At 38.9% G+C, this 124,820-nt stretch overlaps 1 protein-coding gene and 1 non-coding gene across 22 annotated transcripts; one reads left to right on the top strand and one right to left on the bottom strand.

Moving 5' to 3' along the window:
• Window positions 1-4,368: 4,368 nt before the first annotated feature.
• LOC108444238 (CLIP-associating protein 1-B) lies at window positions 4,369-101,218 on the top strand. 21 transcript variants are annotated; one of them, XM_037545552.1, is made up of 44 exons: window positions 4,369-4,479; window positions 6,748-7,236; window positions 23,141-23,219; window positions 23,419-23,522; window positions 23,729-23,820; window positions 23,916-23,991; window positions 25,989-26,086; window positions 26,357-26,421; window positions 49,762-49,890; window positions 50,405-50,481; window positions 51,343-51,435; window positions 52,866-53,011; window positions 53,416-53,551; window positions 55,379-55,449; window positions 55,535-55,594; window positions 56,157-56,234; window positions 59,088-59,255; window positions 59,394-59,437; window positions 60,469-60,639; window positions 61,345-61,368; window positions 64,157-64,264; window positions 64,623-64,661; window positions 71,618-71,773; window positions 73,826-73,933; window positions 76,801-76,860; window positions 77,787-77,890; window positions 78,490-78,513; window positions 79,878-80,122; window positions 81,508-81,571; window positions 81,743-81,745; window positions 81,849-82,012; window positions 82,095-82,173; window positions 82,330-82,473; window positions 85,519-85,665; window positions 86,478-86,584; window positions 88,491-88,610; window positions 91,588-91,735; window positions 92,699-92,933; window positions 93,835-93,891; window positions 93,981-94,171; window positions 94,351-94,479; window positions 95,292-95,498; window positions 96,556-96,672; window positions 97,662-101,218. In XM_037545552.1, exons 2-44 carry the CDS (start codon window positions 7,042-7,044, stop codon window positions 97,746-97,748), a joined length of 4,749 nt encoding a protein of 1,582 aa, XP_037401449.1. In that variant the 5' UTR covers window positions 4,369-4,479; window positions 6,748-7,041; the 3' UTR covers window positions 97,749-101,218. The 21 variants fall into 21 exon arrangements, with proteins under 21 accessions (XP_037401449.1, XP_017580764.1, XP_037401450.1 ...); XM_017725275.2 differs by having other exon boundaries at window positions 59,391-59,437; XM_037545553.1 differs by lacking the exon at window positions 61,345-61,368 and having other exon boundaries at window positions 59,391-59,437.
• LOC119265318 lies at window positions 22,486-22,616 on the bottom strand. The gene has a single exon (XR_005131587.1). It is a non-coding gene; the product is annotated as a U4atac minor spliceosomal RNA (small nuclear RNA).
• Window positions 101,219-124,820: the final 23,602 nt, after the last annotated feature.

Genomic DNA, 124,820 nt, shown 5'->3' with positions numbered 1-124,820 from the left:
GGATTTGAATCCAAATTTTCAAGCAAAACCGTCAATTCAGTTAATGCAGCTGTGTAAATTCTCAAGTGTATGCTCCCATTAGTTCAGTCTTTCTGTAAGTAGTGAAACTCAATATGTAAGACTTCAAATATTCCTAATTAATATTAACCAGAGCTTGGTGGCAAATATATTTTGTTGGAATGTTTTTGGATAACCATAATGTGGTCAGACAACCCCCAGGCCCCCAGTGGTATGGAATAAACATTACATTAACTTTGCCTTAACTAATGATATAAGGGAATCCCAGTTAACTCAAGCTTATATATCCATTATGTTGGTATCACATTGTTTCCACTAGATTAACTATCAAATTTTCAAATACACCAATCACAGAAACATATAAAGAACAAAATAACAATGTTTATTTACAAATAAAGTATTGAGTAAGTGTATTTACAATATTTACATGATAAATACACACACACACATACACAAACACACACACACACATACACACAAAATCTTCATTCCAGTCCATCATCAGCCAATTGTGGATTTCTGGACATTCAGGTTCAGAAGAAAGACAGATGAAAAAAACAAAAATATGGTATTATAATAAAAATCTAAGAGTAGAATCCAAAGAAATATTATATAATATACACAGAAAAGGTTCAAGGTTCAGATCGGTTCAGATCGGTCAAAGCCCTGCTGTCTGGTACTGGATCAATGGCTGGATGGGCACATGGATGAACGGGGGCCAATGGATGGATGGATATCTTCACTCAGATGGGTTCGGTGATCCTGCAAGCACATCCATAGAAACAAAACAAAGCACAAGGTTACAAAAGCAAAATGTCCACCAATCCATGAAATAAATAGACACAGACAGACAGACAGAAAGAGAGGTAGAGAGTAGAAGAGAGAGAGAGAGAGAGAGAGAGAGAGAGAGAGAGAGAGAGAGAGAGAGAACATCACAATTAGAAACACCTTTAAAATCTACCATAAAATTGTACACAACACAACTAAAATGAACCATTTTATATTCTTACCCTATGTTGCCATAAATTAGATATTCTGGCTTAAAACTATCCTTTACTATGTTTTATGTCATGTTATATATTATTATGTGGTGCAGCACCAAATCCCTCAGTATGATTGACAGAATTCACGATTTAGTGTCCTTTTTGTCTTTATAATTAGCATGCATTGTTCAAATATGTCATAGAACCATTGAGACACTCCCTCAATCTCCACAGTGATAAGCTAATAAAAACAGACTATCTAACAGTAATGTCAGTAGCAGTAATGTCCGCAGTCTAGCTTCCTAAGACATTAGCAAAATAGCACCTTCTCATTTTGGCCTAAGTTCACCTTTAAATAGCAATAATCTACAAAACTAAAACAGTAATGAACACTGACTACAATTAAGTGGAATATAAACTAAGTTGCCTTAGTGAATTTCTGAGACGCCACAGCTGGGTTTTCTGAATAAAACATATGTCAGGTTTTAAACTGTCAAACACAAATGCATATAATGAACAACAAGCCATGCTGGTCATGAATACCTGAGTGTGTGTGTGTGTGTGTGCTAACTGGACTGTAGGATGTAATTCATTTAATTAATCTGTATATTCACATGTGTATGTCTGTCTGTCTGCCCTGCGATGGACTGGCGACTCGTCCAGGGTGTATCTTCACTTCTCCCCGATGACCACTGGGAGAGGCTACAGCACCCCCCGTGACCCAGAAAGAGAAGCGGCTTAGAAGATGTGAGTGTGTGTGTGTGTGTGTCTGTGTGTGTGTGTGTGTGTGTGTGTGTGTATTCTTACCTCAGAAGCAGTTGAACAGGAAGATCCTGGGTTTGATTGTGTCCTGGGTGGTGGCTTTTTAATTTGTTACTGTAGTAGCAGTTTTAGTAGCTTTTTTCGTGTGTCTGTACTTTACTGAAGTTTTTCCATTTTGGGTGACTTTTTACTTTCACTCCACTGCATTTCAAAGTCAAATATCTCACTTTATACTCTACTACATTTTTAGAAATCTGTCGTTCCTTTTGGTTTATATGTGCATAAAAACATAACAAGTCAAAACGAAAGAATCGTGAAGCGAGAGCTCCAATCAGGGCACAGCGCCAGCTTTGTTTTGAGCTTGTTTTGACCTGTTGGTCATACTGATCCAGTGCAAGCACACGGTTCAACATCAGCACAGCAGCGTAAAATTCTGGCAGAGTCTATTCAACATAAATGATGAACTAACTCTGTGACTCTGTGTAAATAGACCACAATATAGAAATATGCCCACACATGCAGTCGTGACTGATGTGTCTTTTTTTTTATTTATTCAAACACTATTTCATTTTACAGTAAATTCGTTTTTGCTAGTTGATGTTTATGAACAGAGACCTACTTTATTCTTGGGCATCCCTACTTTAACTCAGGTACATGGTGTATGCACTACGTCCACCACTGGTATCAGAGGACGTTGAGGAGGTGCAGTGAGCTCATGCTAAGACACCAAAAAGGCTACGGCTAGGAATACATATATAATACCAGAATATTATGTGTATTATGTAACTTTAAGGATTAAAGCAAAAAACTCATGCTTTGATTCCAGTGCTGCTTAATGGGATGTCTGATCATGACACCACTCGTGTGACAGAGAGTGTATAAAAAATTAAACTGTATTTTTTGTATTTTGCTGTTATTTATAACACTGACATATAATCAGATATAACTTACTATGGCAGTGACAACCTGAGCAACCTATAAAGCTGTTATGCTTGCTGTCTAAAATAATGAGCGGCAGCGCCGGCCACACACAGCAGGGGGCGCCAGTTGACGGCAGAAGGAAGACGGCTGCAAAAAGCAAAACGCTGCATTAGTCCGGTTGAAGTTCGGTGTCGAAGCTCAGGATAAACAGCTGGTCTGTACTGGTTTTGGTGATCGAATGAAGATCAGTGCTCTTTTTCACCCGTTTAGAGCGATGATGGATGGTTTGAATTCAAACTTGTTTACAGCACTTGGTCATCATGACAATAGTATGTACACCCCTGTACTTACACATGAAATAAATCATAATCAATATACAATCCTAAAGTCTTTGTTACTTTCCTGTTTTTAAATAGTTATCAATATATTAAAACTATTATAACTATATATTACAATATAAAATAAGCAGCTCTGGGGGGAAATGTAGGGTGTTTGGCAGATATGCAGACCTCCCCTCTTTTGTAAATTAAATTAAGATTAATTGACCTTTATTAGTCCCTCACCGGGAAAATTTCATCACATACACACTAGTGAACACACACTAGGGGACAGTGAGCACACTTGCCCAGAGCGGTGGGCAGCCCTATCTGGGGAGCGACTGGGGGTTAGGTGCCTTGGTCGAGGACACCTCAGTCATGTATTGTCAGCTCTGGGGATCAAACCAGCGGCCTTCCGGTCACAGGGCTGGCTCCCTAACCTACAACCCATGACTGCCCCAAATTTACCCATAATAATTAAATGCTGTACAAAAAAAGAAATACTTTACATCTAATCTCTCCATAGAAAAATAAACAAAAACAACCGAAACATCCAACGTGCAATGCAGTGTGCAGTCTTTCTTCTTACAACATTTTAATCCTTCAATTTTACACTAGTATAAGTATATTGGCAAAACAGATGGATACTTGTTTTCTTTTCTAAAGAAATATTAATTTCTAATTTTAAATCTCTCTAAACCACTTTTACCAGGGTATGTATTATGTAACGTTTGCTTCCTTTATTTTATTATTCATACAATATTCATCACAAATTATCCATGCTTTTATATTACTGAAAAAATCTGACCTGGATTTTGTAGGTGTGATTCAAATTACGTAAAAAATGAAAACGACAAAAATGGAGAAACAAGATTTTGTTCCAACAGCATATATAGTGGTATTACACATCTGCCTCATTCTGAGTTGTATTACTATAAGTCACTAGGGAAGACTGGACTAAGGTAATTGCTGGTCATTGCTAGACACGGAACATTGCTAAATCCTAAATTCGTTCACTACATAAAGAACATAGCCGATTTGAGACGCAGCCCCAATTTGACAGCAAAGTCTTAGCGCCTATGTGACCAAATCAGGTCTCTCACTTGTAATCATTCACTACACAGTGCACAAGAGATCGATTTGGGACACTTCCTAATGTTACAGTAAATCTAGTCCCCTTTATAAGCTAACCAGCGCATGCGCTTTCGTTCGGTAGATCTTCATACATTAAAGTACGGGGGAAAATGTATAAAACCGGAGTTTTTCCCACGACAAATACAGTTAGCCAGGAGAAGGCGCTGTCTCAATGTCTCAATATTTTCGCCAACAGGCGCAAAGGCGCTACTACAGGCGCATGCGCGTTGCCGCCTTTATTCGGAGCAGGCGCTTCGGGGCGGAGAGCAGCGCTGCCGTTTTACACAAATATCAGATCAACAAAAAGCTGGAGTGATGCTCAGAACAGGGCGATAACACGGCAAGTACGTATGTCTGTATGTCGTTGTCTTTCGGTAGCTGTAGTTTTTCTGGACGTAGCTGCATTTCTCCGTCCACTGGCAAGAGCAGTTTCCTCTGCGTTACCAGCTTGTTGCAAGTTAGCTGATGCCCTGCTAATCAATGAAAATAGTTTGTTGCAGTGGGCTGTGCAGCTAGCCGGCTAAGCTAGCTTGGTTAGTTAATTGCATATTCAGAATGCTCGACTTCTTGACGTTGCGGTGTGGTCTGCCGTAAGTTACCTTTTAGAGAGCGAACAGATTCTTTCAGTTTTTAAAATATTGCGCTTAAAAGTGAAGCGGCGTCTTATCATTTTTTCACGACTAACGTTATATTGCAACAGCACGAGTGAATTTATAGTGTTTTGCGATAAACAAATAAGCTGAAGTAAAGCGTCTTATTCGCCAGCTTCTCGTTTGAATTTTCCCGTTCCACCTTAAATGGCACAGCGGTTGCATTCTGGCGCCTGGACTTCATCTCCGGCCGTTTATGTGGTGGAGGAAGAATGTCAGAATTTAACTGCTGCACTGTTTAAGGTGGAACGGGGAAATTAATGCTGAAGCTGGCGAATAGGAAGGCAACTTCAGCATCGTTATAAGTGGTGCTCTAACACGGGACAGGGGGCTTTTCTGTTTGGTCTGGGATAGTCATGCACTGATTTTATACCAGAAACCAAGCTAAGCTGCATTTATGTCTAATGGCTGGTGTCCAACTTTAACAAAAAACCAACGAAGTTACAGGTATATATTCAGGTTGAGGGTGAGGTTGTGCTCGCGCAGTATTTAGAGACTGAAGTCAGGCTAAAATAATTCCGGATTCACTTGTAAACCGGTGCTGTTAATAAGTAAAACTACTGGTAGCTTTTCCAGGTGCTCTCCTGTTAATGCGGTGTTTTTGAGGCCATGCTGTCAGCAGGAGGCTACAGCGCTTACTTAGCTGGCTAGCATCTGCCTGGTACTGTCTGGCAGGATGGAGCACTTAATCATTTAATTCCAAACCATGAGATTTTTTAAGTTATAACAGATCCTATAGCACTAGAATTGGTCACTTTTTCACATTTGCTTTTGTCAGCTGTGTCCTGTCTCACTCAGACAGAGAAGCCCAGGCAAGTGGCCATCCTGTTTACACTGGTAGCAATAGACAGCAGGTCCTCGCTGCTTCAATAATGTTGGGTTTTTCTCTGTTTTTCTAAAAGGGACAGAAGATTATAGAAAATACATATGTGTTCAAATTGATGTTTTTCTTAAGCTTTGCCAGACATGTAAATGTAGACAAGCTATTATCATCTGCAAAATTATTGCGGTTCTATCCTTAGTTGTGAAATATCAGAGGTGAATGTTACAGAACCTATAGCTTGCATGTTCCCAAATTGTAACACACTGATCATGCATAACATTAAAATCCTTGTTTCTACACTCATTGACCATTTTATCAGCATCACTTACTAAATAACTGCAATCTGTAGTTCTGCAATTACAGACTGTAGTCCATCTGTTTCTCTGCATACTTTGTTAGCCCTATTCTTCAATGGTCAGGACCCCGACAGAGTAGATATTATTTATGTGGTGGATCATTCTCAGCCCTGCAGTGACATTGACGTGGTGGGGGTGTGTCAGTGTGTGTTGGTCTGAGTGGATCAGACACAGCAGTGCTGCTGGAGTTTTTAAACACCTCAATGTCACCGCCGGGCTGAGAATAGTCCACCAAACAAAAATATCCAGCCAACAGCATCCTGTGGTCAGCGTCCTGTGTCCACTGATGAAGGACTAGAGGATGACCAGCACAAACTGTGTAGCAAAAGTTGAGCTATCATCTCTGACTTTACATCTACATTGTGGACCTATATGGTAGGTGTGTCTAACAGAGTGGACAGTAAGTGGACACAGTGTTCAAAAACTCCAGCAGCAGCAGGACTACACTCTGTAATTGTAGAACTACAAGTCTACCTATATGGTAAGTGGAGCTGATAAAATGGACCTTGAGTGTAAAAACAAGAATGTGGTCGTAGTGTTAAAGCCGATTGGTGTAATTAGAATATAATTACTATTCTGTTCATAGATTAGAAAGATTGTATGAAGGAAGTAGTTAATAAAAATAAATATAACACAAAGACACTATTAATATTCAGTCATATCAGTTAGAGGGCCAAGGCTAACTGCTTTTTCTTGTCTTCTGTGGTGTACTTTTAGTTGGGTTTGCTTCTTTGATTACTTTGATGGTCAGTACAGGTAACTTTCAATTTGACTTTCTTGCAGAACGACGAACACTACAGAAGAATGAGGGACTCTGTGTTGGATTCACTTCCCTTCACAGATGGCTTGCCAAAGTCTTTCCTTTACCAGTGTTTGAAGTGTTTACTGTAATAGCTCTAAGCTAACATATGGTGCACACTTGCCAGCACCACAAACAGAGGCTTCCAAATAAAGGGACGTCATTTTTGGAATAAAGTGCCAGTTTTGCACCTTCGCTGATCACTTTTATTGCGTTTGGCTGCTTTTTTATGCATTGCTCTGGGTTCCAGTCTCTATCTGGTCCAATCCTAAAGAAATATGGAGACCAATGTGGAGTATATCGTAGGACAAGTATTGCAGAAAGACTTGGGGCGACGACTACAGGTTGGACAGGAGATCATAGACTACGTCTTGGACAGACAGAAGTCACATGATCTGGAGCATGATCAGACCATGTTGGACAGGATGGTGGATGGCCTGGCTACTTCATGGGTCAACTCCAGCAATTTCAAGGTGACAAACAAATGTTTGTTTGAATTTCTTTTTGTGTAGCAAATAGTGATATCAACCCAGAGATCACGAACTACTGTACCGGCTGTGCGTTGGTATGTGGACTAACATCGGTGGTGCATCTCATTTAGGCATCACACTTCAGCAGAAAATGCCGCAAATCATTTAGATGAAAATGGCTATTGATTTTGAGAATGCTAAAAGCAGCTGCCCTGATTCCTGGAAAGGGAGCAGGGAGCATCTTTATATAATGGAATTCAGTGGGTCTTGCTTTAGGCCTGGCCATCAACTAATAGGTTCTCTGTCTCATTATTAATCGGAGTGTATTTTTTGGAGTTTTGAAAATTAGTTCAGAAAAAATAATGGGTTTTTTGTTTTGAAACCTCTGCCTCGTGGACACTCCGCTGTCTGTCTTCAGTATTATTTTATTGGCTGACTTGTAGGGAAATTCGTTTTGGCACATTTAATACTACCTACCGTAAAACATTAGCAGACACGCATCTGCACAACATGTATACACAAACCTGTGTGTAATTCATAGTATTTTTTGTCTGCAGCAGTCTTGCTATTTTAAATCAGTCACTACAGGAATTTGAGCGCACAAATTCCCTTACTAACTCCTAGCGTGTGGTCCAAAGAAGGTGGGACTACGCAGGCTATGTGCAAAACAAGAAGAAATATACCACACTCTAACAATCATCATAAATCAACCTAAAAGAAAGGAAACAATGTGCTGCAGGTATTATTTTGATACCTCCCTGCTAAATCCAGCGTTTTAGCCCAAAACAGTCACAAAAAAGGCCTGTAAGATCTTGGTGGGATTGCTAAATGTTGTGAATGCTGCATATGAGTCCAACTAATCTAGTGGTTTAAGTGACTGTATAGTGTTTTGCATCGTGGATGGCCTGCTTATGTCTACGCTGTAAACTCTGTAACCTCAGAATGTGTCGTGGCAGCGTCTGCAGTTAATGTTATGCGTACAGTGGAAAGTATTCCAGGAGTAAGAAATTCAGCCTGGAAAATACATTCGGAGGTTTTGTGGATTTTTGGCAGCAGCTTTCAGCAGACCGTAATATTGCCCCATCTTAAGTGTGCTCCATATTAATCTGTACAAAGTGTAGCTCAGTCAGGCTGGAGTGGTGGTTATGCAGTCACTCCTGATCATTTGCGTTTCCTGCTCGTCACTGTGGTGCTTTCTTTTCAGCTCGTGATGAGTTTTTAATTGGAGTGACAACTATGTTTTCATGGCCGTCTCTCATTTTTGCAAGACCGAGCGCTGAGCTAAAATGGATTACCAACCAGAACGATTTCAGTGTGATGCGAAGCCTAAAAATATATATATATATATATATATATATATATACTCAAATATGGTGGATCAGCCAAAACAGGTCTGCCATTTAAAGTCTAATATAATAATGTCTGTGTTATCCAAAATGTTTCCTTATGTTTTTAGATAAATCAGCCCTTATAGTACCAGTGCAAAATTAAGATGCAAATTTCTAACACCCATGGCTTGGCTGAACCACTATGCTTGGAGTAAGGAGAAAATTGTAGGTACATTGTGCATTAAGCATTCTCATGTCCCCATGCCCCTGAGGAGATGGGCAGTATAATGGCAATATGGTATATCGCAGTATTTAAAAAGTATGGCAGTATTTTAAAATTGTGATGTGTCAGATTTCTATTCCATGGCTGAATGGCCAAATAAGCGCATTTCACCCATTTATTATTTAGAGGGCACCGATAAGTAGGGCTGATAGAAGGAGTGGGAAAATCAGAGCCAAGAAAAACCTAGAAACCAAGCATCCTAGCGGCTCAGCAGCGGCTTAGAACTACTCACCACAGAACGTGTTCAGCTTTGGCTTTCACGCTAACAGGTGTCACTCGGCTTTGCATTCTCAGATCTCCTCTAAACGAGTGTTATGTCAGCATCAGTTAGCTGGAACCAATCCTCTGCTGTGTTGCGTGCTAAGTTTGACCTGATAACTTTGCTTATCCGTAGCGCCTTTGCCCCAAACACAGCAGAGCAGTTTGATTTTGGCTTTCTGTAGCTCCAACACCAGTCACTCGACTTTTGTTCTCTCAGACATTACTTTTTATCAAATAAACTTGTTTTAACAGAGCATCAGTTAGTGAGAATCAAACCTTTGCTGTGGTGGCTGGCACTGTTTGGGTCTGTAGCCTACTTGCTAAGCTAACATTAAGTTAGCTGATTAGGCTACAGACCCAAACACCATAGAACAGGTTTAATTTAGCCTTTTTTCCATTCAGTGGCAGTTGCTCAAGTTCACTCCCTCTGATTTGATCATTTCATGGGTTTAATTAGTGCAAGGCACGTTGCAATACACAGAAATATATTGCAATTTGGTATTTTGTCCACCTTTTGCAGCCCTGATGTCAACTGGAACAATTCCAGCATCATGTCAAGCTTCAGGCAGCTTTCAAGGCCCTATACTAGCCATCTATTAATTCACTGATGTGCTTAATGGAGCGCCTGTGCTTTTGTGCATAAGAAAACCATGCTGGGGTTTGATGTGGTGTAGCCTGCATGTGTGGAGCTGGGGTCCATTAGACTGATGGCTGCTTCATCTGAGCAGCACTGACCTCAGGCTGAATGAACTACAGGAACTGACACATGTCTAATCTTTCTCCGTCATGCTATATTTCACATTATCCTTCTGTTGCAGCCACAGGCTCTATCCTGTGTGACATTCTGACTGCTAACACATTAGTTATGATAGAAAGGCAACCTGTCAGACATGTGTTTGACACCACTAGTGCAGAGTAGGCTGTTTAGAGGCTCCTTTGAGCCGTACTGTTAAAGTGCCAGGTTTTCATAAAGTAGCATGTAGGCTCTTTTCAGGGGCTGAATTTGCATGGAGCGTCATGGGGGGCGGGGGGGTTGTGGGGGTCATGCCACGGTATATCATTGTCCTCTTACCCAGTCGGTAAAGACAGGTTTAATGGCTGAAGTGTGCCCTGTTCTGCACTGGGGCTGCGAGGTGAATGTAGCTGAGGCGTAATAGAAGCTTCTATCTTAAAATTTAAATCACCACATACTGGCCAGAAACCATATACAGTTATTAAGTAACCTCAAGATAGACTTGCTTATGTGGTTTCTAATACTGTTATACAAACAAAGCTATCAGCCATCTTGAAGCCAAAAGCTAGTATGTACTTTTTAAAAGCCCTTTGGGTATGAGGGAAAGCTGTATTTGACTTTTATACAGAATTGTTTCTTTTGTAATGTAGCTAACTCTACAGGGCTCAAAACTGCACACATTTGTGTTTACCGAAGTACAATACATGGCCAAAACTAAGTGGACATCTGGCTATCAAACCTATATGAGCTTGTTGGACATCCCGTTCCAAAACCATGGGCAATAATATGCTCTCCTTTCAAAGCTATAACAGACTCCCCTCTTCTGTGAAGGATTTCCACAAGATGTGTGTCTATGGGAATTTGTGAACAATCAGTCAAAAGCATTTTTAAGGGCAGGCAATAATATCAGACAAAATGTTGCTTTCAGAAGCAATTTGGAACTTTGTAGTGAGTGACCCCCCAGAGGATAGGTGTTTTTTTAGGCCCTGCTCTGTGAATTTGTGTTGTCTGCTGCTTTATGGCTGAGTTATTGTTGCTCCATTTCAGAGTAGTAGCACTCACAGATGACCAGGGCAGATCTAACAAGGCAGAAATTTCACAAGCTGACTTTTGACAAAGGTGGCTTCCTGTGACAGTGCCACGTTTAAAATTACTGAGCACTTCAATGACCCATTCTACTACCATCCATCCATCCATCCATTTTCTAAGCCGCTTCTCCGTCAGGGTTGCGGGGGGTGCTGGAGCCTATCCCAGCAGTCATCAGGCGGAAGGCCATTCTACTACCAGTGTTTCTTTAATGAGATTGCATGTGCTGCTATGTGCTTGATTTTATGCACCTGTGGGTGAATCTGAAACACCTGAACTCAATAAAAAGGAGATGGCTACATGCTTTTGGCTGCATGGTGTAACCATATTTTTATACAGGCTGGGCAGCCATACTTTTATACAGTCCAATCTGTATACGTGACTCTGGCAGTGATTAAATATTCATCGAGGGATCTCTGATTGTTTATGAGTCAGTAGGGGGGTAGCTGATGTTGTATTAGCATTTTTAAGTGGTTGCAGCGCCAGCCTCCGTGCACTCAGTATTCCTGAGGGGCACTGTGGAGAGCACATGTCACCTTGGAGGAGCGCACAGCACGTACATCACTGTATCTGCAGCTCTGGCTAGAACCTGGTAATGTAGTGACACTCAGACATTAGCAAATGGAGAGGGGCTTGAATGGCTCTGGGCCAGAAATGAGGCGTGCAGTGAGTCATGTTTCATTGTGAAGAAAAGAGTATAACAATGTTGTGGGTCTATATCATGGAAAATGGTGGTGTTATGGCTAAATTATATATTTAAAGGCCATGTGCATATTTAAAGGATTTAAAGGAACAGTCATTAAAAATATCCTGTTGAGTTCTGTGGGATAAAGAGATGTTGGAAGATGGTCATGTTTTTTATGTTCTTGATACCTAAAACCACATGAAGTGGAGTTTAGGTTTCCTTTAATGTGAACCCTCTAATAAAACAGCAGCCTATTTTGATCAATTCTGTGATTTAATAGTTTGAATAAGCATAAATTAGTGGAACTGGTGCGTAAGCGTGAAATTAGACCACCTGCTATTGTGTCTTTATTCTCAAGGTGTTTTTGGTCCTTTGGGAGTAATCAGTGGTTCCTGATTGTTAGGCCTTCCCTTTTTCCTGTCTGTAACATGATGACTTTATTGATGACCTAGTGCTGCACTCACTGTCTGGCAATAAAGCTGACTAAGCGGTGATTGTGAGTAACAGCTCACAGGCTGGATGTTTTGTGATGGCCGGTGATAGCTTGTTCTTTGGCCTTGATTCTGACCTGAAATCTGTAAGGCCTGACAGATATGACATTTGTTTTGTGATAATTTTTTATAGATTTTGTGACAAATAAAGAAAGAAGAATTATAAAGACTACATTCCACCTATACAGTAATACAGGCAAAAATAAATACAGCCAGTGTTACTGTTTTTACGAAGTTACATATTCCATCAGCTAATAGAAGTTTACAGTACTGTGCAATTGTTGGAGCCCAAACTTCATTTATTTAATTCCCAGCCAAAACTGCCATCAAGTATAGTTTCTGTGGAGATTAAAGATAAAAGATAATCCACTTTCATGAGTGGAAAGTAAATGGAAAAACAGGAGTGTCCACAACTGGAGTTTAACATACTTTTGAAAGCTGTATAGAAAATTGGACTAACAACTGCGCAAGACCTGGTAGAGACCAAAACTGTCCCCATCAGATAAACGGCACTTAAAGCTTTCATCTTTGAGAGAGAGAGGAGAACAACAAGCTCCACTCTTACTTCAGATCTGAGAAATCCACAGGTGTTTCTGTCCATCCTTCCACTGTGAGAAAACAAACAGAATGGAAGCTATAATTAAGATGAAGGAAAATTTTGAAATTATGTTTAGTTGTTGAGACTTTTTCCTGGCACTGAAAAATCAATAGCTTGTACTTAATGGCCTTTTTGACTGGAAGTGAAATAAATGAAGGGTGGTGTCGGTTTTTAACATTTCAGCAAAAATTGGACCTCATTGCATTAGTCTGGTTACACAGTGCTTTACTTACTGATGTTATTGTCATTAATCACCTGTGAATGGTCACGAGATCATAGCGCTGTTTTATTCCATCAACATTAATCCATAACTTTGATAAAAGGATTTTCTGGTAACACTTTACTATAGGGTGCTGTTCATAAGGCTACATAAGGTTGTCATGACAACCGACCTAACCCTACATATCTGTTTATAAATGCTTATTCCAACAGCTGTCATCTGTCATAAAGGCTAAAATTGGCCAATTTAACCTTTATAGCAAATGACGTGTATTGTAACCAACGTTTATAAATGTATATAAATATATATGCAGGATTATTTGAGTTATAAGAAGCTTATGTAGGTATTATGTAGCTTTTTTGAACAGCACCCTATAGTAAAGTGTTACCGATTTTCTCTTTTGAATCACCACTGACGTTACAGTTAAAGAAGACACCACATTGTCTATAGTAATGTAAATATTTTAGGGCTGCAGCCCAACATTCTTAATGATTGTGTTGGTTTATAATTTGTCATCATTTCTTTTCATTATATTTTAATCTCTGTATAATGTCATTATATTTAAAGTCTGTATGTGACCAATCAGTTATTGTCACATTAGTTGTTCAATATCACGTGTATTATGTTTAAATGCAAAATCAGTGTAAATGGGTGTGAGTTGCAGTCTTTGTTTATACTGGGTCAGTGTCTCAGACAGGCAATTTGGAACGAACATGTGATGTATAAAGGCAGTGATCCCCTCCTCCTATTTTTCCTGTTCTCCATTATAGTTTGTCTGGCTTCTTTCCTCTCATTGCCTCCAGCATGGTCGTAACCTCTTTTCAGGCCTTTCAATGTCTGCCCTATTGATTCAGGATTAAGCTGGATATCATATCTTTTATTGCTGTCTGTGTTGTTTATGCCGGGCAGGTATGAGTTAGACTCTTTAGGTAGACAGATTATGCTTGCTTTTACTGCATAATGACAACTGTGTTGTCTCTCGACCTTGGCTAGGAGACACGAACGTGGTTGCTTAGGTATAGCTTGACTTTGACAAATACAACGTGATGTTTTTCTTATTTAAATGAATCTCATGAGAAGAAACTAACAAAAGGATCACAGACAGACTTGGTTGTGGGTGTAGTGAATAGAAGGTTCACTAGGATAGTATAATAAAGGGATGGATAACAACCTCTTATATGCAGTGACTCTGTTAGGGGTGCACTGGAGTGCTTTAGCATTCACACTGCAAATGTCTTGAGTCTATATGAGTCATATGAGCCAAAATATGGTGTACGTGCACTGCTGAGAGTCACCTTGTAAAACCCGAACGTCCGAGGTGTTGGGACAGATTTTGTGGGAGTTTTTCTAACCCACGTCACATATCTTTACATCTAAAGTCACATGCATAGGCTCCAAAATAAGGTCCAGCTTGATTTTTTAGGTTTTAAATACAAAAGCAACATTATAATGAGGAAGATATGAAGACAATAATAAATAATTCACTTACACTCTGAGGTCCTTCACCAAGTTCTCTTTGAACACTCTGTGCTCGCAATCATCAAATTTATCTGTGCACTGTGGAATTACACGTTGCCAGCAGAGAGGTCTCCAAATCCCCCCAAAACTTACTTAGTGTATTTGTAATCTAAGGAGCTGCTATGAGATGCAGCCATTAACCACTGTACTGTGCTAATGGCACAGAGACCACACCCCTGCCCGCCAAAACATAAACAGTGCAAATCGTGGCTGTTACAATTGAAAATCAGCACCTAGAAAATGAGCATTAAGAAATTATATTTATTTGAAAAAAGCAGTCCTTTAAAACTGTCAAAGCTGAACTTCAAACTAGTATAAGCAGTATGCAGATACAGAATCATGTGCACTTCCTTTTCTGTATATACATAAACATTTTATCTCAACAAGCTTTGAATAGTTTACATATCTAATATGCAAATTGCATTGCTACAATTGAAAATGAAACCCCTAAAAATGATTTTGGTTGAAAATTACAGTAAAGAAACACTAGATTCATTCTCTTGTGCCACCTATCAGTGTTCCATCAACATTAAATTTATTTATTTTTATTCAATTTTGCCAGCATAGTGATGTTTCTGCATGGTTGTGTAACTATGTTTGCAAGTGAAGAGTCCTGCACGTGAATCTTGAGGGTAAATCTACGGCAACGGGTATTTTGAAAGGATACTCTGAGCTTGGCAGTGCTTTGACTCAGTGTTGCTTATATCCATCCATGTCCTTGTGTGGGTTGTAGAGACCTGAACATGAAACCCTTCTCTGCTGATCGCACCAGCAGCATGAGTGTTTCAGCCCAGAGATATGAAACAAGCTTAAAAAAGCCTATTCACAGTCTCAGGAAGTTAAAGGCCAGAGTAAGGGGCACAGCTAATTGTGAAAACTTCAGAAAGCAGTGTGGGCCGATTTGTGAAAGTTTATGTCTTCTGGAGCTCGAAAATTGACAATATGTATTTATTATTATGTGTATTATGTATGATTTAAAAATTGTTTTGTCAAGCATGTTGCACATATGATGCATCTGTCTCATTGTTAATTGTAATCACATATTATGTTGCAAAACTGATCATGCAGGAGGGTACGATATGCAAATGAGCTCTCTACCCAATCGCAAAATTCTTGACTGTGTGCTGGGAGCACAAATCATAGGCCTTCTTAACGACTGTCTGTGACTCTTTTCACAAATACATGCTGATGCCAGTTGGGCAGGCCAGCATTCAGCATCATCCAGGGTTCACAAAAATATGTTTCAGTACAGGGCCGTCACTGCTGATTGTCTTTGTAATCAAGTAATCTGCAGATTGTTTTGACGATTAATAAAGTTGTAGAGTTTTTAAATATGCAGAAGTTAGGGTACCCCTTGTCAAATGGTTTGTTGTTCTGAGTTGTTAACAATTTCCTGTACATTTTAGAGGACAATGACTGTTTATTGCAGAATTTAAAAAGAAACTGAACACGTTTATGACACCGTTTTCAATCATATTTAATTATATAATTATTTATTTTCACAAATAACGATTTCCTAAATAATTCATTATTAGTATTTAATCGTTATTATTAAATTATTATTTAATTTATTATTCAGTTGAATTATTATTCTTATCATTTAATTATGATCGAAATGATCTTTTTTTTTCTTTTGGCCTGGAAGACCACCCCCTCCCCCCTGCCCCCGCCATTTGACAAGTTATATTATATTGTATATATTTAAGTGTGCTCTCTGTAGAGGATGTGTTAAATTATATATAAAATAGAAAATTGACAATATGTATTTATTATTATGTGTATTATGTATGATTTAAAAATTGTTTTGTCAAGCATGTTGCACATATGATGCATCTGTCTTGGTGAATGAGCACACATATGATATATAACATAATACAGATTGAAACAGTTGCATACAAAGGTTTGAACACCCTCAGTCAAATAACATGCTCTGTTGGTATTTTCAACGTGAAAAAAGGTTAACGTCCTCTACAAAGAACAAACTTAAATACCATATATTTTTAACATATTGGAAAAATCAAGGTGATATAAAATGCACTATAACTTTCAAATAAGCTGTGTTTTATGTTTTATTATTATTTTAAAATATGTTAAATTGAGCAAATAAATAGTGATTGCACATAAAAATGTGCAGAAGTGTGTTCTCTGTGGAGGATATGTTGCCATATTGTCATTTAAAAAATCAACACAACGTGGCATTTGACCGGAGGTGCTTAAATAAGTCAGGAACTAAGCAATAAATAAAAGTAAAATAAAAAAAAAAGTAAAATAAAAGTGAGAGAGTAGGTATAAAAGAGCCAAATTGATGAGAGCTTAGAGTTAAATATGTTTATATATTCACAGATGTGCAAAGTCTTTATGTACAAAATACTTAATTTGGTATTTTCATTAAATGGAATAATCATGATAGCATTATTCTAAGATATCACAGTGCATATAGCGGTCACAGTTTGCAGGAATAGCATCGCAATATGCTGCTTTGTCTATGCTTCAGTCCTAATCTATACACAGTGCTTTGGGCCGCAGTTTGGGTTGCAGGCTGGACATTACTTCAGCGTTTTTGTGCTTGGAGTCAGTAAGGCCTGTAAGAAGGGGACGTCTGTTTTTATGAGTGTGTGAGATTCTTTAAGGGTCAGGAAGAGGAAGATTAACCTTTGATTTCCCTCTGCTGGCCCCTGTCCTTTGTGTTTCCCTGCTCTCTGCCTCAGACAGTCCAGCTACCCTCAGGGTTTCAGTGGGAAAACAGCTTTATGTACTGCTGCACAGACATAGAGAGGGGGATCAGGAAATGTTTAACTGACCTCGCACTCATTATAGGCTTGATTTGATTCCTGATATTTCATGTGTTAAAAATGTCTTGATACTACAGAGCTATAATTATATGCTTGATATATTGTTGTATTAATACTTTATGGCGTCAATATTCCATGTTGCCTGTAATTGTCGGTTACCTATCTGCTTTGCATTGTTCTGGAGTCAACATGAATAAATCCATCAATCCATCCATCTGTTGATCAAGCAATTTGAAAAAATGGCAATTTAAGTGTGGGAGTGTATGAAGCAAAAGCCCCACCCCTTGCCCACCCCCTCGACTCTCATAGGATGCACCCAGATTCCTTGTTTAGATCATGGTGGTTTCCACAAATATTTCCACAGCAAATTATTCCAATACTGTGCAAAGCTTAGGACAGATTTCACATTTTCTATTTTTTCAATAGATTAAATTCAGCAAAAAAGACAAATTGGACAGTAAAAGTTGCAGACAAATCTCATATTTGTGTTATCTTATTTTTATTTAGAACAATAGCAAAACATTCAGACTTTGGTGTACAACTGTATTGTTGTCAACCTTTTGGTTTAAACAAAACTGGGTTCATGGGTTTAATAAAGTTTCCGGGCTGTTTGTTACATATACAGGCTTGTGCTTGGCCCTACCTCTCAATGCTGCATTCTGTGGTTCAAAGAAGGAAAGATTTTAATGTCTTGGTTCATTAATGCAGAATTCAGTTGTTATGAAAGCTCATATATGTGTGTATGTAACGTATTTCACAGTGGCTTTGAGTGTGGCTTAGCTAATCAGATCCAGAACCAGCTAGCGATGTGTTTTATGATAAAGTTGCTTTCTTGAAATTCAGCTTGCTGATTTATGATTATCCTGTTGGACAAGCACAGTAGACCAGCATAGCTGTAGCTGTGTTGTGTTTTAGATGCTGGTACGCTGGTCACCAGCATGACCATGTGAGGTGACCAGCTAAACCAGCACCAACCAGCTTAGATCAGCTTGGAATGTACGGTTTACTGCAGGGTTATAGCCTTACTTAGAGGTAGGGCCTTCACCATATTGAGTGGAAGGTTGTATATGGAGAAAAGTTTACTCCAGTTGGACTAAGTTTTTAACACTTTTTTATTTTATGTTTTTAGCTTTGAGTTAATTTCACAACTCTGATGGTTTGTATGCAGTCTGTAGAGTTTTATTTAGATGTTGCGTTTTTGTTAAGGTATTTGTGCTTAATTCTCTGGCTGCAACCGGTGTGTGTACCATGGTAGGATTTGCAGGGGAAAGCCTGCCGTATAATGAATGCAGTGGAGCCCAAGTAAAAACCTGAGTTTTTAATTACAGCACAGCCATAAACATGCCCTGTTTTGTAAAATGGACTTTTATATTTACATGTTACAGCTTGCCTGAGATGCACTGCCATTCTGAAGTTTTAAATCACATAATAACTTTTTGTTATTTATGTATAGTAATAACATATAGAGTGTAGACTGAAATATTATAAGCTAAACAAGGGGTCGGCAACATGCTGCTCTGGAGCCACATGTGGTTCTTTTACTGCTCTCTTTCGGCTCCACAGCAAAAAAAGATTTTTAGATAAAAATAAAATACTTGTCCTTTGCAGTAAAATAAAGCTCTGCTGATCGTTCAAACACAGGTAACAGTAAATGGTCCTAAACACTTAAGTTATTGTAGAATTGCTAATTCACCCCTTAACCTGAAGACTGGTGTGCAGATTGCTGGTCACATAGCAATGCAAACAACAATCTTGCCTAGCTGGTAGCTAATGAAATGGCAAAAAAAGAAAGATCTAAGATGAACATTAACAATTTAGAGATAAATCGACACTTATTTGCATTTATAAGCACTTAAGCTGGTTTCCTGATATGTTTAATCTGCGACGAGAAACTCTCAAACACTAAAAAGTCGCTGAAGTCAGTTTCTCGTTCACCAGCTCCTTGTTCGAATTTTCCCATTACTCCTTAAATGGTGCAGCAGTAGCTACATTCTAGTGCGTCAGGTACCGTTTAAGGTGGGATGGGAAAATTCAAACCAGAGAGAAGCTGACTTAAGCCTCATAAAAAGAAGCTATTTTAGTTTTGAGGAAAAAGTTCCTGTCAGAGATGCGAGAAAAGCAGCTATAGCTGAGGTAAAACTTAAAGCAGAACAAAGTAAGTCTGTGTGTTTCATTTATATTTTTTGGCCTATAGTAGTACAATAGCACATAAGGACACATAAGGAGTGCTTACAGCCAAAATGGTACTTCAGTAAAATGAACATAAAAAGTTGTGGCTCCCATGGTGGTTTAATTTTTGTTGAAATGGGACAAAATTGCTCTTGTTAACATTTGGGTTGCTGAACCCTGAACTAGACCAAAATAAATTTTAGATAGCAATTTGCGAACAACAAGATCAATTGTATAATAATGTAGAGAGCTTTGCCAAAAGAAGAGGATGCTGTGGAGCAGCCATACATGAGCCTGAGATCAGCACACCCAGTGCCAAGTGTGGGCTAGAGGGATATAAAGCCCCCCCAGCATTGGGCTGTGAAGAGAAACTGCATTTTCTGGAGTGATGGCGCTCAATCCAGTACCAGTGGGATGAGTTCGGGTGATTCAGATCCAATCATCCAGCATCTGTATCTGACATCAGTAATGCTCTTACAGGCTGCAATCAGATCCTCACGGTAACATACAGTCCAAAGCATTCCCAGAGGAGTAGAGGCTGTTACTGCAGCAAGTGGGCAACAACCTCCCTATTAATACCTTTCATTTCTGAAGAAATGTTGGACGAGCAGGTTCCTACAGGGCTTTGGCGGGTATTCTGTAACCAACATGGTTTTACGTTACTGAAAACATTGTAAACTCCTGAATGGTAATGTATTTTGCTGAATTGCAGATTGCACCTGATGATAAAAAGCCCCGTGTTATGCCGTCGAGGCTGAATCACACTGTAAAGTGCAGGTATCAGTTGCAGTCACCTCCCTTTCGAGGCATTCAGTCCTCATTTCCTAGAACCTGTCTCAAAACGCCTGAGCTAAACCCGCCAATCAGAGCTCTTCTTGCACAGCTGGCCTGGAAACCCAGCCGCCTCCAACGAGAGTAATCACCCCACATGCTGTAATGAGGACAGGACTCCTGCTGCAGCTCTGCCCCAGCTTATTTTACCACCCCCCCCACCCCCACCCCCACCCATCAACCAACACACACTGGCACTAGAGGGGGCGGTGTGGTGGTTTAGCCACATGCTAATTGTTAGCATGTGAATATGGGTAAATATCAGTTGTGAAGAGTACAAGCAGCAGCTAAAGCTATAGTTTGACTGAACACCAAATTTACACGACTTTCCCCTTGGCCTAAATATAGTCAGTTATCCAAGACATGTTAGATGTCTGAGGTTTGCATCTTGCACTGGAGCTACACGGCTGATGTAGATAACAAGTGTACCTATGCTTTAACATTGTGCAAACTTAACTGCCTAAATCATCACTTGGCTCAAACCATGTTGAGTTAGTGAATACTCTCAAATAGACTTGCTGTTGCAGTTTGACACTGTATGACATACTGTTATCTATTCAAATGAATTTAAGTACATTGCTAAAAACATTAGTAGGAGCGATCCTGAAGCCTGTACTTTTGACCAATTTAGGGCAAAAATAATTGAGATGACTTAAGAATTCAATAAATGTGTGATGATAACTAATCAGTGAGGTATACGCTTTCAGTAATTGTTGACTACATGACTAAATGGAAATGTTTCAAAAGACAAACAGAATATACACACACACATAATATAGATATTGTGTGTGTGTGTATATGTGTGGGTGTGGGTGTGTACAAGATAAATGGCTACATTCAAGGCAAAAATCCATTTTTCGCCTTAATCTCATTGCAATGTGAGATATTTTATACTTTAAATACTTTACAGTGTGTTGTGGCAGCCCGAAAGTGCTAGGAGGGCCCAGGCGTGGTTGCAAGTTCATGCTGGGCAGCATGTGTGCATATGTTGCATTGTGGATGTGTGTGGTGTACAGATGCAGCTCTTTCAACCATATAAGCAATGAGGTATCTCATATAAGCAAAAAGGTATCTCACCAGAACTGCTGGCCTATGATCAAGACTACTTGGGTGGAGGGATCGACATCGCCTTTTGCCCCAGACCAAGTTTCACACTTAGTTAGACCAAACAGGTGGCTTGTTTGGTCGGACACGAATAGGACTGATTTTGTCACTGTTAAATGTAATCACATGCCAGTGCGGTGACTGTGATGGTCCCTCCTGCTGAGCCCGTTCCTCCGTTGGCTGAAGTTGGCTAGTATGACTCTGTGTAAAAGGTCTTAATAAAAACAGTGTTAAACAAGCTGGTGGTTATTGCTGAAGTAGATTAACAGAAGCCAATGAAGTAACCTAGACAGGGGTGACAGTAGGATGGACCAGATCAGTAGGAGGCATCATCGAGTTTTTCTTATTATATAATAAATAAAACATCCAGTTTTCAAAACTTCACACACTTGAAATGTGTTTTTGAAAACTGAAGCATTCTTGCTTATCGTAAACACACTGTACAGTAAAGATGTTCCTATTATTCCGGCCACAAGACTAACTGGCTTGAGTGGCTAGAGCCTGTCTGCCCGTCATACCAGAGCACTAACACAGTAAGTTCGGCCTTTGCACCAACTGCAAACTGCTTATCACCGCTTTCACTGACATGATCTGTGACTGTGCCCTCCAAACGCTGTATTTGCATAGACATTTTTCCTTTTTAAGTGCTGCACGCTGATCTTCTGCGTGGATTTATTCATATTTACTTTCAGTTAAGTCTGTAACCCTCAAAGTTGCGTGTAGTTCCAAGTAACTCCAAGTCTCTTGTTCAGAGGGGTGGAAAAACATAGTCGGGTTACAAGATTGAGGTAGAACTTCTCTTTTATTTCCCACCGGACGCCTATGGACAGTACAATTAGCATCAGCACTGCTAACACACCTTCTCTCTCTCTCTCTCTCTCTGCGTCTCCCAGGGGTGTCCCTCTTAACTGCCCCCCCCCTGTAAGTCAGTACTAAATATCAGAGTTGTAATATTAACTAGTAAGGATATGCATCAGCTCATATTTTAACTATACATATTTTAAACTATACAATGAACAATGAATGAAAACGATAAACAACTTCTTGCCCTCTTACAAGTAGGTTTCCCTGAAGTCTGTAATATTTATGTCAGCCACTAGGCGGAGCCGTTCATCTACAAACACTATTCATTTTTATTTAACAAGCGAGCGGAGGTTCCAAAAATTGCACCGTAGCCTGAGCAGAAACGCTCAGGTGATGCGTGATGTGTTGGTAAGGTGTCAGCAGGGATGCTCTCACTAGTCGTTCATTGACCACCCCAATCCACCCCCAGACAAGGAAGGTTAGAGAGCGGTTGGCCGGGATGGGCACCTTATAAAATCCTATTAGAAAATACATCATGGTGACTAATTCATGTTCATGTTGTTCGGTCTTTGTGTATACAGTGAATGTTAAATGGTACAAATAACACTTTTCAGGCGTTATTTTTAAAATTCCACAAACGAGTATAAAAATAAAAGAGGGAAAAGTACAGACTTTGGGCATTACCCATGATGCTTTGCTGCACCTAATTTGCATGCTGTTGGCCTCTCCAGCAGCCTTTACTGGCCTGTTTATTAAGTGAAATGTGGAAAAAAATAGTTTTCATTTACTGCATATGTTGTGGAAACAGAACTTTTCTGTTTTATTTTATTTATTTAATTAATTGTTTTATTTCTTTATTGCATTTTTGTGCCAACAACTACATTTGTTAGATTATTCACTTGCTCATTTACCTAATTTAGTCACTTAACTTGCTTCACTTGCTTTATGTATGTATGTATGTATGTATGTATGTATTTATTTATTTTCATGTCTTTCTTTTTCAGGTGGCTCTTTTGGGGATGGACATTGTGTCAGCTTTAGTAACGAGGTTACAGACTCGCTTTAAGACACAAATTGGAACAGGTAAACTATTTTTGTTTGTTTTAAACCATATTTTTGGGCGGTCTTGCAGATAAAGGACTAGCGTTCCGTGTATATTTATAGAATCGCTTGGCTGAATAGTGTGGAAGACCAGCCATTCGCACCTTCCCTCATGCTGATGGCTCATATGCAGCACTTCACGGGAGAAGAATAAGTGACGCTTTTCTCTCTTTGTCTCCAGTCCTGCCTAGTTTAACAGACCGATTAGGTGATGCCAAAGACCAAGTACGAGACCAAGCCCAGACTCTGCTGCTAAAAATAATGGACCAAGCTGCCAATCCACAGGTATGCACTCATGTTCTCGTAAATCAGTTTGAGCAGATCGGTCAGTCTCTGACTCTGAGCTCATGAAGGACGTCATAATTAGCTAATGAATTGAAGCTGAAGGGTTAGAACAATTTCGACTCATCAGCTCAGCAGCACTGAACTGTGTGTGGTATAGTGCAGGAATCCATTGGAGTTGTATGATGCTTTACAACCTTTTTTTGCAGTACGTATGGGACCGAATGTTAGGAGGTTTCAAACACAAGAACAACCGGACCAGAGAAGCCGTTTGCTTTTGCCTTATTTCCACATTAAACATGTACGTACTGACCCATCTCCATTATATCCTCTTAACAAAACTGCTTTAAAAGGATTTTGCTTATTCTTGTATTTCCTCTTTGCTCGTTTCTTCAGATATGGAGCCCAAGGTTTAACTTTAAGCAAGATTGTACCCCACATATGTAATCTACTAGGAGACCCCACAAGTCAGGTGAGCGCCCCTCCTCTTAAGCATGCGCTTAATTCAGGTTTGTTTGAGTGGTTGTGGAAGTAAGATTTTTCAAACCGTGGTCTTGGGGTCCACCTAGTGGTTGTTTAAGGTACTGCACAAAAAATATCTACAAGAAGATCATTTTGACTGGTCAAGCAGACTGTTTGGTGATTTCCATGCTTAAACACACCAACATATTCTACCAGTTTACTGATGAGCTGAACGAGGTGTGTTTCAGCAGGGATACCTCCAAAACTGTGGTGACTGAACACGCCTTGTATGTGCCATATAAGTCCACTTGCTGGTGTTTTGAATGCAAAATATGTTTAAAAATACTGTGTTGCTTAAAAAAATGACTGGAAATCTCATCCAATAAACGCAGATCTAGTCTGCTTCTGTGACTGTGGAAGAAGCGCCATGAATACATGAGAAAGTTACCATAAGAACTTTGTTTTCAAGTCGGTCTTGCAAAGAAGCATTCTTCAGAATTATGTGATACAAAGAAGATAAATCTTGATAATTTTCACAAAATACAGAGATAACTGAGGAAACACTGAGGAACACTGAACAACAGTGTTCCTCAAGATGTATGAACTTTAATCCTGATTAAAGTCAGATGTCACATGATCACAAAAGCCTTTATTGAAACAATATATACAAATGATTATTTTTCTATTTTTTAAATATTAGTTGTAATATAGAGGGTGGATTTATCTAACAATCTGTCATTCCTAATGCCTGATGCATGTTTATGGGCTTGTAGCTGTGCACATTCTGCAGTTGGATGCTAGCCGAATGGTTCTCTGCAATGCAGGCGCGCAGGGTTCAATCCTAGCGCAGAGGAGCATCTATTAGGATTCTAACAGTTTGTGCTGGTGTATTGATACCTAACGTAGTTTGATCTGTTCTGCCATCACTGCTCTAACTATTTGTTTTTCACAATAAAAATATGATTCATCATACAGACCTACTACACAGTTATCATGGAGTTTTTCACAGAGAAGCTATTGAATTTATTTTCACTATATCATTAGAGGAGAAATACAGAAAAGCATCCTATCCTGGACTGCCATGTAACACTTGTTGTTCCGATTTTTTCAGCACCTTTCAAAAACACCTTTCTGTTGCTGTGTGCTTGATGAAAGCCCTTTTTATAAAATATGACTAAAAAGATAGGGCCAGTTTAAATGTTTTTTATTAAAGATTGTATTTTTAATTTGTTTAATAGAACATTATTGCTAGATTCAGCTAAACACACCACAATGGACCAACTAATCGATTATGAAAGTCATTAGTTGCAACCCTACTTCGACATCCTCGTAGCAGAAGTTCTCATAACATTTTTAAGTTCTGCATCCCAGGCAGGTAAACTGTATAGAAAGTAAGTTTCTTTACTCAGTTCCCCAGGTATCTGGAACCTTTTCCATCAGACAGTCACACCAGACATTTTCTCGTCTTAGGCTCCCAGTATTGGATGGCTGTGGCATCAGTGGGCTTCAAACTCACACACTCCTGGTCAGGGTGACTGTTTAGTCAAATGCACCACGTGCAAGCTTCCAAACTTATTCTGATTAGTGTCCTTAAATGTTTAAAGCACTACACAAATGTGTTGTTTTTAACTTTAAATACTAATGCAGTAACATGGCGCAATGATCTAACACTCCAGGAGTTTGTGAGTTTAAACCCCAGTATTCTCTCAGCTGTGCGTATCTGGATGCCTGAGAGGGAATGCCTGGTGGGACTGTGTGATAGAGTCCTAGCTAGTGGAACAACTGAGTAAAACACAAAATTATGTATCGTTTACTTAGAAATGTGAATTAGGAGAAGTTTTGGCTAATCTAAGATGTTTGAGCAGGTTGAACTCAAGTGTCCCTCAAGTTGAATTAGCTTAATAAAATTAGTGTAATCAGTTACCTTATAATTGAACATTTTTGCAGTAAATTGAATCACAGTGTGCAACAATGAAATTAAACATACATTTTCTTTGTCCACTGTAGGTTCGAGATGGTGCCATGAACTGCCTTGTGGAGATTTACAGGCATGTCGGGGAGAGGGTACGAGTGGATCTTGGGAAAAAGGGATTGCCACAATCACGGTACAGCACACATTTGCACACCTTTTATTCAGTGTGATTGTGCTTAGATATTCCAACTGAAACAGCTGCAGGTGCATTGAAGAGAGCTTTATTTCTCAATGTGGCGTCAAAGCTATTTTGCAAATGCCCTTCGGAGTTAAGTTCCCCTTTTTGTGTTTTAGCATGTGACTCAAGTTCTCACTTTTATAACCCGAAGATCAGTGTTTTCACGTGCTATGTGTGACTGGAAGCTGAAAAGTTTTTCTTTTCTGTTTTTTTCTTTTCTTTCAGGTTGAATGTAATTTTTAGCAAATTTGACGAAGTCCAAAGATCAGGGAATATGATCCTGTCCGCAGGTGAGTGAGTACACTTGTCTGGGTGTGTCAGCACAACAGAGTTTAAAGAATTACTCCAGTATATTTCAGTTTAATCTCTCTCTGCTGCTTCTGTATTGTGCGGTCAGCTACCAGATGCTGATGGCTTCTATTATTCATATGTGTTGAGCCAGCTGAGGTTTTTGGTTCATTTCTAATTATAAAGAAACACCATGAAATTACATTCTGTGGTAATCGACTGTACGATACAGTGGCCGATAGATATAGAAAAGTGTTGGAGTGTTGGACTATCAGCTACTCTCCATATAATTATATTCAGCTGGAAAGGGATGGCCATCAGTTATCAGTGCTTTCTCTGAGAAATGTGATCCACATGTGGTCCGAGATCTGTTTCTCTGCAGAGTTCAAGATTCATAATCTGTTGCTTTCTGGTTATGTTCTGTTTGCTGCTTTATAAATGGCTGCTTAATAAATCACTCTTAGCGGAGGCAAAAGATCCCCAAAGAGGTCCTGTTAAGATCTGTACTGAATTTGTCCTTGTTTTTCTGACAAACTGTGCTGTGCAGAAGTCAGAGACCACTCACATCCCACACACTCCACTGTCTATAAAGCCCATATATGTAAAATAGGCTGTAGAAACCACCTGTTTGGAATGAATTCACTAAACCAATGCATTTATAACATATAACCCTGAAGTTATAAGGAGTTTCAGCCTGGACTGCTATTTGATTGAGGCGTAATACAGGACAGCCAATCAGCATGGAGATCATTTACATATATCAGTCTTAAAGGCACAGCAACAAAACGCAACCTGTTGGTTTCTAAGTCTTAAAGAAAGGTTAGAAGCTGTTCACGTAATAATACATTATGACATAAACCCACACAGACATTATAAGTGGATTTTAGGGGAAAAATATAAGAAAACCACAGGAGGATTTGTGTCTTTTAATAAACTAAATGATATGTTGTCCAGCTCTGTTCCAGGTCGGAGCGAATGAGATTCATGGCCTGTGTGTTTTCTCAGCTCTGTTCTCATGTATTAAGCAGGAGGCAGGACTGATACAGTCAGCAATGCATTCCACTAGACAGCTGCCTTGAGCTTGCTGTGATTAATGCTGCCTTTGTCTTTCCCTTATCTTTCATTCTCTGTAGCTTCTCTATCAATTTACTTGCCTCCGGTCAATAACCAGAATCTTAATTATTGCCACACTGAGGTTTGTGCTTTCATAAGAAGCTGAAGGAGAAAGATTAGACATTTAATCCACTTTCCTTCTGTAAACAGATCTGAGTTATAAGGAAGTGCAAACTGTACAACTTGAGCTTCTCTGCATGGCGACTTTCTTTGAGGAAGTATCAGTTAACTTCATTTTTTTACTTAATGTCATACGTTTGTCAAGGATTTAGACCCTGCCATGCTACATTTGAGGGTATGGAAAGTATGCTGCAATAACAGCCTGTTTTTGCACTGGGATCCACTTATAACATCTGGGTGGTTTTATGCACCAAAAACATAATTAATATTTACATGATAATTTTCCAACTTCTGTTTGAACCTTAGAATTAAATATGCTGTTTTTATATGTGTATGTTATTATACATTTAAAACTGGGACATGTAAATGATCTGGTTTCTGACTACCCTACACTTTGTCTCACTCAAAAAGCGGTCCTGGCCGAAACACCAGGGGCTAATAATGCTTCAAAAGTTAAAGCAGTTGCAGAACACTGTTAGTTTGGTATCCCAGGTGGTTGTTAAGGTGTTAAGCCATTGCTGAGGTATTCCAGGTGTCTGTCAAGGTGTTAAGGCTTTGCTGTGCTATCCAAAGCCGGTTACTAAACTATTGTTAAGCCATTGCTGACATATTCCAGGTAGCTGGTAAGGTGGTGCTAGACCGTTGCTGTGGTATCCTAAGTGGCTGGTAAAATGTGTATAAAAATTTGGCTACAAAGTGGATGCTGACCAAGCAACTTATTTGGGCATTGGCTATACGAAGCTGCAAATTGTTGGGGTTCTAGCCTGAAAGGTGTAGGAGGAGTAGCATTGCACATTTTTAACTATATAATAATAACAAGCCTGTTTAATGAATTCAGAACAGGCTGTTTCTTGCAGCTTAGTTTCCATATATGGACATATGTAAGGTCTGAAACTTTAACAATATATTTTTTGTTAAAATTGAAAGAAGTCAGGAGTCAGTTTTTTAAACCACATCGTACATCTTTACACATTAATCTCACAGGCACAGGCACAAGAATGTCTGCCATGTTTAGGTCTGAAATGCAAACGCAACATTATACTGATGAAAATATGATGACAATCCATATGCTGAATATTACATATTCAGAAAATACATATTTCACCAAGATTTGACAAAGTTCTCCTCTCATAATCATGAGATTCATCTGGCTCAAAGCGCAATCGATAAAATGTTCTTTCACGCATTGCTCGCAACTACATATTTCCACCAGAGGGGTCTCCAAATTCCTATAAGCTACACAGCGCAGCTTTAAACTCATATACTTAAAAAAAAGAATTTCCCTTAATATTGTCCAATAACAAAAACAACTCTAAATGATACAATTAGGTTGGGAAATGGCCATGGGCAAATTAATTGCAGCTGTTCTTCATACATAAGACCACAAGAACATGAGGGCAAAAAATACAAGAAAAAATGTAGAGTATTAGAGGTAAGCAGCACATAAAGGCTAAGTGAGAGTACACTGCACACATCAAAGACCTCGCCAGCTCGCAGACTTCACTAGAATACCAATTGTCCACAAAAGATTCCTCTGTGTGTAGGTCAACTCGAAGGATTAAGGGCAAACGAGAGACAAACACACACACAGAGAGAGAGAGAGAGAGAGAGAGAGAGAGAGTCAGGAGTGAGGGAATGGAATTGAGGTGAAATCGTTGAGTAGGCTAGAGGGAGCTGCTGCAGCCTTTTTTTTGGAGAGCTCTAGCACTTTGTGTACGCAGTCACAAGATCAGAGGGAGGGGAGGAGAGAGTGAGAGTGACAGAGAGAGAGAGTGTAGGGAGAGAGAGAGAGAGAGAGAGAGAGAGAGAAGGAGCAATACAGAGTGAAGGAGCGACACTTCCAAATTGCACAGGCTAATTACTGTGCTACAAACATACGTTAACTGTACTGCTCTACACTTCAGCACACTGGATATGACCACAGGGGAAGGTAAGGCTGCAGGAAGGAGGAACGCATTTCTTCTTCTTTTCTTATCTTTTCTGTTCAGTTCATGTTCAGCCAGTTGATTAAGATTCTATGCATGTGGCTGCGTGCTGAGTTTAACACACTGTTTCCGTAAGGCTAATTCTGGTGTCACAGGCTCTGCTCTCTCTTCTCACTCTCGTCTGATAACTGACCTTATTTCCATCTTTAATGAAGAAGGTACACATTTACAGACCCCCTGCAACACTAGCCACTTTATAACATGGTAGCTACTTTTGCAGGGTTGTCCATAGTCCCGCTTAATTGGATTTGCTGAAATAATGTATTATAATGGACTGCCTGTCACACTGTGCTATACTGTTGATACAGTTTACATCTAATTTTCACTGTCTTATACAGTCTTGTTGTGTATGTAAGGATGCACTGACATGGGAATTATTCCAGGTGCTGATGATGAACATTTATAAGCTGTAAAGGCTCGAAGTAGATGTACCTGGATTGGTATTACAGGGAAATGCATCACACCTTGGTAGAGGGTTACAAATGCAGGAAAACCGATTTTCATAGACAGCAAAAGCACCCACAGTTTTGAAAGCGAACATGCCTTTTACATGCCGACATTGATGGACATAAAACTAATCAGCGCCTACTTGACTATAATGCTTATAATGGCTGTGTCAGATCACAAAAGCAACACGCTGACTGTAAAAACGCTCAAGTTAAGGAAAATATATGGCAATTGTGTGCAAAGGTTTGGACACTGTGAGCAAATTGCAGGTTTTGTATAGCCTCAAACACCTTCTTCTTTCTGTCTTTCTTTCTTTCTTTCTTTCTTTCTTTCTTTCTTTCTTTCTGTCCTTTCTTGCTTTCTTGTTTTCTTTCTTTTTCCTGCTTTGTACCTTTTTGCAGTTTATATGAGTTTAACATATACACTCATAACTTAGAAAATGTGCCAGAACGTTTCCACTCATTCCATACATTACATTACATTTTATTTTTCCCCTAATATGTTAAAGTTTTTAAATAAGCAGTAATTGTGCAGTCTTGTTCTAAATAAAAAAAATTCTTAAGTCTTATTTTGACTTTAGTCTTTTTGACAAAAATAATCGCGGCTGTGTTTGTTAGGTTTTGTGGAGCTGCAAGTTGAACCTGCTTTGTTAGACAGACCTCAGATCCACTACTTCTTTTTGTCCAACTATAAACAAAACAAATGCCATAATGTTAACACCACAAAAAACTAAACATACCTTAATCTTTAACAGCTTCTCTTTTACTTTTCAGTTTTTTGGCTCTGGGTGCGTACACCAGTTGCTTTTTACCCCTCACTCATGCATCTTGGACAACATAGCTGTAACTGTAATAAATCAGAAGTTGTTAGAGGGCCTCCTTTTGGTCACAGGACTCTGAATAGCTGTTTATGTCATCTATGAGAAAGAGACAGCACTGTTTGAATAATACAGTAAATATCTCATTAAATATTAGTTTAAAAGATCAGTCAAATGGAAACATTTGTCTGATGCTGATACATATTTGTAAGCAAATATCTGCCAATACCAATATCATCACGCATCTCCGGTTATATGTGTTGATGTTCTTTAAGCCTAGTGTTGCCCTGATTTGTAGGCCACTTATTGTGTTATATTTCTGTATTGTACTGTGCTGCCTTGTTTAATTGCACTGTATTTATTTGTCATGGTCACCTGATATTGACACATCTTCCCAGTGGATTCATGCTGAATGCATTCTGAATATCTAAATAAGATGTGTAAAATAATCTCATCATTGTGCTAATGTGAACTTCAGTAGATTGTTTTGTTTTTTGTTGGTGGTTCAAGCTTAATGTTATGAATTCCTCTTGAAACAGAATCCGATGCTTCTTCTCGCTGGTTCTCACATTTCGTTACCAGGGATTAAGTATTCATGATGACCTTAATATTTCAGAGTGTGCTGCCTGTGCAATATGAGCTAGACTATGGAAAAATGATGTTATTTTGGCATTAACCCGGGCTTATTATTGAGTTATTAATGTAACAGTCTAGGAATTACTCAGTAATTACTATGAAACATAGATGTACGATACTGTGCAGAAGTCAGAGACCCCCCCCCCCCACTTCAATTGTTTCATTTCAGTCAAAGCGGCTGAAAGGAACTTTCAGGATATATTTCTGAGGACATTAGATATAAGATAATCCACTTGCCTGAGGAAGGGGAGATTCAAAGGACAATAAGTGAAAAAACATCAAGCTCCACTCTTCAAATCTGAAAAAATGCACACATTGCACTTCTGTCCATTTTCTGTCCAACATTTGCCCTACAACACAGAAACTGGACATCTGAGAGGTTTTATAGACTGATGTGTCTGAATTTTAGGATTACTTGGATTGTGAGAAGCAAACAATGCAGCCAACTCCTGAGACTGAGGTGTGGAAAAATGTTCCTGCAGATTTCTTTGAAAAACTGAAAGCAAGTCTACTGAAAAGTTTTTTCCTGGTTGCTGAAAAGTGAACTTAATGACTCTTGCGATTGGAATGAAGGGTGTTCTCTGACTTTTGCACAGTACTGTATGTTATTTAGTTAAGGCATGAAGTTTAGTTCTTTAAACTTTAAGGGGTAACACTTTAGTGGAGGGGTTAAATTATTTTGAATCAATATTTTTAATATTATAAAAATAATAATATTATGCAAAATATTGCATAATAATAGTTGATGGAAGAAAAAAAAGAATAAATGTGCTGTGAAAGGCTGAAAGTTTGCTGACAGGCAAACACAGTGTGGTTTCTGAGAGCGGAACAGGGAAACGAGGGAGTGTCGGCCCAAAACAAAGATTTACCCCTGAGTGCCCCTCTAAGGTCAGAATGTTCAGGACGGAAATCAGCTGAGTGTTTCTTTTGTCTTCTGTCCTGCACTGTCAATTAACAGGCCCTGTGTGCTGGGTGAATAGAGCGCTGACCATGTGACCAAACCATAGTCCAGAACTGATTGATGGGTAGAGGGGCAACTTTCAGCACTACATCACTCTACCCTATACCCTATACTATACCCTGCAACAGGAAAAAGCAAAAAGGAAAGAAAGAAAGACGGTATACCCAGTCTTTCTTTCTTTCTTTCTTTCTTTCTTTCTTTCTTTCTTTCTTTCTTTCTTTCTTTCTTTCTTTCTTTCTTTCCCTTCTTCCTCTCTCCCTTCTCTCTGTTTTTTCTCTCTCACCTTGCCCTCTCACTACTCTATTTCTTGTTGTCTCTCTCTCTCTCTTCTTTTTCCCTTTCTCTCTTTCTATCTCCTGTACATCTTTCTCTCTGCCTCGCTCTTTCTATCCCTCTGTCATTTAATCTTCCCCTCGGCAGTAGAGTTAGGTGATTTCTGCTCTGTTGGGGGCGTGGCTCTGTGGGTCTGTTTTGATTCCTAGCCTTGTGATTGGTTGCCTGGCAGTGAAGAGCTGAAGCGATTACTGTGTTGATTGTTGTGTTTCCAGCATCTTGGCATGCCTGTGTGTGAGAGAGCGAGAAAGAGAGCGAGAGAGTGAGAGAATGTGTGGGACCTGCTGGCTCTGTGTTGCTCTTTTTTTGTGCTGAGCCCACATTCGGCAGCTTTGCTCTCCAAAATAAACCCTTTTGGTGCAGCGCTCCCTTCTTTTAGGACGGCTGTTTTCTTCTCCCTGCTCCCCTCATCATTTTCTTATTTCATAAGCTATAATGCTGGATATCATCTGAGAGGAAAGCACATGCCTGGGATGATGTGTTTCGGATTTCAGAGGATGAAGAATGTGTATAAGACCTTAATGTTTACCAGCATTCTGATTAGATACTATGATCCCCTGGGTCCCGTTGACGACCTGCTCTGTTACAAGCTCTGTTATAGAGTCAGCGCTGACTCAGTTAACAGTGTCAGTATTGGACAGATACCAGCAGAAAATACTGAGTTGGATATTGGATGAAGAAAGAACAGCAAATGTAGAGGGAAATATTACAGGCTTGCTTGTAGTACGGCATAAAATTGAAGTATAGTAGGTTATGTAATAGCAGAAGTGACAGGTAACCTTAACATACATATCCAAATACTTACTATACTAAAATTAAGAGAGATGCTCTGTGGTTTCAGGCTCATATTAGTATGGCCTATAATTTCTTATTGATTGATGATATTAAATTTGGTTTATATCCATTTGGCTAATCCAGGTAGATGAAGTCCCAGTTTCTATATTTTATAAATGTTTATGTAACGGTGTTGGCAGATGTTTAAGTGAAAAATATCTAACATCAGCATCAACCCACAATTCCCAAATTGTGCATCGCTAATTTTTTAGGTACTCCACATCTCACAAAATTAAGCTTGTTCTTGTTTTTTTTTTTTTGTTGAAAATAATGAACTGTATAAAAAAGTCATGCCTTTTTTAAATGAGATGCTCACCATGTTTTATGATAAAATGAAGCAGGGCTACTTTGGGGGCTGATCAACATGTTTGTTTGACAAGTAGGAAAACATGAGGCTGCGATTTGAGAAAATGTGAAAGACAAAGATGACAAACATTTTGGAACTGAAATATACAACAACATATATTTGTGTTGAGTGTTTTACAGCTTTGGTTGTTTGGACCTTGCCGAACTAGCATCGTATCCATGTTGGATAGTGTCATGTATGGAATGTCCAGAGAGGCTAGATATAAGTGTGAGCAGACTTTAATAAAAACAAACTAGCAAAGCACAAATGAAATTAACTATAAGGCTTAAATAAAGAAACACAAAGCAGAAACAAAAGGGAATGAACCACTACATCAAAGTGACAAGTAGACCAGACAAACACTGACTGAAATAAAGGGCTAGATAAAGGTTACAACAAATGGGGAACACCTGGGAGAAGGAGGAGACAGACTACAGACAGGTGAAGATACTAATGGGGAAGGCAGGGAAAGGGCAGAGCACAAGAACCAAATCAAAAACACAAGCGCATGGCAGAAAGCACAACAGTAACAGATAGTGACAAAAGAGAAGGCTTCCTCAGGTGATTGATCAAGATGTGGATGACACATGAGGCTGTTTCAAAGGTTGATGTTTTTTTTTGACCAGAGATTAGTCCAAATATTTCAATAAAAGTTTTAAAACTCGGGTAGAGACATTGATATTTTGGTGAATAAATTAGCATTTTTCTAATGTTTGACCTGTATATGGTAGATCCCTGAGATTATGTTTTGGTCTGACTTTGTTTAGTCCAGAAAAGGCATAGAAAGATTACTACAGCCACCTGAAGGCTACCACACACTGAATAGGAAGTGCTGTACTGCCAGAGGATCTTTGAGTAACAGAGAGTGCAATGCACAGCTAGAGCACATAGGAAGTGTACGGAAAAGTAAAAATCAAACTTTCAGCATCATTTAATGAATTTATCATGTTTAGTATCAGCTAAAGTTTCACAAACTCGCTGTTCTGAAGCTGCAAAGTATGAGGTGAAATACAATGTGATTAGGCTTCTGAAGTTAGCAGATGTGAAAACAGACACCTAGCATTTGACTGCTTAACTTAAATACCTTAGATTTACATTTTTCTCTGTGTAAATGTCAGGCCATGTCTCCTACTATGGATTTTTTTTTTTAGTTTAATACAGTTGAGTTTAATACAGTACAATATTAGTAAGATGCTGAGTGTCTCTGGTGCCTAATGCACCCAGTGTATGGTATCCATAAAGGGTAATTCCAACAATTAAAGGGTTTCAGATGTAAACAAACTCGTTCTGAGTGGTTTGATGAGACGTGCGCCATTCTAGAGAAACTTACCAAGTCATAATTATTCACAGTGAAAGTGATAGGAACCAGATGTCAAAGGAATTCAAGCCTTTTCAAAGCTCCCTTTCAAGTAATTATTACATGAAATGGTTATGAATATGCTGCCTGATATCTGATACATAGTTTTGTGATAGTTTTGCTTTATATGCAGGCTAGAGGAGTGCTTTGCTCCACAGAGGACAATGGAAAAAAATGCACTTGACAGAATTTAAAAGGGGTGTCATCTGACTCCATGAGTCAGGTTTTTAGCTGTATATTTCTTCCTGTAGAGTAGTAGAATGTTTGAACAGTTTCAGATGAATACTTTTAGATTGCCATCATAGGTGCTTCAATGAAAAAAACAAAATTAAGGATGTAAAGAATGAAATTTCAGATCAGTATCAGTATCAACCAACACTCAACTTTCAGATTGATATCAGAACAGAAGATGTGGTTTCGTGTTGTTTCTGCCCAGTGTCCTTCATTACTGCATTGCTGATTACTGTGTGGGTTGATTTGTGTGCTCTTTCATTTTAGCCAGCAAACAGCAGGGTATACGCTTGTGTATAATGATGTCAACAAGTTGTTTGTGAGTCATGGTTGAGTTGCACTTCCCTGTTCCGAGCAGCCCTGTGGGGTTAGGTGATGTGTATTAGCCCAGCAGGGTTTACAGTCTCATCAGATTGTCGATTTCTTCAATTGTCCTGTTTTGAAAGGACCGGGAGACGGTCAGTTTTCAGTACTGCTGAATGGCCGGGTGTCGATTGCTAACGTTCTGGACGGTGTACTGGTTTTTCCTGGTGCAGGGCTGAACAGGAGTATTGTGTGGTTCCATTTCACTTTCTGTTTGAGTGCAGCCTGGAGTCCCCGCACCAAGGGTTGCCATGGTGACGAAGGGGGGAAATACCGCAGTGGCTGCCCCATATAGTGCTGCTTGGTCTGATGTTTCTGTGCCTTTAATAGTGCGGTTACACCGAAGAGGAAGAATAAAAAGAAGTTTGTTTGCTGACTTTTAACTTTTCTAAGTACAGTTGGTTATTAATGTATGTGGTAATCGACTGTATGCAGTTCACTGAGTTTAGGTTGAAAAACACTGGAATATTCTCTTTGATGGTGTCATTGTGCATATTCATTTTTGATGTCTCTTAGTGGATGTGGACTGTCGCCAGCTGGGTCAGAGTGGTGACTGGCAAGCAGAGTAGGGCCTGTAGCTTGATCACCATCCACAGTCTCTGAGAGTCCGTTGGTGGACGCTGGGTTTGAAAGCACAGTGCCGGATGGACACTGAGCTCTGTTATTGCACAGCCATTGAGGTATCCCACACTGTGATCTGAGCTGGATGGTGCAAGAGACATTCGGCTTCATTGCATGTATCATGTGGCATGCTCCGTGGGACGTTAAGCAACTTTGGCATCTGAAACGCAACAGAAATAGAGCAAGAAAATGTGATCAAAATTCCAGCCTCAGATACACAGAGCAGCTACAGGCTGCCTACTGTCAACATTTACACCTTTCATATGAGACGGACTGAAGTGATGCAGTCAATATTTGTATATTAACCCTTGAAGAACTGGTGTACAGCACTAAAATCATTGTTCTGTTGTTAGAATCTCAAGCTTATAACAATAGATGAACACTTTTTGGTGCTATATAGAACCATTTTTAAAAAGGTTCTATATAGAACCACGCACTTAAAAATGAAGGTTCTTCGAGGGTTCTTTTGTAAAAAAAATCCACTCAAAGAACCTTTTGCATGATTAAGGGTTTTTTGAATGGTGAAATGGTTCTTGGGATTGATTACTGTATATGACTGTGTTGTAGATGGTTCTATATACTGTTACGACATGTGGCTTGTAACAATAGAAGAACCCTTTTTGGAGCCATAATGAGCCCTTTTCAGAAAGGTTCTATGTAGAACCATATACAGCACATTGTTCACCAAGCTGAAGAACCATTTCATTTACATTTACGGCATTTTGCTGACGCTCTTATCCAGAGCGACTTACAATTTGATCATTTTACACAGGTAGGCCAAGGCGGTGTTAGGAGTCTTGCCCAAGGACCCTTATTGGTATAGCGTAGGGTGCTTGCCCTGGTCAGGGATTGAACCCCAGTCTACAGCGTAGAAGGCAGAGGTGTTAACCACTACACTAGCCAACCACATGATGCAAAGAACATTTTAATCATGCAGAGGGTTCTTTGAGTGTTCTTGGTTCTATATAGAACCATTTGCTTTACTAAAGAACCCTTGGTGGACAATCTTTTTTAAAGTGTCTTTATGCAACACATTCTCTGTCAAACTGACCACTGACCACTAATATGTACACTTTCTTTTTATGTTAAAGTGACACTCTGGCCAAAATGAAAATCATAACCATTGCTATTGTAGACATGCATACATGCCTTTATGTTTCCCACAGATTTGAAATGTGCTTCGGTGCTGAGGCAGGGAGAGGGGTAGGAGGATCCTCAGGTTTCAGTCACGTGATTTTTCTGTGGGCACCGTATTTGGGACTGAGTTTCTGGCTTCGCTGCCCAGCACGAACGTAACTAGAGGTGAAAGACGGCTAAAATTACTCACCTTACTTTGGAATAGAAAAATCATTACCTCAACAAAGTCGATAAAATAGACTGTGATCCTTATACAGTTTCCCCTCTGAACTGCTGGTCCCACTTGAACTGGAAGAAGAGCTACCAAATGTGTTTTCGTGACATTTATTACACAACCCCTCTCCCTATTCTAGAGAGTCTCTCAAAGCATTTAAAAGCACAGAAGCCGACTGGCTCTTCACATCAGGGTTGGTAAAGGATCCCATGGTGCTGCATAAAGAGGAGAAAGAACTATGTCATCATAGGAGGGTAACGACATCAGCTAATTAACACAGATGTGAACAATGCTAGCCTTTGGATATCTTGTGCTAATGTAAACAGCTGAGAGATAAACAGTCGTCCCCCTAACTGAGCTGCAAACAGCTGGTATAACTTTTCTTTCTTGAGATTTCAGTGATGTTTGAATGGACAAACATAAATGTTAAATATAAGACTGAGTGTCGTGGGTCGGAAAACTATGTCATATTTTGACAGACGTGATTTTTTAAGTTTGCTGGTGCAGTTACTGCAGAGTTCAGCTCCAGTTCTGCAACCCATGCACTGCATAACTGCAGTTTCCCTGGTTAAAATACCTGATATTATTAGCTAATTAATCCCTTCTTGAGCTGAGCAAAGTGGTAACAGCAGAGAGAAACACTAAATTATACAGTGCAGGGGGTCACCAAGCCTGGAGTGTGGAAACACTGAATTAGTGGTCTGTGTGGTCTGTGGGGTCCCTCGTCTCTCGGCTTCTGTCACGTCTTGCAGGTCGATCATTCAAAAAGCACAGCAGTTTGGAGGCATTGCACAGCAAAGTCACTCCCTCACTTGGTCCTCGTGATGACTATACAGTGTGATGTCACGCAAAACGTGAGAATAAATTAAGAACAAAATTCATCATAGCAGTAATTTCTAGGCCTGTCACAATTGTAACATAATTGTCGAATTTCAATTATTTAAGGTGATCCTGATCATTTAAGCTGACTGCACTCATTTTCCACTGCTGTTACATTTCATAGTCATATGCTGCAGCAGACAAAAAGTGGACTGGAAGCATTGGGTTGAGGCCAATTAATGTAAATGAAAATAAAAGAAAGCAGTAAATGCATTCATTGGAAGTCAACATGACAAATGACCTTTTAGGCCAGAATCCTTCTGTAATAAGTGCTGGGTGCTTTATGCGCTTTCACTGCTGCTGTACTGGGTGCTTTATGAATGACTCCAAGAGCTCAGGAATGTTATTTACAGTAGGGAAGCGTCCGTGGTGTCTGAGCGTTTAGCCATTAGGGAGCTGACCTGAGAGGCCTAATAAGGAGGTGGATGGAGCATCTTTCAAACTCAGCAGAGCCCAGAGCGCAGAGACGCTGTACCTGAAACAAAGGCCGTTAGAGGGGTGTGCTGGAGCGGATCAGAGAAATCAGGCCACATTTTTAGCGATATAGGTAAGGGACGCGTCCCGGCCTAGTTAGAACCTGTTTTTACGAGCACTGACCTTCATGTGAGGCTGTGAGGAGTAAAAATTTAAGTAGGTCGTTTATTTTGTTTTCATTTTTCTTCTGAACAAAGAGCAAAAAGTCAAATTTATACAGCTTTCTTACTTACATATCTTGTGTCTGATGTTTGCTTCTTTAGTCTTTTAGCCAACAAGCAATGATAGCTCATTAACATTCATGCCACAAACTATTTTGAGTTGTTCAGTTATTTCAAATAGACTTCTAGACTTCCTTCTGTGGTTTCTGACCCAGTATGTCACGCTGTTATCTATAGAAATAGACAAGTGTAGGCATAGTTCATCTATTCAACTATTCCTTTAAAGGGTCCATATAGTGGAAAATGAAAGTTTACTCTCATTGTTTGAATAAATGAGTCTGATGTAGTGTTTAAACATTGCTAAAGTTTAAAGCATACTGCTCAATCCTCTGTATGTACAGTCTCTGAGGAAACTAAGCTGCAAAAACAACCTGTTTTGGATTTATTATTTTTGTGATGTCATAAGTATTGGCACACTTACATAAATTCACCTAGTAAGCCTACAGTTGTTTAGCCCCACCCATACATACTGAATTTCTTAGGAGTGTTTCGGCCTGGGCTGCTTTTTGAATGAGACACAATGCAGGGCAGCGACTCAGAACAGAACTCATTTAAATATATCAGTCTTAAAGGCACAGTAACAAAATAATAGATATAAAGAGAGGTAAAAAATGGCCATGTAGAAATTAATTATGGCTGTTTTTGTTTTGTAAAAACATCATAACTGGACCTCAGGGAGAAAAGATGTAATGGAAGAAAAAGTGTAGGATATGGGCCCTTTAATCTGCCACATTTTATGAAGCTCATTCCTCACTCCAGCTGTTGTGTTAGGTGTTTTGTAAAGACTGAAGGCTGGGAGGGAATGTTCAGCTTGGACTAGTTTTAAATGTAACTGAAAAATAAGAGAACGGTTTTAAGTAACAGGAGTGGCACATGAACGTCCTGCAGCTCTGAGCTTTTGTTGCTCTGATTGAAGTTAAGCTGATCCGAGACTTAAACGTCCTACTGCATTCCAGCCCTTTTTTCTGTCTCTCTCTTAACAAGGATTAGTGGATTTCTCTTGAGGTGAAATGTGAGATTTTGCATCACACAGTTCAGTTTCAGTGGGTGATGTTTTATGCTGCATCTCATAGCATCAACTGTACCACCCTCCATGTATTGTTGTCAGGACAAAACCACATCCTGTATTTCCAAAACGATAACTTTACCGGAGAAGGAACAACACACTTTACATTTAATGTAAGTCAATGGAACCAGACGTTTTCATTTTGGGCTGTTTCTTTTGGTCCATATATATATATATATATATATACTGTGTGCCTCACCTGGTAGACCACCAGATCTGAAAAAATCCCTGTCCATTCCTTCTACTAGTGCTATGGTACTGAAATTGAAATATGTATAGCTGTCAAGAAGCCCTCACTGAGATAATAAGATAATAGGACATTTGTGAAACAAACAAAGACACTGCTGTTAGTGGTAATAATTGGTTTATATACTGGGATTAGCTACAATAAGGTGTTTCTAAGTATTAGCTACAGTAATGTGGTAATTATTGGTTTATAATGTTAGTATTAGCTGCATTGAGGTGTAATTAATGGTTTATAATATTAGTATTAGCTATAGTGAGGTGGTAATTACTAGTTTATAATCTTAGGATTAGCTACAGTGAGGTGGTAATTATTGGTTTATAATATTAGGATTAGCTACAGTGAGGTGGTAATTATTGGTTTATAATCTTAGGATTAGCTACAGTTTTATGTACAGTTAGTTACAGTTGATTATCAGTTATTGTATCAGCAGAAATTCCATATTAGTGCATCTCTAGTGAATTTGATTTTCTTTTTTCAGACTGTTTCTTTTAAAGTCTGTTGAATATGTTGATTGCTGGTTTTCTTCATTTGAAAAGGAATCTGTTGACTGTTTTTTAACTAATTTTATAAATTATGGAGCTGGCAATCAGCTGTCAGGGAGAGTTAGTGAGCAGAGTGGCTGTGTGTGTGTGCTTTAGCCAGGTGGGGACAGGAGGCCATGGGACTGACCTGAGAAAAATGACTGGAAAAGTCTGTAGGAGATTCGGATGTGTGAGAAATGGGTTCACATTCATCCTCTTATTTAATGCATATAAATGCCTGTTATGTAAGTTCTTCCTGCTAAAAAGACCAGTCTGTGCCATCACATGGAGCTTCCTGGCTTAAACCCAAGAGGACCCATGGCTTTACAGTGTGGTCAGGGATTAATAATAGGCTGATTATGGAATTGAGGCAGAAAATTAAACAGGCTTACATATATATATATATTTAATTTTTATGAGCAGATGTTTTCCAACAGAATTCTAAGACTTTCTTTAATCGTTTATTCTGTTGCACGTCTGAAATTCTTACTTGGGGCTAAACGCAACACCCACTCAATGGACCAGAGCTCCTACAGTTAGAGAAGACTGTCACCCTATGGACAACTATGGTACTGCGTTTATAATATCAACTACAAATTTCAATACCTTTTTATTTTACCTCAGAAGTTTTACATGTATTTGTATTTTAGAGCAGTGAATTGTAGTACTGCTACAGTTTAAACAAACCTTTTTTTAAATATGTGATTTTAAAATAGAATAAAGCAAATTAAAAGTACTTCTGTTTGAGTATTTTTTCTGTGCTCATTCCAGCAAGGATCTAGCATTGATTTCCATCATGCATTATGAAATAATAACAGCCATTTTATGATTCATTTGCAATTAATGATGATCATTATGCTTCAAAGTCATGAAGAACACAACCCAGTGCAGTATACGATTTACATCCCTCAGAAACTTCCAAGCAGGTCTCATTTAGTGTGTTTTTGTGGAAACTAGTTTCAGTGGTGGAATCTTTCAGCATCAGGTGGAAAAAAATAAACATATATCTTGCAAAAAAATGCACACAAGTAAATATAATATCAGTTTTTTCACTGTTTAGTGTGTCCACTCCTTACCTTTATTACAGCTTCCATTCTGTTCAGTCTTTCCATTCCATTCTGTAGAGTCTTGTTTTCAGGTTTTCATAGAAATCTGTGGGCATATTTTCCACTCCTTCTTAGTTCAGTCTTAGAAGTTGGTTGCATTCAGTGATGTGAAGGTCTGGGGTGTGTCAGCCAGCTTCTTTGTTTGATATGCAATTTTTCTACTTTTTGTCTATATACTTTTCTTACTAAGAGCTTCCTGTCATCCTTTTAGAGCTTGATTTTCTCCTCTTTCTCAAAGATCTGGACTACCAGGTCTCGCATGGTTGTTAGGAGTCTAATTTTCTTTATATTTGCTAACTTTCTTTGACCAAATCTTTGACTTCTTTATTTATCCCCTTTCCCCGTTAATCTGGAAATTAAGTAAATAAAGGGTGAACATCCCCCTAATACTTTAACAGTAACACCATGTTGGGTCCATTTGAAAATGGTGCTTGGACCCCCAGGATTGCCGCTTGCAGCTATATTTGTATTATTATATTATTCCATTGCTTCACAGAAGTGATGTGTGTGTACTGTTAAGAAAGAGAGTGCACAAGTTAAAGAGAGTGTGTTACACTGCCACTCTGATTACAGCAAAGCTAGACCTAAAGGCACATGCAAAAGTGTTGGCATTCCTGGTCAAATTACATTTTTGTTATAAAATAAGTAACACATTCTACAGAGAACACACTTTTGCATATTTTGATGCACACTTACTGTCACTAACAAACACAAACGATACCGAAACTTTACCAAATGTTTCAGTAGTGACTTGGTAGTGACAGTTTTAGCTAATGTTGAGCAAAACTGAAAAATGCTAGCCAGTACATGACTAGCAAACACAGCTTTGAACGGTTATAGACACATAAAATCATATTTGTCATTAAAACATAAAAAATATTTACTTAATTGCAGAAGGTATGTGTTGACGATTCTTAATGATACGCAATGATTTTCCGACTTTTACTTTAAAACAATGGGATCTAACTATTCTCCATGTGGTCATGAGGGACAGGGATGCAGTCTCACTTCCAGCTCTCAAATGCTGGGGTGTGGCTACAATTAGGCCCCGCCTGCAAACTAAAACTCTTTTTGTTTTCGGTGTGACTTGAAAACATGGGACAGTATTTCTTGAATAGTTTGAAAAGTTTTTTTATGTAAAAATTAAACTCATGACAATCATGAATCGTGAAGATTTAAAAAATGCAAAATAATTTTCACAAGTTGAAATTTAGCTTATTACTATCTCAATTAATTCCTTAGGTTTAAATAGATCATAACAATCCTTTTAATGATCAAAAGTCTGAATACTTATTTTTTTTAATAGTTTGTTTTATTGGGTCCTCAGTTTGAACTACTTTGCTAGAATGATCCATATGAAAAGTCTGGTTTGTGTTTTCTGCTCCATTAACAGTGTCTGTGTGGTAACCCAGATTGCTCAGGCAGCACACCGTGTTCCAATACAGCTGTCCTTTCACTGGCTCACTTTCACTGGTGTCTCATCAGAGTGTGTGTCCTGTCAGCGTTAGGCAGCCTGCGGATTCATCAGGAGTATGTTATTTCAGAGAGGAAGCAGGATGGCCACTGCAGAGGTGCAGATGGTTTGGGTTACATGTCTTCCCCCAGCCAGAGGCCAGGCTTGTAAACGACAGCTAACCCCAGCCTAAATACTTGACTACCTAATACCATATTTACAAACAGATATTACTGTGTAAAGTATCCATAAAGGCATATTTTAAATAATATAAATAATAAATAAAAATAAAAATGAATAATAAATAAAAATGCATAAATGTTTGTATGCATTATTGTTATTCCACAGAAAAATGCTAAAAATGGCATAGGAGCATCCTTGAACCTTAACACTGAATAGAAATGTAACGATTTATGAATATGTATGTATATATATATATATATATATATATATATATATATATATATATATATGTGTGTGTGTGTGTGTGTGTGTGTGTGTGTATATGTATATATATATATACTGCTCAAAAAAATAAAAGGAACACTTAAACAACACAATATAACTCCAAGCAAATCAAATTTCTGTGAAATCAAACTGTCCACTTGGGAAGCAACACTGATTGACAATCAATTTCACAGCTGTTGTGCAAATGGAATAGACAACAGATGGAAATTATTGCCAATTAGCAAGACACACTCAATAAAGGAGTGGTTCTGCAGGTGGGGACCACAGACCACTTCTCAGTACCGATGCTTTCTGGCTGATGTTTTGGTCACTTTTGAATGTTGGTGGTGCTTTCACACTCGTGGTAGCATGAGACGGACTCTACAACCCACACAAGTGGCTCAGGTAGTGCAGCTCATCCAGGATGGCACATCAATGCGAGCTGTGGCAAGAAGGTTTGCTGTGTCTGTAAGCGTAGTGTCCAGAGGCTGGAGGCGCTACCAGGAAACAGGCCAGTACACCAGGAGACGTGGAGGAGGCCGTAGGAGGGCAACAACCCAGCAGCAGGACCGCTACCTCCGCCTTTGTGCAAGGAGGAACAGGAGGAGCACTGCCAGAGACCTGCAAAATGACCTCCAGCAGGCCACAAATGTGCATGTGTCTGCACAAACGGTTAGAAACCGACTCTATGAGGACGGTATGAGGACCAGGCGTCCACAGATGGGGGTTGTGCTCGCAGCCCAACACCGTGCAGGACGCTTGGCATTTGCCAGAGAACACCAGGATTGGCAAATTCGCCACTGGCGCCCTGTGCTCTTCACAGATGAATGCAGGTTCACACTGAGCACATGTGACAGACGTGACAGAGTCTGGAGACGCCGTGGAGAGCGATCTGCTGCCTGCAACATCCTTCAGCATGACCAGTTTGGCAGTGGTTCAGTAATGGTGTGGGGTGGCATTTCTTTGGAGGGCCGCACAGCCCTCCATGTACACGCCAGAGGTAGCCTGACTGCCATTAGGTACCGAGATGAGATCCTCAGACCCCTTGTGAGACCATATGCTGGTGCAGTTGGCCCTGGGTTCCTCCTAATGCAGGACAATGCTAGACCTCATGTGGCTGGAGTATGTCAGCAGTTCCTGCAAGATGAAGGCATTGAAGCTATGGACTGGCCCACCCGTTCCCCAGACCTGAATCCGATTGAGCACATCTGGGACATCATGTCTCGCTCCATCCACCAACGCCACGTTGCACCACAGACTGTCCAGGAGTTGGCAGATGCTTTAGTCCAGGTCTGGGAGGAGATCCCTCAGGAGACCATCCGCCACCTCATCAGGAGCATGCCCAGGCGTTGTAGGGAGGTCATACAGGCACGTGGAGGCCACACACAATACTGAGCCTCATTTTGACTTGTTTTAAGGACATTACATCAAAGTTGGATCAGCCTGTAGTGTGTTTTTCCACTTTAATTTTGTGTGTGACTCCAAATCCAGGCCTCCATTGGTTAATAAATTTGATTTCCATTGATTATTTTTGTGTGATTTTGTTGTCAGCACATTCAACTTTGTACAGAACAAAGTATTCAATGAGAATATTTCATTCATTCAGATCTAGGATGTGTTCCCTTTATTGAGCAGTGTATATATATATATATGTGTGTGTGTGTATATACAGTCTATACATGGCACCTAGGCTACAAAAACATTTTAAATTCTGTATTTTTGTGATGTCACAAAAAATCAATGCATTTAACTCTGTCCACCTTTTCAACCTGCATTTGTCATTTACACTGAAATTATAAGGAGTTTTCAGTCTGGATTTGCTTTTTGACTAAAGGCAGGGCAGCCTATCAGAACAGAGCTGATTTACATGCATCGGTAACAAAAACAGCCTGTTTAATTTTAAGGGATGAAGGGAGTTTGGAAATTGTCACATAAAAATAAGTTATGATTGTTTTTGCTACATAAAACCACACAAACGTACGTAAAATGCAGGGATGTGAAACTTTTAATATGCACATTAAAAAAAAAAAAACATAATAGTAATAACCAAATGCTGAGTGTTTTTTTTTTTTTCGACGCTGAGTGTCGTCTGGCCGACATGTTGGCCGCTATTTAACCTGCCCCCCCTTTCCTGGCTTGCGTTATTTACATAATAAAATTGTAACACAGATCAGCCAAAAAAATCAAAATAATGAATTGGCTGAATTGCCAGTTGCTTGTTTGGAACACCACTCAGCACGTTTATCATCTTGGCTGATTTAGCTCATGCAGCCATATAATTGTAATTAATGTGTATAAAATAATAACAATTTGATAAAATAATAACAATTTGATAAAATAATAACAATTTGACAGGTTAATTGAATTACAGTAAGACTGAATGTGAGTGAAGGTGGTTATCATGTTGGATGGTGTGTGTGTGTGTGTGTGTGTGTGTGTGTTTGTGTGTATGTGTGTGTTTATATGGACCCTTCCCCCAGCTTAGTCACCCCCCTCCCCCACCTTGTCAAAATGAGAGGTGGGGCTTAATAAGTGATGGCTCAACCAAACGGTGTGTTCCGGTGTGCTCCAGTACACACACACAGGGAGGGAGCCTCTGTGAATCACTCCCAGAGCACACACAAATTCGTAGAGGAACACACAGACACAGGAGGCCGTGAGAGCATCTCTGCAGAGCACACACACACACACACACAGGCAGGGAGGAAGGGAGGGGCAGGCTGTGGAGACGGGGGGCAGCATGAGGCCGAGCAAGAGTGTGTGACGGCATGTTGAGGAAGCTGGTATGCCGGAGGATCTGCGCCTGTAAGCATCTCTGTTTCTTTCCATCGCAGAAGGGAGGGAAGGAGGGAGCGAGAGAGAGAGAGAGAATGGCAGCTTTGGGTGTGAAAGATGAAAGGGCGTGAATAGTGGCTAATCTTCATCTGAGGGTGGCAGCATAGTGACAGTGTAAATAAGCAACAGGGCTGGATGTGCTTCAGATAGACGAGTATGTTTTATTATTATGTTGTAGCTTAGCATGTGTTCTTCATTGGTTTGGGCTGTTCTTGTTTTATTTAAATGTATGTGGAAATAATTTGTGAATGTGAATTGATTTTCAGTTCAGTCTGGCACTATTTTAGACCCCACTCTTTCTGCTCACGTGGAAAATGTGATAACTAGGATGTAAGCTTATGTGTGTATGTGTGTCTGCCTGGTATTTTCCATGCAGTAGCAACGTGCAGTAACTGATAGTGTGACAGGTAGTGTGAGTGAGAAATAGGTGTTGTTACGAATGAATGATGAATGATGTCCTCACCAAGCTGATGTGGTATATGTGTGTGTGTGTGTGTGTGTGTGTGTGTGTGTGTGTGTGTGTGTGTGTGTGTGTGTGTGAATAATTCATTGCCATTGATTGCTGGTCTGGCACATTTCAGTGCTGTAGCGCTCACGTGTGCGGCTCAAGGGGAATTATATAGCCTGCCGATGCCTCCCCAGCACTTCCACGATAAGGTCATGCTGAACAAGACAATGCCCTTCAGAGAGGGACCTTCAACCATGACTAGCCAATGCTTACCTCCCATCAAAGCTAGCCTAACTAACTAAGCTCATCGCAGTAAACAGAGAATCTAGCGTTCACATCACAGTGAAGTTAGCATTCGCATTAAAGTGGATCTAACATTCACATTCAAGTGAGCGTAACATTCACATCCCAGTGAATCTAGCATTCATATTCCAGTGAACCTAGCGCTCACATTACAGTAACGCCAACATTCACATTACAGTGAATCTAGAATTCACATTCAGTAAATCTAACAAGAACATAAAAGTGAAACTAGCAGTGAATCTAGCCTTGACATCATAGTAAATCTAGCATTCACATTGACGTGAACTCAGCATGCATATCACAAAGAATCTAGCATTCACACCACAGTAAATCTAGCATGCACATCACAGTGAGCCTAGCATTCACATCCCAGTAAATCCAGTGTTGAAATCACAGTGAATCTAACATTCACATTACAGTAAATCTAGCACTCACATCACAGAGAATCTAACATTCACATCACAATGAGTCTAGCACCCAAATCACAGTGAATCTAGCATTCACATCCCAGCGAATCTAGTCTTCACATCATAGTGAATCAACATTCACATTACAGTATATCTACAAATCATACTCATTAAATCCACCAATCACATTATGTTGAATCTAGCATTCACACTGCAGTGAATATATCATTAACATCACTTTGAACCTTCATTTCAACTGAGATATCATTGCTAGATTGCTGATGCATTTGTTTCCCACCTGTTTGTTTCAGCTCCAGCCCCTAGACATCATACTAAAACTGTGGTTGATTAGTTTACATCTCAGACAAATGGCCTGTCCTGTCAAAATAGGCAGTTCTGGACTGCCTTAAGTGACATAATGAGACTCTCTGACACTCGGCAGAAGTCTGACTTGGGAGTATAAACCTATCACATCACAGTTTATCATACATCATTTATATCACAGTGAAGTAGCATTCAATTTCAGTGAATCCAGCATTCACATTGCAGAGAGACTAGCATTCACATCACCACATTGTTACCATTGATTATGCATACACAAATGTATAGTGCAGGGTCACAAAAGCCCTTCAGCTTCACTCAGCTAGCTTGGTATTATCTCAGGACTGGAAACCTAGCATGACAACACACCACAGGTAGTGTAGCATGTCAGCGTCAGCAGATCAAAATAACTGTCAAGGAATTAGTTCCAGTCATGTAGCCTAGGTCATAATAGGTTTTCTTCAGCTCTGCTGTAGTAAGAGCAGTCCAAGCATTACAGCTGGCCTAAGACCTCATCAGCCACACTGATCTGAAAAGCCAAACATAGTATGTCCAATGCTGTTTCATATACTTGTAGGCAGAATTTGTTTACTTACTAAGGGAAGACTGAAATATAAACAAATCAAAAAGGAAACCACTGTAATTTTGCTGTGTTGCAGGTGTAGTCTTCATTAAAATAGTGTAATCATAACGTAGGACCAATAGCACTTCCTTAATCAGGTTAACAGCTTTTTGTAATTTTTGCAAACCTGTTTTCATCTTCTTTTGTAACCGTAACTTTGTTATCGAACTGTTATTCTTATTAATATGTGTGAAAATGCCCATATATTGAGCCCTGTGGGACCTAATTTAGGGGTTTTACATTCAAGACATGTAAAGTAACATTCTGTCTCACCATTGAGACAAAAATGTATGTGATGTACTTTGTGATAATAGTTATAATTGCAGTCAGAGTCTGAGCAAAAAGTAGGGTTGTTTGATTTGTTTTCTTGATAAATGTGTTCTTCTGAATAACCTTCTGTTTGCATATTATCTTGTAACCAAGATCTAGTCAATTATGACATACATATCTGAAGTGAAGGTTCTGCTGTCTTTCCAGATAAAAACATAGATGATGATGACTCTGTGGACGGGGGGCGTTCCTCTGCCTCCTCTAAGGGAGCGTCATCAGCGCGGCGAACAGGATCTATGCGCAGGCCAAGTTCTGCCTCCAGCACCAAGAGCACAGGTTAGCCTAAAACGGTCTTATCTGAGAAATTATGAATAGAACACAAAATGGTGACCACTAAAGTATGCTTACATTTACTCTAGTAGAATCATATTTAACAAGTTTAGAGCTATTGCTGTTAACCCACTCTTACAATGTAATGTGATTTAACATAATTACATAATCGATCACATAGCCTTTATGCATTCATTTTCATTCAATTTACATTTTGAATTGACATTGATCACATGCTTTCTTTTGTTTTTTTTTTTCCTTCTGGAAAAATGTATATACAACAGTACCCTTTCAGAGAATTCAAATTCTAATAACATAACTCCTTTTCTACTTACAAACATATCATATGAAAAGGTTGAGTCTACTCTTTTGGCCAAATGTCTACACTCGTTTATTGAGCTACATGTGAGAAATAACTAAGATTAAAATTACGCCACACATTTGTTATCATGGTGATAGCTGTGACTTGCAGAGGTTAAAACCCTCTGACTTACACATATGTATCTGCTCCTGTCTACAGGTAAAGAGGGCCCCAGTGCCGGTGCTGTGGATGAGGAAGACTTCATCCGTGCCTTTGAGGATGTGCCCACGATACAGGTGAAACCCAATTTACACAAATGCACATTGACTTTTACTTCCAGCTGTAGTTTTAAAAAAATGCTTCCGTTGTTTTATTTATGAGATGAAATAGCCTGAGGTTTTAGCCACATATTTACATGCACAACATGTCCAAATGTATCTAGACTCCCCGTCTTGTTGAAGAGTTCAGATCTTTTAAGGTGCAGCTCGTATAATCTCCATAGAGAAGCACTGCCGATAGAATGGGTTGCTCTGGAACAGACGCATATCAGCCTAGGGTCACTATGCCCAATGCAAAGTGTTGGCTAGAGAGGTATAAAGCCACCAGCATTGGGCTGTGAAACAGGGGAACTGCGTTTGTAAGATGAAGCTCCATCCTGTACCTTTGTGATGAGTTGGAGTAATGTTTGGAATCCAGGACTAACCATCAAACCTCAGTAGCTGACCTCACTAATGCTCTTCTGAATGCACTTGGATAAGCAGATGTCAGTAAACCTTTGGACATATAGTGTATTTGCTATTGCTGCATCTTTGAGTATAAGCTTAAGATTCTGCTAACTATTTTACTCAGCTTAGATAAGCTTTCAGCCTCTCTTGGCCTTAGCTGTGCCATCTTTTTTATAAATATTAAAAACAGAGAAAACTTGTTGATTGAAACACAGAGCCGCAGTAAAAGAACAAGCTTGCCTTATCAGGAATATGATGCATTACTATGATTGTTGCTTTCCTGTGCCAGTCTGTCTCTGTAACAGTGATCGAAAGGCCACTGAGGCCACTGCACTTTCGATCGGTGGAGGCTGGAGAGCTGCCAGGTCTAGTTCAGGTCCTGTTGCTCTATTGATAGATTGAACTGATGATTGTGCTGTGTGCCTGTTTCAGATTTACTCCAGCAGAGAGCTGGAGGACTCCATGAATAAGATCCGAGAAGTCCTCTCAGACGACAAACATGACTGGGAGCACAGAGTGGCTGCGGTGAGCTCATTTCCTGCCCCTCCTCGTCTTCTTATTGGTTGAAGAGCTTAAAGCTCAGCATTGAATTATTTCTTCATTTTTTGCTTTCTTTGCTGAGTTGCGTTAAATGCAGTTAAACAGGACTAATTTTGCTTTCTTTATAATCAAACACGCACTTGGTCATACAAGCACTGACGATGTCCATGATATGTCCAGAAAAGCGCAGTGTATTGTATTGTGACATCATTTATAACAATATATTCTCATATTGCCCAGCCCCACTGTGAATATACAGTACATCAGAGACGACTTTTCATTTATTTACTGTCCAGTAAGAATGGTCATTAAATAACTTATTCCTGCACCAGGAAGAAAAGAAAATTACACACAAGCCTTAACAACTAAATATAGTAATGAACTTTTCAGTACTTGGTGTGTTTACTCTTAGTCTTTTTTACAGTTTCAGCACCTTCTCTGAGGTCTACCTCTTCTCCTTCTACCCGGCAGCTCCATCTCCAACATTCTTTGACCAATATATCCACTATTCCTCCTCAACACATGTCCAAACCATCTCAACCTGGCCTCTCTGGCTTTATCTCCAAACTGCTCCACCTTCACTGTCCCTCTGATCTGCTCATTTCTGATCTTGTCCATCCTTGTCACTCCCAACGAAAATCTCAGCATCTTCATCTCCGCCACCTCCAGTTCAGCCTCCTGTCTTTTAGACAGAGCCACAGTGTCCAAACCATACATCATAGCAGGACGCACTACTGTCTTGTAAACCTTCCCTTTCACTCTTGCTGCTATCCTTCTGTCACACATCAGCCCTGACATCCGTCTCCACCCACTCCATCCTGCCTGCACCCTCTTCCTCACCTCTTTTTTGCACTGTCCATTGCTCTGGATGGTTGACCCAAGATATTTGAAGTCATCCACCTTTATGACTTCTACTCCTTGCATCTTCAACAAGTACTTATCAGTCCATAAAGCCTTATTCCTCATACGAGACGTCCAGTTGTAGTCCTCGAGTACTCTTTTTTTTTTCTCAGTGAGGGCTGCTTGACAGTTACATATCCCTTCAGACCCACAGCACCGAGTTGTCTTCTGACAGTGTGACAGGATGTTTTTCAGATCTGAAGCAGCTTGATTTTCTCCTCTCTCTCAAAGATAAAAGCTTTAAGCGCTGTTTATCTGATGACAGTTTTGGTGGTCTGTCAAGTTTGCACAGTTGTTGGGAGTTGTTCAGTTTCCTATTCTTCATGCACCCGTATCAAATCTTCTTATATCTAATCTCCTTATAAAAACACCCTGAGACATTGACACTCAATGGTTGTTTTGACTGAATATTAAATAAATGAAAGGTGGTGTCTGACTTTACTGTTCTGCTGTTCTTATTTTAATGAAGTAATATATCAGCTAATATCGCTTTTCTCTCACGTTCTGTCATGCAGCTGAAGAAGGTGCGTTCGCTGTTGCTTGCGGGGGCCACGGACCATGAGGGTTTCCTTCAACAGCTGCGGCAGCTAGAGGGCGCCTTCAAACTGTCCGCGAAAGATCTGCGCTCGCAGGTGGTCCGCGAGGCCTGCATCACGCTGGGGTACGTTTGGCTCACTTTTCCACAGACTGAATGGTTGATGTTTAAAGAGAGAGAATGAATTGGTGGACCACCGAGGGCTTCTAAAGAGCTATAATGGACAAGATAAATTATTTTAAAGGCTTTTATTTACTAATTTGAATCATATCCAAAATGGCTATTAAGCGTCTTGCATTACAATACTTTGTGTTTGATGGAAAATAGTGATGAAGGCAATTTGAGTGCATAGACAAATGCAGACATACCACATATACACATTTGACCCATTTAGACCCATTATAGCTAGACATTATAAATAACAATACAAGAAAGAGTTGAATGTTCTCAGAGAACAATGATGGTTTTCACTAATTGTTTGAGTTCAGTAAGTGCGTTAAATGATCCCTGATGTATTCTTCTTCCTTTAGGCATTTATCTTCTGTTCTGGGCAACAAGTTTGACCACGGAGCAGAGTCCATTATGCCTATGCTGCTGAACCTCGTCCCTAACAGTGCCAAAGTCATGGCCACATCTGGCGTTGCAGCCATCCGCCTTATTATACGAGTGAGTATATGGTAGAGTGTCATAACAGCAGAATAGGACCAAGTACAACAAGTGTAATATCTATATTGAAGTACACAAACGTAAACTATAAAGCTACATCTGCATATTCAATGAACTGAGCATTCCAGGTTCATTTACAATCCGATCATCTATGCGAAGTGCGGCTCTCGCGCTACCACCTTCCAGTTTTTCTTTTTTTCTCATAACACACCATTTGGAAGGGCCACTGTTTGGAGTGCAGGGCCCTATAGCCCTAACACTTCGCCCTACCCCTCTATCACAGTGAGAATCAGGATACCCTACCCCTATACGTGAATGCGCAAAACGGAGGGGTAAGTGGACAAGGGGTGAAATGGCACTGGCCCAAGCTGACTCTTGGCCGTCATACACCATTGGTGAGCATTGGTGGCAGACGGTGACCCGTAGTCTGTGGGGAGTGCACGGCACCTGTTGGCTTTAGTCTGTCCTCGTCATCTTGTGTCATCTTTCTTGGCCGATTGAGCATGAATCAGCAATGCCAGTAGGTTGTGAGAGAGGACAATTGAGGACAGAAGAGAAAGCAAGAAAGGAAGCAACACAAAAAAGAGGATAGACTAACACCAATGCAAGAATGGACACTGGAACTGTTTTAGCTAATTCAGATGTCATTTTTGAATGTCATTTTTTTAATTGCAGGATTATGCTGGGGGTTATACATTTCGGATGTTTCTGTCTTTGAAAAAAACAACTATAGCAACTAATAAATATTTTAATTTGTGGAAAATCTACTGAATATTATTTTGAATATCTAAATTTCCTTAAGAATAAGAAATACTCAGTACACTTTAATGTTTCACTTTAACGATTGACTGTCAAGATCAAGTCTAAGTGAGGCAGAAATGAAAGCGAGACTGAGTCAAGGCTGAGTCAAGGCTGAGTCATATAAAATTGAGACCAAAAAAATGACCCAAAAAAAGACCACAGCTCTACAAACCTGCACACACACAGTCAGTGTTGTCTAAGCTGTTTCTTCCTGCAACCATTAAAGGGCAGATTTACTGTTTCCTGTGCAGCAGGTCGTTGAATCTGAGGAAACAACATCCAAATCAATGGCATTGATCAGAACATAAAGTGCATCTGTGCCAACACGCTGGGCGTGTTGTGTTCATCAGTGGAGGAAGCTTTGATAGACAGTGATAGTTGTTGTATCACAGCCAAGACTCAAGACTCTCTCATTTACTCTATTTGTCACATTTAGTTTGCACCTGTTAAACTATTGTTGCATGATTGAATGAGAAAGTTGAAGCATAAATGTCTTGAATAGCCGTTTTGGTCCAGCTTTTTGATTTTTTGCGTGTACATTTTTCAATCATATAGAACTAATTGGTTTCAGATATATGAATAAAATTATCTGTAGGAAGCTATATGATGTTAGGTGTGTCCATAATGAGAAATAGACTGAGCTGTACAGCATCCAGCATTGCAAGTGATACCAGAATATTCATCAAATCTCAAGGCAGTCTTGACAAAAGTAAAAATGTATAATTACAATGTATTGTCCATAGGCCTGAGACAATATGAAAGTTTGGAAATATCATGAACATTACATGTATACATGTACAATGATCCATATATATCAAATTATTATTACATGCATGTATAATATTTTCTAGTATATAGATATATGTCCAGTCTGGCAACCCTAAACAGCGCAGAGCATTGAGAGGTGCAGAGGAGCCTTTTTAATCATATTAAAAACTGAAAACTTTTGTCAGTATGGAACTTTTATATGATTCATACAGAAGACTTGTGTGTGTTTTTTTTTTATGTGTGTGTTTTTTCTTCTAGCATACACACTACCATCGGCTCATCCCCATCATGACCATCAGCTGCACATCCAAATCTGTGGCTGTCCGACGGTAAGGTCAGCACTGACCACCACGTTCTTTTAGTGATCATCGTTTGTCTTACTGATGAATAAATTCATACGTTTTTCGTTCTCAGGCGCAGTTATGAGTTTTTAGACCTTTTACTGCAGGAATGGCAAACTAATTCTCTGGAGAGGTAAGGCCATCAAATGCTGGACTACAAGTCAAGTGGTCTTTATTGTCCTGTAACATTACTATTTTGGAAGTACAGGGTTTTTGTCCAAAAGCAATGATATATTTTTATTAAATGTCTTTTTCCAGGCCTCATGTTGAAACACACCACAGCAGCAGAATACCTTTGGCTAATTTTCGGTTTTAGCAGATTGTCTAAAATTTGGATTTTGCTCGAAAATCAGGAGCTCCAGTGGGTACAGGCTCTAGTTTTAATGCTTTAGTTTAAGAATAGTAGAATAGCACCACACAGGATGAACACACAGACAGAAGGGGTGCTGGAAACTCACATACACACACATAGTATTCATGTCCTTGATCAACCATCGATTTGCTACACTTCTATTAGCCTGAGCGGTTGCCATGGGAAAGCATAGGACATCCCGGTAAGGACTGGGTGCATTTTAGTGCAGTAAAAGAAGCCTGCGTGTGGTTTCTGGAGGGTGGCAGAGAAAACCCTTCTATTGATTTAGGATCCATTTCTACCAGTACTTACTTTGGCCTATTTGTTTTTTCTCTGTGCTCAGGCATGTATCCGTCCTGAGGGAGACCATTAAGAAAGGAGTTCACGACGCAGACTCAGAAGCAAGATCTGTTGCCAGAAAGTAAGTGATCTGGGTTCACATCACCGGCAGTTGCATTTAAGGGAATCTTCCCATGAATGCTGTCGCATGATTGGACAGACCTTTACAGAACATATAGTCAGTCACTGTCCAAAATATAAGACGTATCTCAACTTGTCCTTCACAGCTGTGCTTTACACTGTTTTAGAATTTTATGATGAATGGAAATGCTCCAAAATTGCTTGGAATAAAATCTCTTTACATTAACCTACTTTAAAAGTAATACACATTTTGCAGCTTTTGCCATTTTGAAGATACTTATTTTTTAAGGCAGGAACTAAATGATGCTAAAGTCCCATTCATATAAACTGTAGTATACAGCTCAGTTTTTGTCAAAATGCAGAAATTTACAGTGCATTGTTAAAGGGCCCATATACTACATTTTTCCCACGTTATGTTTTTCTTTGAGGACAACTTTAATAATTTAATAATTCATTATAATTAATTTTTGACTGACCAAGTTATAGACATTCTTTATCTCATAGAATTAAACAGACTGTTTTTGTTACTGTGCTTTTAAAACTGATACATGTAAATGAACCCTGTGCTCCAGGCTCGCTCCTTTTTACTTCAGCATGAATGGGCGGAGCTAAACTGCCATAGGTTGAGTAAGTGGATAAATACAAATGTGTTGTTTTTTTATGGCATCACAAAAACAGTTCATTCACAATGTGCTGTATTTGCAGTTTACTTTCCATATATGGGCTAGGATATAGAAGGGGAGGGAGCAGAACACTAAAACGTTAAAGGAGAATTCCACCAATTTTTCAAAATTCATGCTGAATTCATTGAGATACACTATACTGCCAAAAGTATTCACTCATGGATCCAAATCATTGAATTCAGGTGTTCCAATCACTTCCATGGCCACAGCTGTATAAAACCAAGCACATAGGCCTGCAGATTTTCTACAAAGAGTTCAGTGAATTACAGGGTGGTATCATCATGAAATTTCCTCACTACTAAATATTCCACAGTCAATAGTCAATGATTTTATAACAAAGTGGAAGCGATTAAGAACAAAAGCAACTTAGTCACAAAGCCAACTTTCTGCAGAGTCAATCGCAACAGACCTCCAAACTTCACAAGGCCTTCAGATTAGCTCAAGAACAGCGTAGAGAGCTTTATGGAATGGGTTTCCATGGCCGAGCAGCTGCATCCAAGCCTTACATCACCAAGTGCAATGCAAAGCGTTGAATGCAGCAGTGTAAAGCACTGCCACTGGACTCTAGAGGAGTGGAGACGTGTTGTCTGGAGTGACGAATCACGCTTCTCCATATGGCAATCCGATGGACGAGTCTTGGTTTGAACAGAGCCTGGAGAACAGTAATTGTCAAGTGTTAAGTTTGGTGGAGGGGGGATTAAGGTGCGGTATTGTTTTTCAGGAGTTGGGCTCAACCCCTTAGTTCCAGTGAAAGGAACTCTTAAAGCTTCAGCAGATCAAGAGATTTTGGACAATTTCATGCTCTCAACTTTGTGGAAACAATTTGGAGATGGCCCCTTCCATTTCCAACATGACTGTGCACCAGTGCACAAAGCAAGGTCCATAAAGACATGGATGAGTGAGTTTAGTGTGGAAGAACTTGACTGGCCTGCACAGAGTCCTGACCTCAGCCTGACAGAACACCTTTGGGATGACCTCACAAATGGGCTTCTGGAAGAATGACCAAAAATTCCCATAAACACACTCCTAACCCTTGTGGAAAGCCTTCCCAGAAGAGCTGAAGCTATTATAGCTTTAAAAGGGTGGCTCGACATCATATTAAACCCTATTGATTAAGAATGGGATGTGACTCATGTTCATATGCATGTGAAGGCAGATGAGCGAATACTATTGGAGAACCAAGGCTTGTGATGTCTAAAATGCAAATATAGCCTTTTTATTTGCTGTCCAAAACCACCAGTGTACTTTATATGTAATATTAAAGTAATGGTAAAATAGTGCTAATACTGCATGTACCTCCCCTCCTTTAATGGATTGTAAAAATATGTTTTAGGCCATAACCTTCTCAAAAGCATAATAAATAATGTCTCTGGTACTAGGCAACATGTTTGTAACCATTTCATCTAATACTGTTCTGTGAGGGAGCTTTTAGAGGCATTTAACTCTTTGGAACAATTTAGACTCAGTTCAAGTGTCTTTAGAACTTCCCTTTTAATTCTGTGGAAATGTGTGGAAAAGGTGGAATTCTCTTTAAACAATGTTTACATACTACATCATGCTGTTTTACTAAAAAAATGAGTGAGGAAAATTTGGTTTTCCATGAAATGGGCCCTTTATTTTAAGATGATATTTATTGCTGTTGTCAGAAGAAAACCTCGTATCTCCATTTTTGACCTTTTTCAGTTTTTGAAAATATCTGTTACCCTTTACATTGTATATGAATTTCATGATGAATGGACCAAAAGAAACAGTCCAAAATTACTTGGAAAAAATTCTGGTTCCATTGACTTTTTTCCTTCTCCTGTAAAGTTACCATTTTGGAGATACAAGGTTGTGTTCCGACAACACCGTTATTTTGTATACATGTGAAGAACCACACTGTTAGGATTTTATTGTGTAATTGAGCAACGTTATCATTGGTAACACATTTGTTGTTCTTTCCAACCAGTTTATTTTCAATTAGCAACACCAACAGCTCAGCAGTGCAGCATTTTCATCTAGACACTTAACGTCATGCAGCAACATCATATGGCTTGAGTGAAATTTAGGTGTCATGCCATGGTTCTGTAAAGCTTGTGCAGACTAGCAGCAGTTTCTATGAGAAAGTGAATCTGTGGGTGAAGCATGAGTTGATATATTTATGACTTGACTGCCCCCTTCACACTTTCCAGGTGTTACTGGGGCTTCCATGGCCATTTCAGTAAGGAGGCTGAACAGCTGTTCCAGGCTCTTGAGCTGACCTATCAGAAGGCTCTGCAGTCTCATTTGAAGAGTTCAGACAGCATTATGTCTCTCCCGCAGTCTGACCGCTCCTCCTCCAGCTCCCAGGAGAGCCTAAAGTAAGACATGAATTGAACACAACTGAGTAGCAAACTTTCATGTAACATTTAGTAATACTATTAAGATTTCACTTTCAATTATTCCATCTTTAATCTCTCTCTCTCTCTCTCTCTCTCTCTCTCTCTCTCTCTCAGTAGGCCGCTGTCTGCAAAAGTCCCTGTAGGAAGCAGTGTAACTAGAAGTAAGAGCACATTATTTTCCTTACTAGTGTGACTGAAATTACAGTCTGATAATCCGATTATTCTGTTGAAATGCTGTACTGGATTTCCAGTGGTCACTGGTGCACTGGTCTAATGTGACCAGCATTATACAGCGGTGTTTTTTATATACAGTACTGTGCAAATATTTTTATATGTGCAGATATTTTTGAGGGGATTATATTAGACTGGATTAGATTAAATTAGATCAGATCAGATTAGATTAGGCATAATGCTATCCACTTGCATAAGTCAAAAGAAGTGAAAAAAACAGGAGTTTACAAAACTGGAGTTCAAAAAAAGTTTAAAAGATGCAGAGAAAATGGAACCACTGACAACCTAGAAGACCTGGTAGACCACCAAAACTGTCACCATCAGATAAACAGTACAGACAGATTTGACCTTTGAGGAGAAAATCAAGCTCTGCTCTTACTTCAGATCTGAAAATGTTCTACAAAGTCCATCCTTCCACTGTAAGAAGACAGCCCTGTGGGTCTGAAAGGATGTGTAGCTGTCAAGAAGCCCTTACCGAGAAAACATTTGCAAATCAAAAAACAAAGAAACTGCTGACGTTTTCAGAACAATGGGCTGACCACCCCAGAGTCCAGACTTAAACATCATTACATATGTTTGAAATTAGTCTGTGAGAAATATGAGAAACAGAAAATGAAACTAACTTCTAAAACCGATCTTTGGAGAAGTGTAAAAATATCCCTGCAGATTTCTTTGAAAAACTGAAAGCAGGTCTCCTGAAGGGGTGGACACACTAAGTACTGATAAAATTATTTTGAATTGTTGAGATTTATGGGTAATTTCCTATTAAATATATATTGTTTTGCTATTTGCAGACACTGACTTGTACTTTAAAGGATATTGTGACTGGACATGAAATAAACAAAAGGTGGTCTCTGACTTCTGCAGAGTAGTGTATAACTACATTAATGTTATAATAAACTGTAACTGCTGTTATCATTGTTTATATCTTTCTCTTTCTGCTTCTCTCTCTGTCTCTCAGCTAAAGTAGTTACCTCTAAAGTGTCATCCACGCCTGGCTCGCTGCAGCGATCTCGCAGTGATATTGACGTAAACGCAGCTGCCAGTGCCAAGTCAAGAATGCCCACTGTACCCGCTGCTGCCCCCTTCAGCTCAGCCACAGCACTGCCCCCTGGCTCCTATGCATCACTGGGTAAACACATTACAACAGTATGAGCACAGAAAGTACTCAGTCTAATCTGTGAAAGATTGGAGTGTTCAAATCGGTTTTTTATATATTGCTGTTGTTGAAAGAGATCTCCATGGTAACTTCACAGGAGAAGATAAAACTTACTTTACTTTTAATGTAAGTCAAAGGAACCACACTTTGGTCCATTCATCATGAAATTTACACACAATGTAAAGAGCAATGGGCATTTTCAAATTATGTCAAAAACTGAAAAACGTTTTTCTTCCAACAGCAGCGATATAACAACACAATGCTAGATGATAAACAGAGAAGGAGAACCTGTTTGGTGCTGATGTCTGTATTGCAGTGATTCTCAGTCTTAAAGGAAACCAGGACAACATTGTTTATTGTTTCTCATCTCTCATTGACTAATCGTGTGTTGAACCAGTAATTATGATTTGAATCAGAATTGTCTGCTAGAGCTCAATAAACTCTTAACTATGCACTGGTGGGGTCCTTGGGGTTTGAACCACTGCATTACACACTGTTCAGCTTGATGAGAAGTATTTTTTAGAATAATATTTTTTTTAATATAATAGTACAATTTGGAATCTGTAGCATAATCTCCTAATTCCCTGTGAAAACCTGCCAACCACTTTCTTCTAGCCATAATGCTAATATCATCCTGTTATGCTTTTTCTTGGGTTCCTCTGGTTTATTTGACCTAAGATGCTACTCCTGGTAATGTGGAGGGTAAGGTCTGTGTGTATGTGTGCACACCAAGTCTGTGTGGAGTGAGGATCGCTGTGTTGTAGTCCTCCTCCCTGTCTCATTCTGTGTCATTTACTGTAAACTTGTGATTTCGGGATGCCCAGCTCCAGTCCTGGACTGTGTTCCAACACAGCTGATTTACATACTCACTTATTGATTGATTTAAAATAATCCTCCAGCATTTTTCAAGCTAAACCCTATATATGCTGCACCTGTAGCAAATTAACTTGAATAATGCTGGAATATTTCTTTAATGCTGAAATGAAGCACATTTGTACAGTGAAAACACTGAACTGTGGTCCACCAGCACTGAAGCTGGGCACCTCTGCTGCGATTGATCAGACTACATCTGTGCAAGTCTGCATGGATTACCTGCATGTGGTCTGCTGACTGTAGTCGGCGCTGGACGCCTGCAGATCAGTTATGACTGAAGTGGTCTCTCAAATGAAAGCATGTTTTCATTTTGTTGTATATATGAGGGGCTGAGCAAAAGTGTTTAGAGACCTGGTTTGTAATGAAGTAGTGAGATTTCAGAGGGAAAATAATAGGCCCCAGGTGTCCTTGTATGTTTTGTGCGTTCGTATTTCATCGTGATGCTAATGTTGGTTGTAGACCCTGTACATTGTGTGCATACAGGGTCAGATCTTGACTGATTGATGGTATTACTATATATGATTATTAGAAAGCAAGATTATTATTATATGAACTACAACACCAATTCCAATGAAGTTGGGAAATTGTGTAAAACATAAATAGAAACAGAATACGATAATTTGCAAATCCTTTTCAACCTATATTCAATTGAATACACTACAAAGACAAGATATTTAATGTTCAAACGGATAAACTTTATTGTTTTTTGCAAATATTCACTAATTTTGAATTTGATGCCTGCAACACATTCCAAAGAAGTTGGGACAGGGGCAACAAAAAACACCTGTTTGGAACATTCCACAGGTGAACAGGTTAATTGGAAACAGGTGAGTTTCATGACTGGGTATAAAAGGGAGCATCCCTGAAAGGTTCAGTCTTCACAAGCAAGGATGGGGCAAAGTTCACCATTTTTTCCCTCAGGCGGCACTGCATTAAAAACCGACATCATTCTGTAACGGATATTACCACATGGGCTCAGGAACACTTCAGAAAACCATTGTCAGTGAACACAGTTCGTCACTCCATCTGTAAGTGCAAGTTAAAACTAAAAAGCGAAAGCCATATATCAACAACACCCAGAAACGCCGCCGGCTTCTCTGGGCCCGAGCTCATCTGAGATGGACTGACGCAAAGTGGAAAAGTGTCCTGTGGTCTAACGAGTCCACATTTCAGATTATTTTTGGAAATCATGGACGTCGTGTCCTCCGGGGCCAAAGAGGAAAAGGACTGTCCAGATTGTTATCAGCGCAAAGTTCAAAAGCCAGCATCTCTGATGGTGTGGGGGTGTGTTAGTGCCCATGGCATGGGTAACTTGCACATCTATGAAGGCACCATTAATGCTGAAAGGTACATACAGGTTTTGGAGCAACATCTGCTGCCATCCAAGCAATGTCTTTTTCAGGGACGTTCCTGCTTATTTCAGCAAGACAATGCCAAGCCACATTCCGTGTTACAACAGCGTGGCTCCGTAGTAAAAGAGTGCGGGTACTAGACTGGCCTGCCTGCAGTTCGGACCTGTCTCCCATTGAAAATGTGTGGCGCATTATGAAGCACAAAATATGACAACGGAGAACCCGGACTGTTGAGAAACTGAAGTTGTACATCAAGCAAGAATGGGAAAGAATTCCACCTACAAAACTTCAACAATTAGTGCCCTCAGTTCCCAAACACTTATTGAGTGTTGTTAAAGGAAAGGTGATGTAACACAGTGGTAAACACGCCCCTGTCCCAACTTCTTTGGAACGTGTTGTAGGCATCAAATTCAAAATGAGTGAATATTTGCAAAAAACAATAAAGTTTATCCGTTTGAACATTAAATATCTTGTCTTTGTAGTGTATTCAATTGCATATAAGTTGAAAAGGATTTGCAAATCATCGTATTGTTTTTATTTATGTCTTACACAATGTCCCAACTTCATTGGAATTGGGGTTGTAAGATTATTCATTATAAGCAGGTTTGCAGCAGTGTTCTTCAGACACTACTGTACAGAAGTAATAGACCACCCTTCATTTATTCAGTTTCCAGTCAAAACCTTCAGTTTTTCAAAGAAATCTGCAGGGATATTTCAGTTCAGTCTAAGATGCTGGTTTTTTTTTTGCTTCAGGTAAACCAAGTAATCCCAAACTTGTTCAGTGATGCTGAGGTCTGGACTAAGTTCTTTGTTCTGAGAACCAGCAGCTTTCCATTTTTTCTTCAGTGGCATTTTTCTGCACGTTTTGATAATTTTTAAGTCCAGTTTTGAAAACCCATGTTTTTTTCCACTTATTTTCCTTTTAATTTCCCCATTTTTGATGCCAGTGGATTATCTAATATCTAGTCTCGTCAGAATTATCCCCTCAAAAATGAACTTATGAAATAAAGGGTGGCTTTTGACTTTTGTCACAGTACTGTATATCTTTCACTGTTAGCGATAGCGCTGAAGTGCTGTGTTGTCTTGTGGTACAATATTTTCATAAGCATAAATATGTGTTTTTGTATGGAGGATTGTTAAGTAGTTTGTAACATTTGTGCTCTTTGCACACAGTGCATTCAATCTCTCTCTCTCTCTCTATCTGTCTCTCTCTCTCTCTCTCTCTCTCTCTCTCTCTCTCCCCCTCTCTCCCTCCCCCTCTCTAGGTCGTGTCCGCACCCGGAGACAGAGTTCAGGCAGCAGCGTCGGGGGTGGACCATCTGTTACAGACAGTAGGGGGCGGAGCCGAGCTAAAGTGGTTTCTCAATCACAACGTAAGTTCACTCCTGTAATATTTTTACTTTTAGTCATTGACTTTATACAATGACAACTGACGTTTTCCTCTTTTTAGTGCAGCGATCTGTTTTGTTTCACTGCACTTCTGTCATACCATTTTCACTGAAGTGGTATGAATTATGAGCTCTGCTCTGCTGATGCTCAGAAAGACCAGTTTCTCTTTTATGCTACATCGTAAACATCAGCATGCTTTACATTGTTGCCCATGGCAACAATTGGTGATTGTTTATGCAAGTACTATGACCTGCCCAATGCATGCTGCGTAATGAAGTTTCATTTTCATGACTTTGTGTAACGGAACGCCCTTCACTGCCTTGTGTGCTGCTCATACATAAGGATCCAGATCAGCTAATCCAGCAGGTGGTAAGACTTATGGTAAAGCAGCCTTACTTAACAGTCCAGTATTTACTATTATCCTGTTGTCTGCATGCTTGTGAACCCTCATGTGTTACTGTAGTCCTTGAAGCATGACCCCATATCACACCAGCTAGATGTGTATTTTGTGAGAAAGAAAGAGTTGTTCACTTAACTCTCTCCCTTTGTTTTCATTTGCCTGTATGTTGATGTCCGTCTTTTTCTGTTATCTGGCAGTGTTGAATTTGTTAGTTGTTTTATGGCTTCAGTAATGACTTTTTTGCATGTCCTCAATCCATAAAAACCAAATACCCTGTGTTATACTGTGGATGTTATTCATTATGTGCTGCCATAATTTATACAACACTAACAAAACGTCAGAGACCACCCTTCATTTATTTAATTTTCAGTCAAAATGGATAGTTTAGAGCAGAATAGATATGAGTTAATTCACTTATCCAGCAGATAAACAGCACTTTTCATCTTTGGGAGAGAGGAGAAAATAAAGCTCCACTCTTGATTCAGATCTGAGAAAATACACTGGTGTTGCCGTCCAAAACAGACAAAAAAATGCAAATGAAACAAAGAAGCTATTGTTGTTCTGAGAATGATGAACTGACTGCCCCAGAGTCCAGACCTCAGCATAACTGAAAGTGTTTGGGATTACTTGCATCAGGAGAAGCAGAAAATGCAACCAACTTCTAAGACTGAACTTTAGAAGGGTAGAAAAATATCCCTCAAGTTTTCTATGAAAAACTGGAAGGAAGTCTCACGAAAAGAATGTGAAGATATAATAATTTTGATTAGAGATGCACAGATCATGAGGTTTTTTTAAAAATAATTTTATTTATTTTGAATCACATATCAGTATGACAGCAGTTTATACATTATATATTATATTATACAAGTATTTATCCTACTATGCGATTAATCTTTTACATTTGTATACAACAACAAAACCATAAATGCGAAACAGGGGGAAAAAATTATATATATATACACACACACACATACACACACATACATACATACATACACATATATACATACACATACACAAACACACAAAAATAAAAATAACCAAAACTCAAATAGAACTTGGGTCAAACTAAGAATAAAAAAGAAGGAACATTGACTTATGAATACAATAATAATCAGTGTATCTAAACAAAAGAAGGGCATTTCAGGGAAATATACTTTTTCCATTTCTCCCAAATTCCTTCACATTTGTCATCCTGAAGCCTAATTGAGAAAGTTATTCTTTCCATTACAAATATTTCACAAATTATATCTTACCAATTCTTGAGCGATGGTGTTTCAGGCTTAAGCCATTTCTTTGTGATTGCTTTCCTCGCAGCAACACTAAGTATTCCAAATACACTGTGTGCACAATTATAAGTCTTATTTTTGAGGATTATTTTTATTAATGACCAACTACAGTGCTCTTGGTTAATCCAAAATGTTAATAAACCTCAAACATGAATGTTTAAGAAAAATAAAGTGAAGTTTTGGCTTTCTTAGGAGAATATCTATATGTGCACATTTATTGGGCAACTATAATGGTGCAGAATTATTATGCAGCTAAATGAAAACACACATTTTCCCCATCTCACTTTTTTATTTTCCTCTGTTCAGATGAGAATTACAAACAACTCAAAGCTTTCCAATGAACATTTCTGAGAAATAAAAAAAAAAAAATAGTGACCAATATAGTCACCCTTCTTTTCAATAACAGTGATCAGCCTTCCATTCATGGAGTCTGTCAGTTTCTTGATCTGTTGACGATCAACTTTTTGTGCAGCAGCAACCACAGCCTCCCAGACACTGTTCAGAGAGGTGTACTGGTTTCCTTCACTGTAAATCTCCCATTTAAGAATTGCCCACAAGTTCTCAGTTGGGTTCAGGTCAGGTGAGGAAGGGGGCCATGTCATAAGTTTTTCATCTTTAATGCCTTTACTGGCGAGCCACGCAGAGGAGTACTTGGATGCATGTGACGGAGCATTGTCCTGCATAAAAATCATTGTCTTTTTGAAAGATTTCAGACTTGTTCCTGTACCACTGCTTAAAGAAAGTGTCTTCTAAAAACTGGCAGTAGGCTTGGGAGTTGATTTTGAGCCCATCTTCAACCCGAAAAGGTCCAACCAGCTCATCTTTAATAATACCAGCCCATACCAGTACCCCACCTCCACCTTGCTGGCGTCTGACTCGAAGCGGAGCTCTGTCCCGTTAGTGATCCAGCCACGGGCCCATCCATCTGGTCCGTCAAGAATCACTCTCATTTCATCAGTCCATAAAACCTTTGAAAAATCTGTCTTCAGATTCTTCTTGGACCAGTCTAGACACTTCAGCTTATGTGTCTTCTTCAGTGGTGGTCGGGTTTCAGCCTTCCTTAACTTGGCCATGTCTCTGAGCGCTGAACACCTTGTACTTCTTGATACTCCAGCTAGCTTGCAGTTCTGGAATATGACAGAACTGGAAGATAATGGGTTCCTGGTAGCTTCACGCTTGATTCTTCTCAAATCCTTGGCAGTTATATCTTTTTTTCTCAGCACGTTTCTTGCGACCCTGTTGGCTATTTGCAACAAAACGTTTGATGGTTCTGTGATCACGCCCCAATATCTTAGCAATTTCAAGAGTTCTGCATCCCCCTGAGAGACTTTTGGTAATTTTTAACTTTTCAGAGTCAGTTCAATCTCTTTTTTGGCCCATTTTGTCTAAAGAAAAAAGCTGCCTAATAATTATGCACACCTTGATATAGGGTGTTGACCTCCTTAGGCCACACCCTCCCTCATTACACAGATACACATCACCTGCTATGCTTAAATCCATTAAGCATTCAAGTTTATCCAGCTTGGAGTTAGAAAATATGCCTAAAAATGATAATATGGTCAAAATACTCACTTGCCTATTAATTGTGCACACAGTGTAAATACTTTGTTTTCAATACTTTGTTTTCACCTCTTGAAGTAATAAAATGTAGTAGTAGAAATTAGTAGTAGATTGTTTTTAAATATTTTTTGACCTTCTCTCAATTTATTATTTATATAGTGGCGTACCTGAAGGAACCTATAAAATTCACTATTTTTTAACCCATGTAAATTTTTTAAACCCTGGAAACTATACAGTGTATCTTGGTTAAAAAATTTGCAGTATGAAGTTAGGCTGTTTAGCCCATCCCTTATATGTCTCTTCGAACTGATTCGAACAAAAGTCTAAATCATGAGAGCACCATCTCAAGATCTTCACTGCTTCAAACAAGCCCCCCTTGGTGGTAACATTTAGCCATATTTTCAAATTTACATCAATCAATTTATTACCAATCTGTCTTTTATTTCCTAATTGTGCATGTACTGCAATATTAGTTTATCCCATTCATTAAATTGTTTATCTTTTATTTCAACTGGAGTCTGAAACAAATATAATACCCTAGGCAGGACATTCATTTTTATAGACTCAATTCAGGACTCAAAACTTAACATTGGAAGTAGATTCCATCTCTTTATGTCTTTTTTTAAATTTCTGGTTTAAATGATCAAAATTTAGGACATATAATTTCATTAAATCTTTTGGGACGTTTACTCCTAAGTTCTTCATATGGTCCAAACTCCAATCCAGTTGGATTTTAGGGCCTAGAGTCTGACTGGGTTTATAATTAAAATTTAGTATCTGGGTTTTTGGAATATTCAATTTATATGCAGATATGGTACTAAAAGCATCCTAAGAAGATAACAGTTTTAAGATTGAACTTTCTGGATTTGACAAATTAAAATGAGATTTTATGCTCTTGACCAAACATTTTAATACCTGTAATATTTTTATCTTGAATAATACCCTGACTTAATGCTTCAATGAATAATGCGAACAGCAATGGACTAGTTGGACAACCTTGTCTGGGACCTCTTTCCAAACTAAAAGAATTTGATGTACTTCCATTTACTTTTATTCTCGCCCTTGAGTCCTTATACAATGCTTGTATTATTTTAATAAAGGTCTGATGGAATCCAAATTTTAGCAATACTTCATATAAAAACTCCCAATTAACACAATCAAAAGCCTTTTCCGCATCAAGACCTAGAAGTACTGCCTGAAGTTTTTTTTACCTACTATTTGCTCAATTATGTGTAATGTTCAGCGAATATTATCTTGTGTCTGCCTTTGTAGAATAAAACCTGTCAGATCCAGACTTATTATCTGGGGTAGAATTATTTCAGTCCTTTTTGCTAGAGTGTGAGTAAAAGTTTTGTAATCTTTATTTAGTACACTTATAGGCTGATGGTTTCCACATTCCAATTTATCTTTACCTTCTTTTGGTATCAAGGAGATCACTGCTTCTCTGTTCACTGTTGGAGGGGTAATGCCAGTCTCAAGCACATGGTTAAATACATCCTTCATTACTGGGATTGATAGGTCTTTCATTTCCTTGTACCATTCCGAGGGAAACCTGTCTGGTCCTGTTGCCTTATTAGGTTTTAAATTTGATATTGCTTTTATAATTTCTTCTTCCGTTATTTCACTAATTAGAACCTCATTTTGTTTCTCCCACTTTAGGTAATTGGATTGTGTCAAAAAAGCCTTTCATCTTTGTTTAATCTATTTTAGGTTGTGTATACAGGATTTTGTAAAAAGTTTCAAATGATTGTTGTATGTCTCTTAGTTTGTTAAGGGGTCCTTAATTTTATAAATTGTGTTTTCTGCTTGTTGTTTTTTTAATCAGTAAGCAAGCAATTTGGCTGCCTTTCCTCCTGCTTCATAATATCTTTAAGAAATATTAGCTTTTTTTAATGTCATTTGCATAAATTTCATTTAATTAATTTCTTTTCTTGTCCAGTTCCATTTTTGTTTCGTGATTTAATGTATTTTTATGAATGTTCTCTAATGTTTTTAATTCTGTTTGTAGCCATTCCAATTTTTCTTTTTTCTGCTTTTTTAAATTTGAGCAATAACCAATAATTTCCCCCCTGAGAACTGCTTTGCATGCATCCCAAAGAATAAGTGGAGATACTTCCCCATTATCATTTGCAGCCAGGTAGTCCATCTGTAATTGCTCCATCATTTGATTTTGAATACCTGTGTTTAGCCTCCAAATAGTATTTCTCTCCTCGCGGCCTAGTATTAAATCAATAGAAAGTGGGGTGAGGTCTAACAAATCTATAGTCCCGATCTGGCAATTTAACACCTGCGATAAATCTCTCTGATACATGAGAAAATAATCAAGTCTTGAATAGAGAGAGTGTGGGTGAGAGAAAACGGTATAGTCTCTCTTTTTTTATCGGGATCAGTTCTCTCCACACATCTAATAGTGCCTCCATCATAAATTTTATATATCTTATGACTTTCTTCCCTCCTGAGAAAAAAGGTTTTGATGTGTTCAGAGTTGGGTGAAGTCTTACATTAAAATCTCCCTCACAAATTAAGACTCCCTGTGCCTCCTGGAGTAATAGTTCAAAAATGTGTTTATAGAAATTCCATTCAGTTTCCAGAGGGGCATAAACATTCAGGAAAGTAACCAGCACACCCTGTAGATAACCCCTGACTAGTACAAATCTTGCATCAGTATCTTTTTATTTGAATGTGCACACAAAGTTTAGTTTGGTAGATATTAAGGTTGCTACACCTCTTTTACAGCCTTGCCCGCTGGAGGACAAATACAGATTAAATCTCCATCTCCTAAGTTTTTCGTGTTCCAAGACAGATAAGTGGGTCTCTTGCAGGAGAGCTACATCTACTCTCTCCCTTTTTAATTTTGCCAAAATTTTACCCCTCTTAATTGGATTTCCCAAACCATTTACATTATAAGTAGTTACTTTGACATACATGGTACTTTGCATTATGTATTTGTAAGTCCCTGAAAGCCTGTACATGAGTCATGTTTAACACCCCAGAACAACAAAGAACTGTAGCATGAACACAAACAATAACCAATAACCAGGGAACAAAATAATAACACCAATAATAAGTGACTACCAGTTTTAAGGCCTCTCTTGTGACCTTATAACTCTAACAGAATATGAGTATAGAGGGAAAATCCCTTCCAACAGACAGTTAGACGGGAAGCCTGCTTTGTAATTTTACCACTTAGATTTTGTCTTAACCAAAATTACATCTTAGCACTACTCAGATCATGAGTATTTAAGGCTTTTTATCACATTGAACGCATAAAAAGCACACATTTTTGCTCTTTGATCTGCCAAACTGCCATTAAAAAAATTCAGTGTTAAATGATTTGCATATATAAATAATATGAATCAAATAAATTGAATGCATTGAAAGTAAGAGGCAACTGGCTATCTAGCACAATGAGTCATGTGTCACAGACCAGTTATCAGACAGTTTAAAACAAAAAGGGGAGACGACGAGTGGAAGTTATAGCTATAGTTATAAGTTCTAGCTAAACCAACTTGCTGGATCCCCAACAGCATTGACCACAAAATGACATTAAATTTTACATACAGAGGACAGAAATAAATGTAAAAAATCTCTTGCTATCCACATTGGAAAGCCCTTTAAATGAGACCAAACACCTGCGTGCAAGTGTGTCTCACCATGCTCTGCCTTCCAATTTCAGCTGATGGCCGAGAGGGTCATCGCTCCTGTATATTTATGCGACGACATGTATAGCAGCAACACTCAAATACAGTCTGAGCACACTTACCTGCCATTATTTTGTTTGAGTCATAAAACTGCAACACAAATCTTCCAAAATAAAAACAATAATATAACCAATTTTGTGTTTTGAGCAAAAAATTGCCAGTATTAATTTTGGCCTGTTTAATTTGTGCATCCCTAAATTTGTTATAAAAATGTTATATTTAGGTGTTGAGGCTTCTTTGTGATTTTTTTTTTACAGCCGTTTTGCCTGGATAGTAAATAAATGTAGAGTGGTCTATGATTTCCACAGTACCACATGATGCACTTTTTAGATACTTTTCACTGATGTTTCTGTTCATCACTCAACCTTTCTATTTCTGTGTGTACAGCTGGGAGTCGCTCCAGCTCTCCTGGGAAGCTTATTGGTCAGTCATATGGAAAAGTCCACCATGCCAGAGGCAGTGGGACCACCTCTGAAAAGCGCAGTAAGATTCCCCGCAGTCAAGGCTGCAGCCGAGAGACCAGCCCCAGCCGCTCAGGCCAGGGTGAGAGAAGCTCTACTCCAAACACAGTTACACTGCACTGCACACTGAGGCTCAAATGATAATTCTGGGGTGCATAGATTAATTGGTATCAGTGAAAATGCTGCTGATAGATCTTTTATATTTAGAAACGGCTTGTGTTATGTTGTATTCGGGGGGCAGTCGTGGGCTGGAGGTTAGGGAACTACCCCTGTGTGCGGAAGGTTGCCGGTTCAATCCACAGGGCCGACAGCATATGACTGAGGTGCCCGTGAGCAAGACGCCTAACCCCCAACTGCTCCCAGGGTGATGTGGATAGGGCTGCCCACCGCTCTGGGCAAGTGTGCTCACTGCCCCCTAGTGTGTGTCTGCTCACTAGTGTGTATGTGGTGTTTCACTTCACAGATGGGTTAAATGCCGTGGGATTAATAAAGTATCACTTAACTTATTGTAATATAAATGTACTGCAATGAAATCTATGACAATCTTAATGGAGCTTTTATGACAGACTTTATTATACTTTACTTTATTATTCATAGTTTTACTGGCTGACCTGATAAACCTGGACATAACACATCATAATTGCTTTAAGAAAATAATGTAAAATGCTTTACCATGAGGAGAACAGAAGAGAAATACGCTAATTAACGGAAGCCTGCTAAACTGCTAAGAATACTGGAAAGCTTCACCTCCAGTGCTACAATATTATATTTACATGATTTATATGAATTTCTTCTGCTTATTGAAAGTTTTTGAACTTCATTTGAGTTTGGGAACTGACCGTTATGAAGTCTGTTTCATGTTTTGAATATAACTTATGTACAGGCTGGTATTGGCAATATTAGAGTAATTCGCATGAAACCACTTCAAAACGTGTGCATAAACATTTGAGTGTCAAGCATCACACAGGTATGCTATATGGTACAGCAAAAAAGTTAATTTTTAATTGAAATGTTTTTGGCCAGTTTTACCCTAATTCTCATTACGATGTCCACACTTGTTTCTCTGTATTTGTTTTATTTATTTATTTATTTTTTGCTTGAGGATTTGTGAAGATGTGAATCAACAAAATGTTTTATAGCATAGTTAAAAGGGAAAACCTTGATGGCTGTTCATGTGTTATACTGTATTTTTACAAAATATGAAAATATATTTGAATAATTAGCTTTACAATATTTAGTTCAACAACAGTTTGCAGATACAATTCACAAATATATACAGAAAAACAGTAGAGGGAATTATTATGATTGAAAATGTTTGCTGAAACAGTTGGAAGTGGGAAGAGGGAAAGTGATTGACATCATACACAATGCTTGTTGGGATGAGTAGTTCCTTAAAAATGGTAACTACAGGCTTATACTTGTGCCGTTTTGTCTGTTTTTCAAAACTTTTTTCCTCAAGATATCGGCAATGCCATGATTGATCTTGTAGCTGGTCGGTTTGGTTGGATGCTTAATACTCTTTGTATAAACATTGTCCTGAAATGTCTGTCGAAAAATTGAGTAGGATTTTTGCTTCCAGAGCCAGAGCCAATGAAAAGTGGGTGGTCACTCTTCAGCTTTGTTGACAAAATGGTTATTTCTGTGGAGCGAAATAGACAACAGCAACATGGATTTGATCCAGTATTACTGGGAAGATCAAAGCATAATCATCTTGAATGTGAAGTGCATGGCTGTGTTTTATTTATTTACTTGTTTTTATTTTACTAAAATATGTTTCTTTTTGTGTACACACAACACATATCTAGATAAATCAATGCTTTTTGACCTTCTGTTTAGGGACAGAAATGACCAGTGCTTTTCCACAAGTGCAACCGCCCCCATTTACTGATGCAGCCAAGCCAACATATCATCTCAGTCTATATAACGTACCTGTAATCAAGACTAACAAGCTTAAACTTACTGAATTGCTCCAGTGCATGAAGCTACCTTTGTGTCCTCTCCTGTTTCCTCCTCTCCGTCTGCTTTCCTTTGCTCTTCTTGTGTCACTTACCCTGTCTCTTCGTCTGTTTTTGTCCTAACTGCTACACCTTCTTCTCTCCTGCTGCTCTGTGTGCATGTATGGGGGGGGTGTTAGTGCGGGGCAGCCGTATCCCACGGCCCAGTATGAGTCAGGGCTGCAGTCGTGACACCAGCAGAGAGAGCAGCAGAGACACCAGCCCTGCACGGGGCTTCACACCACTGGGTGAGTCACGCACACTGACTGTCTTACACAGACACTTAAAGACAGAGAACAATGGAGGCTGCAGGTCATGATTCTGTACAGAATAAACCTTTAGTCCAGGAGTGGTGTTAAAGGGGAATTCCACCAATTTTTCCAAATTTCTGCATAGTTAAAAGAGTAAGATGTAAACAAAGTCATTCAGAGTGGATATTCCATTCTAGAGAAACTTCTTGAATCAGCATTATTGACAATGGTGGTGATAGGTAAATATATTGCTGCTGTCGAAACAAAACCTTGTATCTCCATTTTTGACGTTTTCAGTTTTTGACATAATTTGAAAAGACCTGTTGCCCTTTACAATGTCTGTAAATTCCATGATGAACGAACTAAAAGAAGCTGCCCAAAATGACTTGGAAAAAATTCTGGTTCCATTGACTTACATTAAAAGTAAAGTATGTTTTTCCTTCTCCTGTAAAGTTATCATTTTGGAGATATGAGGTTTTGTTCCGACAACAGCGATGAACACAACGCACTAGCAGTGACAAATTCAAAAAGTGTGATTAAAAACTGTGCACAATGAATTTTATGCAACATTTTACATGCTGTACTTAAACCAGGTAAACAGAGCTAATTATGCTCTCATTTTAATGAAACATGAAACAGTTCTTTAAGTACTGATGATACGCACAATATGCTAAGAAATGCTACTTTTTATCACAATAACAAATTGTATAACAATAAAATATTGTCATGCTGCCCTCCTCTAGTTACTGCCTAATTTTTGAGATTTTGGCATAAAATGTATTTTAAAATGGCGTTGTAAGGCAAAATAATTTTTTTTTAAATTTACCACAAACACATAAAAAATACAACATAAAACCTTTACAAGGTTCACTGGTGGTTTTGCAAATGGAATAAAATAAAATCATAAATAAAATGGCTATATTTGAAGCATAAACAACATGGCAGTGTAAAGAAATCTGAGTCAGTAAGTTTCTCTACAATGAACCATTTCACATCAAATCACTCTGACTGACTTTGTTTACATGTCAACAATGAAACTGCGCAGAATATTGAACAAACAGTAATTCCCCTTTAACATGAGTGAAAACCAAATGAGGATTTTGTATGCTGAGCTGCCACTTTCTGTCCCTGTTCCTCTTCCTCTCTTCATTCACTGTATTGTTCCCAGCATGTACACTGCCCATCAAAAGTTTGGTGACAACTGGCTCTAAATAAACAAGTGTGTTATTTTAAACGGGTAAAAAACTAACCAGATTTATTTGGAGGGCAACAGTGTCGTGGTATCATATATGTGACAGTACTACCTTGGGAATAATACCAAAGTCCCTAGATTTTACTCCGTTTCTGTGATCTGAGTAACTCAGGCTATAGCTTAAGATGTTCACATGTCCATAGTTCTACTTTGACAGTGATTCCTAAATTGATACCTGCTTTTAAAAGCAAACCAAAAATGAGTGTGAGGTGCTGGAAGTGGGTGTATTTACTGACTGTAGCAGATGGCAGAGTAATCAATAACATTAAACATATGAATATCTAATTTACACAACCCATCAGCAGTCTAGATTTTTTAACAAGTGCGCTCATTGGCTCTCTAGCACTTTTAAGACTGCTTGGGTGGATTGTTCTACCAAATTAGTTTAAATTGCAGTTCCCATAGTAAAAACTATTAAAATATATTCAGACATTAGATATTTACAAGGCTTATGTTATGAACAATTTAAAATAAAGGCATTAATTGAGATAGTAAACTACATACACGCAAAATCATCATTTTGTAGACTAGTTTCTATGGGGAGGAGTCTGTCCCAAAGCCTAACCCCTGAATTTCAACATGTTAAAACAATATATATATTTTTTTTTTTCTTCAAAATTTGTTGTTTAAAGATTTGATTTATCATGAGTTAAATTTGTCTCAAAGTCCAAATGTTAAGAATTGACACTCCCGAAACATACTTTCAATTAAAACATTTTTTTTTTGCATTTTGATGAAAAATATTATGATTTTATGTGTGTACAGTTATTCAAAGCTGTGTTTGGTAGTGATGTACTGACTTATGCTCAAAATTAGCTGTTAACAAAGTTGTCACTTCTGACAAGTTTCAGAAGGGTTATGATTAGAATGTTTGATCATTGTCTTAAAATTAAGGTGTAGAGCACTCAATACAAAAGGATTTCTGTCTAAAGTTGGTATAACGGTTTTCAGTACTCGATAGTGGTGAAGTGATTTAGTTGGTGCCATAAAAATATTGATTTTTGATACCCAGACCTGCACAGCACTCATCAGCCCTCAGACCTGTCACCAGAAGATGGGTGCTTTTAAAGGACCCATATATTGAAAAACCATGTCAGCCTGCAGCAGATTTGCCCCACCCACTCACACTGAAGTAAATAAGGAATGCTTCAATCCATACTGCTTTTTGAATAGGGCACAATATGGGGCAGCCAATCAGAATAGAGCTCATTTACATATACCAGTCTTAAAGACACAGTAACAAAACAGCCTGTTTAATTCTAAGGGATAAAGAGAGGTCATGTCATCATGTAAAAATTAATTATGGCTGTTTTTGTGCATAACCTTACACAAACATTAAGTGAGTCCCAGGGGAAAAAACACAGGATACATGTAAGATATGGGGCCTTTAATAATAGTTTGGACATGAAAAGCTAGTCTTAATACAATGTGAGTTCACTTTGATAAGCATCCAGCTACAAGTCACACTTATACCCAAAGTAGTGGGACACACTAGGACTGTTTAGTGTAAGAAAACCTTGCAAGAATATTTGAGAGTTTAAAATAAATGGCTGGTTAGGCCTCTTAATCTGAACTGTGTTTGGGTGTCCTGTCCCTCCTTAATGCTGCACAGCGTCCCGGCGCCACTCCCGCTCCACCAGCGCCCTGACAGCGGGCGACACTCTGCAGACAGGTGACCTGCATGTCCCACGGGGTCACTCCAGCATGTGATCGTCACACTGTCCAGCTCCACACCCACAGGGGGAGCCACATTTCACACTTCACACCTAAGTGTTACATCATTTTGTAGCCCAGAGAAAGTATTTTGCAAATGTGGTAAACAAAAATGTTCCAGATGTGTTTTTCAGTGTGTACAGTTTTCCTTAATTGGGCATGACACTGGCTACAAAATGACACATGACCTCAGAGACCTATAGGAAATCCAGTTAGTTGTACATAACACCTTGTCTTGCAGCTCATCCAGGAACATCTGTTTGCATTTTTTTAATGTGCAGAATGCATTTATGTATTTTAGTGTTTAGATTTTAGTGTTACAGTCGTGATTATGTCTGCCAGTTGAGCTGGACTCTGTAAGGTGTGAAGTGTGAAAGTTTTTTTTTTGTTTTGTTTTTGATTTTGTATATTTTTCTTTATATCATTTGTTGTATAGTTGATGAATTTATGATTTTATGTTTGTAATGTTTATGATGTGATTCAGTTGTTGTGTATTTTGAAATGTCATACTGAATATGTCTTCATTTGCGACCTGGTAATTGTTTCTATTCATTTGGAGCTTTAAAGCTACAGTCAGTCAAACAGTAAAGCTGAATTAGGTCTGAAATAATAATTGTCTACTCAATTACATCAAGAACATTTTTATTAAACAGTTTAAAAACATACAGATTGTAGCATAAAGCATCAAATCCGCTTTTATATACATACATATTTTTGTGCTTTTGGGGCCTTTTGTTTTCTGGTGGTATCTTTGTATTTAAATTGCACTTATTTTAATTTTTTGATGTGAACAGTATTGCTAAAGGATGTTTTGTGTACATAATATTGCATATGCTTAACCCCTCTCTCTCTGTCTCTCTGTCTCTCTCTCTCTCTCTCTCTCAGATCGTTTTGGTCTGATCCATCAGGCGCGTATCTCTGCCTCAGTCAATGCCATGCGGATCCTCAACACTGGCATGGAGGTGGAGGCAGCAGTGGCTGATGCCCTGGTGAGATTTCGCAAGCATTTGTCTGCTTCAGTTTTAACTCCTTAAACTTTAGACTTACTATTCAGTTAATTCATCATAAGACATATTGTTTATATTATGAAACCTAAAAAGCCATATGCAGGCATCCCTGGTCAGATTTTTTTTTTTTTTAATGAAAAGTTAACACATCCTCTGCAGAGCTCACAATTTACTGCAAAACTGCTGTGTATCTGCTGAATTTAACATTGAAACAAATAATAAAACATAAAATGTAGTCTGTGCCATAGTTTTATTTTCTTCCAATGTGTCAAACTGTGCAAAAATTTGCAGGCAAAACCAGGGATGTTCAAACTTTTGCATACGACTGTATATGTGTGTAGCTGTGATAGTATGAAACTGAAATGTAAGTCTGTTTATGGGCGTTTAGAGTTTAAGGGGTTAAAGCTGTTCATTCAGTACTTTTTGTTTGGTGGTAGGGGAATCAGACACATAACACGTAACACTAGCAGTAAGCATTGTAGCAGTTAACACCAGACCTGTGTGTTAATCCTGAACTGAAAGCCCTGTTGATATGTGGTTGTCTTTGCTTTTCCCTTTCTGGCTGTCTTAAATCTCATCAGCTTTTAGGAGACTCCAGGAATAAGGTAGTATTTTATTGATGTATGAATGCGTCTCCTCTTTCTCCATCCATATCTTCATCATCTCCAGATCTCATTTCCAGTACAAAGAGACTTTGCATACAGAATGCAAGGCATTGCTTATTAAATGTGCTCTTACACTTTAAAACATACTTAAATGTTCTGTATGTAGGGTTGTTTTCACACCTGCCACGTTTGGTGCTTTTTATTTGTTTTATTATGACAAGTGTGAATATTCCACCTGCACTCAGGTGCACACTGACCAACTCAGCCATGGTCTGCCCAAAAATTGCGGGTCTTGGTATGTTTCCATTAAACCTAGGTTCTGTTAACTGCCAGTAGTAAGGCAGTTTGTAACGATGGTCTGCTCCAAATGAGGTAATTTAATATCAGAGCATGCTTTCCTCTTCTTTAGCATCACTGCACTGTCTGCATAACCTGCCTGTTTAACATGTAACTCTGAACACTCATGTTTCTAGCAACATGGGCTGCAGCTTAAAATATCAGACAAGCAATAAAAGAGTAGAAAAGTAATGTAGTGTTCTCTGCACCAGTCATCAACCACCCTTCTTTTACATAATTTCCTGTGAAAACAGCAGTTAGGTTATACATTTTTCAGCATCAGAAAAAAGCAGAAAACATACAGAAAATTATTTTTAATATCAAAATGATTGTGTCCACTTTTTTATAGCTCTCATTCTCTTTAGGAGACTTGCTTTTAGTTTTTCAAAGAAATCCCCAGCCATGTTTTTCCACACCTCCAAATTTCAGTCTTATAAGTTAATTTTCTTTTTCTCAGAATCCCAATATTCCCAATCACATTCAGAGATGTTGAGGTCTGGACTCTGGGGTGGTCAGTCCATTGTTCTGAGAACACCAGCAACTTCTTTATTTGATTTGCATATGTTCTTCTTTTTTGTTTCTGTTTCCTTTTCTCTTTAACAACTTCTTGACAGCTACACATCTTTTCAGAATCATAGCATTTAGTTTTCCTTAGTGAATAACCTATACTTAGTGGTGGTGTTGACTGGACTAAATACGATGAAACGAACATGAAAGTATTCAGAATATATGGCAAGCAGAATGTAAATTCTGCCAATGACAAATTCTGGACCAATTCACAAACACCCTCATATATAATTTATCACACTGTACTGTGAAACCAACACATTTTTAACAGACCAACTAGGTGTGAAAACAGCTTAAATATTTTGCCAATAATCATCAATCCACGGCATGCCTCTGTCCTCATGACAGCAGATCCTCGAAAACTTTGCTGCATGCATGGTAGAACATCAATACTAAGTATAATACTCCAATTATACAGATGAAGTCCTATGGTCATCTCTGTTATTCTCTTCGGTCCATAGCGGAGGCCCATGCGACGACGGTATGAATCTCCTGGCATGTACTCGGACGATGACGCCAACAGTGATGCGTCCAGCGCCTGCTCGGAGTGGTCATGCAGCTCACGCAATGGTGGAGTCCCGCACTACCTGCGGCAGACGGAGGACGTAGCTGAGGTCCTAAACCACTGTGCCAGCTCCAACTGGTCCGAGCGCAAAGAAGGTCTGCTGGGCCTCCAGAACCTTCTGAAGAGCCAAAGAATCCTCAGGTACTGCTATTAAATCTCTTTTATCAGGAATTGTGTTTTTCTGTTGAGCTATTGTGACTTTTCTTTAGCAGTGCAATTCAGGGAGTTTAGGTACTGGGTGCAGTATACATCTGTACTAGTGTACCACTATTGGGGTCATCCAACATCTGAGCTTTTGGGTTCCTTTGGCCAGGTGAGATATTAGTAGGGAGTTACTGTTTTGCTGCAGTAACAGCCTCTAATCTCCTGGGAAGACTTAACACAAAACGTTGGAACATTACTGGGACGATTTGATAGCATTCAGCCACAAGAACGTTACTGAGTTCAGGTACTGATGTTGAATGATTAGATCTTCATCACTCCAGCTCATCCTAAAAGTACTGGATGGAACTCCATCACTACAGAGAAGTGTTCCACGACTTCACAGCCCAATGCTTTATACCCCTCTAGCCGATTCTTAAGATTGAGCATGATGAGAGCTGCTTGTATGTCCTATTCTATTGGCAATGCTTTCCTATGGAGATTATACATCAATAAGTGCCCATCAAAATAGCTTTTGAATGAATGTGAATTTACTAATTAGAAGGAGTGTCTGGATATGTTTTGACATAGCATGCCATTTGCTGGATGCTTCAGATTGTTATGAAAGTCATCTTTCTGTATGGTTAATGTGTACAACACTGTATAAGGTCGCCTTTACTAGACGTTGAAGAGAAGCAAAACAAGCAATGACATGGTTTGTTGACTTTCTAATTGAAAATAATTTAACTTCCTAATTTCTAATTTTTAACACACTTTTTGCATAACTTAATGGACAGTTACTGTTTATTTGCTGAATTTGACTTAATGGGGTAAAAAACATAAAATGTGACCTGTGCAAAAGTTAAAGCACATTTTATTTGGTATGCTTAATTTTATATTTCCAATATGTTAAACTCAGCAAAGAAATAGAAAATATACACAAAAATTTGATGGAAAATGCCATATATAACTGTTCTCTGTAGAGGGGGGAGGGGCGTGGCTGAAACCCCTCCTTCTTTCAATCCAACACCTTATAAATTCACATCCTCACCTTCCGTTCCCACAACAAAGTGTTTGCAGTCCCCACTGCCACCCCATCTCCTCCCTGTTCCTCAGTCCTGCATCAGTCCTACCCCAGCTATGAGGGGGGATCTGGCCTTCTAGCTACAGGCAGATGCTGCCCAGAACTCCAGCCCAAGTTCTCAGAGTTCTCCTCCTCCCTCAATCAATTCTTCCTCATACTACCACCACATGTTGAAGGCATGGTCTGAACTTACAACCAGTTCTTTTAGCAATGACTAATAGAGGTTGGTAGATAAAGCCAGGAAAAAATAAAGGAATATGTTCTGCCTGATTTATTTATATACAAGATCTCTCCCTTTCAGCCGAGTGGAACTGAAGAGGTTGTGTGAGATTTTCACCAGGATGTTCGCAGATCCTCACAGCAAGGTGAGTCACTTCAAAAATGCATCCTTCATAAATGGTCAGTGGTTAATAATGGCTCAGTTACTAAGTCACTTGGTACTAGTATTTAGTTATCTGAAGTACATAGTGTTGTGATACTAACATAATGTTTGTTTTCTTGCATGTTCTTGCCCTTGGTTTGAACTGGTGCATCAGAGAGTAAGTGTGGTTCTTTGTGTCAACATTCTCTGTCACTTTAATTACTAACTTATTAATGAAATATGTGGCTTTGATCCATCATAAATATCTGCTCTCTTGGCAGGTGTTCAGCATGTTTCTGGAGACGCTGGTGGACTTCATCACGCTGCACAGAGATGACCTGCAGGACTGGCTCTTTGTGCTACTCACACAGCTGCTGAAGAAAATGGGCGCTGACCTTCTGGGCTCTGTCCAGGCCAAAGTGCAGAAAGCCCTGGACATCACCAGGTCTGACCCCCATCTTTCAGTTCTCTTTTAATGTAAACACACAAAAAAATATCTTCATTTTTCTTTTCTCTCCTCCTCTCAGGGATTCTTTTCCATATGACCAGCAGTTCAACATCCTTATGCGCTTTATTGTTGATCAGACGCAGACCCCAAACCTCAAGGTTGGTGGACTCTGATGTTCTTCACTAAGTGATCTTCCATAGCTTTAACCCTGTTCCCTAAATTGTCTGATTAGTTCAAGATATAAAACTATCATTATAGTATATTTTAATTTGTCCTGGTTGGAGTGATTGGAGCTGGCTGTCTCTGTTGTGTAGGTGAAGGTGGCCATTCTGAAATACATAGAGTCCTTGGCTAGGCAGATGGATCCCACAGATTTTGTGAACTCCAGCGAGACGCGACTAGCTGTGTCCCGAATCATCACCTGGACGATGGAACCCAAAAGCTCAGATGTCAGAAAGGTGGGTGTGTTTCACAACTGAGCCTGATAACCGAACTTGGTGTGAATGCATGAACTAAAAATTTGAAGTTTCAGCACCTCAGTAGCTGCTGCTACTGCAACATACAGTACTTTTTAGAAGTCTGGCATATGTAACTTCCCACTCTGCAAAAAATCAGCATTGAATATAACCGTATCAAGAAAAAGGGTACTTCAAATAAAAGTATCTGTCAGTATGATGAGAAAATTTTACTTGAAAAGATGTCGTACTGCAAATTATCGTAATATCTTAAAATCAGTAAATATTTGAATGGAATTAGGACTAGATTTAAGTTGTTTTATTTTCATCTGATGTCATAAAAATAACATGAAAAGTAATCTAAAATGAGCCAAAACTAGTGTATTAATCTTGTTTTAAGCATTTTTAAACCTCATTCAATACAAAATATCTTGAAATGACAATGCCTGGTAGAACTTTACAGTGAGCTGTATAAAAGGTGTAGGAATGGTTTAAAATTATTTCATAAGTGGTTATTGATTAGGTCATAAACACCTTAATATTACTAATAAAAAGTTATAACTTCTGGCTCAAATCAAAATAATCTGTTTTATTATAAGAAATATTTATTTCTTTATGCCAAAGAAATTGATGATTAAAATTGACAGAAATATGTAATTCACCTGCTCTTGGGCTGCAACAAAATAGCAAAAAATTAAGTTTTAACAAGTCAGAAAATCTGGAAAATACTTAATAGAGCTTGCATTTTTATTTTAAAGCTAATAGAATTGACTACATGTGTATGCATAAGATTATTCAGCCGAAAAGTTTTGAAGTTCTCCGCTTTGAAAGAGTATGTAAGAGTGCAATGTTTTAAAATGTTTCTTAAGATTGAAAAGTTAGTCCTCTATCCAATGGGGTTCTTAAAATAGATCAAATTTTCTTGAAATTTGTTCTTTCGTAGCAGAGACCTTTAAAACAAAGTTTCTTATTTTATTTTAAGAAATCCATATAATTCAACTAATTTGTCTAAATACAATAATTGTGGAAAAATCTAAATCTAGTCTGTTAACCTTAAAAAAAACAATAATACAATAATAATAACAACAGTAATAAATATGTTAGTGTTAAAGATTTTCTGGCTTGTTAAGATTTTATTTTTTGCAGTGAACAGCAGAGTTTAAGTAATCTAGAACAGGATCAGCTTGGGGCTATAATAGCCATTCACCCACAGTCATTTGAGTCGTGCTTAGTCCCCTACTTCAGCTGTCCTGACCCTGTGTGTGTGTGCGCTGTACCCCCAACAATCAGACCCTCCATAGCTGGGTGAGTGAGGAGCTGTCGGTCAGGCTCGGCTCCCTGGCCTCTTTGCCCATGGAGGGCAACCTGGAGGAGAGATGCAAGCAGGTAGTGTCTTCTGACTATTGATCCCCTGACCGCCATGCATGACCTGCCATGCTCAAGTTTCCTGCTCTGTCTGACGGCCTTCAAGAGGACGTTTCTCTCTCCCCATTTTAAAATGAAGAACTTAACATCTCTGTGAGAAGAACGTGTAAAGGGCTGTGTTCTTTTGTAAATGTGTACACTGAAAAAAAATGGTATCAAATGAAAATGTAGTCGATATATCTAACAAGAAAAACTATCTGCCAATGTACTGAGATAACAACTTAATAGAACCACTTAAAACATGTAATAGCCTAGAAATAAGTTGGCTCCTCTTAAAATCTATTAGATATATCAAATAGATTTATGATCATTTCATTTGTCAAGATACCATTTATTGCAGTGTATATGAGTATATAGTTCTGCTATGACTGCAACGCTTTCATCTGGTTAATATCTAACGATTCTGGTGCTGTGGAAGAGGTTTGATGTATTTAACGAGCAAGCATGTCAGCTTAAGTTGTGGAATCTAACAGTTTCCTCTAATCTCTCTATGCTGTCGACTTGAATATTGTTATAATGATATTTATCCTGCAAAGTCTTTAGTCAGAATAAGTGTCTATATCTTCTGTGTTCTGCAGAAGATAGTTCAATAGATGTGAACGAAATATACAGTACTGTACAAAAGTCAGAGACCACTTCTAATTTATTTAATTCAATATGGCCATTAAGTCCACGTTTTTCATATTGCAGCAGATATTTCTGAGGAGATTATATGTAAGATAATCCATTAGTCTAAGCAAGGAGAAAATCAATGGAAAGTAAGTGAAAAAACAGGAGTTTTCAAAACTGGAGCTCAAAAATGATTAAAAGATACATAGAAAATTTTACTCCTCGCAATCATGCAAGACCTGGTAGACACCCAAACTGCCCCTGGCAGATGAATAGAACTTAAAGGTTTCATCTTTGAGAGAGAGGAGAACATCAAGCTCCACTCTTGCTTCAAATCTGTTAATTCATCCACTGTGAGAAGATAAGAGTCTGAAAGGATGTGTACATGTCAAGAAGCTCTCACTGAGAAAAGGAGACAGACAAAAAGGAAATTTTGCATTTTGCATTTACATCTGAAATGTGAAGTAGGGTTTTTATGGACTTGGATCGTAAGAAGCATAAAATGCACCCAACTGCAAATACACCAAGACTAAACTTTGGGGTGTGGAAAAATATCCCTGCAGCTTCTTTGAAAACTGAAAGCAAGTCTCCCAAAAAGCATGGAAGCTTTAAAAAAGCATGAGTGATCACACTAAATTCTGAAAAATCTGATATTATATTTGTTGAGGCTTCTGTGTGATTTTGTGGTAAATGAATTCAAATTACACTTAGTGACCATTTTCACTGGACGTTAAATAAATGAATGGTGATCTCTGACATTTGCCTGGTATAATAAATTCTGCAGAAGGTATTCCGCGGTCACTTCACTATAGCTTCTTTGACTATGTGGGCTGGGACCACTCTTCACTGACCAAGCCTATTCTGTCACTATTCCATCTTTTACTCTCGTGAAACGCCATATTTTGCCTTGGTGACTCTATTTCTTTCACTTCTAGATCAAGGAAGCGGTTCCTGGTGTCTCTCACATTTAGCCTGTTAGCCTTCCTCTTACTTTAGTCTGAATGTGTGTTGCAGGCAGCTCAGATGGTGCTGATCTCTCTGTTCGAGCTTAACACTCCAGAGTTCACTATGCTGCTAGGAGCTCTGCCCAAAGCCTTCCAGGATGGAGCAACCAAGCTTCTGCACAATCACCTAAAGAACTCCAGCAACGCCTCAGCCATGGTACACTCTGCACCCTCTCAGGAGCACACGTTAACCCCTCAAACCCAAGCAGTGTCATCCAGTTATTAACATTAAGCCTCATTGTCTAATCCAGCCAAATTATATTTCAGTATACTATAATGGAGCTAATAAACGGGTGGGTGATATGGCAAAAATATAATGTCACGATACTTCAAGAACTTTTCACAATACACATCTATCAAAAACTATGAAGACAATGGTTTGTATTCAACATTTCAATTTCTGCCCTGCACTAATTTAATTAAACAGGACCAATTATGCTCTCTGCAATGAAACATGCAGTTGGTCAATGTGTTCTTTAAGTACTGACTATATCCACAAAGTGCTCATATTATGACATATTGTGACATAATTGATGGTGATAACGACATATACTGTCATATTGCCCAGGCCTTAAAAAGCCAAAACTATTTTTATGCAAAGAGAATTGGTGAAACATGATAAACAAAAGAGCAAATAAAGCAAATCAACTAAAAATGCTGGGAAGCTTCACTCCCGGCACTGTGACGTTTATATTGCTTAAGACTTTATTTATTGTTATAATTTTGGCTTTTTATTTAAGTTCTAAGAAAGGTGACCGCTGAAAACACACAGTTGTTTTTCACATTTACAGTTGATAACCAGCAACAGAAACACTGTATGTATGTCATGATGCACCTTTTGGTAATGCACTAGTAACATGTACATAGACTACATCATTCAAAGTGGGGTTTGAGGGGCTGAGAATATGCCAGTAAAGAAAGCAGACCCCTGGGTTTTCTGTTGACCAGCTCATTTCTTCCCATTTTAAGGGTTCACCAAGCAACACAGTGGGCCGCACCCCTCCATGCCTCTCTAGCAGCCACACCAGTCTTCTGACGTCACGCACAAACTGCTCCCACGGAGGCCTCTCGTCCAGGTACCCCACTACTGCTCCAAAAGCCACACAGAGTGGCCCTTACTTCAGCACTACTCCAGCACATTGGTCCAAACATAGACTGCAGTATAGCAGCAGTCGTGAATGAGATACAGCACCAAACAGCATAGCATTTGTATGTGGGTGTGATTGTGCGTTCTCTTGCATTATATTGATAATATGCAATTAAACTGTCTTTTGTGGGGCAGCTAAGATGTTTTGTCTTCTATATCTTCTCTATAGTTTGGTCAAAATTTTTGTTTTGCACTTAAGCTTGACTCCTCGCATCTGCATGTACTTCTTGACAAGTTTACCCAGCTTTGCTTTTTAAATGAAATCCATAAACAAGTACCAAATTCATAATAAACCATAAAACAAACATCAAAACAAACATTTATAAGGATTTACTCTAATATGCATTGTCTGTCATAAGGACTACTTTGACATCAAGTTAACATAACATCTGTGCCAAGTGACACTTTCTTTTCTGACACTGGGTTGCATCATGGCACTTTTTCGAATGAAATGACTGGACATTGTAACAACTGACATAATAACACTATCTGACAGCATAAATCTTATACATGATGAAATGAAACTCACTTTACCTAAAGGCCACAGAAAATGCTCTTTTTAGCATATGTCGTATTATCGACATTATATCTCTGTGACATGCACTGTGCTCCAAAGTCTATCCCAGAAAGTGTCATGATTACCCAACGCCACCAAAAAATCTGTCACCTGACATACACGCCATGTCGACATCAACAGCTGTGTTTACATGTTTACATTTTTGCCAATCCAATTGAATACATTCCATTTATAGATCAAGACTGAGGTGTTTACATGTTCGCTCTACTCAACAATCTTATGGAATTTTTTGTTTACATGCATACTCCAAGTAATCTGAATCAAAATGCTACTTATGCATAGCATACCACTTATTGTAGACGTTACCATGACAACAAGTATCACGTGAGTCCAGTCGGAGTGAGATGAGCAGCAGTGAGCAGTGCTTGTGTTTTGAATTACTTCAAAATGATGTCAGACTCAGACTGATTTCAGCAAAACATACTTCACATGTCCTTACTATATAAGGGCGAGAGGATGACGTTGTGCTCTGAGACACATAAGCTGGACATCCGTCCCACCACCGCCTTTTAAAGTTCAAAGCATAAACTTCGTCTCCTCTGAAGACCAGTTTCTGCTCCTGCCATGCTGAATGTTATAAAATTTCACTATGACGCGACACACATGATCAGAACGTACTTAAACTTTACGATTGGTAATGTAATCAGATACAGGAGTTTACATGGTCATTATTCTTCTATTTAACAGATTATTTACAGGATTAACCACCTCATTCAATCGGATAGAAATTGTATTCAGAATGGTCTCAGATGGACTAGTCTATTCTGATTGAGGTATATACATGGACATATTCTATTCCGATTGGTCTTTTAGACGGATTATTAATAGATTATTAGACTGCATATAAATGTGCCTAATTTTGACAAATGCTACTTTGACAAAAGTATAAGTTTATAAATGTTTATGTAGGTCTGTGTCAGTCATCATGAAGGGCATATGAAGGTGTCATATAGCTTTGTGAACTGCACTACAGTAAAGTGTTCTCATAAAATGTAACTCATAAATAAACCCAAACTACATATGAATGGCTGGCACATACATTGAAATCACCAAGAGGGGCAAATCCCATCTTTGTTTATGGATTTTTGCTACAATTTAACGCATAGTTATCCTATTCTAATAATGTGTGTGTTAACTTTCTAACACACGGCTTTAGTTAAGGCCTAAAGCCACTTTTCCTCTGCTTTCCTCCTTTCCTACTACTTTCTTCTCTTTCTGTTTTTCCTCCTCCCTGCTTCATCCCTCGTTCCTGGCACAGTCGTTTATGGGGCTGGAGCTCGAATGGTCCCTCAAAGCCTCCGTGCCCCTTTACTCCCCAGCATCCCCCTGGCCCCGCCACCCCCCCTCTCCGGTCCCTGCGCCGGGCCTTATCGCCCAGGTAACACACCTCTGCCCGGTGGTCACAGTGTGGGGACAGGGGCATGGAGCGGTCACTCACCCCCTATACAACAGTCATTCATTACACTTTCCATGTCTTATGGGGTCTTGTGGAAGTACAACATGTAGGCATGTTGACTAAAATGCTTAATATATAAATCGTAATGTGACAGTCAAAAAAATCTGATTTCCACAATTTCAACCTTAACCTGAATGTAGTCAGTTAACCAGCACATGCTGGATATTGTATGTCATTATTGTATTAAAACTAAAATGTACACTGCAAAAAAAATGTATATATTTTTATTAGTGTATTCTATTGTCAGATTTCTTTGCTTGTTTCAAGCATTATTTTGTAACTGGGAGCGAGGAGGCGGACGCATATGCGGAGACAAGCAGTGTTTATTATGGGCAAATCCAGGGTCATAGTCTAAATGGTCCAGGGTCATAGAGTCAACACGGATTGATCGGGGGGCAGACATGACAGAAACCAGAATCAAACAGAACAAGCAGAACAGTACAAACAGAACAAACAACAGTACATAGACCAGCACAAAGACCAGCGACCAGACAGGGGAAAACACAGGCAAATAATAAATACATGAGGAACAGGCGGGAACACAGGTGGAAACAATCAGGGGTGGAGTCACGAAACGAGGGGGCTGGACTAAAAAACCAAAACAAAAAACCAAAAAAAACCAAAAAAACCAAAACCAAACAGGACAAGACTGGGAGGGGCCAATCGTGACATATTTATTTCTAAAAACAATCGGAATCAAATGACCCGGCCAAATTTTGTATCCAAATTAAAGATAACAATAAACTGCATCCTCTACTTGCACTGAACTGTGCTGGTATTATGTTCTCACTTTCTTTGCACCCATGTCCATTTCAGAGTTAGAAACAGTCTCAAAATAACCATAAAAAAATATTATAAAAATATTAGTAGTAGTAGTATTAGTAGTATCTGCTTATGCTTCTGGACACATCATCAATGTTCTTGACTGCACTTCCTGAGATAATAATGATAGTAATAATAGCTTTTAGACGGTTCCAAACTCTGAAACAGATTTGGGAACAAAAAAGTGATAGCAATGAGTTGAATAAAGCTTAATCTTTGTCAAATTAAAGGAAAAACCACCCCCAGTCTGAAATTTGGACTCCAAACATGGCTGATAGACTACATTTAAGGTAGGGGGGAAATAGAATTTTTCACTTTTATTTGTTACTTTTCATCTATTTATCACTTTTCATCTATTTCCATAACATCAGTGCCCATCATAACACATTTATTGGCAGATTGGTTTGGAATCTGTACCATACAGCTCCTCTCTCTTCATACTGTGACTTTTTTCCAGCCTCAGTCTTGACTTGGACTGGCCTCTAATGGTCTTGGCTACATTGCTTGTTTTGAAACTGCTTTTCCTCACAGGTAGTTTTTGACCACCTTTGCTGTGGTTCTGTTGTGTGTTTTGGTTTTATTTTATTCTGCATGGAGACTGCAGATTAAATTTCACATTAAAGCCCCAAATCAGGAGCTGCTGTAAAACTATGTATACAGCATTGGCAGATGTTCTTATCCACAGTGACTCATATTACAAATGTAAAGTTCGCAGTGTTGGACAGTAACTAAGTAAATGTAATTCGTTAGTGTACATAAGAAGTTTTTTTGTGTATCTGTACTTTACTTAAGTTTTTCCATTTTGAGTGACTTTTTACTTTCACTCCACTACATTTCAAAGTCAGATATCTTACTTTTTTCTCCACTACATTTTGAGAAATCTGTCGTTCCTTTTGGTTTTTCTGTATATAAAAACGTAACATGTCAAAACAAAATAAGCACAAAGCAAGAACACCAATCAGGGCACAGTGGTCACTTTGTCCTGAGCTTGTTTTGACCTGTTGGCCATACAGACCCAGTGCAAACACGCGGTTCAACGTCAGTGCAGCTGCCTAAAGATTTGGGAGCACATACGTCACCTAAATGATGAACTAACCTAACTTTGTGTAAATAGACCACAATATAGAAATATGTCCACATATGCAGTCATGACTGGCATGTTTCTTTTTTTCTGAATTCATATAAACACTTTCATTTTATAGTAAATTATTTTGGGTTAGTTTATGTTTATGAACAGAGACCAACAGATCTATATAGTAAAGGAAAACTTACTAGTGATCCTGAGTTTAAAGCCAGTTTTTATTCAACTTGTAACTAATTTACAAAGTAATCTTAAACTGAAACTTTGCTTGTTTGTAAAAAGTTATTTCTGAGCCACTCGGTTCTGCCTGATGGAAACTGTTTGTGTTTTGTGTCTCACAATCACATCATTTTAACAGAGATCAGTGTCAGACTAATTAATGACATTCTATTAAAAGACTGGTTTACCAAGAGAGACACTGGAGTACTTTCACCTAAAATGAGTTCATGAAGCGAGTCTTGTTAAAAAAAAATGTTAAAAGGACATTAAAGTCATAATTAATCTTTTAGTACTTTTACTTTCGATACTTAAGTACATTTGAAGGCAAATACTTCTGTACTTTTATTCAAGTTGAGGTCTAGAGTAAGGACTTTTACTTTTACTGGAGTAATATTTTACCTTGGGTAGCTCTACTTTAACTCAAGTACATGATTTGTGTACTTCGTCCACCTCTGAAAGTTGGAAGTCTTGACCAAGTTCTCTTATTGGTATATATCCTGGTGTGCGTGACTGCAGCATACTGCAGTATCAGATCAAATCCAGTAAAATGCAATAGCATCTCATGGTATTCTAACATGTAGTGCTTGAGAACCACAGTGATTTACCTGGTCAGAAAGTGAGACACCATCATTGTTTACAAGTTCAGTCACTCAGTATTCCTATTAAAGCTGTCTGGAGCTGTTTTTGTCTGGGGCTGAACTAAATGCTCTGACTTTTAGGGTTCAGTCTTTTCACATGGTTTGTTTTGTTGTTGTGTTTGTGTGCTGATGCTCACAGCATGCTGGAGTACGACACAGAGAACATGAACTCAGATGAGATCTACAGCTCTCTAAGAGGAGTGACAGAGGCCATTCAAAGCTTCAGCTTCCGCAGCCAGGAGGACAGCATTGAGCCAATCAAACGTGACGCCAAGAAAGATGATGCGGTGAGCTTCATTGCAGCTTTACACAAAACAACAATCTCACTGCTAACCAAAAAGTGTGAAACTGAGTTGAACAATCCTTGCTTCACCTAGTCTCAATCTCAAATGCTCCTTCCGTAGAGGTAGACCCGCCATCTGATTTTTATTACACACCAAAGCACTATTCGTTATGGATTAGTTTTACGTGAGGAGGTGGGGTAATGTAGTTTTACTGGTGATTTTAACTTCTTCCGAATGCACCATGTTAATCATTTTCACAGACTTCGGGTGTCAGTGTTTTGGCATGAAATCATACTACATGTACATGAGGTACATGTAACAGACAAATCAATGAGTGTGTTTACATGCATTAAATAATCTGATCATAATCGGATTTCTGCAGTTATCTGATTACTCAAATGGTCATGTAAACAGCACACTCCGATTCCTTAGATCGGAGTAAGGTCTAGAAATCCAATAAAGAGAGCTGGATTTTAGCTCAGTAATCAGAATTCTTAGTGTACTCTTACTCAGATTTCTTTCTTTTAAGTTTAACTCAGCCTTTAATCATATTACAGAACTACACCCAGGCTATCCTAGCAGTGTGACCTTTCACACACATGCAAAATTAAAAAAACAAGTTCAATTTGAAGTGAATGAAGCACTTAAAATTCAGGAATGTTGTCATGGTTTTAGATTGCACTGGATTGTTCTGGGCATCTGTAAAGCTTGTCAACTATCTATGAAAGAGCAAATTTATTGGTGGAACATGGTGGGTCAACTTTTCTGTCTTTTGCCTTTATGCTTTGTCTGTATTCCAATACATTTGACAAAATATGTCCAAACGGAAAAGCAATAATAGTGTTTAGGATGTCACTCAGAAATTTACATGGACTTCGCAGTTTGTTTATGTCTCTATGTCCTTCATATCTCTCCTCCTCTCTCTGTCATCAATACACATACTTATGAATACTCAAACATACGCAGTGTGGTGTGGCATCCTCCACTGCTGACCCCCGGCTTACTGCGGATGTGATGGAGGGTGGCAGGATGGCTCTGGATAATAAAACCTCATTACTGAACACGCCGTCCCCACGGCAGTTCCTGGGACCCAGAACACGAGAATACAACCCCTACAACTACACAGACTCCATCAGTGCTTACGACAAGGGCGCCCTGAGGGAGGCCATGTTTGACGATGATGTGGAACAGTTTCGGGATGGTGAGACCTTTGTGTATTTGTTTATGTTCTGATGCTTAATGCTTTAGTTAGCAGAGTGCAGTAAAGCTCAAGTCATTACTGTCATGAGGAAACTTATTATCTCAGAAATGAAAAGTAGTAGGAAAGTGTTCTTAACATCTGTTCACAGTTGTATGCAAAAGTAACATAAAATATGCTGTAACTTGCTGTATTCTTTCAGATATATCAAATTCAGTGTTAAATAAACAGTGATTTGAATGTGTATTAAAATGTGCATTTTGTATTTTGTGTTATCGTTTACATTTTCAAAAAGTCTGCAAAACATGTAATTTGACAAGGGTGCCTAAACTGTTGCATATGACTGTGTATAACTTTTTCTACTGTTTCTACTGATTCACTCCAGACCCATATGAAATTTTGTTTAGGGGGCTAAAATTAATAGTAATAGTAATAATAGTTATATATTGCAATGTTATATTTATATATTCGATTTTAATTTAATGCTTCCATACGTTTTATTGAACAGTGCTTTGCTAACAGATACAATCGAATGCAAAAGTTTGTGTCCCCCACAGTCAAATAACGTGTCTCTAAGTAAAATTAATTTAGCATACCCTCTACAATGAACACACTTCTGCCTACTGTAATGCACAATTGCTTTTTATTTGCTGAATTTATTTTAAAAAATGTGTAAAGGTTACGACATATTTTGTATTCTATGTTTTATTATATTCAGCACAATGTGTATTAAAAATCATATTTAAGTGTTTTCTCTGTAGAGGATATCAACTACACCAACTGTAGAAAATCACATTTATGAGGTTTTCTTATAACAGTGCTAAAGTTTCATGTAATCATTTTTGCTGTGAAGCATGCAGTACATCCAGTTACAAAAACGTTGAACAAATCTCTGCTCCTTTAGGTCGTCGGCAAGATTGTGGTGAAAACAAAATCATGCATCCCAAGAGTTACTCTGCTGGTAATATTTGTTTTTGTCTTCTCACAAATCAGTGCTGTCATTTCCTTGCAGTTTCACACTGAAAGTGTCTTTTTATCGTGATTGGTTAGGGCCAACGCAGCACTTGGAGCTGGTTGGTGACCTGCTGAAGGAGCTGTCCAACCACAGCGAGCGTGTGGAGGAGAGACGAGCGGCCCTGCTGGAGCTGTTGAAGGTTACACGTGACGACAGTGTGGCTGTGTGGGAGGAGCATTTTAAAACAATGCTGCTGCTGCTGCTGGAGACGTTGGGGGACAAAGATGTGAGTGAAACATTTCACAGCACATATACTCATATACTTAATAATACAGTATACTCTCTGTATACTGTATTATAGTCAGAATTGTAGAGCAAAAATATAAATTATACACAGATTCAGGACCACACTGCAGGTAATGTGCCTGAAAGCATGAATCTAACCTACATTGTTTTCCTGCTCAGCACACTATTCGGGCGCTGGCCCTGCGTGTTCTGAAGGAGATCCTGCGCAGTCAGCCTGCACGCTTCAAAAACTATGCAGAACTCACCATCATGAAAACGCTGGAGGCGCACAAAGACTCCCACAAAGAGGTGAGAAACATGCTCTCCCTCACAAGTAAGGTCATGGAAAGGCCTTCTAAGCTGGGGGAACTGAATGTATAAGCAGCATACAGCATGCAAGCGTTTGCGCATCCCTGGTCAAGTTGACATGTTTTGTTGATTTTCTAAGTGAAAATAAGTTAACACATCCTCTACAGAGAACACACTTATACAAATGTAATGCACAATTGCTGTTTATTTGCTGAATTTGTCATATTGGAGAAAAAAATGAAACATAAAATGTGGCCTGAGCAAAAGTTATGGCACATTTTATATTTTCTTTCTGCCATTGTGTTAAAGTTAAAGCATATAAATAGAAATTGTGCTCTCAAATTTTCAGATAAATTTAATAATTTAATGAATTTATTATTTAAGTTTGTTATGTGTAGAAGGTGTGTTAACTTATTGTTACTTATTTTAGTAATTTGACTGGGGGTGTTCAAACCTTTGCATATGACTATACTATATGATGCACACAGCAATGTCTTACAACCGAACATCGCTGGTCCTCATAAACTTTGGTTTAATAAACATAAAAAGCACACCCAGGTCTGTTCTATCCTCAAAACACTTAATTTTTAGGTTATTTAAGTGTATTATTTTTAGTTTTTCTGAGTACACCTAAATACTGAAAGTAGGAGGGGTGTAGGACCCTCAGCCCCCATAAAACCTTCTCTGCCTACAGGGCTAAAATGAATTAATTCAGGAATGCATTATATGAGAAATTAAACAGCTCTGTTGCTATTATGAAGCAGGAGGTGTAGTTTATGCAGCAGTTAAACCACATCTCGTCTGTTGGTCAGGTGGTACGCGCTGCAGAAGAGGCGGCCTCTACCCTGGCTGCCTCCATCCACCCGGAACAGTGCATTAAGGTGCTGTGTCCCATCGTTCAAACTGCAGACTACCCTATCGACCTGGCTGCAATTAAAATGCAGACCAAAGTCATTGAGCGCATCCCCCAGGATTCTCTACACCAACTGCTGCCTGACATCATCCCTGGCCTGCTGCAGGTGCCCACACACATACCCAGACACACATGCTTGCGCATTTACTTTTACATACAAGTACAGACATCATTAAAACATCTCCTTCTGGTAAACACAGCCTTTAAATACCTGCTACAGGTACACTCAGCCTTTTAAAGACGTACTACAAGTATATTCAGCCTTTAAAACACCTCCTACAGGAGTACACAGCCTTTAAAAAACCTGCTACAGGAGCACATAGCCTTTAAAACAGCTGCTACAAGTACACACTGCCTTTAAAACACCTGCTACAAGTACACACTGCCTTTAAAACACCTGCTACAAGTACACACTGCCTTTAAAACACCTGCTACAGGAGCACGCAGCCTTTAAACCACCTGCTATAAGTATACTCAGCCTTTGAAACACCTGCTACAAGTACACACAGCCTTTAAAATGCCTGCTACAAGTACACACCAGCTTTCAAACATCTGCTACAGGTACTCACAGAATTTAAAGCACCTGTTACAGGTACACACAGCCTTGAAACCACCTGGCACAGGTGCACACAGCCTTTAAACCACCTGGTACAGATGCACATAGCCTTTAATCAGAATCAGAATCAGAATCCTTTACTGATCGTAGAGGGAAATTGCACCTGACCCACCTGACACGGGTGCACACACGGCCTTTCAACACCTGACACGGGTACACACAGCCTTTAAACCACCTGGCACAGGTGCACACAGCCTTTAAACCACCTGGCACAGGTGCACACAGCCTTTAAACCACCTGGCACAGGTGCACATAGCCTTTAAACCACCTGACACGGGTACACACGGCCTTTCAACACCTGACACGGGTACACACAGCCTTTAAACCATCTGGCACAGGTGCACACAGCCTTTAAACCACCTGGCACAGGTGCACATAGCCTTTAAACCACCTGTCACGGGTACACACGGCCTTTCAACACCTGACACAGGTATGCACAACCATAAAAACACCCACTATAGGTGCAGATAGTATTTTACACACCTGCTAGTGGTGCACACAGGCCTCTCTCCGTTCTGTCATTTTTGACTCTATGTGTGTGTTTCAGGGCTATGATAACACTGAGAGCAGTGTGCGGAAAGCCAGTGTGTTCTGCCTGGTTGCAATCTATTCGGTGATTGGGGAAGATCTGAAGCCACATCTTGCTCAGCTCACTGGTAGTAAGGTAAAGATGTAGGAAAACTAAGAACTCCACTCCTGTGTGTGTGTATGAGTGTTTATCAGGGTTGTACATTTGTACTTTATTACTATTGACCATGTGAGCACCCATGTTCATTTGGTATGGTGTGCTGAGCTTGGAGTTTAGAACAAAATCCCATCTTCTAAGTAGGAATTCCCATTTGAGGTTGGGAGGTTTCTTGGATTTTTAGTAGTTGGGTTAGAAATTAGAAATTAGAGTTAACAAGCTTTAGCTGAACACAGTGCAAACTCTGCTTGTGCTACAGCATTACTCTTGGTTTCATGGTTAACATAAAAAACACAGAACAAGAGATTGTCCAATCAGGTTTTATTTTTTTCTCTCTGTATCTATTAGAGCTAAGCGTTTCCCATTGGTTGGGACTTCAGGAACTGAACTGAAAGTCTAATGTGTCAGACTTACATAATTAGGGACTGACTGTGGTTTTAATTTACAATGTGTGAAACCAATTTTTTGAGAACAAAAATTACTTTAGGGCATCTTGAAGTCCTAGAAATATCACTGACTGTGAATACCAGTGGTAACCTGACCAGTGTGTTTCAGTAAGATGTTAGAAACAATAGTAGATCTATGCTAGGGCTCTCTACTGGGTCACAGTAAAACTGCTACATGCAATTGTAAGATTTCTATAAATGTCTGTTACAAGCTTCAAATAAAACATGAAATGTCTATTACAAGATTAAGAAGTCTATATTTTATCCAAAAACTTGATGTTTATGGACAGAACTGAAGGCCTAAAATACTAAATACTAAAATACTATTCAAATCAATTCTGACCTTGCAAAAGTTATGTAGTTCAACCACCTTCAGACTTTTTACAGCCCCAGCGTGACTATATGTACATGTATGTGAGTGTTTTATTACCTGCTAGGGGATGTAAAAACTTCTCCCTCCTTTTTTCAGTATGTGACACTAATAATCCTCTCTTCTTTTTCCTTGAAATTGTTCCCTGACAGATGAAACTGCTGAACCTGTACATCAAGAGAGCTCAAACGACCAACAGCAACAGCAGCAGCTCCTCTGACATCTCTTCCCACAGTTAAATCAACCAATCATCTATTCCAGCCCCAGGCCAGCGATAGCCTCCCTTCCAGTCCAGTTCAGTCCTGCTGTAAATCCTCTTTTACCTGAGTGCATCTCAAAACACCTCAATCTGGTGTCGTCTATTAACCCCTTAAGTTCTAAGGAGTTGTTTGTAGACCCACAGCAAAATTCCTCACTACATAAAAATAACAGTAAGCCGGCAGGTTAATGGTTAATTGTACATCTGAATCACTCAGTTCCCCAAAGTCATTTATGTTTTCCCCAAGTACTTGAGGTGTACTGTGATAGTAATTTATTAATTAGAGGCCAACCGATATGAAGATTTTGTGGCCGATACCAATATGGATTTTAGCACACTAAGAATTGTGATAACCGATAATATTTTTCATTAGCTGTCTTCTTAAATTTTTGTAACTTCATGTTTGTGGTAAATGTTTATATACCATTTATATGTTTTTTTTGTGTAATTATTGTATTATTTGTTTGCATGACATCATTTTGCTCTGTCACCAGGAGATTAGTGTACCAGTGGCTCAATAATCAAGAAAAGTTGCTTGTTTTCTGTGCATTATCAGCTGTATTTTCACCAATACTGATAACACCGCAGGCTCTAGATATCAGCCAACTAAAATACACTGATATTAGGAGCCAATCGGTGTATCAGTCAGACCCTAATATTTATGACCATGAGGAACTGAAGTCAACTTAGAGTTAAAGGGGTTATAGAAGGATTTCATTACATCTTCACTTTTTGTGTCCATGTGCCAGTGGGACTGGACTGGACTGCTGTGTTACTGTAGTAAGAAATGTATGTGTCTGATGTATCATACATTTGGGAGAGCAGTTGTGCCTCAGTCCAGCTGCCTGTTTAGCTGTATCGTCAAAGAAACACTTAAGAAGCATCCTTGCAGTGTTTCTCTAAAGGTCTTTTTCATCATCATTCTGTCACTACTTTGTAATAATAGCTCATTTTTTCTTACATTTGGGCACTGATTTACTGTAGCCCGTCACACATATTACAATTGCTCACACAAACAATCCAAGTGACAAGATTGGTTGGCCAAAGCAAACATTCTGGCCAATTACCTGCCATGTTCCTGTTTGCTTGTGTGAGTAGCTTCAGTAAATCAGGCCTTTTTATAGTGAATGTAAGGACTGGTGGACATTCATTCCTTCTGTAGGCTTAGTAGTGGACATCCTAATCACCGCTGCCTCTGATTTCTGGAACATTCTCTTTGTGCATGTCAAGTATTAGGAAGTACTGTATGTTGATTTTTTGGGGCATTCAAACCTATATATGCAAGAACAGAGATTGTATTTGTACAGTAATTGTTTCATTTTGCCCAAGCAGAAGAGAAAAAAAACAACAAAGATGAAGGATGAATTTATTCCCTGTTCAGTCTGTGAAAACAAATATATATAGAATATTTCATCTCCCATTCCACCTCTTGTTTTGCTTGTTGATCATTTGGCTGGTCCAGTGACTTGAGAAGGCCAAAATCTGAAATACTGCAAAAATTTCGAAGATAAAACTACTTTTATTTAAGGGGTGTCAATTCAAAAAAGCCTCGTTCACAGTCTGTCTTAATGACAATTATTCAAAGACAACTTCTAGAAAATTTTAATCAAGCTAGCTTGTCTAATCAAGCTGTGTTTGGTCATTTGCAAATTAGAAATACCACTAAAAAATGGCGTTAGTTTTATTTAAAGGGATCTACAGGCTCTGATATCACATGCTTGGTGAAATTCTAAAGTTTTTCAGCAATAATGCTAATGAAAATGATCCAAATTGGATTTACTGTTAGTCAAACCACTGTTAAAATCCAATTTTATGGTTTTTGGAAGGTGTGTTCCTGTATGGTCTTGTAGAGTGCGTAGGGCCCTTACAACATTTCTGAAGCTGCTTTGAATCGAACCATAGCTCTTTAAATATTATACAGTGCTGTTCATGAATGTTGAGTCTTTTTATGTGTTAACATTGCTTTACTTTAACTATTTAGGCCTTACCATGTACCGACATCCACAAAACATTGCCTGAAATGTTACTGTTTTCTGAAATGTGAAGATGCCTCAGTCGTGTTAAAATCGTCTGGGGACTGAAATGGTTCTGAAATGGTTCTGAAAAGTTCTGTCCAGCCTGGAGCTTGATCTCTTGCCATGCCGCTACACTACGCGTAGCTGTTATGCTGGGTAAACGATGGTGAATCGGAAAATCTGACCAGCCATTTTCCAGCACAGAATTTCCCATGTTTGTATCAGTAGCAAACCTGATGAAAACAAAGATACTAACATTCAGAATAAGTCAAATTACAGAACAGGCATAGTTCAATCATAAAGCCTAACAATGCTAACAATAAATAAAAGCAAAGTGATTGGTGGCTCCCATTCACTGTTAGCCATGTTAGCCTCAGAAAAAAAACAGTGCTAAATAATAGTTCTGTCAAAAAAAGCTAATGTTGCTAACAGTAAACAGAAATCAGCAGCCATATGTTACCATCATGCTAGTGACATGCTAACTGTGGCATCTACTCACTGCTAGCCATGTTAGCATCAGGAAAGAAAACACAAGTAATAGTTTGGTCCAAAAAGCTAACATTGCTAATAGTATATGAAAGCACAGAGATACCAGTTAGAATTATTCAAATGACAACATGCTAATTCATGGTATCCATTCACTGTTAGCCACATTAGCATGTTTGATTAAGCTATTCTAGTAAGACAACTTATTTTAAAGTTTTATCTGTAATTGACTGTACTGAAGAGTCTCTCCTGCATGCGAGTGGATGCATGCGTGTTTTAGCGGTGTCTCTCTGTAAGAACATCTCTGAATTTCAACATTCTGGATCTGTCCCTTCTACCATGAAAATACAGTACTGTTACGATTGGTGCAGCAAGCGACTTCGTACTGTATGTGAAGCTAAGTGAACTAATGTAGGTGACAGAGTAATAAGTCTCCTGGGTGTCTGTATAGTGTAGATATGTTTACATGTACACTTTTTGCCTAGAGCGCTATTTGCAAACCTGCTAGCATCCCAGACTTACAAACCTCTCAACACAAATATACCTTCCTATTCACTACTAATGATGAAAGCCACCTCTTATGTTCATGCAACTTCGTTCGTTTGAGCTGCAGATAAGGTTGTGTGAGTGTATGTGTGAGTATGCGCGTGTGCATAAGGGAAAAGCCAGTGTTTCATAGACGACTGTTACTATTGCAAGTACAACGCTTTATCGCTTTTGCTGACATACTGAAAATGTTAGACAGTGCCACCTCTCGCTTACTGCGCATGCCTTTGGTTTAGCTGCTCTTATTTAATATATCCATATCTGTATTTATATATTTGTTTTATTTGTGAGCTTTACAGCAACTGTACATAAAGACCCTGTTTTTGTTAACTTTCACCTGTGATAGAATTTGCAATCTGTAAACTTCATTTGCTCTAGATAAATGAAACCTCAGAGTTTTCCACCCCTCAGTCCCTGAGTCATTCTTAAAGCTCTGTTGGATGTACTGTACATTGTCGTGTTTACTGAGATGTGCATGTGTTAAGTACTCGGTTAACTGTCCGAGGTGCCGGTATTCAAATCGCTATTCATGCATTTATATTGCATCTCAGGAAGACAGCAATTCAGTGAAACATGACTGTTTTCCTCATATTTTGATTGAGCATGTTGTGTTATACCAAGGATCAGATAAGATGAAGCAAGATGGTGCATGGCTTTATAAGTAAATAGGGTCAAAGGGGTTCAGTTCCTGTCTGCATAGATCTTGTGTCAACCGCTTTGCCACAACCCCTGGGCAGATATCTGTGCATACTCAACACAAAACCTTCTCTTTTATTCTTTTCTTAAAATCAGCTCATCAGTAAATATGTGTTTAGGCCCAAATACAGGGCCAAATTTCTTCTGTCATCTTGAAGAGGAAAAAATAATGGTGAACAGACTCAAGGCTCTGTTGTCTGCTTAAGGGGGCAACCCTCCTGGGTGCCAAAACCATATGACTGTGTTTTGATAAACATTTGGACGTGGCGGCTCTCGTTTAGGCCTCCCAGAGCCAATTTTAGGGGAGCCTGGCTACTTCCTATTTCTCTTGTTATTTTAAAAACATAACTGCAAAAGTTTAAATAGTTCCTAACCACTTGTCCAAGTCTTTTCCTGTAATTTTTAGATAGTACTATATATTTCACCAAAAAAAAACAAACAAAGAAATGTATTCATATAGTTACTTTTTTCTACAGCAAACATTACTGCTACTGAGTGCTGATTGGTTCGCATTACTGCTGCTGAGTGCTGATTGGTTGGCGAGTGGAGCAGCTGGTTAGCTGACTGAAGTAACTGGCGCTCACTGACGTCAAGAATGTACATGAGGCGCCTGTCAACTGTAGGTGCTATTGTAGTGGCATAGAAGCACCTCAGAGCGACAACAGCTTATCCACAAAACAGTAGATCTCGCAAGTGGAAGCTGTTATAGCTGCAAAGGGGGGGACCAACTCCATAATGCTGATGGATTTAGAATGGGATGTCATTAAAGCTACTGTAGGTGTCCCAATACTTTTTTCCACATAGTGTGCGTACACATACATTGTACACACTGTCTGCACCAGTACACTTCTGTGTCTCTACACTCTTAAAAAACATTGTCCTTCAAAGGTTCTATAGTAAAGGGAATAGTTCTTTTTTGATCCATCAGTGTATATGGTTGTGTAGCATGGTTCTGTGGTGCTATATAAAGTCATTTTCAATAACATACAACACATTTTCCATCAATCTGAAGAGCCATTTCACCAGGCGAAGAACACTGTAAGCGTGAATTCCTTCTACGTAGAACTTGTGGTTCTATATAGAATAATGCCCTTTTCTAAAGAAACCTTGAAGAACCATCTTTGTATGTATATATAAAATATATGTGTTATATACAAATGTGTTTTGTTGTGCTCTTCCCTCCGTATATGTATAATGACGGTGAGCTGAGACTGAGACATATATATGTTATTTCACTAGTACAGTCTCAGTGTTTAGGCACCATAGAAGTATCTCAAATGTGTTTTGTTGCGCTCTACCCGTGTATATGTATAATGATGGTAAAGTTAAATTGAATTGACATCCAAAGATCTATAAGCATTAATACCAATAACCAAATACGCTGCAGTACAGGTCCAAAACAACACAGTTTGTTTTAGTGGTGAAAGCTTATGGACTGCATTGTATATCAGTATCCATTTCCCCTTCAGCTCTCTGAAGGACACGCTTGCCCTCTTACAAGGAGTCTTAACTCAAGCAGACTTGCCCATCACCTGCTCCGATTGAAGTGTGGAGAGGGAAGTGTTAATGAAATTCCCTTTCATGTTTCAGCTGGGTGTTTGAAGGTTGGAGCGGCGAGTCACTCAAAAGGACCTTACATGTTTCCTCTTCTGTAGGATTTCCTTCTTTTTACCCTTCGCTTTTTTAAAGGTCCTGTGGACATGCATGTCACTGAAGTGTGTTGAATAGTGTTACGGCTTAACTAGGCCTAAGAAATGTTTTCATACTTATATACATGCAATCACCATTTTATTAGAAACCTCCCTCTTACAGCTCCACCTTGCTGGCACACAGTTATGAATTATAACCCATCTGTTGAAGCACTGTTTGTAATAGCCATCCTCTATCCCTTCATAAAGTTCATAAAGCTCATAAAGTAGCCAGTGAGTGGAATTACATGGTAGGCCCTGTTTTAGCAACACGCTATTTCATCATGCCATCACCCACTTCGATTCACCACTCCGATGTGTACATAGTGGGGTGGGGTGTGTGGGGTGTGTGTGTGTGTGTATGGGGGGGGTTCCACGGTGAGGTCTGTCCAGTTAATAAAAATGCACTGTAGGTAGAGTTCATAATGATGTGGTCAGTACAAAGTAGGTGTTTATAATAAAATGGCCAGTGAGTGAGTGTGCAAAGTAGATGTTTCTTGTAAAGTGGTCAGTGAGTGGATGGACAAGATAGGTAAATGTTACTAATAAAGAAGTGAGCATTTAGTAGAAATGCAAGATAGGCGTTTCTAAAAAAGTGCCCAGTGAGTGGAACTTAATTAGGTTGTTAATTAGGACCTGAGCGGCAAAGGTAACCCTTGATAAGTAATGAAGTGGACATTAGGAAGAAGTACAAGGTAGGTATTTCTCAAAGTGGCCAGTGAGTGTAAGTACAAGATAGGTAAGCGTATCTAAAATGTTTTCACATAAACTGACCACTGGCCGTTTAGTAGAAGTATAAGGTATGGGTTAGTGATAAAGTGTCCAGTGCATGGACAAAGACCCTGCACTGCTGCTTTTACCACAGTATTCAGCAGTATACATGCAGTTCCTGAACGCAGCAGCAGGGGGGGCAATAGAACTGAACAAGGAATGATTACATTCCCATCACTGCCTGGTTCACACATAACCTTGACCTGTGCTACAAAATTTAGTAGAGATATAGAATATTTAGTGCTCTGCATTAACATACTGAATAAACATAGAGGCAGGTGATTTTTGTGGTTTTGATCTGAAATGTTTCAGACCTGAAAGTAAGAACTGGAATAAGAGCTTGGATTAGGAAGCTATAGTACAACAGTTCCTCTGTGAAAAACATGTAGGTAGATAATGTAAATAAAGTTATGCAGCTGTAGGAGCTTTTTTATGACAGCACTCTGTAAAATCTTCTGCCTTTTCCTTCAGTGATCCATGAATAGAATTATGGCATTATAATAGAACGATAAATGATGATTTACTGGTAATTGGATAAATGACTGTATTGATACATGTGTCCCGACAAGTCATCATTGTTCCTTACAGTCAAGCGTAAGTGTGTCATCTTCTTCACAGTCTGTCAGTGGAAAAAAATCATGGGCACTGAAGCTGAAAATGGCTGTATGGCAGTTCCTCTGGATCTTGATTGCGTTCCTCAGGCTTGTATATGAGCCGCAGCATTGAGTGTTTTCCTCAGGCTGTCTCCACTGACAGATACATTTACATCAAGAAATTGATTTACTGTAGAATTCATCCTATGTCATCAATCATTCAATTCCTAGTGCTGAATGGCCGAAATTACCTGTTCACAGCGGCTGCTGAATACCAATTTCATTTGGAGCTCCTTCAGAGTTCAGGCCTGTAGTTTCTGCCTGTGAGGAGCTTCTGTGTGATCGCATGGTGCAGAAAGCTGCTGGAACTGTTCTCAGGGTTTAAGAAGTGGTGAGACTAGGCCATGGATGATCAGTCAAATGATTAGCACTGTACGTCTGCCTTATTGGTCAGTTTTTCTTATTTGTATAATGTGTTATGCTTTCTATTTTTTTCCCCTTTCTTTTTTAAAAGGGTATATCTTACGGTAACCGGAATCTTTCTAGCTGTTTTGATATAGTATGTGAACATTGTTTTAAAACGTACCATTCACTCACCAGTCCATACAGTCTATATATGGAAACTCTGCTGGAAAAACATTTGGAATTCATTGTTTTTGTGATGTCAAGAGATCAAGAACATTTGCGTACATTACACCAGCAGTTTAGCTCCACCCATTCACACTGAAGTTATAAGGAGTGTTTCTGTGTACACTGTTTGAAGAATGAGGCGTAGTCAATCAGTGCTCATTTACAACCCCAATTCCAATGAAGTTGGGACGTTGTGTAAAACATAAATAAAAACAGAATATGATGATTAGCAAATCCTTTTCAACCTATATTCAATTGAATACACTACAAAGACAAGATATTTAAACCGATAAACTTTATTGTTTTTGCAAATATTCACTCATTTTGAATTTGATGCCTGCAACACGTTCCAAAGAAGTTGGGACAGGGGCAACAAAAGACTGGGAAAGTTGAGGAATGCTCAAAAAACACCTGTTTGGAACATTCCACAGGTGAACAGGTTAATTGGAAACAGGTGAGTGTCATGATTGGGTACAAAGAGAGCATTACTGAAAAGCTCAGTCGTTCACAAGCAAGGATGGGGCGAGGTTCACCACTATGCGAACAACTGTGTCAGCAAATAGTCCAACAGTTTAAGAACACCATTTCTCAACGTGCAATTGCAAGGAATTTAGGGATTCCATCATCTACAGTCCATAATATCATCAAAAGGTTCAGAGAATCTGTAGAAATCTCTGCAAGAAAACCAACATTGAATGCCTTCGATCCCTCAGGCGTCACTGCATTAAAAACTGACATCATTCTGTAACGGATATTACCACATGGCTCAGGAACGCTTCAGAAAACCACTGTCAGTGAACTCAGTTTGTCGCTCCATCTATAAGTGCAAGTTAAAACTCTGACATGCAAAGCGAAAGCCATATATCAACAACACCCAGAAACGCTGCCGGCTTCTCTGGGCCCGAGCTCATCTGAGATGGACTGACGCAAAGTGGAAAAGTGTCCTGTGGCCTGACGAGTCCACATTTCAAATTGTTTTTGGAAATCATGGACGTCGTGTCCTCCGGGCCAAAGAGGAAAAGGACTATCCAGATTGTTATCAGCAAAAGTTCAAAAGCCAGCATCTCTGATGGTATGGGGGTGTGTTAGTGCCCATGGCATGGGTAACTTGCACATCTGTGAAGGCACCATTAATGCTGAAAGGTACATACAGGTTTAGGAGCAGCATATGCTGCCATCCAAGCAACTTCTTTTTCAGGGACGTCCTGCTTATTTCAGCAAGACAATGTCAAGCCACATTCTGCACGTGTTACAACAGTGTGGCTTCATAGTAAAAGAGTACGGGTACTAGACTGGCCTGCCTGCAGTCCAGACCTGTCTCGCATTGAAAATGTGTGGTGCATTATGAAGTGCAAAATACATCGGAGACCCTGGATAGTTGAGCAACTGAAGTTGTACATCAAGCAAGAATGGGAAAGAATTCCACCTTCAAAGCTTCAACAATTAGTGTCCTCAGTTCCCAAACGCTTATTGAGTGGTGTTAAAATGAAAACTGATGTAACACAGTGGTAAACATGCCCCTGTCCCAACTTCTTTGGAATGTGTTGCAGGCATCAAATTCAAAATGAGTGAATATTTGTAAAAAACAATAAAGTTTATCCGTTTGAACATTAAATATCTTGTCTTTGTAGTGTATTCAATTGAATATAGGTTGAAAAGGATTTGTAAATCATTGTATTCTGTTTTTATTTATGTTTTACACAACGTCCCAACTTCATTGGAATTGGGGTTGTACATATGTATTTGTCTTAAATGCACAAAACACCCTGTTTAATTCTAAAGGATACAGAAACTGACAACATGTGAAGACATAAAGTTGCTAGCTGTTTTGTCTACTTGGCCCTCAGATCTTCATGCACTATCAAAGAACCATTTAGAAACCTTTATTTTTTAAAACAGTGTAACTGTGTTTTGTTTTAATATAACAATAAGAAAAAAAACATATTGGTCTTGATTGCATTGTTAGACCACAAAATGATGTATCTCTGGGATTTTTTATTTGTTTGGCTTTTGGCCCTGCAGCCCTGACTAACTTCCACAAAAATTGTCCTCAAACCATCATAATCATACATGGCTAACAAATAAATGGAAGAAAGCAGAAATGCATTCATTAACACACATTAAATACATTAAAACACATTCATAAATCTAATACTGGATGAAATAGCACAGCAGCGAGAGCATGTATTTGAGCTCAGTTTGACTTCCTATATATTTTTTGTATAAGCAGTCTTATTTAGCTCATTTTACTGTTGCAGTTGACTACAACAGAAGTAAATCAGAATGGAATAAATAATATTTTGTGTTGATCACTATCTTTAGAATTGCCGTATTGTAAAGAGTTTGCCTGGTTAATGTTAGCTAGCTTGGAAGCTACAAAGCTTGTGTTGTTAGTATATATGCTAAAAGGTAGAGAACGATAGTTTTTGCTTGGAGTTTTACACTCTCAAGAAAAAATGTGCATTTTGCTTGATTCTGAGTAACTGTAGACATTTGTGTGAATGTGTGTGCGAGTAGAAATCATCTTAGAGTCTGACAGGTATGCTGCTATGCTAGGAACAGTTTTTAGTATAATTTAGAAGCTCGCTAAGTCTGTTTCATGGATTCATTCATGACATAGCAGTAGACACCACATGTCAGAATTTTGAAACAAATTATCAAACAAATCCACGGAATAAACACTATTATCCACTCCTGCTTTCCCAGCACAGGATGACAAGCGCTAGCTAGCATAGCTCCTCAGACGCCAATGCTTTCATAATAAGAGTCCTGTATATTTGTAAAGTTTAACTAAGGTAACTTGATTTACTTGATCAGGAGCTGAAAATTCTACTTCTTTTTCTTCTTTGTAATAGTTATTGTTACTACTAGTAGTAGTACCACTATTATATATGTTAAAATTGAGTGACAAAAGCCATGCTAATGCTTGTTTAGAATAGAATAGAATAGAATTCAACTTTATTGTCATTGCGTATGTCACAGGTACAAAGCAACGAAATGCAGTTTGCATCCATCCAGAAGTGCTTAGCAGCAATATAAATATTTATCTTACAATGTACAGTAATTATAGTATATACAGGTTAAAAAAATATGAGGGGGTATGAACATGAAGGATGTTCATGTCGTGTTTTAACAATATCTAAAAACAATACTAGTAAATTTTCATTTTTCCATTTCTAATTATGCAGACATTTGAATAATGCTGTGTTATATGTTACATTATTGGACCACAGAGCACATTTTCCTGTTGAGACTGACTCATGCTAAGTGCATCAGAGGCTGTTGGCTGTGAGGGGGTGTTGGCCTAATTCTGTAAACATCTCTCCCAGAGTACCTGTATTTATTGCTCTATTGTGAAGGCCATAGTGGAGTGTGAATGCTGCAGGTATTATGAACCCAGCGCAGGTGTCTCTCTCTCTTCCTTTCTCTCTTTGTCTCTCTCCGGTGGCCATGTCTCATCTCCGGCCTCATCAATATGCGGCCCGCTGCTGAAAATTAATTTTATTAAAGGCGCTCAATTCCCCCTCGCCGGGCCTCTCTCTGTTTAAGCATCTTTTTAGTGTATGATTAGCGCTCATTTCCCCAAACCTGGGCCAGGAGTGGCGGCTGGGTCGGCAAGGTCGGCCCGCTGAAAGAGCGCCACTTCATTGTGTGGTGACTGGACCATAAATCATCGGCCGTTTTCTATAAATCACGGCAGATGGCAGGGAGCTGGCGGGGGCCCGTGGGAGCCTCGCCGGGCCCCTGTGCATGCTGGGAAAGGCCGGACCGGACTGGCTGCGGCAGACGCCGGCCGTGTAGGAGGTCAGGAACGCGGGACTGGAGTGAAGGGAGCGCAGGGAGAGAGGGGAGGCAGTGGTGATAAGATGTAGAAGCCGGAGGTCCGTGAGAGCCACCTCTGCAGTGTTTAACGCGTCTTAATCGGGCCTGATTAATATGTATGTGCTCGCCTCCCGCCGGCCCATGTGAGGCCTGTCAGACTGACATTAAAATGTCTCGTTGATGGTGGGGTGGGGGTGTGAGGGTTGTGGGGGGTTGAGTCGCCCGTCCTGTCATCCATTTTGATTATGAAGATGTAATTGGGCCGAATGTGGGCTTTAATGCAGTCACAATGCAGTGTAGTGTCAGGCACTGTCAAACAGGCCATCCATGGCTACATTCAGATGAGGACTGCACTGGGCTTTTAACTACTTTTCAAAACTAGGCAGACGTTGGTCTTAGTCTTGTTTTTTTTGTGTTGTGTTATGTTTGTTAAGCCTTCAGCCACATTGCTTACTATTGTGTAACACTGTATTATATTTGGGAAAATATCAATGTCATGTCTTTCTCTCTGTTGTGCAGTACTTCACCACACCTGATTTATTCAGTTTCCAGTCAAAACAGGCATTCAGTATTAAGTTATACATTTTTCAGGAGGTATTTCTGATCAGATTTGATTTAAGATAATCCACTTGCACAAGGAAGGTGAAAATTATCTTAAAGAAACAAAGAAGCTGCTGGTATTCCCAGAACAGTAGACTAGTCACCTCCCTCATCTCAGCTTCATCGAATGTTTAGTTAAATTGGGAGAAGCAGAAACTGCAAACAACTTCTGAGACTGAACTTTGGAGATGTGGGAAAATATCCCTGCAGATTAAAACAAAACTGGAAGCAAGTCTCACAAAAGGAATGGAAGGCAAACGGTGGACACATTTAATACTGAAACATTGGTTGAGGCTTCCATGCAATTACATGTTTAATATGTTTATTGCTTTTTTTCATTCCTCTTAATTGACTTAAGTACTTGATGACAGCTTTGACTGGACATTAAATAAGTGAAATGTGGTCTCAGTCCTGTAAACACAGGCATGTGTATATGTTGCACTGAGGCCCTGGAGGAACGTTGTTTTGTTCCACTGTACACTTTTGTACACGGTTAGGATAAGATATAAAGTTCTTCTTGATTTTCATTTTGCCATAAATGTATGTTTGAATCTTTATGGTAGCTTTAACCCCTTAAATGGCCAGGACACACAAGCAGGCCCAAAGTTTTATTACACACTTCTATGACTTAAGAATAGCTCAGCCAGTTTGTATTGAAGTCCTTGTAGTTACTGAATCATAAGCTTAAGTATGTAATAAGCCTGGGATTTTAAGGGGCTAAGCTGTAGGCTTATTAATTAGTTATTAATATTAAGGATTATTATTCAGTAGCCACTATGAATTACACTGAAACTAATTTGTAATTGATACTGTTGTAAGAGTGAGGAATTGAGTGAGCTCACAAATTGACCCTTTGAGGTGTTGCACCCATTATCCTTGCTGATATACTTTCAGTGACTACAGTTTCCAAATCTAGACACACACTGAATTTCGGTGTATTAGGCGTGTTTACTCTGCACCTACGCATGTTGGCCATTTTATCAGAAACATCTACCACATTAGTGCACTAGATTTCAAATTTAAATTTAAAGTTTTTCTGTTGTTGCACAGTATATGAGCCCCATTGTACCCTGTACATCACTGGAAAAGAGACCACCATAGGACCACCGCTAACCAGACAAGCAGAGACTCTGACATGATAGTGTGTGCTGTGCTGGTAAGTGTGTCAGGCACAGCCATGCTGCAGGGTTTTTTACATGTCAGTGTCAAGCTGGATCAGGAATAGTCCACAACCAAAACTGTCCAGCCAATCTGGTCCTGTGGTCAGAAACTGAAGGTTTAGACAATGACCGACTCAGACTTCAAAGGCACACCTACAATGTGCACCAACTATGGGGCAGATTTATTAACATTTTGTCATCATCGCAAACCCTACTATGGCATTTAAAAGTGGCTGTTGTGATTAACTGATAGATGCGAGAGCTCTTTAGCACCGCAAAGTGGCGGCCACAGTTCTTTTGCACTTTTGCCTCTTTGCTTACAGTTGCATGCAAAAGCAAAAGGGTTAACGTGCAAGTTTAACAAGACACCCCTGGTCAAATTACGTTTTGTTGATTTTCTAAGTCAAAAAGAAGTTAAGCACAAAATGTGGCCTGTGCAAAAGTTATGGCACTCATATATTCTCATATAATCACATATTTTCATATTTAAATTGATTATGTTAAATTGAAATCGTGCACGTAAACATGCTGAAAATGCCATATTAAAGCTTCATCACTGTAACACATTATGGTAGCTTATTTGTACTCAATCAACAAAACGTAATTGGATTGGGATGCCCACTTTTGGAAGCATTTACTCAGACTTGCCAAGACCTAGAGTAAGTAATAGCTGTAAAAACACTAAAGTAAAATAAAGTAAGTGTTACTTTTGGTGCTAACATGGCAAAAGCCATTGCTACTGTTTGTGCTCAGATCCAGAGAACAAAATGTTTTTCAAATACGTTTATTTATTTTCAGTTAAAAAAAACAACAACTTGTGAATGTTAACCACTGTTCTTTGATGAAAGATATAAAAGATCTAAAATCAAACAATTTTATAAAAAAAAAGATATTTTAAACTATCAAAGAACAGGTTTTGCCTAAATAATGATTTGTCTTTTTTTTTAATATTGTAATATTGAATATTACAATATTGAAGCTCTTGGCTCTACAATCCCTGCTTTACTAAAGCTCCTTGTTATCTCTTATTTGTGTGCACTGTGAAATGTGTGAAATGTCACAGTTATATATTAATGCACTGAACGTGTCTAAAGAGGTTACACTCAGAATCATACAGTGTCCAAAGAAGGAAATGTAATTTAACACAGATTTAACAGTATTTTACATTTTCCAAATAGACTCGGCACAGAACTCAAGCTCAGCTTATCCCTCCAGCCTTAAATGAAAACCACATATTTTCTCAAAAAATGTTTTATTATCTCGAATGATTAAAATAATAATAATTCTGTGTTTTCCTGACAAGTGATAGTTATTTGGAGTTATTTGGAGTCACACGCTAAGTAAACACCTTGACAGAATAAGTCTTTAATTCAACCTAATGAGTCACAGCTTGAACCTGAACAGGACAGATAAGAAAATACTTTTTTGTCTCCTGTCTGGTGGAAACAGGCTTTTATACAAAAAGCATGTGAGTCAAACATGTGTTTATATTGTGCTGGTCAATACTTAATTATGTAGTTGCAGATGTTCATTTATATGGGCATTCCTAGTATTTAACCCACTAAATTGGCCACCCCTGCCAGTCTGAAGTGCTGGTAGACTGTCAGTAATTAGCGCCTTTCCTAGTAAATCTGCCCCAAGGTGTTTCTACTAAAGTGGCCAGCTGTGCCTGCTGGTGTTATTTCATCTGATATTTAAGTAATACAGATTGTTGTGAGGTTGTCCCACTTTACTCTCTGTTCTTCTCCCACTGGACTAAATATAAATCAAAACCTAAGCCCTACTTTGACTTCGTCAACTACTTCAAAGTTTTACTCGGCGGTCGTCCTTGCTTTTACAATGACCCATGAGGCATGGACAAACGCGGCTCTGAGGACGACGGCCTTATTCGTCAGTATTTTGTGGGTTTACTTCTCTGGACATCTTTATGGTCTCTGCATATAGGCTAGATATTTACACACCGGCCTATTTCTGTAGGGTCTGTATTCCATGCCTCCTTTGCTGTGTTGAATGCAAAATACTTGATGTGAAAGTTTTTTTTTTTCAATTCATTTTGCATTTTTTTGAAAGATTTTCAGGTATTTTTTGATTTGACAAAACAAATAATGGTCATAAAAGTTTCAGTGATTTGATGAAAATTCCACCAAATTACGACCTCCACTCACTTTCAGCTCACTTTACAGATAATCTAATTTAGCATGAACTGATGAAACAGGTGCTGTAGACAATAGACGTAAATAAATTGGAGGTAAATTTCAGTAACACTTCCTATGAATCCTGTATTCACAATGCTTTATAAATGCATTCATAAGACATATGGCATGGGTAATACCTTATAATGTCTGTGTGTACTTGCTTATAAGTAGTCATAATTCCATGCATAACGCTTTATAAAGCCAGATTATAATGGATATAACTTTAGAATATAACGTAAACATGAACGTTGCAATGCACTATAACAAAATGAAATATTTTCTGTATAGTATCCAGACCCATCACAAGTTATCAGCTTAGCTAATATGAAGAAGCACTCTGTGACATGCACTTATGCATTTTTTATAACATTCATTAAAACTTTTATATGTAGTTTGAATTTAAAAGATTATTTTTCGTTTAGCTAACTGGTAACTGAACAGAAATTTTAATATGTTATGGGACGTGACTTTATGACGTCATGTTCTCTTGCTTTATAAAGTGTTATGCATACTTAAGAGACATTGTACAAGCTTAGGGCCAGTATTATAAAGTGTTATGTGTGCCATATTACGGCTTATGAATGCATTCATAATGCGTTATGAATCCACAAAATAATCCTGACCTTAACCTCAGCCCAAAACCTAATCCTAACCTTACGCTAAACCCAAAACCTAATCTTAATGTTCAACCTGGCCCTAATTCTTACCCTAACCGTAACCTCAAAACAGAACCTAATCCTAACCCTCACCATGGCCCTAATCCTAAACCTAACCTTAAGTAAAGCCTAATCGAGTTAAACTCCACTTACAAAATGATGTCAGCAGAACAGCTTGTTAAGGATGTTGAGATGGTCTGTATTGATCCTGTAACATGTTTAATGACCTCTCAGGTTAACATCTACAGATGTGAACTTGGACACAAAAGAAAGCACACAACTGGAGCCCAAAAAAACAGAAAAGAAAAAGAGAAAATAATGAGAAGAGGCGTAAAGAGAAAGGTATTTTTGGTGTTTATGGTTTTAATGTTATGCCCTTTGTTTTGGCTTGTAGATATGCCAATATGTAGTGGATCTGGGGTCTGTCAGACAAAGCAGGTTCATCTTACATTGACTTTCAGCTTTATAAACCCTAACAAACACAGCTGCAGTTAACTATGACATCTTTCTCTGTTAATCCAGGTTTGGATACTCAGACTATGATTAATCCTTGTGCGGGTGCTCATGAAAGTGTGCATGAAAAGCAAGTGAAGCATTTATCACATGAGGAGGAGACACCAAAGAAGAAAAGAGAAGTCACATTACCTCAGTGTGTAGAAAGTAAAGCAAAGTGAGCTGGGTGAGTAAGAAATGCTGTAATGTGAGACAGACCCCTGGATCCAGAATGCTGAGAAGGTCATCTGTAATTTAAAGTGTAACTCATTAAAACCTGAACCAAGCATCCAGTTATCAGCAATACACGAATTAGCCAGTTGGAAATTTGTCATTTAGTTATTGTTATTAGCTTGTTATTAGCCTCTAATTTTACAGTACATCAGCTAGCTGGTGCCCCCCCCCCCCCCCCCCCCCAAAAAAAAAAATGATGCTTAGGGCCCCCAAAAGACTAGAGCCAGCTTTACATGAGAAACTTCTGTAAGTGTCATGTAACTTCTTGAACATTGTCCTTCAGTAAAGTGCTACCAACAACTAACAGTTTTCATGTTTCTGTCCAGTGTTTTTATCTATTTTATGCGTAATTTAATCATCAGGACAGCAGAAAGTATTGTTGGATGTAGCCTGCCAACACTTCAGGACATTTACAACAGCAGAGTGATGAAGCATGCTGGCAAAATAACGACCCCTCTCATCCTGGACATCACCTCTTCCAGCCACTTCCTTCTAGTAGAAGATTCAGAGCCATCAAAACCAGCACGACCAGACATGCTTTTCCCCCAGAGCTTTAGTGCTCCTTGGTGTTGTTCACCACAGTGAACAACTTGCACCTTAAACTTAGGTACTTAGGCGGTATTACACTCTCAGAAAAAAAGGTATGAAAGGCAGGACCCCTCTTGTCACTGGGGTTGGAACCTCAAGACTACATCTCAGTACCTTTAGTCAGGAAACATAACTGAACCATAATCCACTGAAATGATCCTGTCTAAGCTGTCCTGACTCCACTCCCCGTCTCGCCTCCAGGCTTTTATTTTACTGTTCTGTTTTAAAACATTTGGTTATGAAAAGGTACAAATATGAACTTTTCACCTGGAAAAACTTATTTAAGGTGCACAATTAGACCTTAAAACCACTGCTGTACCTTTGAGGTAATATTTACATTGTTTATACCTTGATGAACGAAAAACGTACCTGCACAGAAGCTTCATTTCTAAGAGTGTACAGTAACTCAGTTTGTACAGTTGCGCAGATGTTGCAAATGTTCATATCATTCTGTAATATTCTGTATGTAATTATTATATGGCATGTATACTCAGTCCTGCATATGTATGGCTATTCACATCTGCATATGGACAGCTATACCCACATCTTTAGCTTGTTTCACTTGGGTCTGTATTATTATTATTATTATTACTTATATTATTATATTATTATTATTACTTATTTTACACTCACAAAGACAAATTCCTTGTATGTGTAACATAGTTGGCAGAATAAAGTGATTCTGATTCTAATTTGGAGTACACAGAGTCTTCACTATATATTTGTTCTTGATGTGTACTAAAGGTAACCAAATGGTAGATGTGATTTTCTTCTGTGTCCTGCAAAAGCATCAAAACTGAAAAAGACTGTTGCTAAATGAATGACCAAAAGGCTTGAAACTGATGCTGCATGGCCAAAGTCTCCACTAGAGGGTGCATTAACGCTGATTATTTGGCTCTTTGGGCACCCATCCCTGAGGCCATAGAAGAGCTGACTCTGAAGCCTGTTGCTTTCCTGCAGGCCTGCAGATAAAACAGTATAAGATGCCATGAAAGGCTCTTTCAGTGATGCTATGGAATAACACACTTTTGGATCCCTAAGAAACCATGTTTGAAAACAAGTACTTGTGAACCTTTTTAAGGTTTAAAGATACTAAAGATACTGTAGAGGTTCCACACCTTATAAACATACATTACAACTTGTGCTCTGTCAGTTATTGGCAGGACTTTATAACACTGTATTTGTCAGTTTATTGTGAAATCAACTCATCTTAAGATACTTTCAGTACTAACATGACATAAAGCTGAGTTTGATGTTGAGCCCGCTTGATGTTGAGCGCACGGTATTATGGGATATAACTTAAAAAGGTGTAAAACGCTTTAATAAAGACATTTTAAGTGTTTCACTCTGATGAATTGGGTTTGACGTTTCAAAGACAATTTTATTTATTTGTTTATTTATTTATTGTTTAAATGCTGGAGAAACATTTAATTCATTATGGCAAGATGTTACATTTCAGTTATGTTTGTGCAAATTACAGTTGCATGCAAAAGTTTGGTGACCCTTAGTGTCCAAAACAACGCGCTGTTTTGTCAACAATACATTGACACATGCTCTACAGAGAACACACTTAAATGTGGCATTTTTCTGCAAGTCTTAATACACAGACTCTGTTTATTATTCTACTAAACATACTGGAAAAATACTGTAGACGAAGTGTTGACCTATTTTTACAAAATTTAATCTGGCAAGGGGTGCATAAACGGTTTCACACAACTGTATAAGCAAAGTTACAATGTCTGTAAAAGTGGTTCTTCCCCAGAACTGCATACATTTTTGAGACTCTTGTTTTTCAGAGTGGGGAACAAACTAATGTGGGGTAAAATTGAACATGGATATGTGATGTAAACAGGTTCAGTATGCTCTGTAATCTCTCTGCACGTTTGTATTGTAATCTATGTAGTTTGAACCATAAGCCTTATATATGTACCATATATAGCCAACTTAGCAAAGTGTTGCAATAAAGTATCACAGAATAAGGGCTTGATTTACGCATGTTATGCAGAGGGATGGAGCTGTGTGGTGTGTTTGTGTGGTGGTGGGAAAGCTCTCTGTGCTCTGCAGTGCTGCATAGTGTTGGAGTCTCTGAGGGCCCTGTTGGCCCCGTGAACAATGAGGCTGGAGTGAGTGTGCTATTATTTAACAGCGGGGTAAAAGATGGCTTCCTCTGTGCCAGTGGATTTATGGCGATGTCTCAGGCCCAGGCCCCTCTGATCTGCTTTTCCCCCGGTGACCCCTGACCCCTGGGTCATTAGGGACAGACTCCAAGTGGCTGCGAGTGCTGGCGCTTAATCAGACGCTTTTTTTAATGCAAGCTGGGCCTCAGCCCAAAGCCCGCTCACATCTGGCTAGAATTGCCACCTCTGGTAATTATGCGTGATTTCTTTTGTTTATTATTGTTTGTTTTGCCATGCACAAATGGCGTCTAATGGTCAAAGCTCGTAAATCATCAACACGGGATGGACCGTGAAGCCTTTTATGTTCAGGAGGGAAATATCTTCATTATGTCGTATTGCACAGAGCAAAAAGGTATTTCAGCCATTACAATTGCTTCAGCGACTGATTTAACAAGGTTTTTAACGTTTTTGAATTCAGACACAGCTGTTGCTATGATTTCTCATGATTTACTCACTGTTATGGTTTTTCGCATCATGGATTCAACAGAAAGCCACTTTTTTTGTGGTAATGGTTTTGGCAAGCATTTACTAGCATAGCTAGCATTACACTATAGAAAAGAGAGAGACTGCCAAAGATAAGGAAACCTTTTTACAAATTTTACACATCAGTGCTCTCTGCTAGCATTCCTAACTAATTTTTAGTGCTACACAACTGAATAGACTTTCATACAGAAACAGAGAAACAAAAAGAGGGCAAAAGAGAGTGCTTCTCGAAGTGCCTACAGTAACGCTAGCAAAACAATCATTTTCACCCATCTTCATCGAATGTATATTTAACTCTGAGCTCAAATTTCTTTGAATTTGACAACAATCTTTACTAGCATTACTAGCATTTGCTTGCATTACAGTTTTTATACACTTCTGTAGTTCTCTGGTAAGGAGAGAGAGAGAGAGAGAGAGAGAGAGAGAGAGAGAGAGAGAGAGAGAGAGAGAGAGAGAGAGAGAGACTATTAAAGTGAAGGAGAAGGAGATCAGCAGCAAGATAACCAAAACAGTCTCAACTCAATTGTTACAGTTTTTTCAGAAATGGTCGGTGGTTCACTGAACAGATTTCAATTTCACTTTTATGTACAGCTATAAATATAAATTCAATTGATCTTTCAGTTGATTTACTCACTCAGAAAGCCATACTTTATGTGACATTCAGAGCCAGTTTAATTGGAGCCACTTCCTATTTTCTATATTAAATACATGACTGCAAAATGCTTGAGGGCACCTGAGAGCAAGTCCTTAATGAATGCGAGTTAATGAAGTTAAACGGCTAAAAAACAAAAAAATGTACATGTTTCTAGTCTTTTGTGGAGGAATGTGCTTTAATTTTAGAAAGCTGACAGACGCATTTCATTGACAGTCAAAAATAAAGAACAGTATCTTAATGTTTTACTACAGCAAAAAAAGTTTCTGGGCACTAGGATGCTACTAACAGCTGAAAAATAGCATATAAATATAAAAATGATTACGCGTTCACATTAGCAACCCAGTAATTTTGGGCTCACTCAGGAGCGAGCGCTAGCATTTAACAAACTCCGAAGACATTACTGAGTAGCTGCTCTCCTCACTACTCATCCTCTAACAGCTCTCTTTGCAGGCATTACTATTACTGGTATTCAGAAGATTATTAGACTGGTATTAGACAATTTGAGACTTTCATAAAACAAGAGGCAGAAAAAGAGACAGGAAGAGACAAATAGACAGAAGAAACGAAGTTCTCGTGAGTGAGAAGAAAAGAGAAGCAAGGTTAGAATTTTTTTAGAAATTACTAGTGAATTATTGAACAAAATTGTGCCGTTTATATTTAATTCTGATGTTCCTTTTCTTTGAATTCGCTCAGCTGCACAAAAAGCGACATATGTGACAATGCTGTTTGCTAGCATTACTAGCATTGCTAGCACCTGTTAGCTTTACACCGTTTGAATACACTTCCATATTTACCTGGTACAACGAGAGAGATATATAGATAGAGAGAGAGAGCGAGAGAGAGAGAGAGAGAGAGAGAGAGAGAAGGTTAACAAAGACATTTTTTTTTTATTATCAGCGATTGAGCAGATTTCAGTTGAACTGTTACATTTCTTTGAATTTGCTCAGTTACTTATCAATGGGAGAACCTTGTTAGTATTACTAGCATTGACTAGCGTAACACAGTTGGAATAGACTTCCTTGGTTCCCTGATAAAGTAAGTGAAGAGAGAGAGAGAGAGAGAGAGAGAGAGAGAGAGAGAGAGAGAGATTATCAAAGAGAAGCAGAAGGAGAGTAGAAACAGGCTGTTCAGCATGATTCCACACACGTCAGGGATTGTGCACATCCATGTATTCCTCTGGTAGATCACACTTAAAAGAGGAGCAGCCCCATTAGCTTTCTCTCTCTCTCTCTCTCTCTCTCTCTCTCTCTCTCTCTCTCTCTCTCTCTCTCTCTCTTTCTTTCTCTCCTCGTCTTTACTCCTCTATTCGTGTCCAGCTGGCTCGGCACCAGGGCTTTCTCTCCCCAGTGAGAGCCCTTCAAACGCTCGCTTAGAAAAGGACAACTGAGGCAAATGTTTCCAGCCCTTGGCTGCCTAATGAACACACAGCCTCTCCTGGGCTGCAGAGCCAGCGCTCCACCAGTTCAGAGCGAACAGCTACAGGACATGAAACAGGCCAGCAGGACGTCCCAGCACAGCTCAGACGGGACAGGATCTGGAGGGCGTGCTCTGTGCTTTATAGTTGTAATGCTGTTGAATTATTTGTATTGTCTGCCCTTCTTAGTCCATCATCACAATGTTTATGCTTGAGATTTGTAGTTCCAACACTTCGCAGTGTGGCATTTTTCTGCTGCACTGTAAAACAGCTTTAACCCTCCTACACAGTAAAAAATGATTTTGTGTTCATTGAATTTCAAATAATAAATGAACAGAATGTAAAAGAAAGATTATTGTTCTGTTAACTTCTGGTAACTAACCAGGTAATTTGCTTTTTGAAGTTAAAACATTGAATCTTTCTCTAATCAAAAGTGCAAATTGTTAACTTTGAATATAAAGCACATTTGTGGTATAGTGAAGTGGGTAACATTGCTGATTCCCTATCTGGGCAAGCATTCCAAGCCTTACCAATGAGAGTCCTTGGGCTAGACTCCTAATGCCACATTTAGCTGTATCTGTAAAATGATTCAATTGTAAATTGTTCTGGATTAGAGCATCTGCTATACATGTTTGTAAGTGAAATAGGAGATAATTTTTTATGACTTTACTATGACTTGAATTTGCTTAAAAGTTTTTTGTTATGCACATAGTCCTGTTTTACAGAAAGACAAAAACATTTTCACAATTTTTGCCCTTTTTTAACATCAGAATGAAAAGAGTCGGAAATGCAGAATATAGAATGTAAATTCAACGTAATCCCTGAATGTAATTAATTATATGACTGTCTATGTAATTAATTATTTGACTGTGTAATTGTATACAAATAATTATGTAATGGAACAACAATTCTAGACATGTAAGGGTTAAATTGGCTCAGATGGCCATGTAGGTGCTATCTCTTCTGGAATGCTAATGGAGGGAGTGAACATGGGCCATGTGTGTGGAGGTCAGCCGGGACGGATGGGGCAGTTTCAGTAATCTGTAATAATCCACTCCGGTCCAGTAAATCGGAACCTGTGCTAGCTGCAGTGACCGTGTGTAACCCAGGCAGTGCAAATGAGAAGAAGGTGGGAAGAGCAGGAGATGGAGGAGGAGAACCTTCTGGAGGTCAATGACGAGGAGGAGGAGGGGTGGCTGGTTCTGAAGGTGGAACGATCCCTCTCTCTGGCCGGCTGTCAGAAGCCCGCACCCGCCGACATTAATGCAAATTACAGTCCGATAATTTAATAACTCCGCCAGCTTGATCTGTCCTTTTTATTACAATTATCATCGGCCAGGGGGTTGCGTTCCATCATCACAAAATAAACATCATCTATCATCCTTGTCTGTGATTAGCCCGTGACAGGCCGGGGTAACCGCTTTGCATAAACGAGGCCCTAATGTGGCTCAGCCGAGGGGCCATGGTCCTGCAAGATTTTTCACCAACTCAGATTAGATGTTGTCGGCTGGGGTCCAACATGGGCTTAAGCCGAGCAGCGTATCCAGTGGTTTAGTCCAGCCTGAAGTTTATGTATACTGTGGCTGAATGACCAAATACATGACTAATTAACTAGTAAAAGCTACAGGAAAAAGGTATCGGCGGTAACAAAAGTATGGTGTAAATGAATGTCATTGGAATAGACAGAAATTATATATATATATATATATGTATATATGTGTATATATATATATATATATATATATATAATCATATAAATAATAAATAGTGATTTTATGGATGTTAGTGTGTTTGTTTAACCAGTTTCAAACCTCTCCTTGTGGAAGCCCAGTATTATATGTAGTTAAAAAGCAGCTCCTGGTTTGACCAATCAGTGCTTCAGTAAATTGTGCTCATGATGTAATTGATGATATTAACAAGTCTCTGTGGCGGCTGTGAAGGTATATATATATTGTTTTCACATACATTTATTTTGTTGATTTTCTAAGTAAAAATAAGTTAACATATTAAGATTTTGGGAAAAAAAAATAAAACATAAAATGTGGCCTGTGCAAATGTAATGGCACAGTTTAAATTTTGTTCCACTATGTTAGACTGCACACTAAAATTTGCATATTTAACCGTGTTCACTTTAGAGGATTTGTTCATGTCTTTTCACTTAGAAGATCAACAAAACATCTCATTTGACTGTACTTACTACTTTAAATAACTCATACACACATACACATTTTTGAAGCCGCTTCTCCCTCAGGGTCACAGGGTGGGATGCTGGAGCCTATCCCAGTGGTCATCTGGCACTTTAAATAACTGAGTCACATTATTTTTATCATGTGAATCCTGAACATAAAAATCACAGGAATACATGGAAAACATGAAAATAAAATGAACCCAGTTTCCATTTTTTTCCAACTCCTCTGTGATTCTGTCCTCTTGGGAACTGCTTTCCACTTTGCTGCTGCTAGTTTCTCTGCTGTGAGCACTGGCCAGTAGTCGACCAAATTACTGATATTACCACATCGGCGCTGTGTTTTGACTGTAATGACTCAATGTACTTCAGTGATAAACAAATTGCATGCCATCGTCAGGAGAGCCATAATGGAACTTGTCATTTAAAAGCTGTATTTGAAGAGAGGACAACCGCTGCATGAACAATAAACATGCAGTAGACAAGCAGCTGAGATTATACAGGCTGTATGTTTGTACAATTGAACGCCTGCAGTGCACTCATTGCTCTCCAGGTGTGAAAGTAGCTGAATTCACTAATTAGAAGAGCCGTCTGGATACTTTTAGACATTTGATGTACCAAGTATGAGTGTTAAACAGTGGTGGGCAGGAACTACTTACATTTACTCAATTACATGTACTTAAGTAAAATGGGATTTGTACTCTCCTGAGTACCTTTGTATCGTAATGATTTCACTTCCACTCAAGTATATTAGTGAGCAGATGTGTCTACTTTTTACACAGCTACATGTTAGTCATTCATATTTACTTAATAATTCCTTGTTTTCTGTGTTTAGTTCTTTATGTTTTGATGATGATAGCATCTGTACTGCTCTGTAATTGGTCACGCTTCTAATTTTAAAGCTTAAACATTTTATTTTAGATCATAAGAATCTCAAAAAGAGAAGAAAATTTACTTCTGTGCTGACAGATGCTAGCTTTGCTAAGAAGTTCCACTGCAGCTCTATGAGATGCTCAGTAGTTTCTACTTCTACTCAAGTTGTTTTTGCAAAAGAAGTACTTTGGATCCAAGAGGGATCATGGAAGCACAACCACTGAGAAATTTTCACAATTTTTGTGATACTGCCATGGAATGTGCCAAAGACTTTTTTTGTGAAATTCATATTATAGAGGACATCAAAATATTAATGTGGCAAAGACTTTCTGCCTCAGGCTCTCATACATCACTGAATGTGGTTGGAATAACTGGATTGTGAGAAAACCAACTACCAGGACTGAACTTTAGATTTTTGATCCCTTTAGATTTCTTAGAAAAATGAAAAGTTCCCTGAAAAGAGCTGAAGCTGTAATAAAGGCAAAGAGTGGACACATTAAATAGTGGGGAAAAAATGTTTGTTGAGTCGTTTGTGTAATTTTCTGTTAAATATACATCTGACTTGGAATTAAATAAATGAAGGGTGGACTTTTGTGCAGTACTGTACTTTAAATATAGAGATGTAGAAATGTGAGATGCTCTCCAATAAGTACTTTTCAGTGGCCAACAGCATCTCAGCATGTGTATTTTCTTCAGTCCTGCTGGAAAAGTATCTCAGATGGGGCCTTAGATGAACCACTTTTGGTGTCCTAGAGACCCTTTCAGTGAAAGAATCTTGTCTTTCATCTCTGCGAACATACACATAATTTAAAAAGATTCTAGACAAATGTAAGGCTTTTCCAAGAACAGTACATCCACATCATTCAAGAACCTTCATTTAAAGGTGTGCTAGAGAGACTGTCAAGCGTGTGCAAAGGCAGTGGGAGCTGCTTTAAGATATCTGAACTAGATCCATCTGTTTACACTTTTTTGTATCACTACATTATTTAATATGTTATTTCATAGGCTGATGAGTTCACTGTTACTGTAAGAAGTGGACAGTGCCCTAAATGACTTTCTCCAGTCTGCAGCCTCTCAGGCCTCTTGTAAACTTATTAGTCTCTGAAAACTTTAGCTTATTGGCTTATTTACTGCGAAAAAAACATTGAAAATGCGTTTCACAAGCCGATTTGTAGTGGAGGGAGAATGAAAGGGAAAGTTTTTTCTGTTTAAGTAACTCTGAATGTTTTCTCTTGTTTTTTTTTTTCCAAATGGGAGAAGTTGCATTTTGACTCTTTACTGTATTTACTCAGTTTGTGTTGGTCGTATTTGTTTTAATCTCTGGCTTTAAGGCTCAACAGCATTTTTTGGTGCTGTTGGGGAAAGAGACGAATCAAACGCAGACATATACACAGTGGGCGAAGGAGACAGCAAGTGTCTTTGTTCTAAGGGCCTTTATGGCTTTGTTTTGAAATTCTGAAGGGGAAAGGTCTTCCTACCCAGAGCATTTCTCTCTCTCTCTCTCTCTCTCTCTCTCTCTCTCTCTCTCTCTCTCTCTCTCTCTCTCTCTCTCTCTCTCTCTCTCTCTCTCTCTCTCTCACTGTGTATCTCTTTCTCTGACCACAACAGAGTGGAATCGTTAAACCCACAGGCTTTGTGAAGATGTAAGATATATTATTTATGTTCAAACCACCGTTACGTTGTTGACCTTCAGTGCCACGGAGATGAAAGCACGGTGGCCCCTGTGTTTTGGGTCTGGGGCTTGTGGAATGATGGCTCTGGAGTTTTTGGAGCTGTTTGTCTTGAGAGGCTAAAAGAGGCGTCTGTGGGAAAGCTTCTCTTGACAAACCAGCATGACTGAAGTATCAGCACCAAACATCCAAGTTCCTTTCAACCTCTTCTAATCCCCCGCATACTAAGTGTCATCCTCCTGAGCTCTGATTCTGATGAAGGCAGCGGAATGAAAGACATTTTTTTAAGTACCAACATACAATACTGTGAGTTTGACAGCAGGGTTTATCAGCATGTAGGCCAGTTTTAGAACAATGCTATATGCTTCTTACCTTGTAATGTTTCATAAGGTACATGGGTCAATCTAAGTATGCTTTGTGTGG

The sequence above is a fragment of the Pygocentrus nattereri genome, chromosome 15, assembly GCF_015220715.1.
Source record: "Pygocentrus nattereri isolate fPygNat1 chromosome 15, fPygNat1.pri, whole genome shotgun sequence".
NCBI lineage: Eukaryota > Metazoa > Chordata > Actinopteri > Characiformes > Serrasalmidae > Pygocentrus > Pygocentrus nattereri.
Note: the sequence above shows the minus strand (reverse complement) of the source record. Positions and strands in the feature narration are given on the sequence as shown.

Excerpts from the sequence above, each read along its gene's own strand:
- LOC108444238 (XM_017725275.2), top strand. The coding sequence starts at position 7,042 with ATGGAGACCAATGTGGAGTATATCGTAGGACAAGTATTGCAGAAAGAC. Across the intron at positions 7,237-23,140 it reads TCAACTCCAGCAATTTCAAG|GTGGCTCTTTTGGGGATGGA; the intron begins GTGACAAACAAA and ends TTTCTTTTTCAG. Across the intron at positions 51,436-52,865 it reads GGGAGCACAGAGTGGCTGCG|CTGAAGAAGGTGCGTTCGCT; the intron begins GTGAGCTCATTT and ends TCTGTCATGCAG.